Genomic DNA, 144179 nt, shown 5'->3' on the forward strand with positions numbered 1-144179 from the left:
AAATCATGCGAGATTTTATAAATACTTAGAAGAAAAGGAAAATAGCACAAGACAAGTGAGTAATCTACTTTGGCAAGTTGCAGTAATAAAAGTGAAAACTCAAGGACAAGTTTGGATTGAAGTATGAGTTAGACCACATTCGGAAGTTCAATTTACTATCCGCCCATTCCGATTAGTTTCTCCGTTCTTTCCGTAAACCAACTTATCCTGATGTTCGGGGAGTTCTCTGAGCGGAATCATCCTCAGTCTTATTACTTGCAGTGATCGCGATGTTGACGAAGCGTTACTCTTAATGCTACCTCAGGTTAGTGAAAGAGTGACTGTCAGTTACTGAGCAGCTATCAGTGGGTAGAAGCTGCAGGAAAAATTCTTTGAAACTTGAATTTCCCCCTTGCAGGTCGAAATATGAAGCTGTTATAGTAATGCCTCCGCTGTCCCATATAATTTTCATCGACAGATGCCGAAGTTGTGACAGATCACGCCAGCTATAGTGCGACCTAGAACAGGTTTCATCAAGTAATGCTGTCAGAGTGAACCAAGCTGGAAGACGCGCGAATGCACACCATTGATACCTCTCTTTAAGCAGACTAACATAATTCACAAAAATCTTTTTCAATAAATTTTTCATCAGCAGTTTTCTAATCGAATCAGTTATCACGTAGAATACTTGACTCGAAGGAACTGACTTCAACTTACACTTTCGAACTTCTGATTTAGATATTACCCGCTTCAAATAAATCACTCGGTCTGAATGTCGAGATCTGTTATAGTACAAGATGGTGTGCGAGTCCCTTTTATGTCACCCAAATCCTAAAGATCATCTATGGTGACCGTATTGCTACAGAAAAGAATTTATGTTCAGTGATTGATGATGATGATGAGATAGATAAATCTGAAAACACTGGATACCCTTGGAAAGCTGAGAAATCGTGTTTCGCTGTAAATTTTTTCATTACTGAAGTGAGGTATCCTACAAAACGCAGCAATTAATTACACAAAAACATCTTGAGTGTGATTGCAGTAAGTAGTTTTTCGTTATGATAAACGCTTCATGAGGTTCCATTAAACTTTGTTTCGTGAATGGAATCTACAGCATATGGAAACCCCAGTTATATCTTTTTTCAGTACTGGTTCCGATATCTGCCAGTCTTATCAAATATTACTAGGCGTGGCATGGCCGTAGCACCAACCAAAAGTGTGCTTTTTGTAGCTATACTGCTCTTATTCGTTTGTTGTGGTGAAGATGATGATACTTGACATTCATACTTTTCATGTGATCCTAAATTAACTTTCTGATTTCAAGATCAGTTTTATGCTAATATTCATTACAATTAGAACTGAACGTCTGCGCTGTTACACTAGCTAGTCTTTTAGCAATGAAACACATCCCTCATTTCGTTAATGCAAACGGAGAAAACAATTTCTTTTTGTCGTAATTTCATTTGGTTTAATTTTTTAGCAAAAATGTTTCACGGCCAATTCTCATTTGTTGAGCGAGTGGGGCATTTATAAAAATACCATGGTAGCACATAGTGTCGAAATGTGTCTTGAGTTATGGAAATTTTGCCGAAAGCTTTATTTTCTAACCACAGAAAGTTGTCTCAGTCGTTGATCTGCAGGTTTCACTGTGTGGTTTTATTCACATGGATGAAGTTATTTTTATAGGCATACAGAATGAATTTGATTGTAATGTGCTTTCTGGAATTTAGTTCATGAAATAAAGTTGTTGTAATAAAAAAAAAGTTGATAATGTCATAAATAGTTGCTTGAAAATGTTGTGCCATTTGTGAGACAAGATAAGTTTGATGATGAGACAGACCTTCGGGGATGGACGGAAGAAGTAGAAGAGTAGTAAAATGATATAGAAATCCGGCCTGAAAAGTCAGAGTCAAAAGTTATTAACCAAAACACCGGTATACCATAAGCACTTGGACGACCGTCCGTCCACAATGTCCCAAGGCTGATTTTATTTCTGGAGTATAAGCTTCGTCAGTGCAGTAATGACAGACGCAGGTCGAACCAACAACTGTAAACAACAGATGTGAATTGGACCAGTCGGTTGTGAGCAGGCAGTGTTAAGCTGTGGAAATGCGACCGTAGTGTGTCAACGTTGTAGTGTCACAAATCTCAATGGAGCAACGTCTCTAAATAAAGTGTTCGAGAATTTCTTCAGAACGTTTTGAAGAAGAAAAAAGTGTGTGCATAGTTTGTCCCGCACATCCCGAAACCCGAACTAAAACAATGACACGCTGACACCTGCCGCGACTAGAGTGAAATGCAAAATGCGGACAGTTCTTTTATGGAAAAATTCATCACGGGTGGCGAGACTTGATGTTATCAATGGCGATCCTACTACAAAACGACAACGCGGAGATTCACCAGAAGCGTCAACTTTTTGACGAGATAACTGACTTTCGAGCCAGTGTGATACGGAAGTTGAACAACACGCCAAAGAAAGACTTATCTGACCTTTTCACATGGTTGTATAAACGTTCTGTGCGTTGTACTCAAGTGGGGGAAGGGGGGGAAGACCTTATAGAAGACCTGAAACATTAAAACTACCATCTTAACTTCTCTCTATTCTTTGTTAATCCAACAGAGAAACATTTTAGACGACGGAGGACGATTTGAACATCTCCTATGACTTAAAAGAAGTGAAAAAATCTGTGATCTTACATTGGGAAACGGATAAAGCACAATTATAAATATTCTTTTAATAATAACTGGAAAATAGGACATGTCTAGACATCTGTGTATCAAAAGATAATTTCCTTCTTTTGGTGTGAATAGTGCTTTAAATCAGTCAAACTATTTTTGGCACACCATGTGGCTGTCGATAGCGAGTGGAAGAGAAGAAAACACAAAAAAGTAAGAAAATGGGTAATCATCCTAAGAAGTAAGCTTGCAGAATATGTGGCGAAGGGTTCCTAAGGTGAACACCACTTGATACATTGTCCAGAGTGCTGTACAGCTTGTCTACCCATATACTAAGCCCAGTAAGCAGCGAATTGAAAATTCCCACCCGGATGTTCATTCAGCTTGCCTGAAAGATGGAAATGTCATGTTGCGGTCTTGGTCAAATTGTCGGGACCATTTCACTACGGCGAGACGCGACATTACGTTTGCTCCATATAAATACCAAGGCTTTCACTGTGAATCTGTGTGCGATTTAGACGTCATGTTCGCAAGAATTGTACTATGCTGCATACTTCAGCTTTGGAGTACGTTCCCAGTTGTGCGAATTCACTCGCACGCTATGCTGCACCTGTTATACGCACCACAGCAGAACTGTGACTCTAGGGAATCCGGAACATGCACTCCCTTCTGACAATGCGCCACCCTTGTTGCGCAATGGTCTTAGCGTAGGACGATATATGTAACTTACTGTATGATGTTCCTACGTACATCTTATCATCCATAACTACACCATCCATGTTACTAACACTCTAGGAACTTACTAGGATATGATCTCCGTAGAACTTCCTCAAACAGCACCTTCATCTACATCATAACTCCAGTCAAAACATCAACATTTGTGCTTTTACAATAGTGTTATCAAAAGGAAACACCTTTCTGTGTATTTTAATCCTATTATTTTCTTCATTTTAGTCGGAAAAACCTGTATGACTTTTTGATATCATTAAGCTGAACATCAGCAATGTAACTTGTGCCAGCCTTTCCAGTGCGGCGGAAAATAAACAATGAAAAGAAAATGGCGTGGATGTTCCGGAGGCAGATTTGATTGGATGTACCAGCTTTTATGAAGATTGTCGTGTTTCGGGATTCCATTGTCACTTTACATAGATGGCATTTACTTTGCCTTTACATCACAGTGGATATGAACGGTAGCGCCCGTGTCCAGAGATGGACCACTTGTGGAAACGACGCTACTGCCCGTTAAAACGGCAATGATAGCGGATAACTTCTTGTCTGTTTACCATATTTGGAACGAATACGTGATTAAATTTACTGCGGATTGGTGATGTACATCTAAACCTACGTAGATACTCCGCAAGAGACAGCGGTGTGTGGTAGACCGTACTCTGTATCACTACTTGTCATTTTCTTTCCCATTTCACTCGCAAAGACAGCGAGGGAAAAAGAAGACTATCTATATGAGTCTGTGTGAGACCTGATGTATCGTTTCTTATTTCCGTGGTCCTTTAGCGAAATGTATTTTGGCGGCAGTAGAAACGTTCTGCAGTCAACTTCAAATGCCGATTCTTTAAATTTTCTTAGATCGCCTTCGCTCCAAGGATTCCCATTTTTAGTTATTATTATTACTTGGTTTTATGTAGGAATTCTATGTACATTTCCCCCTCTGAAACAGCATAGTGATTAGTTATGACAATCACGTTTGCTGTTATGTCAAAGTATTATGTGCTAAACTCACGGCAATTCATGAGCAACATAGAAAAAAAGGCAAATCTAGCAGTCCACCTCTGAATTGCGTCGATGTGTTCTTTCAACCCGACTTGGTACGGATCCCAAACACTTGAGCAATGTTCAAGAATGGGTCGCACCAGCGTCCTTCAGTTGGACTCTTGTACAGATGCACAACTCTTTCCTAAAATTCTTCCAATAAAACGAAGCCCACTATTCACCTTCCCTACCACAATCCTCACACGCTCATTCCGTTTCATATCGCTTTGCAGATATTTGAAGGACGTGACTGTGTCAAGCAGGACACAGCTAAGGCTGTATCCGAACTAGACGGATTTGTTTTCCACACTCATCCGCATTAACTTACAATTTTCTACATTTAGAGCTAGCTGCCATTCATCGCACCAACTAGAAATTTTGTCTAGGTCTTCTTGTATCTTACAACAGTCACTCAACTTCGACATCTTCCCGTACACCACAGCATCATCAACGGATAGCCGCATATTGCTGCCCATGCTGTCCGCCAGATCATTTATGTACATAGGAAATAATAGCGATCCTGTCATACTGCTCTGGAATACTCCTGACGCTACCCCTATCTCTGATACACACTCGCCGTCCAGGACAACATACTGGATTCTATTATTTAATAAGTCTTCGAGCCACCTATGTATCTGGGATTCTGTTCCTTATGCTCGTACCTCCGTTAACAGTGTGCAGCGAGGCAGCGTGTCAAATGATTTTCGGAAATCTAGAAATATGGAATCTTCCTGTTGCTTTCGTCAAAGTTCACAGTATATCATGTGAGAAGAGGGCAAGCCGAGTTCCGCATGCTTTCCAAAACCGTGCTGATTCGTGGACATAAGCTTTTCGGTCTCTAGGAAATTTGCTGTATTCGAACTCAGATTATTTTCCAGGACTATGAAGCAAACCGATCTTAACGACGTTGATCTACGAAGAGGGCGTGAAGCTGCAATCTCTGGTGCAACAATGACTCTAATGCGGTTGGGCATCAGATGAAACTGATCTTCGATGAGATATACAGTATTAGTATGTCATTCTACGCTTTCAGAATTAATGAGTCGGAGACTGGCGAGTGATGGCATGTTACTCTCTCGCAGGTGAGAGATCTGAAAAATGTACTGGCTAGGGCCACAGTCAAACACCATCTCATCGAGGTGGGTCAGAACAGGAACGCAAACATGTGTCTCTCTTTCTTTGTTGTAATAGGTCACTGCAGCCGGTCTTAACACGTCAGAAATGTAACGCTCGCTGTCCAGTTCACCGGCTGTGCGAACCAGAGGTGATTGTGTTGTGTACCCAATAGCCCCCATAGCATTGCGCCAGGTATGATGTATGAAGATGACGAATGCAGTCTGGCAACGTCCATCTCCAGACACGGATACGTCCGTCATGATACTGCATGCAGAACCGGAATTCATCGTAGGTCACGATCCTGTTGCTTTCGAATTCCGACACGTGTTGGTAGATTTTCCTCCTCCCTACCCGGAGCGAAACACTGTAATCTGACAAAGAACCAATATTCAAATGGGATTATTAATGTGCAACAAGCTGTGTCGTCTTTGCTCTTTTTTGAGTCATCAGTCTTCTGACTGGTTTGGTACTGCTCACGACGAATTCCTTCTGAGTATTAGGTCTCTTGATCTGTTACAATCTCGCCGAGAAGCTCTCCTGTCATATTTTCATTGGTCGTCCTAGCGATCTTATGCCGTTGGGATGGTAGTGTAGCATAGACTTTGGGATCCTCTTTGAGCTCATTCGTTGCATTGTTATGTTAGGTCTGAGTATAATATGTGCTTTCCATTCTGAGTTCCTTCAACACAACTTCATTCTTTTGGTGTAACCAGCAGTTCACCTCCATAATTTCATTCGCAGGCTGTTAGTCTTCTCCCAGCTTAAACTTTATTGTGCGGGTTTCACTATCAAAGCACAGCGTAGGTCGTGCTAAGCTCTTATAAAGGTGTATCATGGGCTGCTTCTGGGCTAGGGTACGTTTCATTAGATTGTTAATGAGTCCCAGGTTGCACTGAAATTCCAATCATTTATATATCCAAGCATGTGGAACCCATCATGCCAGTTTGATTTCTGGTGCATGCTGGCTTCACGGTGTTACAGTTTTAATAGGCAGAACTTCTGCCAGCCGAGATTAGTGCAGCGACTGCAGAATTCCGTCGTTAAGCGGAGACAAAAGTCCAAAAAGCTGTCCAGCTCCAGTGACTGTGTGCCTGGGCCTTCCCCAGAGTTTTTTTCCGGAGACGGACGGTGCCTGGCGACGCCACTGCACTCCAGCACAGGTTTTGCGCGTCCGTCCCTGTCGTGATTCGAAACGGCAGCTCCCCGTGCAGCGATTTCACCCCGGCACCCGCCGCAGCACTCTTTAAATTCAGTCCACCCTGTTCACTCGCTATTAAAAATGAGTAAAATCCATCGTCACAAGTTTTCTACTACGTTGGCCAGGCCTTTGAGTTTCCATTTCTATCGGGTCATAGCCTTCCTCTTAATGCTACAGTACGTAGTAACGCCCAGCACAGGTGACAGATTGTCTTAAGACCTTTAGTTCTTGTCTCATTAAAATCCTTCTGTGTTTACTGCTGCGTCATTTTATGAAGTATTTAAAATTCTAAGACGACGCAGTAGTGCACCAAGTAGGATTTAAGTTATACTGACACCGGACATGGAAGTCTACGTTTTTATATTTCCGTCTTATTTTCAACCAGTAAACGGATCAAAGCCATCTTTCCGTCCGGACACTCCGTGATTATAATGGAATCGAAACGGAAGAAGGTCGAATTCTAAATTCCTTTTTCCAAAATTGTTCCACCAAGGAAGATGGTACTGTTGTTTCTCTTTTAAATCGTCACAAGAAGATCAAAATGACAGAAAATCAACTGAAATTGATCAACAGAGGAAAGGCGATTGTACCGAATGGAATACCTATCTGATTGCTGAGCATAGACTATGCAAAAGAATTTTCTCCTCTTCTGGCAGCAGTGTTTGTAGGTCACTGAAAGAGTGAAGCGTTCCTAATGGTTGGAAGAAAGCGCATGGCATTCCTGTTTTCGAGAAGTATCGTCGAACTGACGCACAAAACTATACACCTTTATCACTGACGTCGGTTTGTTGCAGAATGCTGGAACGCGTTTTATGCCAGTGTATTGTGATATTTTTGGAGACAGAAAAGCTCCTCTGCAGGAGTCAACATGGAATCGGTCCCACATAATGCCACCCCAAAACATCAGGGAACCTCCACCTTGCTGCACTCGCTAGACAGAGTGTCTAAGGCGTTCAGCCTGACTCGGTAGCCTCCGATCGCGTCTCCGACGATTGTCTGGATGAAGGCATATGCGACACTCGTCCGTGAAGAGAACGTGATGCCAATCCTGAGCGGTCCATTCGGCATGTTGTTGAGCCCATCTGTACAGCGCTGCATGGTGTCGTGGTTGCAAAGATGGACCTTGCCATGGACGTCGGGAGTGAAGTTGCGCATCATGCAGCCTACTGCGCACACGACGTCCTGTGGCTGCACGAAAAGCATTATTAAACATGGTGGCGTTGCTGACAGTTTCCTCCGAGCCATAATCCGTAGGTACGGTCATCCACTGCAGTAGTAGCCCCTGGGCGGCCTGAGCGAGGCATGTCATCGACAGTTCCTGTCCCTCTGTATCTCCTCCACGTCCGAACAACATCGCTTTGTTTCACTCCGAGACGCCTGGATACGTCCGTTGTTGAGAGCCCTTCCTGGCAGAAAGTAACAATGCGGACGCGATCGAGCGCCAGTATTGACCGTCGAGGCATGGCTGAACTATAGACAACACGAGCTGTTTACCTCCTTTCTGGTGGAATGACTGGAACTGATCGGCTGTCGGACCCCCTCCGTCTAATAGCCGCTGCTCATGCATGGTTGTTTACATCTATGGGCGGGTTTAGTGACATCTCTGAACAGTTCAAATGGCTCTGAGCACTATGGGACTTAACTTCTGAGGTCATCAGTCCCATAGAACTTATAACTATTTAAACCTAACTAACCTAAGGACATCACACACATCCATACCCGAGGCAGGATTCGAACCTGCGACCGTAACGGTTGCGCGGTTCCAGACTGTAGCGCCTAGAACCGCTAGGCCACCCCGGCCGGCTCTCTGAACAGTCAAAGGGACTGTGTCTGTTATACAATATCCACAGTCAACGTCTGTCATCAGGAGTTCTGGGAACTGGGGGTGATGCAAATTTTTTTTTGATGTGTGTATAAATGAGCCAGTGCATAACAACGGGAGCACCATTAGGGGGTTTTCAAGGATGATGCTGTTATATACTGAGAACAGCATGATAAAATAAAAAATTCTGCAAAAACATCATGAAGACACAATTAGAGAAATTCGGGCCCACGCAGCGGCTTACCAACAACCGTTCTTTTCGTGGACCATTCGCGGCAGGAAAAGGAAAGAGAGACTACAGACATAGACGTTGATTACAGATGTTTATCATCGAGGATCTGGAAACATTTCGTGTTTCGCCTTCTCTTCCCTTCCACATATCACTGTCAGGCTGTGTTTATAAGGGCTGCTTTTTTTGTTTAAAAATGTCCTACTCATTTCTTTTCTTTCGTTTTATTATGTCCAGTAACCTGTTTTTCATATCTGTGCCACAACTCCAACCACTTTGTAGCTTGCATCCAACGTACTTAAAGCTTTGGAGTGCAACTACAAGCTGGATCATGTTTCTCTGATCAGAAAGAGGAAAATAAATAACAAATTTTATTGCTATGTTTATTCAAACCGTTTTTGTCTCCTAGCGACAATTCTGTTTGAGTCTCTACATTGGTGTCCAAACGTCAAGCGCAATTAAGAAATAAGAGCGTATTTACTGGACTGAATGCTAGAAGAACTACAGAAAAAGATAAAGTTTAATTTACATGTACAGAATTAGGGAAAGAAGAGAATCCAAATGTGGTGTTACGGCAGGATGCTGAAAATTAGGTAACTGATAGGTAAGAAATGACGAGATTTTCAAGAGAATCGGCAAGGAAAGGACTATGTGCAAATCACTAACTAGAAGAAGGTACAGGATGGTAAGACACACAGGGAATGACTTCCACGGTACTAGAGGTAGAACTGTAGAGGGAGACAGAGACTGGAATATATCCAACAAATTATCGAAGACGTTGGTGTAAGTGCTACTCTGGGGTGAAGAGGTTAGCTCAGGAGAAGTAGCTCTTGGGGGGCAGTATCAAATCATCAGGAGGATGATGGCAAATAAAATGGAGTCATACCACCTAAAGGGAATGCTGTGACAGTCTTGTAAATATGTTTTGTTTGATGGTTCAGTTACGGATCTCACAGCTGATCCAATGACCAGTATCAACTTAACAGGTTTTCATCATAAGAAGATACTTGAACACGTTTCCCAGGAACAGCGTGAGCGCCTCTTCTGCCTGGTCTAGTGTTATTTGGTGAGTTACTACACTGATGGAAAAAAAACAATGCCAAGAAGAAGTTGTGCGAGATAAACGAAAGTATGGCTTCTGTACGACACAACGCATGCACGTTTGCATTCTAGCGGTTGCAGCGGTTGTTAATATAGCAGGATTTCCCATTAGTAATGGCTTTTCTCACGCTTACATTAACCTGTGGCCTTGCAACGTTAGTCACTTAAAGATTACCTAGAGAAAAGTTTTCTTGGAATTCCATTACTCTACATTAATTTTTTCTGGTGTCGGGATTTTTTTTTGTCAGTGTAGGTAGCGAATTCAAATATCGTCTGATTACGACTCTGTAAGAAGTCGCGCCCATCTGATGCCAATTATGTGCTCAGAGATCGCAAATTCCAATAGCAGAATTTTGTAAAGCTTAATTTTATTTAGTACACTGCGCTGTCTAAAAGCGTGGAATTAGAAATTTTTGAAACGGAGAACACTCTATATCGTAAAAGTCTAACACAACCAGAAAATTTCTTCAACAAAGAGGCAGGTAACATGGTATACGACTATCTCTAGCTGCGACAAATGTTTGACAGAATCAAGATCAATCGATATTCATCAAGTAATGGTGCAAGAGCTGTAACTGCAGCCTGTCTGGTTCTTGTGAAGAACTGTACGAAGACCTGTAAGCCTACTTGGTAAGATTCAATCTGGAGACAGTGCTGGCCATTTATTACGGTGGATGTTTTCAGTGTAAGGAGATCTTTAGAGTTGCAGTAACGATTTTTCTTAAATAAGTAAATAAAATATATCGCCGACTGAAAAATGTTAAATGAGGAAGTTGTAGGGCTTAATGAGATCTATCGATTGCCTTTCGATAAGTATCGATTGCTTTCCTACGTTTCGAAAAAACCGTTAAAAATTGGGGTTCACTATAACTCGTTGACATTCACGTTCCCATATTTGCTATTTATTGTAAGTATTGTCCGCGGTAAGTGAAACCAAGCATTTGTTTGAAAAATTAAAAAAAGCCTTAAATATTTCTGGAGACATATCGAGTTTCTGAAGGAAAAAAAGGCGCTCTAAACAATTGGCTAGATCTTCTCAGCGGATGGACCTGCAGTAACGGTTTTAGGCTTATTTTCTTCGCAAAGAGTTGTGCTAGCATGATATTAAATAATTTTTATCATTTTAAAAAATTGCAAGGATAAAAAAATGACAGTTTATATTTCGTAATAGGTGTCAAGTCCATTTCCTTAGGTTTTCCGGGAGATATTTGCTATTTGTAGCTGCAGTCGACACCAACAAATATTTGGTCATCGCATCTTTAATTCGACGGTAAGCGTCGGTTTGTTTCCTGAAACAAACAAAATATTTTTAAAGCGAAATTTTACTTGCTCATTCACCAAAGCAGTCCCAAATTTTTCTACTTCGATATTAATTAAACCTGCATATATTAACAGGGGCATCAATACAGGAAGAAGAATAATCAATATTCCAGCAGCAGCAAAGTCACCTCACTTTTAGCTGCCTCTAATGCAGTCAGATCTACACTGTATATGCACTACATGATGAGAAGTATCTGTTACTGGAGCCTTGAAGTAATTTCTTTACTATGAACCCACCTTAGTCTATCCAAAACATTGCGTCACTTTCTTAAGCCCTGCATCGAGAGAGGTGGCGCAACATACCCCTTCGATTTGTGCAATAGTATACCTTTCCGTCAGATACAACGTTTCTCTTGCAGCGAATACCAGTTGCGGTTCTTTAGCATCTCCATAACGATCACACAACGACGCATACCACTCATTGTTGGATCTTGTTGTCTCTTTTATAAATCCAGCTGATAAAGGTCCCATGAAGACGATCAATATCTAAAAGAACGGACGAATAGGTGTTTTGTGCCCTCCTGCTTTCGTAGATAACATTCCCATCAGCCTAGCACCCACTATTTGTCTTACGCAGCCATTACTCTGTAGGTCAGCACGGACGGTTAATCCTAGATAGAGTTGTTACAGCCACCAGCGATTTATAACCGGTGGTGTAATACAACAGTAACAAGGCTTTTCTCCTGTCTGCCTGCAACACGTCACATTTACCTGCGGCTAGATCCCTGTAGCAGTCATCCGCCCTCTGCAATGTACTTTCTTCCTATAGACAGCCACATCATCTACAACCCTGCGCTGTAAAGTGATACATAACGCAAAACCCCGACCTGCCTGCAACGTTTTCGATGATTATGATCCCACACAGAAATTTTTCACTGACTGCTGAAATGTTCCGATGGCTCCTTAGAGTCCCGCCCACATTTTGCCAACTTTTCGATTTGCTTTGGACAAAGAGGTGCACTCCTGTGGACAACCATGTTTCCGTAGAAAGCCGCAAACATTTTTCCATGATGGCATTGACTGAACTGTCTCACAATGGGATAAATGTACTAACATTTACGGCGATTACTTTTGAAATAATATAAGGAGCGATCAAAAAGTTTCCGTTCGAAGGCCGTACAGTCCAGAATCAACATAACAAACAGGGCAAACGGCCGTGTGCATTGCGGCAATAATCCCACCTGGACACTAGGTTGAAGATACTGTTTGATAGAGCACTGTAACTGTGGTGTCACCGCCAGACACCACACTTGCTAGGTGGTAGCCTTTAAATCGGCCGCGGTCCGTTAGTATACGTCGGACCCGCGTGTCGCCACTATCAGTGATTGCAGACCGAGCGCCGCCACACGGCAGGTCTAGAGAGACTTCCTAGCACTCGCCCCAGTTGTACAGCCGACTGTGCCAGCGATGGTTCACTGACAAAATACGCTCTCATTTGCCGAGACGATAGTTAGCATAGCCTTCAGCTACGTCATTTGCTACGACCTAGCAAGACGCCATTACGAGTTACTATTGATGCTGTAAAACATGTACCGTCAAGAGCGATGTTCACCAATTATGGATTAAAGTTAAGTATTCCAGCAGCTACGTACGTTTTTTGCTAGTCTAATTTCCTTGACCTTTTCCAGACCTCACGCCAGCCTGCGTGAGCTAAAACGCGTGCCTTTCGGCTTCTTCTCATAGTGGGTTGGCTCTCTTGCCAATCCACAACAGTAACACCTCACGTGAAAAAGTCTCTGCCTGCTGCACATCATCGGCCGACAGGAATCGTCGGGCGTTCAAGACCTTTTATAAGGAACCGAAGGCGTGGTAGTAAGATGGGGAGCGATCAGGATTTAGGGTAGATGCTCGAGTGTCTCTCACGTGATCTGGTATAACTTCTGCTTTACCACACTTGCGATATAGGGGCGTCTTGCGTTGAATAGCCAACAGCACGGAACTTGGCGCACCATTGCACAAAGTCGGTTTAAAAAATGGTTCAAATGGCTCTGAGCACTATGGGACTTAACTACTGAGGTCATCAGTGCCATATAACTTAGAACTACTTAAACCTAACTAACCTAAGGACATCACACACATCCATGACCGAGGCAGGATTCGAACCTGCAACCGTAGCGGTCGCGCATTTCCAGACTGAAGCGCCTAGAACCGCTCGTCCACTACGGCCGGCAACGTTGGGTTCCCACAGACATGTAGCCCCGTAGACATTCTTCATTCTCCGAAGGATGCTTACCGGTGTTTGTCCTTCGGCGGCCAATTAAATAATAACAGCACGTTTGTCCTGTTTGGACGCATTTGGTAATTCACGTCTCCGCATTTGCTGCAAGCAAGTCGGAAAGATACGAACACCGCACTAATCCCCTGTTTGGTGCTTATATAGCCGCATCGCAGTCGCAGCTACGATGTATATATGCTGCAGCAGCGCCCTCAGACCGAAACTATTTGATCGCCGTATATAGTTCATTAACTTTTTTCCATCTGTCTCGTTTTCGTTTGACTCCCGCTTATTCAATAACTTTTACCTTCAATGTCTGAGGTATCAAAAAACATACAAGACATATTTTATATAAGTTTCGAATGAAACTTGACTAGATTTACACTATAAGCTGTCAGACGCAACCATGTCAGTTTATATTGCTGTAGTGATTGCTGTCGTGAGGTACATGTGATCTTGCGCTTCTTCCACTGCAACATCTAATCAACGTCTCCCAACAACCCTTAGAGGTCAGTAGAGTTATCTTCACCCGCCGCACGATACGTAAATACGATTCACTACGGACAACACGGGCGTTGCCAATGAGGAAGCTTTCCTATTACCAGTCGGCGTTGTCAGAACTCGTTGGTTTTCCTACACATGCGTTGACGTCAGAATCCACGATCAAATGAATAGTGCCGCAAAAATTCCCGGGTGGCACTTCGGTGTACGCAGGACTGACGGAAAATTCCGGTGAAGTACTACATAAAAATTTATATCGCTAGTGTCATTGTCAGCAAGCGATGCATCAAAATTTCCGAGTGAGAGTCGTGTCAGGTACAATGCCAATTGTGCAGCAGGGAGTTCGGTTGCGGTCGGTTTCCGCTCATTGTCAGCCGTTGATCGGGGAAACTCTCCTGACTATTGTTAAAACGTTTGAGTCAGCGGTTCTCCATTCGCCTGTTTGGCATTTCTGACGGTTAAGTTCTTCCTAGTTTCTGAGAACAGATTTAGTCAACCGGATTAATTTTTGTGCTGTTGGACTTTCAACTTTCGAACATTAATATTGGTGAAACAGCTTCACGTGTCGGTAAAGCTATTTACAACGTGTAGATAGTTATGCCGAGACAGAAGCAGCTATTCTTAAAGGCCAAGTACTACTTTCATTCCTACCGAAATTGCTGCTTTTACGGTACTGATCGCACTTGCTATGATAACTGTTCAGCTCAATACTCCTTCCCGCATCTGCTGATCGACTCAAAATTCAGAACTATCGTGGTTGTTCTTTACTATAAGGCTTTAATTCTTAATTTGTGGTAAGTTAGCTCAGGTGAATGAATGTCATCTTAGCTACCATAAAGTTTGCGTACCAATCCCTCGTTCTTTGCAGGAACTTTTTGACGCTTATCATTACCACCAACGTAGCCTCTAATTTTACTGATCGTTTACTACCCAAATTTCTTCAATTATCACTGGTTTCGGTTCAGTCGAATCATCTGTAGGGCTGAGTAGGTTGGCTACCAGGGTAACCCATCAGATTACATACTCGTAAGCAAATTTGCATGCTAAGTTATAGAACAAAATTGTTTCATTATTATTATTATTATTATTGTTATATATTTTTGTGACCTCACTGGACCACTTCAGTCAACCATTTGCTGTTCATCTTCTTCGGCAAGTGCATACGTGTTTGGGCCCTACAATACTGCCCAGTACCTTTTTATTCGTTCTGATCTATTCCGGCTTTCCTCAGCTGCACGCTTTTCACTGTGTGTCATTTGTCCGTTTTTGGTTTAAATCTTATTTGCTTGTTTATCAGTTCCTTGAGATTTTATATTTTGTTTTGCAGATCCTCCAGACTTATTTCTAGTTCTTTCATTTCCTCAGTAATTTCGTTGATCTACCCTGCTTGATGTTTCAGATTACAGAATGTATCCACAATTCTTCTTGTCAATCTAGATTCTGTGGCCAAAGAAAGAAATCGTGTTTTTATGTATAGCATTTATGCAATAGGCTCCAGTTCCCTATACACCACTTCATTTGACACTGTCCTATTATGTCTTTCTTTTTGGTCTTTATTTAACTTATTCTAGCTATTCTTCTCCCTTCTTTTAGGATTCTGTCGTTTCTGTTTCTCTGAATGACTTTAAAAAGTGTTTCACTTCTTTATGTTACGCCTGGCTGAATTACTGTCTTGTAGAGTAAAAATTTTATTATATGTAGACCATGTTAGTTTTAGAGTCCTTATAGCTTTTTTAGTTCTTTCTTGCCAAGCTGGTTTTTCTTTCTTGTTGCATGTTACAATTTGTCCTAGGTATTTAAACTGTTACAGTATTTTTGTTTTTCTGTTGTTTTCTGTCATGTAGTTTATGTGAGTCTGTTACCATCATCTCAGTCTTTTGGAATGATATATGGAGTCTTATTTTTTGAACCATATTTTGCAGGCTTATTGTTTGATTTCTGGCTTCTTCTATGTTATTAGCTAGTAATGCTGAGTGATCTGCGAAACTTAAGCAATTTAAGCTTGTTCGATCTTTCTTGGTTCTAAGTCGTATTTCCTTAGGATTTTTCTTGTAGTGTTGTCTCATGAATTATCCCAGAACACAGTTGAAGAGTAATGACAGTAGACCATTACCCTGTCTTACTTCTGTTTTAATCCTAAACAACTTAGATAGAATTCCTCTGAATTTTAATTTGGATGGGCTGTTTTTGAGGGTTAACTTTATCATTTTTATTAATTTGGGAGAAGCTCTAAATTCCTTAATATGTCCAACACTGAAGAACTGTGGATACAGTGATAGGTCTTGTTTGAAATCTACGGAGGTTACGGCTTACTGTTTTTGTCTTCCTTTTAGATATCCATTGCCAACGGGTTCCTGTTGTAGCCAACGTGGTCTGATATGCAGATAGTTTGATGGAACCGATTCTGTTTTTTAAAGTATATATGCAATTTAGACGGAGAATAAAATTTGTTACATAACCTTAGAGCATGAACGTTCTCAAAAAAACACATATCAGTTTTTGTCACGTAGCCTCTGGCGACAAATTGTGTGAGTTTCACTAGACCTCAGTTTTCACAGTTCTTTGTAGCTCACGTACCTGGGTGGGAGATCTTATTCTCAGGTCGGAGAAAAAAGTGTAAAATGGACTAGGGGTAGTGAAATTACATCTAAATAGGTACGCATTTGTGACAGGTTTGCTCGTCTCCGTGTATCAAGGAAGCATCACGAAACGAAAGATTCATTATGTGTCCTATGTGGTGGGACATTACCTAAGTGTAGAATACGAGCATTAAGAACGTACACAAAGATTAGTTCGAATACAGAACGATTGAAACACAGAAACTGGATGTGTCAGCTCGCGATGACTCCCAGCACCAGAACGTATCAAGTAGCATTTTGTATGAAGTTGTTAATGACAGTGTCTGTGAGCGCCAGAGAAAGTGACTGCCGTTAATCATGCGAAGCTGTTCTCAGCACGGCAGTACCTAGGCACAATGGCTGCGACCAGCAGCAAACTTCCAGCAACCATCTTACATATACTTTACTGATAGCTCTGATGTTGTTCTCTGTCAATCCTCAGTAGCTACAAATATTATACGCTACTGGTCATTAAAATTGCTACACCACGAAGAAGACGTGCTACAGACGCGAAATTTAACCGACAGGAAGAAGATTCTGTGATATGCAAATGATTAGGTTTTTAGAGCATTCACATAAGGTTGGCACCGGTGGCGGCATCTACAACGTGCTGACATGAGGCAAGTTTCGAACCGATTTCTCATACGCAAACAGCAGTTGACCGGCTTTACCTGGTGAAACGTTGTTGTGATGCCTCGTGTAGGGAGGAGAAATGCGTACCATCACGTTTCCGACTTTGATAAAGGTCGGATTGGAGCCTGTCGCGATTGTGGTTTATCGTATCGCGACATTGCTGCTCGCGTTGGTCGAGATCCAATGACTGTTAGCAGAATATGGAATCGGTGGGTTCAGGAGGGTAATACGGAACGCCATGCTGGATCCCAACGGCCTCGTATCACTAGCAGTCGAGATGACAGGCATCTTATCCGCATGGCTGTAACGGATCGTGCAGCCACGTCTCGATCCCTGAGTCAACAGATGGGGACGTTTGCAGCAGCATGGACTATCATCCAGACCATGGCTGCGGTTACCCTTGACGCTGCATTACAGACAGGAGCACCTGCGATGGTGTACTCAACGACGAACCTGGGTGCACGAATGGCAAAACGTCATGTTTTCGGATGAATCCAGGTTCTGTTTACAGCATCACGATGGTCGCATCCGTGATTGGCGACATCGCGGTGAACGCACTTTGGAAGCGTGTATTCGTCATCGCCTTACTGGCGTATCACCCGGCGTGATGGTATGGGTTACACGTCTCGGTCACCTCTTGTTCGCATTGACGGAACTTTGAACAGTGGACAGTACATTTCATATGTGTTACGACCCGTGGCTCTACCCTTCATTCGATCCCTGCGAAACCCTACATTTCAGAAGGATAATGCACGACCGCATGTTGCAGGTCCTGTACGGGCCTTTCTGGATACAGAAAATGTTCGACTGCTGCCCTGGCCAGCATGTTCTCCAGATCTCTCTCCAACTGAAAACGTCTGGTCAACGGTTGCCGAGCAACCGGCTCGTCACAATACGCCAGTCACTACTGTTGATGAATTGTGGTATCTGTTGAAGCTGCATGGGCAGCTGTACCTTTACATGCCATCCAAGATCTGTTTGACTCAATGCCCAATCGTGTCAAGGCCGTTATTACGGCCAGAGGTGACTTTTCTGGGTACTGATTTCTCAGGATCTATGCACCCAAATTGAGTGAAAATGTAATCCCATAGCAGTTCTAGTATAATATGTTTGTGAAATGAATACCCGTTTACCATCTGAATTTCCTCTTGGTGTAGAAATTTTAATGGCCAGTAGTGTATTAATGACCTTTAAGGTTCTTACTGCTTATGTAATAAAATATATCTATTGAACAATAAAGTGAGAGGATCAGATCTATTCGTAGCTTATAATCCAATGGCACAGTATCTAACAAAGAGACCACAAGGCAGTTACATTTTTTTGTGTTTATGATAGGTCGGTGAAGTTCATAACTCACACATCAAACTTTCTAAGCTTTTCGATGTAACTCAGAAAATATCTCGAGAAAATCGACGTTGAGTTTTACGACCGTCCTTAAACCCTAAAAATGGGTTCTTTTTTTTATCGACAGACTATGTGGCTTTGTGCTATAGTTTTTCTGCCTTGTAGGGCTCATGGGTTCGATTCCGGCTATGGTAAAATTTTAAACATAAGTGCATGATCCATTAGCATTTCCATGAAGCATAATATACAGGGTGGTTATAATTAAACTTTCGCTACTTGGGAGGGCCTCCAGGAAAACCGAGTAATCGCAGGACAATCAAACTTAGTGGAAACGATTGGAAGGACGTGTTGAAGAGATAAAACAAATAAACTGTTGTAATAAACACATTTTAATCTCCACATGTTAATTGCCTGCTATGTTTACGTTCCAGGTTACAAACGTCGCTCAGTGTGACGACTATCTGCATCCACGACAGTCTGGAACCGCACTAGAGGTTGTTCGCAGCTCTTTTCGAATGGTGGACCATGGAATGCTCAGCGGTCGTGACGCAATGCGTGCACTGCTTGAAGATCGCCCTCTGCAACCAGCATTCTCAGCCAGGCAACAGTAACTTCATCAACAAATTACTGCACAATTTTCCGTCGGCCTCCCCCCAAGAGAAATTTCCAAATTGCCACGTCCTTCAACCGCGGCGCGGAAAGAGGACCTCTCCATTGTTTCTTTAAAGCGTCGATACTCACAGAGAGCAGCAGAACTATTGCTGTTGTTGTGATAAAACAGCTTCACGAATAAAGCCCTGCTCAACTTGTGCAGACCAGTGCTGACTGTCCACAACTGTCATGCAAACTGATTTGTGTTTCAACCCTGCATCGCCGTGCCAGTACCGGCACCTAACAAAAAGTCCAGACGCTAACACTACTAACAACGCAAATCTGAACATCCTTCCTATGAAGTTGGGTACCCATACGGTAAATAGCTTTCCGTCTGCACTGATTCAAGTAGCGAAAGTTAAATTACAACCACCCTGTACGTAAGGATGAAAATATAATTTGTAATTTTCTTAATATAAACCATCGTTATTAACAATCTTTTACGAAAGATCAGTAAGTAAAAATTTATATTTGTAAGGAAAACTGGAGTCTTGTGTGTGATTTGTAATCAGAAATAAGAAGACGTACATTTTTCATAATTTATTTATATATCGTTAGGCATAAGCGCTTGGACATATATGGTACAGCGGACATTTAAATTATTCCAGATGAGGAGTTAAGAAAACAAGCACATCAAGTTTAAATACATTAGTTATAAAATAGATACAAAAGAGCCAAGAACCAATAAATTGCACTTTCATATGACCAAATGAATGGTGATCAAAGTCAGCAATAAAAAGAACATCAAAATGAACAGTAAGATAAGTAATGAAAAGAAAAATGAAATGAACAATAAATTTACACTAATACGGTTGACTGGATTAAGAGACATGGGCAACAAACATAAACCTTATATATTAATGACCAAGCTATCCATCCAAGAAATTGCAGCATCATTCAATTGATATAGATCTGATTTGGGACTTATATATTAATGACCAAGCTATCCAGCCAAGAAATTGCAACATCATTCAATTGATATAGATCTGATTTGGGACTGGGACCTTGCAGTCACTCACAATATGGTCAACTGTCTGACTCAGAGCATCACAGTCACATTGACGGCTTGAGGATTTGCTCCATTTGTACAGAAGGTCGTGGCAGACTCCATGTGATCTTCGAATCCTGTTAAGAGCTTTCCACTGAGGGGAAGTTTTAATCCAGTAAGTCTTTGTATGGGGTCGGAAGTGGGCCAGTGAATCGTCACGTTGTCGGCGTTCCAGTGCGTTCGGCAGGGCGGAATGATGTTAAAGTCTGTGTCTAGTAGTTGATCCGCTAAGACTAATGGGGCTTTTCTGGCCCTCATCCTTCTCGGTGGTATATGAGGGATGCACTGGCAGCTCTTTGTCACTTTGAGTCCTTTTCAATTAACGGACCAAAAAGGCCTTCGTGACTAGCAGAGGTGGGGCAATGCGGCTCAGCACGAGTAACCACTGCCGCGGTGTACTCTTGTTGCATCTACTGATGATACGCATCGTGTTGTGTAGTTTGACATCTAGTTTCCTTAGATGGCTGCTTTTCGACTACACAGTGTGGCGGTATTCCGCGACAGTATATGCTAGTACTAGGCCAGAACCTTTCAGTGTGGAAGCGTATGCTCCCACCTGCTGCCACACAATTTATGCAAGATATTGGTGCCTGTGTTGACCTGGGCGGACAACGATTGCTCTCGTCTGTAGCATTTCTTATCCTCGAGGTGTCCCGTGAGTGGTTCTAAAGAACAATCACTTCGAGACGCAAACCTAGACCCAGAAGTCACAGCAGCCAGACCTCTTGTGGAATTTCTTGGCTTTCAGAAACTAGAGATAATTTTTCGTAAAAATGAGAGTTATATACGAGTTAAGTAGCAAATATTTGACGAATTTTGTAATAGGGTTATTCGTAAAGTAAAGAACGATCGGTCGCGAAATGGAAATCACAGTCAAATCAGATGAAGTTTTGCACAGGTGTGTGTTGGGCAGTGTCTCTAGTATGCCCATCGATCGCGTTATGTCATTCTTTTTAGTTCTGAGCACACAGGGAGCACATAAAGATAAGTAGAACGATAGTGTCTCCCGCCAAGTACGAGGGCCTGGTGAGAAATTTCGCCTGAAGCTATGCAGCCAACATTACATAGCTGTCGCGCGGTTTCTTCTTCAACACAAATTTCAGCGGCTTTCTGCAGGTGGAATTAAGATGCTCCTGCATCGTTTTCAGTTGGAAAGGTTTGATTACCCACAATACAGCCCGTAATTGTCTCCCTCTGAGTTTCATCTCTGCTCACATGAATCTCTGGCTATGAAGACAACACTTTGGTACAGACAACGAGCTGTAGGCCAGCGTAGAGAATTGGCGGAAAGCACTGGCGGCCGCCTTCTATAACGAGGGTATTGGAAAGTTGGTACAACGCTACGACAAACGTCTAAGTAGGATCGGCGACTATGGAGAGAGGTATCTGGAAGTTGTAGCTAACTGTTGAAAATAGAACAGTTTTGATTTTCACTGTGGTTTCCATTTCGCGACCTATCGTTCCTTGCTTTCCGAATAGCTCTCGTATATAAATGACACAGGTATTCTAACAGAACGAATAAAGACAACAAACAATATAATGACCAAAATGAGACTCGTTATAGTCGTAAATATGCAGTATTCTGCTGTATACAAATGTGACAAAACCGCTGATTACCATCTGGTGATGGTATGGTTCATTTGAATCTTTTGTGAATAATACCGCTTAGACCGTTTAATGTATCAGATCCCAAACTTAGAACTTGTGTGAAACAAAGCTAACTGGACTTAAGATGAGTATCGGCAGACCGGTTCTCTTTGTTTTTGTTTCTCTGGTTACCTTTCAGTCCTTGCAGCCAGCTCCTTAGTTATAAAGGCTATAACACTACCGGTTATCACTGGGTGAGTAAATTCCCTGTAATGCCTCTCCTGCGAAAGGAATTTAAAGTTTGATCATGATCGTATGCTAATATCAATTTATCGAACAAAATTTCGTAACCAGAAATATTACTTACTGACAGGGAGCAGCAGTCATTTTAACGGGAATCGAACAAATGTAATTGTGGTTGTAAACTGAAACTGCAGTTACATAAATAAGAAACTGTCGCTAGCCTAATTACTCAAAGTGATTCCAAGTAAATATACTGCTAATCAAGAAAACTAACTGCTGTATATGACTATACTTAGGACTGAAAACTGTTTTGCGATCTGGACACGAAACAATAGCACAACATAGCAAGTATTAAATGATGACTAACTGAAAACCTCAGCTGCCGACAGGTATTGTTGATATACCTCGATGTGGACAGCTGAAAATGTGTGCCCCGACCGGGACTCGAACCCGGGATCTCCTACTTACATGGCAGACGCTGTATCCATCTGAGCCACCGAGGACACAGATGAATAGCGCGACTGCAGGGACTTATCCCTTGCACGCTTCCCGTGAGACACATTCCCAACTGTCCACAATTCTACATATGTATTGTACCTTATAGACGTTTGCCCACCCACTCATTAATCGCGCACGCTTTGGCGATTCCCGTAAGAGTTTGGGCAACCTGTGCGCATTCGCACAGACGAAGGTCAATGGCTGGGTAGCCTTTAACTATATATACGAAGACAATAACTTGTTCTCGAAAGAGATCCCGGGTTCGAGTCCCGGTCGGGGCACACATTTTCAGCTGTCCACATCGAGGTATATCAACAACACCTGTCGGCAGCTGAGGTTTTCAGTTAGTCATCATTTATTCCAGGGAAAAGCTGCACGGTCATCAACAGTAACTGTTCTTTCGAGAACAGGTTACTGTCTTCGTATATATAGCAAAATTGGTGGTGAAGTTAACCATGAGCAGCGCAGATAAAAGATTAAAAGGTCTGGACAACAATTAACCCTCAATAAAGTACACTGTATGTTTTAAAGCAAGAAATATTATGTTCATTACACTGTACCACTTAATAAGAGAGGAGGACAGCGAAACTGGACATGAGGTAGCTACAACACTTTACAATTGAAAGACACTAATATTAGCAAACTGTTATGCTCACCAAAGTGATTACCTTTTGTTTTCAAATGGAACATACACGCTTAGTATTATGCAGAACACAAGCGAAACATGGGGACCTTGTATCTGTTATGGTCTTAACAATTTCTTGCCAGTAGTATTAACAAGAACGCGAATGTCTCTAGAACGAATACTACACTTCATAAATACTTTCACTGTAAGGATTATTGAATTACTGGCTTAGCATTTGGTAGAGGGAACGTCTACTGTCTGTTTACTACAAACACTTCTGACTGGACAGAATAAAGATACTTACACAAATGGAAATATAAGAATAAAAGCACTGTCACAGACCAAAATAAAGAATAATTGTGTTGGCCTTTAAATTTTAATAAGCTGCAAATGCTTCTTATAATTACAATTCTATTCAGTTACTTTTAGTATTGAGCAAAGATATTAAAATGGGTGAAAACTGTATATTGTAATTATATATTTTTCTTTACAATAATTCTTTTGAAATACTTTGGCTATTCACTTCTGCCAATCGCATGGAACATTTCATACGAAAGAATAATTAAACACTTGAGAAAATTATTACTTTGCAAAAGTTAATAAACACTTTTAAAGCAGTTATGATTCATTAGAATTAGGACACTCGGAGTTATTGCATCACTAGGAAAGGAAACCCATGCAGGTAAATGACTGAGGAAATCAAATAACTTATTATTCGCATATTAAGCAACTTACTGGTCCATTCAAATAAATACAATATTATAGTTTGCTTGTATCTAAGGTGGTGGCTGTGACGGTCTTCTATGGTACAAATATGAAGTCGTCACACATGATTATGGCTCTTGATGTAAAATTGCTCCGTAAATTGTCTTCTTGGCCCCGAAATTTCTTGATTCAGGGCAAACAAATAAATGCCATAATCTAACAGCCAATATACATCCGCATCCAAGATATAATTGATCCAATCTTGCTGATGTTAACTGTTTGGATGCTGACCTCTGACCATCTGTGCTACAAAACTTCTTGCGGTACTTCGCGCCAAACCACCTTTTACATTCCCGCCTACAGTTTTTCAAAGCAGAGGGACTTCCCTCCAGGTTTTATATCCGCGTGAACCTACGTAAGTTATGCATGAACCAGTTTTGTACAAAATACTTTACTATGTTTGCATTATAACTGCTGACTTTATTTTCCAATATTTTGAGATTATGTATTCTAGAATAGTATATCACCTTAGCAACAATAATATCTTCAGCAAATCATAGTTTGCAGTTCAGAAGAGTCCCTCTATTGAGAATACCACTACCAATCACCAGAAATAAAGCATTACATAATAAAATAGCGCCGGTTGGCGTTTCCTGCGACCGATCTAAAGCATTTGTGTGAATCAGTGTTCTCCTAGGCAAATGAAATTTTATGGGATTCATAGCATAGCGAGCAAATGGATAACTTCATATCTAACCAAAAGAATGTAAAAAGTTATATTTAGTAAATCAACAAATATACTTCGGGCACGTAACTGTGACTGGTAAGAAATCACGTTTGGGGTTCCCCAAGACTCAGTCTTAGGTCCACTGTTGTTCCTCATATATATAAAAGATCTTCCGCCTAATACACAACAAGCAGAATTAGTTCATTTTATGCATGACTCTAGTATTGAAATCAATCCAAGCATACACACAGAAAAAGAAGAAATGGAAGCAATATTCTTAACATTGACCGGTTTTCTGTGAATGGTCTCATCCTCAGTTTTAAAAAGACACAACATATTCAGTTCTGCACATGTAGGGGTACTACACCAATGCTAAGTGTAACACATGGTGAGGAAATAATAAAAGGGGTGGAAATTTCCAAATTATTAAGTGTCAATATTGATGAGAATTTGAGCTGGAAAAAAACATATTTTGGAACTTCTAAAACAGTTCAGCCACATTTGCACTTAGAATCATTACAAATCTTGGGGAGAGGCAAATCAGTAAGCTGACATTTACTGCATGTTTTCATTCAATAATGTTCTGGGATAAATCACCTTTAAGAAAGAAAGTATGTGTTGCTCAGAAATGTGCTGTAAGAAAAATATGTGGTGCTCAGCAGTGATCGTCTTGTAGACACCTGTCTAAGCAGTTGGGCATTCTGACTACTGCTTCACATTGTATTTATTCCCTTATGAGGCCTGCAGTAAATAATCCACTACAGTTCAAAAGAAACAATGATGTACATAATTACAAAGGCAGAAGGAAAAATGAAACTCATTACTTCACATTAAGGTTGTCTTTATCACAGAACTGTGTTCATAATGCCAACAAAATTTTTTAACCACGTACCCAGTGACATAAAATGTCTGACAGACAGCTAAGCAAAACCAGAAAACAAACTGAGAAAGTTTCCCCTTGGCAACTCCTTTTGTTCTGTAAAAGAATTTCTATCACTGTAATGTGGAAAGAGTGAACGTGGAAATTTTTAGCATGTAACCAACGTACAAATTAATTTGCGATGTGAATGTAAAATGACTCCGTCTACATCATTACGATTTATGCTGCAAAATGACCCATGGAACATGAAGCTAACTATCTTACTATTAGATTAGATTAGATTTACTTTCATTCTAATTGATCCGTAATGAGGAGGTCCTCCAGGATGTGGAACATGTCAAAAAAACAATACATGAAAAATATTTACAACTAAAACAAATAAGCTAATGTACCATTCCACAGGTCCCAAGTGGAATGATCGTCATTTTTTAATGAACACTATATGAAAGTCATTTTACAAATACTAATGCACTAAATTTAAAATAAAAAAAGTTTTTTTTATTTATTTATAAGGTAATAAACATGTAATACAACTACTATAATACTTATTTACGATGAACACATTACTGCACTGAAATATATATATATCAGCTGGTTTTACTGAGAAATTCATCAATGGAGTAGAAGGAGTTGGCCACCAATAAATCCTTTAGGCTTCTCTTAAACTGAATTTTATTGTTGTTAAGCTTTTTATGGCTTCACAAATTAATTCTCATTAAACAATTTTACACAAAGAAAAACAATTATTTCCATTTGTGTTGAAGCATAGAACATAGTAACACAGGTATTACATTATACGTAGGAGAATGTAGAAGTCACAAAAGCAAGTACATTCGATATCATACGTAAATGTCGCAAGGTACAGCTAATTTATATTACTTATATCGCGCGTTTGCGTGGGCCCTTTTGGCTGAAGGCATGAGAGAATATATGTCCTCTTAAGTGAAATATTAGCAAACACAGATGAGCTAAACATTACGACTACCCACCCATGACACTGAATGCCACCAGTGACTTTTCGGGTTCGTGACATGTTAAGGAAAGTATATAAGTAGAGCAGAGAGAAATGATGAATCATTCTAGCGAAGATTATGATCGAAAGTTGATAAGTCCACTGACACGAATGACTTTGGCAAAGAGCATGTTGTTGTGACCTGGGACCTGAAAAAAAAAAACAACTTGACGTTACTATCGTAAACATTTGTGGAAAGAGGGTGAAGGACGGTGAAGTGATGATTAGGCGAAATGGTTTTCGACGTCGACGAATCACAGAACGTGGAGGTCGGGAGCTTATCAATCCTTTAAAACAGTACATGCGGAGATCTATGGCAGATCTGACGAGCGAGTACAGTACTGGTGCAGACAAGCTTTCGGGAAATGCCCATGCAGCCATCTCAATAGTGAAATGTCAGTTATAAGCAGTTAAGAACAGCGGACAAAGTAGGCCAGTTTCGGAGCACACTGTTTAGCGCACACTGTTGCACGTGCTGTTCTGCAGCAGACGATCCCTTCAAGTTCCCGAGTTGACCCAATAGAGTCGTCAGCTCCGACTGCATTAGAGACTAGACCGTGGCTGGACCGTGCATCCACGTAAACGTGTTGCCTGGTCGGATGTATCACATCGACGTTGCACTAGGTCGATGGGTGTGTCAGGATACGCCGTCGCCCAGGCGAACTGCTGTTCGAAACATGTACAGCGCCACGGACGCAGGCCTGTGGAGACAATATGTTATGAGGAAAATTCACTTGGGCTTCAATGAGACCTGTGGTAGTAATCGAAGCTTCATGGTGACTACGAATTCGGTGAACATTATTGCTACCCGCCTGCATCCTTTCATGCTTGATGTCTTCCAGCTGAATAACGGCACATACTGTACTATTAAGCAGGTCATCATAGTGTTTTCATTGTATTTGGCGGAGAATATTGGTTAACGGTACCCAGGCTAAGACTATGGCCATGTTGACTTGTAGAAAAATAAACTATGACTTACGTAACTTCGATATTGGGATAGATGAGGCAGAGGAAAAAACGTAAGATTTCTCCTTCTGAGGAAGTAAAATTGCACAGATAGCCAGATAAAGGAAGATAGGAAGTAGATCGGCAAAGAAAAAGAAACCTTTATCCAGTATGAGAAGCCTACAAACATAAAATATGTAAATGGAATTGAGGGAGAAGTTATTTAAAGTGACCATCCGTTGCTTAGTAATGGTAGTGAAAAGTGGACCGTGGAAGATTCGAAACAGACGAAACTGGATGCATTCGGTTTTGGTGTGCTATCGAAACACGTTACAATTTTAATGGGCAGGTTAGATACCAAATGATGAAGAGCTAAAAAAGTGAGATCAGTTTGTGGAAAACACTTACTAGAAGAAAGAACGGCTTAGAACGAGTTAAATCGGCTCTGGTAGATGGAAGAAAGTGGGACAAATTCTAGGGGTAGACAAAGGCCAGAATATTGAAAACATATTATAGTTGACGTGATAGTAAGTGATGTAGGGCCTAGTAATTGCGTACTGAAGAAACGATTGGTACAAGATATAAAGAGATGTAGGGCGTCCAGGGCAGCATCACCGAGCACGCAAGTACGCGAGCTCGCGGGCGCGCACACACAAGCGCGCATGCATGCAACCAATTTATGTTTAATTCATTAACTACATTAGTCATAAACAGCCACAATACCTAGCCGTGGAATCCGTTTTACGAGCCAGCAACGCTACAACGAGACGGGCGAGCCTAGCCGTTTTGCACATACAAATAGTTGGTAACGATGACTTGATATGTACAGGCTTAACCAAGACTCATACTGCGACACCATAGCGCGAATCCTTGCGTATTAAGAGCACAAAAATGTTTCGGCGGGAAAGGAAGGCAATTTGGCAATATTGTGACTACATGTACAAGTATCTTGCTTTAGTAGTTGTGTAAATGTGAATCCCAGTTAAGTGGGCATCTGTAAAAGCAACTCAACTACCTGGCAGCCCTCTATGAGATAAATCCAGCACTGTGACCGTGTAAGACTGTAGTTGATGTTCACGACAAAAAGCCTCCACAGTAAAGTACCGACTACATGCAGAAAAAGTACTTAAGTACTGAAGCATATGCTGGATGGAAAAAGTTAGATGAAAAGATAAAAAGGCTAAGCACTGTATTATTAGATGCGAATTACACAGTTATGGTATCGTTCACGGATAGTGTGAGCTTGAAAGTGGTGTTGTGGCTTGTTGCAAATAATCGCGAAGAAATGAGAAACTTGCTTTGCTACTGCACAAATTCACTCATTGACACGGATAATATGTAAGAAGCAATAAATGTTAAAGATTCATAATTAAAGAAACAAAAGTTAGTGCAGCGAGTAGAGTTTTCCTTTCGAGCATTAGATTCCGGGTTCTAGGTGTAATTTCTTAAAATTTTTATAATTTGATCTGCCCAATAATATGCAGCATACACTGTTACTTAAACAATCCATTTCTTACAACTACAGATTTTTAACATTAAACGTAATAGTTATTTGCTAGTTACGTCAGAGATATTCATGAAGAGCAACAATCAGTTAAAAATAAATTACGAGTTATAAGACTAACGTAACTACAAATTTTATTAATGTGGAGATGTTAAACATACATACGAGTATTATAGTCAGCAAGAGCGGACAGTTGTAATATTTTAAATATACTATCAGTGACAGCAAGTTTTCCGTAAAACATACATATTCTTATTCTACAGAGTAAATGCTCAAATGTATCTCCTTGCTCATCCGAACACTTAACAACTCGTTAGATCATGCTTCTCTGAACCCTTTTCAGGAAAGCGGCATCCACTATTAAAGAGAGCACCAAAGCGCACTGCCAGTAAAAAAAAAAGACAAAAAGAAACCAAGAAGGAGTTGAACGACATAAACCAAAGTTATGGTTGTTTCTACATCAGAAAGATGATATTTATTCACATTTCATTCCATTCGCGTAAAAGTGGCGCTAGTAGCAAGGTATGAGGATGCAAATCAAGTTTGCTTTAAATGCATGCTGGAACAGTCGTGAGCGGTACTTACCGTTGTGATTGGACGTAGTGAGTTGCTGTTAGTCAAGATTGCCTTTAGGGCGACAAAGACGCCATTATCAGCACTTCACTGCGTTTGAACGAGGTCGTGTAATAGGGCTACGAGAAGCTGGATGTTCCTTCTGCGATATTGGGGAAAGACTTGGCATGAATATAGCCACTCTACATGATTGCTGCCAGCGGTGGTTACGAGAATATACGGTCGCCAGAAGACCGGATTCCGGACGGTCAATTGGCATTACCGAGAGGGAAAGACCATCGTGTTCGGCGTATGGCTCTGTCGCATGTACTGCATCTGAAGCAGCAATTTGAGCAGCAATTGACACCACAGTGACATAAAGAACTGTTGCAAATCGGTTACTTCAAGGACAGCTCAGAGACAGACGACCTGTAGCGTGCATTCCAATGACTCCAAACCACCGCCATTTGCGACTTCAACGATGTCAAGAGAGAGCTTACTGGAGGATAGGTTGGAGGTCTGCAGTGTTTTTTGATGAAAGCTGGTTCTTCCTCGTACCAGTGATGGCGGTGTGTTGGTTAGAAGGAGTCAAGTTGAGGGCCTGCATCTAATATGTCTGCATGGTAGCCACACTCGACCCGCACCTGGATTTATAGTCTGAGACGCGATTTCATATGGCAGCAGTAGCACTCTGGTGGTTATCCCAGGCACCTTGACTGCAAATCTGTACGTCAGTCTGGTGATTCGACCTGTTACGCTGCCAGCCATGAACAGAATTCCAACGTGTCTTTCCCAGCAGGGTAACGTTCGCCTACATATCGCTGTTGTAACTCAACATTTTGTAAAGAGTGTCGACATGTTGTCTTGCCTTGCTCGATCACCAGAGCTGTCTCTATGGATCATCATCGGACGACAAGTCCAGCGTCATCCACAAGCAGCATTAACCGTCTCTGTATTGACCGACCAAGTGCAACGGGCATGGAACTCTATCCCACAAACAGACATCTGGCAGTTGTACAACACAATCCATGCACATTTGCATGCTTGCATTCAGCATTCTGGCGGTAACACTGATTATTAATTTACCAGCATTTCATATTTGCAATTCCTTATCTCGCGTTTACATTAATTTGTGATCTTGCTATGTTAATCACTTATACATTTTACCTACACAAATATATTCCCGAAATTTCATTACTGTAAATTAATTATTGTTTTTGTGGTGCGATTTTTTTCCGTGAGTGTATAATCAATAAGGGCGGACAGTCGTAATATTGTAAATACATTATCAATGACGGTATGTCTACTACAAAACATATATAATCTTCAGAGCAAATGTTCAAATAGATCTCCTTCCATATCCAAACGTATCACGATTGTCTCGATCATGCTTTTCTGAACTCTTCATAGGGGAGGTGGCGTCCACCGTTACAAGAGCAGCACCAAAGCGCGCTACCGGTTCTTGTACATTCATCCGCTAAGTAGAATAGACATAACAGAGTTTCATAATTACCTGTGCAACGGGTCTTGGACCCCTATTGGCGATGTAACGTCCTAAAGAAATAAAATGGACATAACAGTGGTGATAACTGACACTAATCGACAGAGACAATGGCAGGAGGTGGTACTGGATACTGGGTTCGGAAATAGTTTATGAAGTGAAGCGACACAATAATTTTTGACTGTGTGTGTATGTGATTTGTGTAGTTACAATGAAATGAATACCCTTATCTGCATACAGGCGATGATATAAGTCAACGGGGACAGTTGAAAATGTGTGCCCCGACCGGGACTCGAACACAGGATCTCCTGCTTACAGGACAGACGCTCTATCAATCTGAGCCGCCGAGAACACAGAGGATAGTGCGACTGTAGGGACTTATCCCCATACGCCTGTATGCAGCTAAGGGTATTCACTTCATTGTAATTTAATTCTGACGAGCTGCATGGTCACCGATGGTATCTGTTCTTTCGGACATGTGCGAAAGAACAGATACCATCTTCATATATATATTGTTGATGCTCACAGGCCATTTGAGCATCTTCTTCTGTGCGGGTGCACAAACAGTGCCCGAACTCTTACGGAAATCGGCAACACGGCGCGAGTAATGAGTATAATGGGCAGGGGCATTATGAATATAGCACGGGACAATAAGTTGGGAATGTGGGTCTTGTGGGAGGCGTGCCAGAGATATGTTACTGCAGTCGCACTTTTTCTGTGTGACCTCGGTGGCTCAGATGGTTAGAGCGTCTGCCATGTAGGCAGGAGATCCCGGGTTCGAGTCCCGGTCGGATCACGCATTTCCAACTGTCCCCGTTGACTTATATCAAGGCCTGTATGCAGCTAGGGGTATTCATTTCATCGTAATTTAATTCTAACGAGCTGCATGATCACCCATGGTATCTGTTCTTTCGGACATGTGCGAAAGAACAGATACCATCTTCGTATATATTTGTGTAGTTACTTGAGAACTAGCTAGGATAAAAGAAGCGGGAATACATCAAGAAGGTGACGGGGCGTGGTGTTTTTTGTCTTCTTCGGTGGAAGAAAAAGGTAATAATGTAATTAATGGAGTGGTGTGGTGCATCGAAGAAAACGAAATAAACGTTTAAAACCAAAAAGAGGAATATAAAAAATGAATGTACTTTCATTTCTGTGTTGGTATTAAATAAATGCAAATGTTTTCAGTAAGACCTACTGTAATTGCTATATAATTATTAAGAAGCTAGATACCATATAGTAACATACAACCTAAAATAAGACCGTAAAAAAATACGCCTAGACTAAGAATCGAAATCTGGAACTCAAGCATTCTAACGCAAAACTCCATTCAATGCTCTAACAGGGCAGCACAGTTACACAATACTGAAGCAAGGTAATTGTCTTAGTTGTGATTGGTGTAGCAAAACTGCCGTCCTTTCACGTCCAGTTTCTAGGTAAAAGATGAACGTAACGAAATTCTGTTACGGACATTATGGTACTGTTATTATGAAGGGAATCACGCTATGGTAAATTTTGGAAATTGTAAATTTGTGGTAAGTTCCTATGGGATCAAACTGCTGAGGTCACCAGTCCTTAGGCTTACCTCTGACGGGGAGAGCCACGCGAACCGTGGCAAGGCGCCTCAGATCGCGCGGCTAGTCAGCGCGGCACGCTGTGGCGTCCGAGTGCATGGATTTTGGCTCATCTTATATATCTGATAATTCTCTTACAGCAAAATCTCGGTGGAAATACTACAGTGTTTTCGACATTTTTTGGCGAATTTCTGCATTATTTTCTTATTTCTTCACTTGATGTGCTGTTGAACTGCGTGTATGGGACTACGTACTCGAATTTTCCTGTAACGAGACATTAATTGGCCTGAGTGATCAGTGGAGCTCCTTAGAAAATATTTAACAAAAGCTTTCCGAGAATGCTGTCATATCTGTCCAGTTATTATGTAAAGTGTTGTTGGATCACAAATATTTTTATAATATACTACTATCAATGTAATGTGTCAGTCTAGTTGACCCTAGGAGGTCTATCTAAGACGTTACAGTAAGAGAACGTTCGTTGGTCAAGGGCGCTGGCGTACGTGTAACGACAACGGTCCCTAGCTGTTTGGAAAGTGTGTCACAGCCATTACGTCGCGTGTCTGCTCTGTCGTTCGTATGTTATTGGTGGCCTTAGTAGACGTACAGGACACAGCTAATTAAGACGCTTTTCCATCGGCGACGCCGAATTTACGCCGTTGCGCCCGCCGCGAGCTGTGGTTGCCACCACGAGGGAAAGCGATAATTAGTGGAAGAGCAGCCGGCCTCGCCTGCCGGCGTCGTGCCTGTTGTCGCCCTGTCCCGATCCCGACAAAGGCCAAAACATACTGCAGTGTTATTAGTTCCTCCGTGTTTGGAGGGCGCTGATTCGACAATTGCTTGCTCATCTTGTGAATGTTACCGTTCTCATTTCCATGCTTGTCAATTGTAAGAAAAATTGGAGAGGAACACCGCCTCACAAAAAGCATGAGTAACGAAAACAGCGTAAGAAATAAAAGTGTTACAACGACACAAACAAGGAAAAGTGCACAGCAACTGTAAGGTGGACATGTCATTTTGATTTTTCTATGTTATCAACATGCATGTAAGAAAGAGAGAGAGAGAGAGAGAGAGAGAGAGAGAGAGAGAGAGGGAAAGTTAAGTTACTATTAAACAATTGTTGGTCTTGTTGTGGCACAGTCATTGGCTCTGCGCAGTCTGATACATTCTTCCTTGAAGTTTGATAAGGGATGGATGTATTTAGTAATGCTGTGTTGGAATGCGACTGTATCTGTTAGACGAAGGAGGATTTACTGTAAAGGACAGCAAGGATGCATAAGACGTGTATACGGTAAGGTGAAGATAATATAAATTTTGAATAATGTTATCATTTTTTGAAGAGAAGAAGTCTGAGGTAAGACTGGAGCACTGCGCACCTAATTTTTAGAAATGATTATTGACAGCTAGCTAATTTCGTTTACTTTCTCAGAGTTGAGAGAAAGATCACACCTCTTCCCTGAGTATGCATTAACATATTAACTGATTAAGCTGTTTGGTTTTTACAGAAATTCTCCGTTAACACTGTACCCTTTTCAAAACGTTGTTCACTTTTTTAAGCATAGTATTATTCAAACCAGTGCTATGTGTGACGAACACGCGAAGTTTTTACTCCCTTTTTGAATACTTAATGCATTCTATGACCGTTGTTTTCGAATATCATTTTATAGGAATACTTACTCTCCTCATCTCATAGTTTATTATTACGCATTACCACATTGCAATATGCGGTAGACAACAGTTTGAATACAGTTTGGAAATTATGCTCAGAAGTAGAAGTCTAGCTTAGCCGCTGCCTGCCTGCTGTTTGTCGTTGTGCTTTCGAGAAATCTGCAACAATGTTGTCAAGATGCGAGGTAAGTGGAAATTTTGATTAGGGCGAGATAACTGTTTTACTTGCGTTGTGCACTCAATATAAATGCGAGTTACATTCAGATCAGTTATAGTTCGGTTCAAATTCCGTTCTGTTTTGTCAATAGTTAGCATATGACTGTAATTGGATAACAGTTTGTGAATACATAGTTTTGGCAATGTGTAGAATTTTGTAAGGCTAAATTTCACACAGAAGCAAATATATTGGGGAGAGTACACAACATAAAAAAGCGTAAATAAGATGCTGTATGTCCCGATCTATAGCGATCTCAATCGGAAATTACCAATAAACAGAAAAAAATGGTTGTTTTCTGATGACAAACTGTAGATTGTGTAGTAGTTTTAAAGCAACCAGCATAAAAAAACCAGTAGCTTCATGTGAAGTATGAAAACAAATGTATGCATCTACTTTATTTCCAAATTTTCTATAAACCTGAAGCCTTTAGGTATATCTTAAATGTACAAGGTAGAACGACTCAACACAGTGATAGATGTCTGAATTCTATGCTGTAAGCAAACTAATGTAATAGATTTGACAATAATAGCTCTTTTTACAAATTAAGTATCTTGTGCCAAGGTTCATATAAACCATACAGGAGGTTAACATTTAACAACAATTTTGCAGGAAGGAAATAGACAAATAAACCCACTAAAGATGTCACAAACTCCTGCTTGAAATCAAAATTACATAACGATGTCTTGCATAAAGCGGAATTCAATACCAATTGTATTTCAGCTAATTAAAAGCCAACCCGTCAACTAATAAGAACTTCGTAAACTCCATGACCGGCTTCGGCGTTTACATCAAGTCATTTTCAAGTGGATCTGAAACTGACATTGCGAATGTGATAGATATATAAATACTTTACATCATTGGAAATGAAAAAGAAAACTTAGATATGTACAGTATAAATATAGAAGGAATACAATTCTTACATTGTGCTGTAGAGAAGCAATGCCAAATGGAAAAAGTGAAAGTCAGATGGGTTTAAAAAGTTGTGTGTCCAATGCCATCGCGAGAAAAGTGGGTGTCAAGATTACAAAAATGGTACATTTCGTTATTTAAAGAGAATAGGGATGTTTTGCTTTAAGGGGAGCTACATTCCTATGTGTTCAAAATTTCAATTTTCATGGTGTGCCAATAAAAGGCTAAAGGTAATTTTTACATTGAGTAAAACTGTAAAATAGTTACAGGCAGTCCAAGTCGAGAGTATACTTACCACCTCTAGGGTGCAAATGTTAAGAAAGAGAACTGGACTGTTTACAAAAGCGTGTTTACAAACATCTAGATACAGCAACGAACTTGCGGAGTAACTTTAAAGGGAGTTGTCAATAACAGGGTGGTAGATGCTCATAAAACTGGTGTTCCATAGTGTACATTGCTCGTTGAGTGTCTTTTTCATGGATTTTTTCAATTGGACGTAAATTTCAATTTTACCTTTTTTCTTCTTTTTTTTTTTTTTTTTTTTGAGTAAACAGTCTTCTGACTGGTTTGACGCAGCCCACCAGAAATTCCTGTTCTCTGCCAAACGCTTCTTCTCCGAGTAGCACTTGCACCTCACATCATAGATTATTTGTTGGATGTGTTCCAATTTCTGTCTTCCCCTACAGTTCTTACTCTCTACAGCTCTTTCTAGTACCACGTAAGTCACCGCCTGATGTCGTAACACATCTCTTATCATCCTGTCCCTTTTTCTTGTGGGTGTTCCCCTATATTCGTTCCCTCGCCGATTCTGCGGAGAATAATCTCGTTCCTTACCTTATGAGTCCACCTAATTTTCAACATTTGTCTGTAGCACCACATCTCAAATGCTTCGATTCTCTTCTGTTACGGCTTTCCCGTAGTCCATAACTCACTACCATACAATACTGCGCTCCACTCAAACACTCTCAGAAATTACGGCCTATGTTTGATACTAGTAGACTTCACCTGGACAAAAATTATGGTTCAAATGGCTCTGAGCACTATGGGACTTAACTTCTGAGGTCATCAGTCCCCTAGAACTTAGAACTACTTAAACCCAACTAACCTAAGGACATCACACACATCCATGACCGAGGCAGGATTAGAAACTGCGACCGTAGCGGTCGCGCGGTTCCAGACTGTAGCGCCTAGAACCGCCGGCACAAAAATTATCTCTTTGCCTGTGCTAGTCTGCTTTTTATGTCCTCCTTGGTCCGTCCGTCATGGGTTGATTAACTTTAAAGGCTGCAGAAGTCTTTTACTTCGTCTGCTTTGTGGTCTCCAATTTTGATGTTAAGTCTATCATTAATCTCATTTCTACTAATCCTCATTACTTTAGTTTTTTCTTTTAGTGTATTCGTTAGCCTGTCATTCCATTCAACTGGCCCTGTAATTCACTTCCACTGGGGATAATAAGGTCATTAGCGATTCTTCCCATTGATATCCTTTCACCGTGAATTTTAATCGCGCCATCGAGCCTTTCCTTCATTTCGTCATTGCTTCATCGAGATATAAACTTCTTAATCTGAGTACTTCGTTTTTGCATTTCCCTTCTTATTATTCCCTGTTGTTTCTTGTACTTTCTTGTAACTTACTCCTATTTTTATGACAATTTCGAATATCTTGTATCATTTTACAACGTAAAAATGCGTTTCCTAGGTCGACAAACTGGTTTTTCATAAGTCTTGCTTTCATTATCTACCGCAACGCAAACCTGCGTTTCTTACCTTTCTTAGCTCCAAACTGACGACCGTCAAAAAGTTCCTCAATTTTTTTAATATTTTGGAACGAAGGCAATTCCCAGTTCAGTTGACGCACAGTATATTAACAAGCGTTCCGACATTTTGGCGTCAACTTGAAGGAATCGTGCATCTCACATGCAGGTTGTTAGATAATGCCTGAAATTTCTTTCTTTCTTCGTCTGAACAACAAGGGTACGAGTATCGCCTATAAGCAAGTGATCTAACGAAAAAGTAAAAAAAGGATTACACTAAAATAAAAAAATGGCGACTCGTGAGCCGGTTGCATTTTAACCTCATACTTTCAGAGTGAATTACTCTTCATCTAAGGTGACAAAACTCATGGGTACCTCGTAATGTCACGTCGGATCTCCTTTGGCTCAGGGTATTGCAGCAGCTTGGTGTGGTATGGAATCAACAAGTCATTGGAAGTCACCTGCAGAAATACTGAGCCATGCTGCTCCTATAGCCGTCCAGAATTACGGAAGTGTTGCCGGTGCGGGATACTGTGCAAGAACTGGCCTCTCGATTGTGCCCCATAAAGTTAGATGGGATTCATGTAGAGCGATCTGGGTGGCCGAATCATACGCTCAAACTGTCCAGAATGTTATAAGAACGTAGGTTTCCGCGGAGGGTGTCATAGTGATTAAAATTCTTCTGGGTATTATGCCGCGTCATTGCTAAAAACTAACAACAATAATAAACTAAATCCGACGTTTCGGCCGAATTGCAACGGCCTTCCTCAGGGCACGACTCAATGACGCCCCATAATACCCAGAAGAATTTTAATCACTATGTCCAGAATGTTGTTCAAACCAATCGTAATGTGACCCGGTGACATGGCGCATTATCATCCAGAAAAATTCCATCGCTTTTTGGGAACATGTCGTCAATGAATGGCCGCAAATGGTCTCCAAGAAGGCGAACATAACAATTTCCGGTCTGTGATCGGCTCAATTGGACCACAGGACCCAGCCCATTCCACGTAAAGAAGCCCACAGCATTATGGTGCCGCTGCCAGCTTGCACAGTGCTTTGTTGACAACCTGGGTACATGACTTCTAACGATCTGCACCACACTCAAGCCCTACCATCAGCTGTTATCAACTGAAATCGGGACTCTTCTGACCAAGCCATGAATTACCAGTCGCCTAGGGTCCAACAAATGTGGTCTCGAGACCAGCAGAGGCGCTGCATGTGATGATGTGCTATTAGCAAACGCACTCACGTCGGTCGTCTGCTGCCATAGCCCATTAACGCCAAATTTCGCCGCACTGTCCTAAAGGATACGTTCGTCGTACGTCCCACATTGATTTCTGCGGTTATTTCACGCAATGTTGCTTGTCTGTTGCACTGACAACTCTACGCAAATGCAACTGCACTTGGTGGTTAAGTGTAGGCCTTCGGCCACAGCGTTGTCCCTGGTGAGAGGTAATGCCTGAAATCTGCAATTCTCGGCACGCCGTCGACGCTGTGGATCTCGGAATACTGAATTTCCTAACGATTTTCGAAACAGAACGCCCCGTGTGTCTAGCTGCAACTGCCATTCCTCGTTCAAAGCCTGGCAATTCCCATCGTAAGGCCGTAATGACGTTGGAAACATTTTCACATGGAATACCTGAGTAGAAATGTCTGCTCCGCCAACGCAGTGTCCTTTTACACATTGTGTATGCGATACCACCGCCATATGAATATGTGCATATCACCATCTCATGACTTTTATCACCTTACTGTGCAACACTTGGGGTGTTGCGGTCTTATGCCAACACTGAATGGCACTAGGTTGATTATCTATAAAGTTTAATATCTGCAACAATTTGCTGTTGTTGTTATTGTGGTCTTCAGTCCTGAGACTGGTTTGATGCAGCTCTCCATGCTACTCTATCCTGTGCAAGCTTCTTCATCTTCCAGTACCTACTGCAGCCTACATCCTTCTGAATCTGCTTGGTGTATTCATCTCTTGGTCTCCCTCTACGATTTTTACCCTCTACGCTGCCCTCCAATGCTAAATTGGTGATCCATTGATGCCTTAGAACATGTCCTACCAATCGATCTATTCTTCTAGTCAAGTTGTGCCACAACTCTTCTCCCCAATCCTATTCAATACCTCCTCATTAGTTATGTGACCTACGCATCTTATCTTCAGCATTCTTCTGTAGCACCACATTTCGAAAGCTTCTATTCTCTTCTTGTCCAAACTATTTATCGTCCATGTTTCATTTCCATACATGGCTACACTCCATACAAATACTTTCAGAAATGACTTCCTGACACTTAAATTTCTCTTCTTCAGAAATGCTTTCCTTGCCATTGCCAGTCTACATTTTATATCCTCTCTACTTCGGCCATCATCAGTTAGTTTGCTCCCCAAATAGCAAAACTCCTTTGCTACTTTAAGTGTCTCATTTCCTAATCTAATACCCTCAGCATCTCCCGACTTAATTCGACTACATTTCATTATCCTCATTTTGCTTTTGTTGATATTCATCTTATATCGTCCTTTCAAGACGCTATCCATTCCGTTCAACTGCTCTTCCAAGTCCTTTGCTGTCTCTGACTGAATTACAATGTCATCGGCGAACCTCAAGCTTTTCATTTCTTCTCCATGGATTTTAATACCTACTCCGAATTTTTCTTTTGTTTCCTTCACTGCTTGCTCAATATACAGATTGAATAACATCGGGGAGAGGCTACAACCCTGTCTCACTCCCTTCCCAACCACTGCTTCCCTTTCATGCCCCTCAACTCTTATAACTGCCATTTGGTTTCTGTGCAAATTGTAAATAGCCTTTCGTTCCCTGTATTTTACCCCTGCAACCTTCAGAATCTGAAAGAGAGTATTCCAGTCAACATTGTCAAAAGCTTTTTCTAAGTCTACAAATGCTAGAAACATAGGTTTGCCTTTTCTTAATCTAGCTTCCAAGATAAGTCGTAGGGTCAGTATTGCCTCACGTGTTCCAGTATTTCTACGGAATCCAAACTGATCTTCCCCGAGGTCGGCTTCTACTAGTTTTTCCATTCGTCTGTAAAGAATTCGCGTTAGCATTTTGCAGCCGTGACTTATTAAACTGATAGTTCGGTAATTTTCACATCTGTCAACACCTGCTTTCTTAGGGATTGGAATTATTATATTCTTCTTGAAGTCTGAGGGTATTTCGCCTGTCTCATACATCTTGCTCACCAGATGGCAGAGTTTTGTCAGAACTGGCTCTCCTAAGTCTGTCAGTAGTTCTAATGGAATGTTATCTACTCCCGGGGCTTTGTTTCGACTCAGGTCTTTCAGTGCTCTGTCAAACTCTTCACGCAGTATCATATCTCCCATTTCATCTTCATCTACATCCTCTTCCATCTCCATAATATTGTCCTCAAATACATCGCCCTTGTATAGAACCTCTATATACTCCTTCCACCTTTCTGCTTTCCCTTCTTTGCTTAGAACTGGGTTTCCATCTGAGCTCTTGATATTCATACAAGTTGTTCTCTTTTCTCCAAAGGTCTCTTTAATTTTCCTGTAGGCAGTATCTGTCTTACCCCTAATGAGATAAACCGCTACATCCTTACATTTGTCCTCTAGCCATCCCTGCATAGCCATTTTGCACTTCCTGTCGATCTCATTTTTGAGACGTTTGTATTCCTTTTTGCTAGCTTCATTTACTGCATTTTTATATTTTCTCCTTCCATCAATTAAATTCAATATTTCTTCTGTTACCCAAGGATTTCTACTAGCCCTCGTCTTTTTACCTACTTGATCCTCTGCTGCCTTCACTACTTCATCCCTCAAAGCTACCCATTCTTTTTCTACTGTATTTCTTTCCCCCATTCGTGTCAATTGTTCCCTTATGCTCTCCCTGAAACTCTGTACAACCTCTGGTTCTTTCAGTCTATCAAGGTCCCATCTCCTTAAATTCCCCACCTTTTTGCAGTTTCTTCAGTTTTAATCTACAGTTCATTACCAATAGATTGTGGTCAGAGTCCACATCAGCCCCTGGAAATGTCTTACAATTTAAAACCTGGTCCCTAAATCTCTGTCTTACCATTATATAATCTATCTGAAACCTGTCAGTATCTCCCGGCTTCTTCCATGTATACAACCGTCTTTTATGATTCTTGAACCAAGTGTTAGTTAGCTATGATTAAGTTGTGCTCTGTGCAAAATTCTACCAGGCGGCTTCCTCTTTCATTTCTTACCCCCAATCTATATTCACCTACTACATTTCCTTCTCTCCCTTTTCCTACTACCGAATTCCAGTCACCCATGACTATTAAATTTTCGTCTCCCTTCACTATCTGAATAATTTCTTTTGCTAACGCGATGAATTCTGAAGACATTCTGAAGAATTTTTGCTACCATTATGTAGGACATTATTCGCCTAATGTCACTCAAACCCGTATCAGGCTTCTCGCCTTACATTATATATATATATGTATATATATATAATAATTCTCTGAATGTTCAGACAGGACTAAGTTTGAATGATATTAGATGGATGATGTCTCATATAATGACACTGAAAACTAAACGTATATTGAAAATTCATGACGTAAACAAATTTTTGCAGTAATTAAACTACTACAGAAAAATAAATGCAGTTTGTACTAATAATTAAACTAATGCTCATATTGACGAGTAGGTCTCCTTAGTAATCAAAACAATAAATATAGTTTATTCCATATTTGGTAACCCTCTGGCCAGGTGAAGTCAGGTAATCCAGGCAGTCAGACTGACATGCATGAACACCAGCACAGACCACCGGTATCAATGTTGATACCTAGCTGACCTCTCACACTGAAAGTGATAGGCAGTTCTTCGGAAATGCTACACATGCTCTTGTTGGAGCACAAAACAGTCTCACTGGGAATAATTTTCTTGCACATTTAAGTTCATCGCCTCTATAGAGATACGCGTACAGTGTTGCTAACTCAGAACGATCTCGAAGCAGCAGGTCCCCTTTGAAGCCAAAACAAGTTGTCGTGGGCTCACTGTTGCAGTGCTCAGTGTGTGGCTCCTACTTCGACCATAGTATCGCGCTTTCCATCGTTACCTTTAATGCTCCATATCAGTCCTCGATGCAAACTGGGTTGCTCTATGACAATTCATTTTTATGGGTTCTGAAAGAGTTATACTTAATAGCCAAAAGTCAGATGATGTTAACAGCTTGTCATTCGCATCTGTCGAAACAGCAGCAACACGTCGAGGCATAGACTACAAGATATTAACATCATTCTGCATATCCACGCATCTAGCAGTCCTATCCGCAACTGTTTCTTATGTAGTTGGTTCAGGGTTCATCGAGCGTGCGCGAGTACCGACATCTCGATTGGATTATGATCGGGTGATGTGTAAGGCCAACCCATGTTCCTGAATTCATTGTTCATCATGTCACCTGAGTCCAGCCAAAGGGAGGTGATGTGTCGTCTAGTCCTACTGCAATATAGCTTCTCCATCTGGGTACTCTAATTCCAGAAGGGAATACGGATGGACTGCAAAAGTGTCCATGTATCGAGCACCTGTCAACGGTCTCTACGGCTGGACAATGAGTTCTAATAGCTATCATGTGAGCACAGTCCAGGACATAACTGCCCATCTCGTAGCTGGACACAAACTCGTTGAGACACAGTTTCGTGGGATGTACGGAAAGCTCTCACGCGCCCATCAATTGGATATGACTCATCATTTTACACGCCGCCACCGTCCATGGCCCAGTAGCGATAGTCAGGGGTCCGTGCCGAGATCGTCGAGCTGTGGTCGAGATGTCAGCTTAGGGACACAAGGCAGTAGTGCGCTGCTGAAGTATACGCAGTGCATTCTTGATGAAATGAGTTCCTGACGCGCCACGTTCAAATCGAGTTCTATCTGACACAGTATACTGTCGATGGCCTTGAAGGGCTCTGTGGAGGAGTCATGACATTCGCTTGTCAAACTCTTGTGGCCATCTTCTGCGGTGGTTTACGCGTGTCAAGAGCTAAGATCCACCCTAGACACTGATGACCTTGGTAATCAGATTTCTTGTGCCTCTCGATGTTCTACAACCTAGGCGTCTTGTATCGTTTATAATTACAATTATCAAACCACGTTCAAAATCTGTTAACTCACGACATGGTCCGTTTCACCCTGCTCCTTTCTACATACGCACCACTGCTTACACTAACATTCGGACATCATACACGCCTCACCTTGAGTCAAAAATGTTCAAATGTGTGGGAAGTCCTATGGGATCAAACTGCTGAGGTCATCGGTCCCTAGACTGACACACTAATTAAACTAACTTACGCTAAAGACAACACACACCCCCATGCCCGAGGGAGGATTGGAACCTCCGGCGGCAGTGGCCTCACCTTCAGCCCCTTTAGATGACCTTTGCTCACTCAGTTTACAATACGAATGTAAACTATAGTCTGATTAAAATTATTTGCTAGTTGACGTCTGTGCTACATAGACTATCGGCTGCCGCTCGGTTACAGGCGACAAACAAACGCGGCGAGTCATTCACAAGTGCTGCTGCTGAAAAGTCGTCGGTGCACGGACCTTTCTTTCGAACGTCAACGTTGAGCCTTTCGAGTTCAACGTACTGTTGTACGCGACTTGTGCATACGATACGTGTGCCTCAACGTGGTACACTCGATCGCAACGCGCTTGCGAGGCAGTTGTTGGCTATATATCCACAAATTACACTGTTTACAAAATGTACGGGCGTAAAATTCCTACGTTAGCTCTTTTAAAACGCACGGTTCATCGCTTGTCCATATGCTAGTCTAAATAAAAACTTCCATGAACATGTTCATGAACATGTTGTAAGGTGAAAAGAAATGTATCATGTCCAGTCAATAAGAATACCGGCTTATAAAAATTCCGTTATAGATTGTGCGATACAAATTGACGATGTTTTCCACGGAAGATAAGAATTATTTCAGCACTCTCACTTTTTAATAAAACCCTAAGGCAGGATCACCGTTCCTATTTAGGTAACAGAATCTTTACAACATGTGAAATACAACACTTGAAACAAGAAAGGCAAAATAACTTACTTGCAATTAGTGCAAGCTGTCTTGTAGATAAAGCCAATCGAACAAATTCACTCTTCAGAAGTAGTGCAGTTATATCTACATAAATCGAATACTGTAGAAGATACAACTAATAAGAAAGTATTAGATGCTATTGAAAAACGCGAAGGTTATTAAAAATATTTGGATCCAACACTGATGACTTTGATAACCCACAACACGGCATCCGTTAGCTTAAAATTCTGCATTTCTACTCATTGCGCTATAAGTACAATAAATGAGTTACTACCATTCCGTTCTCGCTTCCCATGCCCGGGTTCCCGGGTTCGATTCCCGGCGGGGTCAGGGATTTTCTCTGCCTCGTGATGGCTGGGTGTTGTGTGATGTCCTTAGGTTAGTTAGGTTTAAGTAGTTCTAAGTTCTAGGGGACTGATGACCATAGCTGTTAAGTCCCATAGTGCTCAGAGCCATTTGAACCATTTGAACAACCATTCTTTGCAGCTTACCTTTTTTAGAAAGCTTTAGTCGTAGATATGTTTCTAACTGACATTCAATTATAGGAAATATTGCGTTTTGGGTATATCCTCAATGTGCCGTTGCCTTGAAACGGCATACTACCACAATTCTCAAGTTACAATAATTATTTAACACCAATATGACGTTTCCCATCATTTTATTACAACAAATGGTATAATTAACGACAGGTTTTCGAGAGATCCTCAAATTGTTGAAGCCTAGAAACGGAATGTATACATATGGGCTTCTACAGAAAGCCAATATGTCGTCTCTCGGCACTGAACTGAAGAGAGAAGGCGTCATGCTCTTCCGTCCCAATGGTCTACGTTCAAACGCACGTTCGGAATATCTGTCTTACTGCTCGTAGATATTTCTCTGCACGTTCGGAGAGAGACCCTAGTGTGCTTCTTCTATGTAATGGCGTCGGAAACTCGGCGTTCAGTGCTTGAATGTACGATCCATGTGCCTACGGCTTCACATTTAACGTGGAGCAATGTTGGCAGCGGATGCCGTGAGGTATGACGCGAACGTGAGCTGCTCCGTTGGTAGCTGATGTTAAGTGACCAATGACCGAGCTGCGACAGACGATGCGTTTTGTAGTCCTGAATTTAAAACCAAGATTTAGCTTGATCACAGCCTCGTGATTTGCAATTAAAGAATCTCTATGAGTAAGCTCAAGACAGAAAAAATTGTTTCCCGCTAAAAGCAAATTGTAATGTCTCACTCTCATTGGTTACCTGAAACTATCCTCACACTGACTACACGAGCTGACGTGTTATCAGCCGATGAGCAGTACTGTTTGGCACTCGATTGTAGGTTGATGGTGACACAGGCGCGACACGTAGAAATAAAAAATACTGTTTAAGGAAACATTTTTTTATTTACGTGTCTTCACCGATTGCTAACGGCAGCCAGCTTCCTTACACATATCACTTATTTAAGAGTTATTGGAACTTTTCGAAGTGAATGGTCACCTGGAAGTAATAATAAATTCCGTAACACCTTCATTACCCCGCGCTTCGTCAGTTACTCGTTTCGAATACATGACATTTCGTTGAGATTTTCCAGGCCCTTAATAGTTAGTTTCCCATCTACATTCACATAAACGTTTTACTTTCGCGAGCAATGTGTCCTCTCACTTGCATCCAAATTTGTTCAGTTGCGTTAATGTGCCAGTAAGATAGTGGTACTCTCACGAACATGTCCGTAATTATACGCTATGTTGCCGGTAACGTAGGCCCTACGTCGGGAATTGTGGGTTATGAAGCGTCTAGCGTTAAAAGGTTTTGCTTTTCTCATTTAACCAAATATAACATTGATGATGATAATTTATGGCAATGTTTGCCGACAAGATAACGAATGCAACCTTTAACACTAGATTGAATACTCACCTCAGTTCTCCTTGGCCGTTTTTTGGTACGACTTGGGAAAAGAGAAAAATTAATGAATGATCGCCGATGCGTCGGTTCTCGATTGTGTTCAGGTACGTACAGATTGATTGCGCGAAAATAGTTTCTCAAATGACCTCTTAATCCGGATTGCTTTCACGCAATCAGACTCTTCAATGAAATTACCTAAGGGACCTAATTGAATAATAAAAAAAAAATAGGAAATGAATCCAAAACGGTGAAATTTTGTAAAAAAAAATGGTCAGATCGGAAATTGAACACATTAATGGTCTCCCAAATACAATCCAGACACCGCGATAAAGAGCGAACCTGTAACAAAGTTCATTTAAACATAAACATTATTTGTGGTTAATTTAAAGAAAAGAATAAGCATAGATTTTCTGTACAGTGAAGCATCAATATATTCTCAAAGAACAAAGGCGTTAAACTATAAAAATTAACAAATTTACAATGAATACAAAACTTACATTTTTATGTTTTTCTCATACATGGAGCAGTCCAACAATCGCTGCTTTTGTATGTGTAATATTTTGTAAAACTTAAATGTCCTAGCGTGCGCGTAAGTGTTTTTTATCGTCACAAGGTTTACAAAAGCGTTTTTTTTGTGACAACGTGGTTTTTCACACTAAATGAAATATAACTTGTAGCGGTGCCACACAACACGTCTTATCAAGTCGGCGACCAAACATCAAAGGTAATGAAGTACATGTTAACATATCGGCGACCAGAAGTACAAACTAACTATAAAGACTCTAGAATTTTCCTAACAAATGATAAATTGTTCTTTCTTCTGTTTCGCAGGTTCTTGCTATCAAGCGCTGCGACAATGATTTTAAATATCTGCGCCAAGCGAGTCATAGTGTTTAAAAGTACCTTTTAAACGCTGGCCGCGCGTCTTGGTATAGGCGCACGTTATAAACAGATTTCGTTTCTCTACTCTCGCGTTGTCATGCTTAGTATCGTTACAAACTACAGCTCGATGGCTGTTCTTTTCTCATATGCAAAATGTCTGAAATCCAATAATATCACATTGCTTCCCGCGTGAGGAGCGATGACTCCGTCAGGATCATCGCGACTCACGCGTAGTCGTGATATTATTGCTTTCGTGAAACAAGTTAGTATTACTTGCAAAAATTCTTTACAATAGATTTTACACACTACATCAGGCAAAGTGGTTAACATACAGAGTATCAGGTAAGTATATTCGTACGACTGAAATTGATAGTAATTTGTCCATAGGGTAACTACATGACAATTGAACTGTGCTCTTTCTAATGTATTGTACAAGGATAACAAATGTTCATTTCTCGGTAAAAGATAATGAAATTAAGATAAAGATACACATACGTAGATACATTATACATGGCATAATAAATATTAAAAAATAACAAAGAAATAAATTACTTGACTTCGCAGGAAGTCTGGGTGCTGTGTGCACTCGTGGAAAAAATATGTTACAAAACATTGACATTCTTGTTTTACAATGACATATTACAGGAATATTTTTGTCGTTGTTTCGTCGAAGATTTCTTGCAGTAAATACGTAGCACTTTACTTATTTGTGGCTTTCATGACCTGCAAAAAAAAATGTTTCACTACACTTGGGTAGGTATGAGTTGCACTGGGAGTGGTAGAACTTCAGGTATAAATGATAGCACTGCACTTGAGTGGGGAAATTGATTACACTTTCACAGTGGAGGAAAAGTAGGGCATCACTTTCACTGTGGGAGTTGGAGTAGTTGTCGGGGTGTGATGTTGCGTTGGAAATACGTCGTGGGTCAGGAACTGGAAGATTGGTTCTGCAACATGTTGAGCCGTATGGTGGCGGTCTCTATTTCACTTGACACATGTCCGTGCTTCCATTTATGTTTTCGTACATGAAAAATACAGAAAAAAATCTGTGTTAGAATGTGCTTACTTACTAATAACCTAGTCTAAAAGAAAATTGGATTAGGTAAGGATAACAATTGTTTTGTACGTAAGGTCTCATTCTCTTAGGAATGCTTAGTTCTCATATTTATCTATTTTTCTGGTTTTATTTGGTTCGACACGTTTTCGTCATTACTCGGCCTGGTCAGTAAATTCGGTAGCAATTGTCAAAATCGAGCTTAAGACTCTTCCGATTAGTGTTTTTATAATTTCACACGGTACATGAGTGCTTCATTCATTGCTTTATCATATTTTATTTTGAATGCATTTCAAACACATTTGGCATCCGCGCTCGTTGTGCAAAGAAAAATTGATTGTTGAGCGCTCAGCGTACACAGTGTTACGTCCGTTGGTCACAATCACGTGATAATAACTTGACGGTTCCACAACGCTAGCAGCAGTATTCTGCGAGAAGCAGAGCGTTTGGTGTCTACTAGCCGTGGTGTGAGTTTTTACACAGTTTTTCTTCAACTCTGGATTACGGAAGCAGCCAGATGCGGAGACTCCCGCAGCTGTTTCGAAGAATGTGTCCGTGGAAAGGCGTACAGTACCGTTTGTAGTAAGTACAACACTTATTCACTTTCACGCTTCGGCTTTCTACATCGTGGTTTCGTGGTACAAGTACTTATAACATTACTTCACATGCGGTATTTCACACGTGTCCTTGGAGTTATCACCTTTTCAGTTCACACGTTATTATTAATTCGTGTTCATATTTATTTGGTCGTCATGTTAAGGTTCACACGCACCACTTTTATACAGCGTTATTACAAATGATTGAAGCGATTTCACAGCTCTACAATAACTTTATTATTTGAGATATTTTCACAATGCTTTGCACACACATACAAAAACTCAAAAAGTTTTTTTAGGCATTCACAAATGTTCGATATGTGCCCCTTTAGTGATTCGGCAGACATCAAGCCGATAATCAAGTTCCTCCCACACTCGGCGCAGCATGTCCCCATCAATGAGTTCGAAAGCATCGTTGATGCGAGCTCGCAGTTCTGGCACGTTTCTTGGTAGAGGAGGTTTAAACACTGAATCTTTCACATAACCCCACAGAAAGAAATCGCATGGAGTTAAGTCGGGAGAGCGTGGTGGCCATGACATGAATTGTTGATCGTGATCTCCACCACGACCGATCCATCGGTTTTCCAATCTCCTGTTTAAGAAATGCCGAACATCATGATGGAAGTGCGGTGGAGCACCATCCTGTTGAAAGATGAAGTCGACGCTGTCGGTCTCCAGTTGTGGCATGAGCCAATTTTCCAGCATGTCCAGATACACGTGTCCTGCAACGTTTTTTTCGCAGAAGAAAAAGGGGCCGTAAACTTTAAACCGTGAGATTGCACAAAACACGTTAACTTTTGGTGAATTGCGAATTTGATGCACGAATGCGTGAGGATTCTCTACCGCCCAGATTCGCACATTGTGTCTGTTCACTTCACTATTAAGAAAAAATGTTGCTTCATCACTGAAGTTTCGCACTGAACGCATCCTCTTCCATGAGCTGTTGCAACCGCGACGAAAATTCAAAGCGTTTGACTTTGCCATCGGGTGTGAGGGCTTGTAGCAATTGTAAACGGTAACGCTTCTGCTTTAGCCTTTTCCGTAAGATTTTCCAAACCGTCGGCTGTGGTACGTTTAGCTCCCTGCTTGCTTTATTCGTCGACTTCCGCGGACTATGCGTGAAACTTGCCCGCACGCGTTCAACCGTTTCTTCGCTCATTGCAGGCCGACCCGTTGATTTCCCCTTACAGAGGTATCCAGAAACTTTAAACTGCGCATAGCATCACCGAATGGAGTTAGCAGTTGGTGGATCTTTGTTGAACTTCGTCCTGAAGTGTCGTTGCACTGTTATGACTGACTGATGTAAGTGCATTTCAAGCACGACATACGCTTTCTCGGCTCCTGTCGCCATTTTGTCTCACTGCGCTCTCGAGCGCTCTGGCGGCAGAAACCTGAAGTGCGGCTTCAGCCGAACAAAACTTTATGAGTTTTTCTACGTATCTGTAGTGTGTCGTGACCATATGTCAATGAATGGAGCTACAGTGAATTTATGTCGCTTCAATCATTTGTAATAGCCTTGTACGTGTCCATTAATTGCTTGTCTATAGTCGGTTCACACGCAGCAGCATATACGTGTCCATTTATTACTGACTGCATTATTACTACAAAGTACAGTTAACATTTAGTATAAATATCATGTCTAAAAATTATTTACAAAGAAATATTTAGTCTCTGTGACTACAAGGCCTGACGAAAAGCGTGTCTCTTGTTCGTAGTTTGTGCTTCCAAGGCATTGTTCGAAATCTTGTTATTCTTTTCTTTTTACAATAGTTACTCTTTTCTCAAGTTCAGCTCTTTCATTTTCTCTCTATTACGTCGTTAGTTTGAAGACATAGTCAATGTGGCTTCGTTTACGTGATGAACAGTTCGTGTTCAAACTACCATTAGGGAAATTGGGAAGCTTGGTGTTCCCTGTCGTGCAATTGCACATAACAAATCTTAATTGAACTCGCAATATGCGGAGAATAAGCATAGCCCGTCGACAACCAATGTGTCATGACTATCCATTCGTATAGCGTGTATGTATCAATCATGCAACCAGCTCGTAAAATTCACTTCTCTACTGGATAAGGTAGGATGGTAAGGATACTGGTTAGAGGAAAACACAAAAGACTTTTATGGAGTGAAGAGATTTGAAGACACAGTGTTAATGACGTATGATATGATGAGCTTAACATAAATTATTATCACCTTAGTTTTTCATGACAAATAGTTTAATTAAATCGATACAGTAGTTTCAGTGTCGTCTGATCCAGTTCTCTAAACAATTTTCTATGCATATCTAAAATTACTTAAACCGACCTAAAATAGATATTTCTAGTACTAAATTAGTTTATTTATAAATGATCTTTGTAAGTATTTCAGCTGCACTGTCCCGTAAAATTGTTATGAGCGTATGCGGTTTTCTCCGTATTGTAATAAAATAATTGAGTTGCGCATTTCTTTTCTGCTACCTGGATCGTTATTGACTTACTTATGTTAAGCTGCTGCTTTTTGCCTGCTGCGTTTCATAGGTGGTCTCATAAAATTTGTTGTCACACGCTCCTTATGCATAACATAACATTTACCTCATTAGAGTAAGCGACCTTAATCTTTTTTTTTTACCTACGAGCAATCATTCTGGTCTGAATGATCATTTTAATTTATTTCATTCAAGAGGAGAGAGCTTTGCTATACTTAAAACTAGTGGTAGCAGGTGGCACTTAGCACGTCCCTACTATAATATTTATTTGCCAGCTCTTTCGGCTGTGGCCGTTCATGGCTCAATTAACTTAAAACTAACTTACATCTAAGGCAAATCTTGCTCTCCTACAATAAATTGTTTTACTTCAGGTGCTCATATAAATTACTTATCTTGTTGTGGCAGGTCGACAGGGTGTTAGACCTGTGCATTACTCTTACACACGTTGGCACTTCACACATAGTATGACAACTTATAGTGTGTGTATATTTTATTTTAGCAGCTTAACTTAACAGATATTTTCAATAGTTGACTCGGTATTTCTTCAAGTTTGCGTGATGAAACAAACCTTTTATTCGTCCAGATACAGGGTCAGCTAATAGATAGCAACCAATGTGTGGCTTTCTTAATATGATATATGGTCCTTCATACAAGTGCTGCCACTTGCGATCCTTATGATGAATCAAAGATGGTTTGAAGTGGGTCTTTAATAGCACTCGTTCATTTATACGATACGATAAGACTTTCCTAATGTGTTTGTCATGCGCCTTTTTTCTTAGGTTGGCATGAGTGGTTAAAGATATGAGAGCTTGTCTTAACTTGTCGTCTAATGTTACTTCAGGGTGTTGTAATTTTGGGATGGGGTCTACCCATTCAATTCTTTCTAGTCGTTTAGAGACTAGTTCTGACGGTGTGAAACTAGTTGATGTGTGAGGTAAATTATTAACAATCTCTTCAAAGGATGTGACGAAATCAACCCACCGTGTCTGCTGGTTTGGAATATACGTTCGTTTGAAACGATTGAACTCTTTGAATACTCTTTCTGTGGGATTACTTTGGTTCCGCAGCTTCCCCGTGGAGGCCTAAAGAAGCTGCTAATGGTTTTCCGACTGGGGTGGAGCTGAAATGTCAGTTATTTTTACTTGACTAGTATTTTGCGACATACCAGGTCGAAAATTTGCGTTCGTATCCCATACGACTTGTGCATCTCTTGATTGCGTGTTATTTGACATCGCGTTTGGTGCTTGGTTCGCCTGTGTGTAGAAAATGGTCGGATTTCCTTGGCTATTATGACCGGCGGTGTCAGGAAAAGCATGCGACGAATTGTCCTGACTATTGTTCCTGAACTGTTGGTTGGGTTGGTGAGAAAATGTCGCATTTTTCGGCTGTGAAAAATTCATTTGGTGAGAGGGAGTGAAGTGACTCGGCTGACTGTACTGTTGTGGTCCGTTATAATTGTTCCATTTCTTTCCCTTGTGACGATTTCCATTACTCGTCTTGTTCTGTTACTGGTAATTACCGTTGTGATTTATCGGTGAATTACCGTATTGTTGCTGTGTGTTTTGATAAATCGGATTGTATCTATTCTGGTGTGGATATTTGTTGTATTGTTTTCCATTACGGCGGTTGAAACTGTTATGATTTCCGTTGTTATGTTATGTTGGTACGACATTCCATTGACGCAATTTGTTATGTGCTGCTGCGGAGCGGGTGGTCCATTATTATAATTATTCCGCACGCTCGCACGCACATCCTCATAGATCATATCCAAATTGTCAAGAACAGAAAGAAAGGCTTCTAGGTCTTATTCACTCACATTAACTAGTTTTTCTCTTATTGACACAGGAAGTTTTGACTTTAAGATCGTGATTACATCTTTGGTTGAAGTGGGCGTGTCCCAAGACTGAATTTTACGTAGATATTTTTCAAAATAACGTCTCAAACCTCCTCCTTTGGTGTTGAAAGGTTCGGCGCTGTAAACCTCCTTTAGGAGTCCTTGTTGTATACCTGAATTCCAGAATTTATTCAATAAATGCTTTTCAAAATCTGCATAGGTGTGACATTTGTCTATTATTTCTGTACCCCAAATTGATCTTCACCGTGTACATAGCCTAAGATGAACTGTATCCGCTGCCTGTCGTTCCATGATTCTGGAAAAGCACCTGTGAATGATTTTAGAAATACCATGGGATGTATATTTCGTTTTTCAGGTATAAAAGGCTGAAAAACTCTGTGTTTTAGCACACTCTCGTCTCGCATTAGTTCAACGAGTGTTAGTTGATCGGCATGACTACGTGACGTAGAAGTTTCGTCACGCGTATTATTTACTGTTGGTGAGAATTGTACCTGACACTCGGGATATTGACGATTATCGTGTTCTGGCGGTAGCGAATACTCACTTTGATTGTCACCTTGCAATTCCGTAACTTGTCGTTTCAGTTGATCTATATCATTGCTTAGCTGACGTTTCCATTCCGGAAGATCGTGGCTAAATGCCCGTCTGATTTCACCTAATTCACTGGTTAAAGTGTCACTAGAAGTACCGGGAGCGGTTAAGATTTCTGCTGTAGAAGATTTAACCGTATCCTTTAGTTCAGCGTGTACCTTGCTGACAATGTACAGTAATTTGGATTGCATCAACTCTTCAAATTCCCTATTAAGTGTATTGCTTATACCGGTGTTGACATCTGCGATCTTTTTGTCAATATTGACATCGGATATTTGCTGAGCAAGGTCTTCAACTCGCTCGCCAACGTGGTTGACACCTTCTGTCAGTTGGCTTACTCTCTTTGAAACATCACTGTAATGTTTCAAAGAGTCACTCGCAGTTGATTTACACACATCTATTTGGGCCTGCATATCTGTGAACTTGCTACCAATATTGGTCTCGGCGGCCCATCGAAAGAACACTATCAATTTTTGCATGTACGCTTGCGTTTAGCTCGCTTGCGTAAGCAGTGGTAATAGCTTTAATTTTTTCCTCCATGGTGTCATTCGAATTTTTGATTTGTGCTTGGATGTCGGTAATAACAGAATTTATATTGTTCATTCGCACTTGAGTGTCCTCTATCCTTGATTCTAAACTGTTGAACCTGCTGTCACTTTGATTTGCTAACTGACTGATTTGCGTTCCAAGATTACCCATGTGAGCTTCAATGTTATCACTCTTGAATGAGATTTTCACTCTGCAGCGGAGTGTGCGCTGATATGAAACTTCCTGGCAGATTAAAACTGTGTGCCCGACCGAGACTCGAACTCGGGACCTTTGCCTTTCGCGGGCAAGTGCTCTACCAACTGAGCTACCGAAGCACGACTCACGCCCGGTACTCACAGCTTTACTTCTGCCAGTACCTCGTCTCCTACCTTCCAAACTTTACAGAAGCTCTCCTGCGAAACTTGCAGAACTAGCACCCCTGAAAGAAAGGATATTGCGGAGACATGGCTTAGCCACAGCCTGGGGGATGTTTCCAGAATGAGATTTCCACTCCGCTGCAGAGTGAAAATCTCATTCTGGAAACATCCCCCAGGCTGTGGCTAAGCCATGTCTCCGCAATATCCCTTCTTTCAGGGGTGCTAGTTCTGCAAGTTTCGCAGGAGAGCTTCTGTAAAGTTTGGAAGGTAGGAGACGAGGTACTGGCAGAAGTAAAGCTGTGAGTACCGGGCGTGAGTCGTGCTTCGGTAGCTCAGTTATCACTCTTGTTTGTAAGCTGTGCCATGTTTGCTTCAAAACTGGTTTTCATATCAGCAAACAATTTTAGTATATCTGACAGCGAGCATTCATGTGACTGCGATGCGGTCTGTGGCGCCGACAGCTCACGTGTCGCTTCGTCTTCTGTTGTTCCCTCACTACGAGATTCAGGTTTGTTTATACCCGCGCGCGGTCTAAGTTGCCTTCGTTGCGCATCAGCCATCGTAAATTTAAAGTAGCTACACTGCACGAGCTAGAAAAGATAATTTTTTTTAATTATTATTTTCACTTGTCAGGTGCGCCAAGGATTTCGCGTCCTGATTTCTCAGATATCACTTGCGCGTTATAAAAAAGTTGAAACTCTGATACACGAAAATGCCAATATGGCAACGGGAGTCATAAAATAAATGAAAAACACTTATAGGGCACTGAAACTGGCACAGATAGCGGCCATTGTGATTCACTAAAATGTACAACAATGGAAATTCTTGCTAACTATTTCTAACTATTGTAAGCGAAATGACGTGATAGAGGCGGATCTAATAGCAAAAGGAAACAGAAATTTGGAAATTAAATTACTTTAGGAAAAGGAAAAAAGCGTAGAGAGTGAATGTCACGAGCCGACTGAATGCTCGGTACGCAAAGCTTCAAACGTAATGAAAAATCGTACTCACATTAGTTGTCTTGCGCGCTGCTATTTACTGCTGTTGTGGATTCTTACTGCGATTTTCTGCATATGCGTCCTTTTTTTTATCACTGGTTTTGGCTTCCAATTTTCTCCAGATGGTATCTTGAAAATAAAAAGAACAAATTAGTTTTTTAGTCGGGTCCCTGTTCGGGCGCCACATCTAGCGTTAAAAGGTTTTGCTTTTCTCATTTAACCAAATATAACATTGATGATGATAATTTATGGCAATGTTTGCCGACAAGATAAAGAATGCAACCTTTAACACTAGATTGCGTACTCACGGCAGTTCTCCTTGGCCGTTTTTTGGTACGGCTTGGGAAAAGAGAAAAATTAATGAATGATCGCCGATGCGTCGGTTCTCGATTGTGTTCAGGGATGTACAGATTGATTGCGCGAAAATAGTTTCTCAAATGACCTCTTAACCCGGATTGCTTTCACGCAATCAGACTCTTCAATGAAATTACCTAAGGGACCTATTTGAATAATAAAAGAAAATAGGAAATGAATCCAAAAACAGTGAAATATTGTAAAAAAAATGGTCAGATCGTTGTGGTTAATTTAAAGAAAAGAATAAGCATAGATTTTCTGTACAGTGAAGCATCAATATATTCTCAAAGAACAAAGGCGTTAAACTATAAACATTAACAAATTTACAATGAATGCAAAACTTACATTTTTATGTTTTTCTCATACATGGAGCAGTCCAACAATCGCTGCTTTTGTATGTGTGATATTTTGTAAAAATTAAATGTCCTGGCGTGCGCGTAAGTGTTTTTTATCGTCACAAGGTTTACAAAAGCGTTTTTTTTTGTGACAACGTGGTTTTTCACACTAAATGAAATATAACTTGTAGCGGTGCTACACAACACGTCTTATCAAGTCGGCGACCAAACATCAAAGGTAATGAAGTACATGTTAACATATCGGCGACCAGAAGTACAAACTAACTATAAAGACTCTAGAATTTTCCTAACAAATGATAAATTGTTCTTTCTTCTGTTTCGCAGGTTCTTGCTATCAAGCGCTGCGACAATGATTTTAAATATCTGCGCCAAGCGAGTCATAGTGTTTAAAAGTACCTTTTAAACGCTGGCCGCGCGTCTTGGTATAGGCGCACGTTATAAACAGATTTCGTTTCTCTACTCTCGCGTTGTCATGCTTAGTATCGTTACAAACTACAGCTCGATGGCTGTTCTTTTCTCATATGCAAAATGTCTGAAATCCAATAATATCACATTGCTTCCCGCGTGAGGAGCGATGACTCCGTCAGGATCATCGCGACTCACGCGTAGTCGTGATATTATTGCTTTCGTGAAACAAGTTAGTATTACTTGCAAAAATTCTTTACAATAGATTTTACACACTACATCAGGTAAAGTGGTTAACATACAGAGTATCAGGTAAGTATATTCGTACGACTGAAATTGATAGTAATTTGTCCATAGGGTAACTACATGACAATTGAACTGTGCTCTTTCTAATGTATTGTACAAGGATAACAAATGTTCATTTCTCGGTAAAAGATAATGAAATTAAGATAAAGATACACATACGTAGATACATTATACATGGCATAATAAATATTAAAAAATAACAAAGAAATAAATTACTTGACTTCGCAGGAAGTCTGGGTGCTGTGTGCACTCGTGGAAAAAATATGTTACAAAACATTGACATTCTTGTTTTACAATGACATATTACAGGAATATTTTTGTCGTTGTTTCGTCGAAGATTTCTTGCAGTAAATAATTCCGCGGTTTTCAGTAATCATCTACAGTAACCTCGTGTCGTCATAACCAGCGAATAACATCTTCCTTTCGATAGGTCAGGGCTGAAGATTAATCTGTTGCCTTATGGAGGATTGTCGAGAATAATTACTGATGAAGTTTCTTAACTTGTCATCAAAGTATTTTCGAACAAAATGAAAAATTTTAATGATTCATTTCTTCATGGTACTTTGACGTTTCCTTCGATTCGGAAAGCAATACACAGGCGGGAATAAATCCATGGTAGGTAGCAGCAGACAGCAGAGTGATTCCACCAGCATTGCCAATGGGGAGTGTCATAACTTCTCTTTTGTTGTCAGTCGAGGCTTTCGTAACTGTATGTTTATCATTCACCCGTGTTTCGTCAAACAAAACAATGTCCTCGAAATTATCTTTTACTTCAAGCAAAAGTTTGCAACGCCATGTGGCAATGTCTTCTCGTTCCATCAATATTTCACCGCCTGAAATACTTTGTATTTGAATCAGAAACTCGGCAGAACCAGCTACAAACATGATTTGCTGCCTTCACTGAGTTAGAAGCTTGTCTAACGTACGAAGCTTATCTAACGTAGACCGGTCTCAGCGAGAATAATAATAAATCTGTGACGACGAATAGCACTTGCGGGAAAGGATCAAGATCTGTTACGCGTACTTCTCTTCTTGCCCGATGTATGAAGACAAGAGGGTCCTGCTTGACTCCCTTCCTTCTCGTATTTTTCTTTGTTGTTGTTGCGATCTTCAGTCCGAAGACTGGTTTGATGCAGCTCTCCAAGCTGTTCTTTCCTGTGAAAGCCTCTTCATCTCAGAATAACTCCTGCAGCCTACATCATTTTGAACCTGCTTACTGTATTCCTCTCTTTGCCTCCCTCTACAACTCCCCCCTCCCCCTCCCGCGCTTCCCTTCAACACTAAACTGTTGATCCCTTTATGTTTCAGAATAGGACTATCAACCGATCTCTTCTTTTGGCCAAGTCTTTTCTCCCCAGTTATATTTAGTACCTTCTTGGTGGTTAGATGATTCACTCACCTTATTTAAAGCATTCTTCTGTAGTATTACATTTTAAAAGATTTTATTTCCTTCTCGTCTGAACTATTTATAGTCCATGTCTCACTTCCATACAAGGCTACATTCCAGGCAAATACCTTCAGAAAATATTTCCTAACTCTTAAATATGTATTCGATATTAACAAATTTCTCTTTTGCAGAAACGCTCTTCTGGCGATTGCCTGTTTACATTTTATACCCTCTGTGCTTCGGCCATCATCAGTCATTTTATTTCTCAAATAGCAAAACTTATCTACTGCTGTCAGTGTCTCGTTTCCTAATGTGATTCCTCAGCATCACCTGATTTAATTCGACTACATTCTGTTACCGTTGTTTTGCTTTTGTCGTTGTTCTTCTTATGTCCTCCTTTCAAGACATTGACCATTCTGTTCAACTACTGTTCCAAGCCCTTTGCTGTCTGTGACAGATTTACGGTGTCATTGGGAAACTTAAAAATTTTGCTTTCTCCTCCCTGGACTTTAACGCCTTCTCCAGCTTCTCCGTTGGTTTCATCAACTGCTTGCTCAGTGCATAAATTGAACGTCATCCCGGATAGGCTACAAACATGTCTCGCCCTCTCGCAACCATTGCTTCCCTTTCCTGCCCCTCGACTCTTATAACTGCTACCTGGTTTCTGTACAAGACATAAATAAAATTCCGCGCCCTATGTTTTACATCTGCTACCTTAAGAATTTCAAACGGTGTGCTCCAGTCAGTATCGTCAAAAGCTTCCCCAAAAGTCTACAAAAGCTGTAAAAGTAAGTTTTGCATTTCCTTAACATATTTACTAAGATAAGTCGTGGAGTCAGTATTGCTTCGCCTGCTCCTAAATTTCTCCAGAATCCAAACTGACATTCCCCGAGATCAGCTTTTGCCACCTTTTTCCATTCTTCCATAAGGAATTCGTGTTAGTATTTTGGAATTATTATTAATTAAACTGATAGTTAGATAGTGTTCATATATGTCTGCACCTGCTTTCTTTGGAATTGGAATTATTACATTCTTCTTGAAGTCCGAGAGTATTTCGACTGTCTTATACATCTTGCATACCAAGTGGAATACTTTTGTCATGGCTGGCTCTTCCAAGGTTGTCAGTAGTTCTGAGGAAATTCCATTTCTCCAGGGGCCTAGTTTCGACTTAGGTCTTTCAGAGCTCTGTCAAATTCTTCTCGCACTATCATAATTCCTATCTCATCTTCATCTATGTTGCTACGTATCTTTCTTTACGGTAGACAAAAGAGAGAGAATTATTTAAATTAATAAAAAATATACTGTGCTTGAGTAAGTTTGCCTCGGGGAAGACATATTACAAATGCGGTGGTACGACGCTGTTAGTAATTTTACACACTTTCATATACCATTAACCCTTCAAAATATTGAACCATTATTACTTGTAAATCTTTAGGCCATCACTGTTACATTCTTTCAATGGATCAGATTCTGGTGGTTATTCAGCATCTTCTCCGTCTGTAGACTCGTTGTACGTAAAATCCTCTTGTGATTTCCACGTAGAAAGTGATGAAGAATATTCGATCCACTTCATAAAAACAGATCTGCGGGTTCGACTTGTGGTGGATAGAATATTTAAATATTTAAATGACATTACGCGATAACCAATCGTTCGCTTTGCCTTAAAACAATGTGAGCACGTTTCCTGATACATTTACCTGAAAATATAAAACATTACATAAATTTAATATGGTGGTATTAACAGGTCGACTACAATAACTACAGGCAGCGATATTTATGAATGAAAATATTATTATTCGTTAAAAATTCTATATCACAGGGATTTCGACAACAAACCCCTTAGTACATCGAATATTAAAACAGAAGTGAATCATAAGAAGAGGAAGTCTCCACTTCCTTCCAAAATCATTTGCTTCTTTAGAAAAATGAACGTAGGTTTTCTTACACAGCTGCCGTTTTTACGTTTCGTGCATACATACTTTGAATTTTCCTTAATATTTGTTAGTTAATCAGTGGCATTCTCTATATTACTCATGATACAAGGGTTTTTACAAATTGAAAGTTTCTTCGTAAAAAGATAAAGAAGTAAAACGCCTTTTTGTAAGACAGGCTTCAACATTCCCTTCTCTTTCTATACTGTTTCCTTCAGCTACATTTCCCATGTACTCCTTCCACCTTTCAGTTTCCCCTTGTTCACTTAGTCCTGGTTTTCCATCTGAGCTCTTAATACTCATACAGCTGCTTTTATTTTCTCAAAACGTCTCCTTCATTTTCCTATAGGCAGTATTTATCTTTCCTTTAGTTATATAGCCTTCTATATCCTTTTATCGGCATCCCGTCGCCTTATTTTGCTGCCTTTCGCAATTTGTTCAGTTTATTATCTACAGTTCATAATCAATAAGCAGTGATCAGAGGCTACGTCTGCCACTGGAATATCTTACAGTTTAAAGTCTGGTTCCGAAAACACTGTCTTACCATTATATAATCAGTCTGAACCCTTCCGGTGTTGTCCAAGTCTCTTCCATGTATACAACCTGCTTCATGATTCTTGAACCAAATGTTACCAATAATCAAATCATGCTCTATACAAAATTGTAGTAAACGGCTTGTTCTTTCGTGTCTTCGCCCCTCCAGTCCATCTACACCATTTTTTTCTTCTTTCCCTCTTCCTACTATTGAATTCCAGTCCCCCACCACAATTGCATTTTACTCTCCCTTAACTACCAGAATAATATTTTTTATATCATTAAACATTTTCTCAATCTCTTCATCATCTGCGGAGTTAGTTGGCATATAAACTTGTACTGCAGTTGAGGTTGTTCGCTTCGTGTCTATCTTGGCTACGATGATGTGTTCACTATGCTGTTCTTAGTAGCTTACCCGCATTCATATTTTCTTATTCATTATTAGATCTACCTCTATGTGAAACTTTTATTTATAGCCCTGTACTCATCTGATCAAAAGTCCTGTCCATCCTGCCACCGAACGCCACTAACTGACACTATATCTAATGATGGCTGTAGGGTCTGCTTACTTTCAGGCGTTCGCAGTACTAGCACAACAAGGCCTTGTTGGCTGATGTTACAAGGCCAAATCAGTCAATCATTCAGACTGTTGCCCCTTTGGCTACTGAAAATTCTGCTGCCCCTCTTCAGGAACCACACGTTTGTCTGGCCTCTCAACGGATACCCCTCCATAGTGGTTGCAACTACGGTACGGCTACCTCTATCGCTGAGGCACGCAAGCCTACCCCACCATGGCAAGTCAGTACGTAGCAAAACGAAATACGGCCGTTTCGTTAACATTAAGTGCTGCTGCGCTTCGCTCGACTGCTTTCGTTAGCAGTGAGAAAGGTCCCTCATTTTCCTCCTCCCTCTGGAAGTATTCTCGCACTTCTGTTTGTTTCTTGATATATTTGGAACCCGTGTTCTGGACGTTCCCCTTTTATTTCGGCCTTCTTCAGATGTGAGAACACCTCGAAAAGACAACGATGGTAACGAAATACACAGCAATAGCCAAGCAGTGGAAGTGAACTGACCATTGGTTACTGCATTTTGGCAACAGTGAACAGCTAGTGCGTGTCGTCGAGCGCTCTGATTGAAGAAAAACTAGTTCCAACTCGTGAAGTGTCAACCAACGGGCAGCTTTAATTAGACTGTGTATGAAAGTAGTTGTGTTGCCATCGAGCGGTTATTTAGCTGTGAAAGTATTACTAAATACCGCGGCTGTCATGGACGTGACAGCTGTTTCCACTGAGCACGGACTAGTTTCGTTTCTGCGCTCACGCCAGCGCGGCGTCTTACATTGTGCCACTCTTCCGAATGGCGGACATCCCGGGTCCTTGCTAGTGGAAAGGCATCTCTCCGCACGAAGGACTTCCTTGTACTTGCAACAAAACCGGCTGTCTTTGTGCAAGCCTATCCTGTGTATAGAGAGATCCATTGTGGATGATGTCTAGGAAGTCAGCGTGCGTGCATCCGTTCCCATTCCAGTTAGAAATGCTGTACGAGGTCGTACCCCGTGCTTTGTTATAACAGAAGGGATGGTCTGGTGTTGCCGTGTTTTGTTTAATACTTCAACACGGACGGACGATGTGGTGTTGGCACTTCTAATACTGGGTCACATAACGTTGCTGCCAATTTGTTACAGGCCTTTCCATTTGACGGCACACCGATGACTCTAATGCTTGATTAGTCATCAGTAAGTTATTCATTTGGCATCACTAATATGAGTGGACTCCGTTCTACATATTTTCGTTCATAAAAGAGAAATCGTAAATATAACCTGGCTCCCCGAATCACTGAATACCAACATTAAACACTACGCCACGGAAGCGGTGAACCTCAACGGTGATTTACTTTATCATTTTCGTTACTTACTTTTCACGTACCTTGGGACCATGTAAGCTAAAGCTATTTGTCCATTTAAACAGTCAGTGGTCGCTGTTTAGAGCGCTGATTAGAAAATCTGTAAACAAAGGAAACTAATCAACTAACGGCTCCCCCCATCGGAAGCTCGAGTCCTCCCTCGGGCAGGGGTGTGTGTTGCCCTTAGCGTAATTTAGTTTGAGTTAGATTAAGTAGAGTGTAAGCCTAGGGACCGATGACCTCAGCAATTTGGTCCAATAGGAACTTACCACCACCACCACTGTACACGAATCAGCCGTTCACGTAATCGCTTGCAAGGCTTTCGTAGTACAAATTGTAAGGTACCTGTAATACACCAAATATATATAAGCACAACTACAGTTAACACACACATACCATATAATAACCGTTCCCAACTTCAACAGCCGACAGTACTTAAAACATGAAAATTTTTTACACAACGGCCACAGCTGAATGACCCACGAACTTTAAAGTACTTTGCTCTAAATACGGCTCAGGAAATTTACAATCCAAAACAAGGAAGTACTGATCAATCTCTGTATAAACAGACATAGGATAGAAACTTGAAATTTGGAGAAGGTGTGGATCTTATACTGTAGGCGTCGTTTAAGAAGGGATTTTTCGAAATTTTCACCCCAAAGAGGGTGAAATAGGGGATGAAGGGGATTTTTGAAAAACATTGCTATTAAGACGATTTTGAGGCTAGCCCTACTAAAACTGGCATTTAGTTTCCCGATCAGAAATAAAGGAATACATGTTTAGCAGTTTTTGGAAATGTAACCTTATGGGGGTGAAATAGTGGTGTAAAGATTTTTTGAAAATATATCATTATTAAAGAACTACTAAAGTATTTTTAAAGCTATATCTGTGAACATTGGTATTTGATTTCTCCGTTGCAAATAAAAAATATTTGTTTCAGTGTTTTTAGAGACTCACTCCGTAAGAGGGAGAAATAGTGAGTGAATTTTTTTTATGAAAATATTTTATTATGAAAGCACTTTTAAAGCTAAATCTATGAAAATTTAACTTTGGCTTCTGAGTTAGAAATAAAAAAAATACGTTTTCAGTGTTCGCAAATTCAACCCGTGCGGTGAAGAAACGGCGGATGAAATTTTTAATGGAAATATTCCATTGTGCAAACATTTTTGAAGATAAATCTATGAAAATTTGTATTTGACTTTTCTGTTAGAAATAAAACATACGCATGTTACTGTTTTTGGAAAGTCAACCTCTAATGGGGTGAAATAGGGGACGAAAATTTTTAAGAAAATATTTCGTTACTCAAAAAAATTTTAAAGCTAAATTTCTGAAAATTGGCTTTTAACTTCTCGTTCATATATGAAGAAATATTTGTTAGGGGATGAAAGTTGCTATGGAAATATCTCTACAAGAATGCAAAATTCATAATTATCAAAAAATTTCGACTCCCGCTACCAGAATCACTTTTTGGTCGGAAGTAGATTTGGAAAAGACCATGCTTATATGGCCTTAATTAACGAGAAAAGCTTAGATGGTGTTGCAGATCTCTGGAGGCCATACAGTCTGCGCGAGTTAAGCAGCGGGCGCTAAGCTAGTCTGTATCTGTATCTGTATCTGTACTAATAATAAATCTGTGCAACCCTCGTGTCTGTCTGTTTGTCTTTGAACGCGCTGATCTCCAGAACTACTGCCTGCATTTTATGGGGTTTTCATTGGTAACTTCAGCATAGTGAGGGGCACCATATGCACTATATTTAATCAAAATCGGTTCACGAAAAGGAAAAGAAACAACAGATATTCGCACGTATTATGAAAATGTGTGTATGTATGTGTAAATCTATGTTCTACATCTCCTCCGAAACCACTCGATCAATTTCAGCCAAACTTGGTGCACATATTCCTACTGCCCAGAAAGAGTCGCTGTGGGAGTAAGACCTAACTACCTATCAAAAGCGGGGGGGGGGGGGGGGGGGGGGGGGTTGGTGAAAAAGAGGACTAGGCCACGACGAGCGAATACCCAGATTTTATTGATTCAGTTTGTGAAAAGCCAGCAATTAGTGACTTGCAACAAACTTTACACGTAAGTTCAAACCCTTACGAAACTTTTACTCGCTGACAACGCTCACAAAATGATGAAAGGAAAAAAGTTTAGCACTTACTATATCTTCGCTGTTCGTCGGTAAGACTGTCGCATCAGACATGACGTCATAACATTTACACTTATTGCTTATTTGCTACAAATTTTATTCGCAACACAGTTAGCAGACAGTATCCATATATGCTGCTGAATGTACCTACAAAACTATATCACTGTACAACACGTAGTTCAGGAGATATGGGGGAAGGAGTAAATGGATCTAGCCAGGGGAAGGAGGAGACGGAAAGAGAAGAGAAGGAGATGGACAGGGTGACGGCTGGAAGAGGAAATGATATAAAAAGGAAAGAGAAGAAGTTCCACAGAGGGAGGGGGAGGAGAATATGGACAGAGACAAAGGGAGTGGCAGATAGAGAGAGAGAGACGCAGGAGGAGGTGGACTGGGAGGAGGGGTGCAATAGGAGACAGAGAGAAGGGGGAGAAAGAGATGGAGAGAGAAGGGCATGGAGGAGAAGGACACATAATAGAGATAGACTAATAGAAATGAAGTAAATACGTCCCAGAGCATATGTGAGGCTATACGTATATATAATAGATTACAGAGAAAAGTTTTGACTACTGTGAGGAACTTATGTATAGAATAAAAAGAATGTATTACAAGGAAACCAGTTTAATTTGTACTAGAAAACTTACTATTTATCACTCAATTTGTTCAGTTCTTCTGGAAATCTATTGACAATGGAAACTGTCGAATAGTGCACATCTTTTTGTCCACTGCCTAAGAAATGTAAATGTTATCATCCTCTAGTTTTCACTGAAAGAATAGTACAGTTGGTTCGGAATAAGTGAATACTGTCAACGACATAGACCATGATCGAGTGTATGTACAGGAATTGCACAGTGATAATTACGAGACATCTGAATAACCGCCTGCAGGACATTCGCTAGCTTATACCACGTATCTGTCTGATCGCCCTTTTCTGAGCTAAGAGTATTCTGTGTGACTGCACCACAGATTTGCCCCAAAACAGGAGTTAATAGAATGAAAGTAAGCGAAGTAAACAAGCCTGTTCGTTTCAATGTGAGAGACGGTGGAGATTGTTCCTTTATTGAAAAAAGCAGTATTCAGGTTCTGCTCAAAATCTTGAACGTGATACTTCCAACAAAGCTTTTCATCATCTCTCAATCCTAAGAATTTAAAACGGTCGACTTCACTGACTCACACCGTTGTAACAATAAAATTTAGCTTTTACAAGAGTTCTGTGTTAGTCACTGAAGGTATTAAGTGGTATTGCACTTAAGCACTGATCTGTTCTCTGAAAAATCCGTGCTGATGTTATCGACTACTCAGTTAACTACAGCTTTTATGTTACGTTATACATAATTTCTAATAACACTAGAGTCATTTGCACTGTTCAGACTAGACTAGCTTCACTGAATGTAAGTGAGTCAGATCGATAAGACCTCTTCTATTGAACGGAATTAATCTTAATTAGCCAAATTTAAGGTCTACCTTCGTATTATTCCTAACTGGACTCTCACTGCGGCGGAGCAGAGTTCTCTGCCGAGTATAGCCACACTAAATCAGATTTCACGTGCTTTCTTCCGTTTAGAGAAGGCAAACCCCGTTCGAAAAAACGGTAAAAACCTTGGCATAACTTTGGATGTCCACCTAAATTGGGAAGAACAAACTGTTGCAGCGTTCAGAAAATATCTTGTTGAAACGTTCCCTTAGAAAAATTGTACATGACTGTGCTTAAACTGACGCACAATATTTTTAGCGCAACGCAATCTGACTTTCAAAAATCCCAACAAAATAATGGCCCTGACTAACATTAACCTATACGTTTCACAAATCACTTACCTCACAAAAATCTTGGTTACTCGAACTACTGCAATACAGCGAGCGCCACTACTGCCAGTTAAATAAAAGATTCAAACTACGGAAGGCACTAACTACTGATAGGGTTAGTTAGCAAATGAAAGATTTTAATAGAGAACAAACAATGTATTTACTTTAATAGTCATCAAAAGTCATAATATATATATATATCAGTTCATGACATCCAGTCTTACAAATTTCAAAACTCCGCCATTTCTCTCCCCACATCCACCACTGCTGGCGGCTCATCTCCAACTGCGCAACGCTACGCGCTGTTAACATCCAGCTGCCCAACACTACAATGGCAGACAACAATGCAAACTAGCCACAGACTGCACACAGCACAGCCAGTGATTTTCATACAGAGCGCTACGTGGCGTTACCAATATAAAAACCTAAACAGCCTACTTACATTGTTTGCATATCTACATCTACATACTTACTCCACATGTCACCGTATGGCGTGTCGGAATGGTATCTTTCGTCTGCCCCTCCTAGCCACTCCCTTTTCTTTTCCTCTCGCTCCCTTTGCGAGGGAAAAGAACTGTTTGTATGCCCCCTTATGAAACCCGTCTTATCTTGGCTTCGCGAGCGAAATGTACTGTCACCTTCAAAAGTATGCGAACGTGCTGAACTGCGTTCCGCCTAACTTGCGCGCAACCCACTTAACGAAGCTGTCTTGCAGGTCCTCTAATCTCTTTGCAATACGGTCGTCTGAGTATGTAAAATGGATATCACAAAAGACTTGTAAAGAACACATTCCTGTATGGCAATCAATCCAGATGTAAATTAACATTACGAAATTGAAAATACTAGGAAACACGTTATAAGAGATGACAGAGCACCTAACGATTGTAAACTCAAGTTTATTGCAACACGTAACATTTCAGAGGCGTTAGCACACTCATTAGATTCTGAGACAACCAACTCCGACAGAAATCATTCAGTAATCCTTAGGCAGAATTAAATATATTTATAAACAAAAGACTTTGACATGCAACTGTCAATGACAAGAAAAGTGGTTGTGATAAAGGGCAATTTGTTAGCATGGAATATAGATTTAACTGCAAGGAAGTCTTTCCTGAACGTATTTGTATGTAGTGTACCATATTTGGAAGTGAAATATATACCATAAACAGTGTAGACAAGAAGAGGATAGCATTTGAAATGGGGTGCTACAGAAGAATGCTGAAGGTTGTGAGATGGGCAGATCATGCGACCATTTGACTAATGAGGAGGTACTGAATATTGGGGAGAAGAGAAATTTGTGGCGCAACCTGGCTAGTAGAAAGTATCGGTTGATAGAACACATTCTGAGACATCAAAGGATCACCAGTATAGTACTGCAGGAAAGTGTGGGAGAGATGAATGCAGCAAGCAGATCCAGAAGGATGAGGCTGTAGTAGTTATTCAGAGATGAAGTGGCTTGCACAGGGTAGAGTAGCATGGAGAAGTGCCTCAAACTAGTCTTCGGACTGAAGACGACATCAACATCATCGTCATCTTCATCTGGACTCCTAATGTCCTATAACAATTAGAAGTATTTTTGTTCTCTAACATCTTTTCTTACACATGTAAACGTCGTTCCTGTGGCGAGTCCTTTTGGATAAACTAGTTATTGAATTAACTAAGAAAAAGGGAGAGAGAGAAAAGAAAAAAAATCTGGACTTGGATCAAACTCAATATCAATAGCCATTTTTGACTAAGCAAATCTCTCTTGCCTGACCGAGATTAAATCGCGGCAGTGGTCATCATTGCTGATTAGGCATAAAGAGACGTGAAATATCGAAGTTTTCACCGGTATCAATTAGGAAATGTGAACGCGAAAATAAATGACGAAAATTTTTGTAATGAACTAGGAATCCTGTGGTATCAACGTTCGGTACCACACTTGTTAGGGGTTGCGGCTATTGACCGCTGTCCGTATTAGTATCGTTGGACCAGCGAGTCGCGACCAGCGCCGCTCCACGGCTTGTAACAAGTTTCTAGCGAGCTCTCGTCCACTCTTGCTCGGGACGTCAAGTAATAAAGTAGCATAGCCTTCAGCTGATAGGAAGCAATCTCTAACAAGGCTCTTAGTAACGTATGGCCTAAGTGAGGCGTCAGTAGCTATCTGTTTATAATTATATGTATGCAGCCAAGAAGAATCATGTACAACCAGTTAAGTACAATATATATTAATTTTTACCAACGACTTCTAATTATTTTAGTCGTTGCAGATCCGGACCATGCAGCCAGCACCTTATCGACGTTACTGGCAAACCTGCTGTGATTTATATGTTTCTGTATAGCATTGGCCACCAGTCAGCACTGGCGACGACTCCTTCGTCGTCATCATAAGAAATTCTAACAAGACTCTCGTTTCCCTTTTAACTAACTACGAAAGAAATTTAGTATGGTTTCATTCACAAGTGACAAACTGTGCATGTATTTAAAATTGAAATTCCATTATGTAAGTTTTTGGGCGGGGTTTGAACCTAGGAGGTAATCGGATTGTTAACTGAGTAAAATCAGTTGTTAACTATCTAATTTTTTCACCAGTAGCGAGATGTTTGAATCAGAAATGACGATTCAGTATTTTTGCCTGTCCCAGATTCATCCCCAGCATCTAACTCCGTTGATTTCTCTCCACGAATAGACTTTAAATATCGACTGCCTGTTCACCAGTAGTGAAATGTGCACATGTTTAACTTGAAGCACACGAAGAGAAATTAAAAATTGAAATTATTATGCACTTACAGTTCAATGTGCATGTGCTAGGGCTTGAAATGAATCTTCGAATATTTTTGTGCTGGACCGTGATTAAAACCCAGATACTTGCCTTTAGTGAAGACCTACAGGAGTTTGCAATTAGGGGAAAACAACCAAGTGAACAAACTATATCGTTCTGAGAGGATCATTTACCACGAAAAATAACACCAGAATTCGAATCCCAGTCCAGAACCAAAATTTTCAGCGTCTCGAGTTAAAATAAAATAAGAGCCCTGTGACCTTAAACGACCATTGGTTCATTAAATGAAACAAAATTTCTAGTGTAATGAGCTTGCTGCTGACAGAGTTTCAGTTTGCAGCAATTACCGCCTCTCTCATAGCCCACCCTAATCGGCTTCTGCTTCAGTTGGTAATGAAGGGATATTATGTTTCATGCGGATACTGATTACGCTGAAACCTGACGGTAATCACTTGGCGTTATCAGAGATGAAGGAGATATGTTCGTGCCTCTTAAAAAAGGACACTGCAACTGGGAATCAAACCCATACCATACACATATCAAACTAGGATCAGTCCAGCAGACCACTGTACCCAACGTTTTCCAGATGCAGTATTATGTTCTAACGGGAGGAGTGCGATACGGTATGAGAGATCTGACCCCTTGCTCTCTGGAAACGTATTCCGACCTGTTTAATACATTCATTTCCTGGCCTTGTTTGTAATTTTGCTTCACTGCATCGACATTCACCACATTCGTCAGTTGCTCAATGCGTACTTTCGATGTACTCAATACCGCAATAAAACGGGCTCTATGTTAACTGGCTATTTATCAGAAAGCTTCTGACATGCTAGTCTCATATCAGTGGAATCTGAAGACGCTTCTTACCCCTAGTGCCCCGAGTCGAAGCCCTTGGAAATTTTCACAATTTCTTCAAATTTCATTGTTAGGGAAATAGCGCTGTTGGTTATGAATAGAGCTTGGATTTTATGTAATATCAAATTGAAAAATTTGTGCATAAATGCGTAACTAACATTGGTGAAATATGTAAATAAATATGTAATGAAACAATAATATGTGAAATCAAAAATTTTATATTTTGGTAGGAAATATAAGTTCTCAGGTAGACTAGTCAAATATCAAGGTTAATTCTTAATCAGTTCACTTCTGATACAAAGTACTGAAGTCCAAGTGTCTCCTACTCAAGTATTTAAGTCACACTGGAACGGGATGCACAGTTCATTACAGTACACTTTTCCAAATATTCTGTTACCATGCACAGTCTTCCGTCTGGCGATTTGATTTTTGTAAATAGAGATAGATCGCGCAAGTTTGCAAGAAGACAACGGTGTATACTTATACAGAGGGATTGTGCTAGGAATAGTATTCTCAGAGGGTTCGACAATTTCACCATTAAATAAACGAGACAAACTAAGCAAGATTACAATGAATTGATAAGGTTTAGATGCAGTCTCAGAGGCCAAAGAAATCCATGAAGGTGATTTGCCAATGTCAACCCTGACTTTTTATAATATGTCAAATTAGTAAGAATCAGGGTAATTCTTCTTGAGAGTGGACTCGTCGCGAATGTTGCGGTTGCAGTATTCCTGTAAGAAACGTTTAAATTCAGATGTCTGAAGTTTGTTCCAGGGTGTTCTCCGTAGCCAGTGCAAAACACAGTTCTTTGTAAAAACCGCTTTTAGATTATGTAGACTGTTCCTGTGACTGCATAAATACAACTATTACTTTGAAGAAATCCGTTGTTTATTCCTAATATGTAGAACACTTCGTAAATGTTGTTCAGTTTGAGAATTCGTCGTACATTCTACACGTTTATCACAAGTTTGGCAGGGGATGGCAGGGGACTATTTTACCATCACTGGTTAAAGCACTGTCAATAGAGATCCGTGTTTTCAGCTTTGATGACAGTGAAAGACGCAACCGGTGCAACTAACCGTTACAAAACGTTTGAGAACAAGAAAAGAAAGCGTTTCAAACGAGTCGTTCTTGTCTGCATCGAACCTGTGCCATTTAACTTTGAGTGTAACGGGACTGACGACTGTGTTGGAAACGCAATAATAAAACTTATTTTTTTCCTTTCATTAATGTAACGAAACATGAATGCAACCTACGAAAATGTGTAATAATTCAGAAATAATATTGAGATATGTAAAACAGTGTGGTATAGGGTGAACTGTGTATTGCACCTCAAAATATTTAAAAATTTGTAATTTAAAACTTTGAAGTAAAGGACCTTTTCAGTGTAATCCGTCGACATTTTAGTTTTTCTTTTAACTACAGATAAAGAAACAGAACAAGTAATTACATAAAATTCAAGCTCTAATTATGAAGTTACCAGATAATTCGATTTTTAATGTCATGACTGCTACTATTTTCTTCATTCATCTGCTTCCACAGGTGTGCTTGAAGCAAGCATTTATTGGTTTTTGGTCATGTTTTGAAGCAGTTCCACAAAAACAGTTAAATTATTTATCTCTCTCCATAAATAGGGAATGTTTTTCAGCTAACATTAAACATCTCCATTTACATTAAAACTAAATTAATTTGTGAGGACCTTAATTGTTAACAGAAATCGTTTTGTATTACTTCATTTACTTGCACTTAGCGACGACACTTGTAAACCGCTAAAACTGCCGGTAAATGGTGTTTAAAAAGCTACAGGATGTTAATGTCTTCCGTTAATTGTCACATGCATTCTTTCCATATGACTTGGTTGTCGTCCCCTATTTCAAGTAGTATAAGGAATAAAATATTGCAGAACTTCAACTGTTTTTGTTGCAATCGAATCAAATTTTAGTATTATACATTAAACATCTCCAATGTGTTATTCGTTGATTACATTAAAACTAAATTAATTTGTGAGGACCTTAACTGTTAATAGAAATCGTATTGCATTACTTCATTTACTTGCACTTAGCGACGACACTTGTAGATCGCTAAAACTGCCGGTAAATAGTATTTAAAAAGCTACAGGATGTTAATGTCTTCCGTTAATTTTCACGGTTATTCTTTCAATATGACTTCGTTGACGTCATCTGTTTCAAGTAGTATAAGGAACGAAAAATTTTCCCGGAATACTTCAAATATAGTATCCACGACGACAATGTAGGAAAGTGCTGCATAGTTAACATCATGTCCGACCTTACATTTAGTAGCCAACCAGAAACTATAATTCTGTGGAACACCAGTTTCAGTGATATGATGTAGCGCTGTTTGCCAGTGCTCTTTTTTACCGGTGTATACCCTATTGGCTTATTTGGATCCCTAACTACACACTGTCAGTAATGTCGTACACAAGCAATGCATAAGGACCGCGAAATTTTATCGTGCCGTGGCTTCCAACTTTGTATATGCCTGACCTAAACTAGCCCCGCATCAGTTCAGGCCCTAGGTAGTGCAACATCTTACTGACACCAGCAGTGTGCTCGTACTGCCAGCTTCATTGTTCGTTTCACTTGATGTTATTATCGCCGAAATAAATTCACATAGCCTCCCAACACGCGATCTTTATTTTTGTTCCTTCTTTCCTTCTGGCAGATTTTTTTTTCGATCAGGCAGTCAGCTTTTCCATTGCAATCAGCGAAATGCGACAAATTGCGTTCAGTAGTCGTTTCACAAACCGCTGTTTAGTACCATCAAGAAAATATCTTTTAACGTTCGTCAAAGGTGAGCGAATTTAGTTTCCTCTAAAATAGTGTTAGGTAACAACGTTCACCAATTTCTGATATAAGAAAAGCTCATTGTATAGGTAGCGAGAAGCTTAAAAATAAAGTAGGTACAGCTGGGCTGTGGAAATTAGTCGAAACCGTGTTCAACACCTAAGGGTGCGGTACCCCAAAAACGAGAATACGATTATCAACCGAAGGCTGAGTTCACCCTGAAACTGAGGTAATATTGAGGTAATGTTGAATATAGTGGAAACTATTTGCCTTCCTCCAGCGTGCATTGGAAGTCGTCTATTCAAACGTAAACAACGCTGTGGATACTTTGAACACTACAATTACGTTCTCCTCCAAAACCAATAATTTTACGTTTACAACGAATCAATATTTATAAAAGCGACTGGATTCAAACCCGACAGTTATATATTACAAGCTTATAGCTTAGACCGCTACGCCATCCTTCGATTTGCGCGCGATGCTGTTACCGACTTGTATTGTGTGATACGTGGGTAGCACACTTGACTAAAAACATACGACAGCCGTAGCAACACGACCTGAATCACTAAATTTTACTTTTAATCCCTGAAAGTGCTGTCTTTATTACTAGGTATGATGTTTAGAGACAAAATAGATTGTCACGACATACGGTATAGTACGACGAAATCTCTTTCAAAGCTTGTAGTCAGCAATGAATTTGACTTCTTTGGCAAGGAAGTGCTCTCCACCTTGTATGGCACTTCCTTCTCCCTTCTTTTGTAAGAAGGTTCTTACTTACGTCGAGGTGATATTTCACAGTTAAAGATCACACTGTTGCACTTTATGAAGGTCGATACTGTATCAGCGCTATTTTCCATGCCCTACGATACAGAAATCTACTATTTATCTCTGGGTGAAGAGGATGGCGGATGACGGCCACGTCAAACCTCGACCTCGCTCTGTACTCCACAGACTATTGCTGAGGATCGACACATTAATGTACTCCTCTCTGTGGACGGAGACCCTTTCATGACCAGCACAAGAAATTAGGAATGTCCTTCAACTAAGCGCGAAGAGGCCTACTAAATGTTTTCATCTCAAAAGAAAGATATGGACGAAAATCGACAGTTTAGCAAACGTAGAAAGAGCAACATAAGGCTGCCCAATTAAGCTTCGCAATGTAGTACCGAAGGAAACCCTTTCATACTGGGACCAAGCTATATTTACAGGCAAGAAGGTGTTTTCTACTACACTAAGTGTTTCGGTCCATAGATATGGCCCAAGTGCAGAGAAATTCGACAGAAAATATGTGCAGCAGAGAAAATCGTGTGGCCGGACTTTTGTCACAATTTGCGGATAGATATCAGCACATGGTTGCGGCGTCTTGTGGGAACGCTACCGTCCGCTTTCTAGCGGTTACTACTGCAAAATAATGGAAGACTTAATACTGCCTTTAGTTCGTCACAGATTTTCGGGCGGCAGAATAATCTTCCAGTCCACACAACGAATTTTGTAAAACACAGATTTCGAATGATCGGAGACGTTGATCTATGGGACTGGTCTCGGAAACGTTTTGTCCTCAATCTTATACAGCACGTATAGGTATAGATAGTGTAGAACTCCTGTCCAAGTCAGTTCATAATGCATGGGAAGAGATGTCGCAGAATGAAGTATTCATGCGGTAACTTGTCGCATCTGTTCACCGGAGGCTAAATGCTGTTGTAAAGAAAGATGAAAACTGGACACGGTATTGAATCCATTGTGTTCCTAGAAAGAATGCTTTGTTTAAGAGAAATGAGTATTTTGTTTTCCCTTAGATTACTTTTCCGGAACATTTGCGTCAGTACAAACAAAAGCAAATTTGTTTTATTTCAATCTTTTGTAAAAAAAAGGTATATTGTAACTAAATCACAAATGTATGTGTAACAATGCTAAGACATTTCTTTAAAAGTCACTCTATTTCACTTGTTTCAACAATTCACTCGACTAAGGATTTTAAATTGCACTACTGGCCATTAAAATTGCTACATCACGAAGGTGACGTGCTACAGACGCGAAATTTAACCGACAGGAAGAAGATGCTGTGATATGCAAATGATTAGCTTTTCAGAGCATTCACACGAGGTTGGAGCCGGTGGCAACACCTACAACATGCTAACATGAGGAAAGTTTCCAACCGATTTTTCATACACAAACAGCAGTTGACCGGCGTTGCCTGGTGAAACGCTCTTGCGATGCCTCGTGTAAGGAGGAGAAATGCGTACCATCACGTTTCCGACTTTGATGAAGGTCGCTTGCGGTTTATCGTATCGCGACATTGCTGCTCGCGTTGGTCGAGATCCAATGACTGTTAGCAGAATAAGGAATCGGTGGGTTCAGGAGGGTAATACGGAACGCCGTGCTGGATCCCAACGGCCTCGTATCACTAGCAGTCGAGATGACAGGCATCTTATCCTCATGGCTGTAACGGATCGTGCAGCGACGTCTCGATCCCTGAGTCAACAGATGGGGACGTTTGCAAGACAACAACCATCTGCACTAACAGTTCGGCGACGTTTGCAGCAGCATGGACTATCATCTCGGAGACCATGGCTGCGGTTACCCTTGACGCTGCATCACAGACAGGAGCGCCTGCGATGGTGTACTCAGTGACGAACCTGGGTGCACGAATGGCAAAACGTCATTTTTCCGGATGAATCCAGGTTCTGTTTACAGCATCATGATGGTTACATCCGTGTTTGGCCACATCGCGGTGAAGGCGCATTGGAAGCGTTTATTCGTCATCGCCATACTGGCGTATCACCTGGCGTGATGGTATGGGGTGCCATTGGTTACACGTCTCGGTAACCTCTTGTTGACGGCACTTTGAACAGTGGACGTTACATTTCAGATTTGTTATGACCCATGGCTCTACCCTTCATACGATCCCTGGGAAACCCCACATTTCAGCAGGATAATGCACGAACCGCATGTTGCAGGTCCTGTACGGGCCTTTTTGGATACAGAAAATGTTCGGCTGCTGCCCTGGCTAGCACAGTCTCCACATCTCTCACCAACTGAAAACGTCTGGTCAATGGTGGCCGAGCAACTGGGTCGTCACAGTACGCCAGTCACTACTCTTGATGAACTGTGGTATGGTGTTGAAGCTGCATGGGCAGCTGTACCTGTACACGCCATCCAAGCTCTGTTTGACACAATGCCCAGGCGTATCAAGGCCGTTATTACGGCGAGAGGTGGTTGTTCTGGGTACTGATTTCTCAGGGTCTATGCACCCAAATTGCGTGGAAATGTAAACACATGTCAGTTCTAGTATAATATATTTGTCCAATGAATACCCGTTTATCACCTGCGTTTCTTCTTGGTGTAGCAGTTTTAATGGCCAGTAATGTATTCTTCTACAACATGCAAATAATTTTTCACGTGGCACATGACTTCAAAGCCGATGAAGGCATGAAAGAGAAACCAAGTAGTTCTTTTACGTCAAGAAGAAGGCAATACATTCATTTGTGTTCTCTTTTTTACATGCAGGCAGGACGCCATTACCGACTGAAGCATAAACCAGAGATCCTTCACTTTTTAACTGCAAAGCAGAAAGCACAATACACAGAGAAAAAGTGGTGAAAGAACTGTGGTGTAGACGCAAAGTGGAGTGCCTGAGTCCACTGCGCCCTCAGATAGATGACTATGAATATTTTAAATGCTCCTAAACTAATAACTCTTTTTCAGCTTCTCGAAAGGTCGAGGCACGGGGTGGCAAACTAAACCGTTGTGACGCCTTTTGCCGGCAGATCGTGTCTCCTCAACAGGACGGAAGTCAGCCGGAGCAGCGCACCGCCGAAGCTGGCCGGCAGCGCCCCCCGCCGCTGCGGCGGTACTCGTATTTCTCCGGCGGCGCAAGCACAGCAAGAAGACAGAGCCATTCTGCGGGTATTCAGAACGTCACAGTTGTTGAAGTTTCTCAGCGGTACAGTCACAAATATCTGCATTATAGTTCGTGACGCATGTACATTAACACTGTAGGCACAAATCTTTTCACTTCTACTGATCAGCCAGAACATTATGACTATAAACCTACTATCGATATAAACCTGTCCAGCTGATAGCAGCGACAGCTGGCGAGGAATGACTGCAACTCAGACACACGCACGGAGTATGCAGTGTCAGTGAACGCGCAGTCCGTGTTGTAAGGGGTCCGTAGGCCCTTACTATAACCTTGCACTTGGCACAAGTCGATAGGGCGAACAATCGATTGTGACGTGTTGCGAGAGCGAGTGTCGAGATGCGGCAGAGTGGTTGCGGGAATGGTGTGTGTGCGGAGGCCATTATTGGAACACAGGGTTTTTAACCGAGAAGGGTGTCATCATCGCCGTGGTTAGACCCCTAAATAATAAATGAATACCGGGAAAGTGGTGAAGTATCTTTGTAAAAGTGATCAGTGACGTTACTAGTGCCGATATTTAGTTTCGCGTCTACCGCGCCGGCCTAACCTTGGATTGCAGTGTTGGATGCAGTGATGGATTAGCGTGTGACGATAACGGAAAATGAAGAAAGCCTGTGCTGAGATTAGCGGTAATTAGATATGTATGACGAAGGCAGTGGCTGTCTCCTTTTTGTGTTTTGAGAAGAAAATAAGTTTGTACTTAGTAAAACTGTGTTGGTGTTCCTTATTACCATACATTCAGTATTATAGTATTGAACAGGACGAACTGGAAAGTAACAACTTCCGTAGCAGTCAGTTCCGATTACCAGCCCCATTAGGTTCACGGTCATGTTAATAATAAATATTGGGCTGCTTTTCGGTCAGATCAGGTCGGGATAAAAAACGGAGGTGTTACAGTGTGTGGAATGGCGAAAGCGCGCGATCTCTCTGAGTTTGACCGAGAGCAGATTGTGATGGCCCGGAGGCTCGGCACTGGCATTTCGGAAACTGCACGACTTGTCGGGTTTTCGAGGAGTGACATACTGAGTGTCTTCAACACGTGGTGCCACCAAGGTGAAACCACATCCAGACGTCGGGCGTTGGGCGGCGAGCCCTCATTACTGATGTCAGAGTCTTAGGCTGGACAGACTGGTAAAACAGGACAGGCGTGAACTGAGGCGGAAAAACATCAGACATTAATACTGGACAGAGTAAAAGTGTGTCTAAACGTACAGTCCACCGAATGCCGGCAGCGGTGGTCTACCGGTTCTGGCGCTGCAGTCCGGAACCGCGGGACTGCTACGGTCGCAGGTTCGAATCCTGCCTCGGGCATGGGTGTGTGTGATGTCCTTAGGTTAGTTAGGTTTAAGTAGTTCTAAGTTCTAGGGGACTTATGACCTAAGATGTTGAGTCCCATAGTGCTCAGAGCCATTTGAACCATTCAGTCCACCGAACACTCCTAAAGATGGGCTTCCGAAACCTACGACCGATGCATATGCCAATGTTAACACCACGAAATCGCCGATTACAACTGAAATGGGCACGTGACCATCGTCGCTGGAGGGTGGTGCAGTAGCAGAGCTTTGCATGGTGTGATGAATCAAGATACTTTCTTTATCACGGTGGTAGGGCGCGTATCCGTTGTCTTCCGGGGGAACAGCTCCTTGACACCTCTACTCCGGGACGGAGGCAAGCTGCCGTGGCTCAGTTATATTCTGGTAACGCTCACGTGGGCATCCATGGGTACAGTGGCGGACACCATGACCGTCAAGGAGTATCACACACTGGCTGCAGACCACGTGCACCCGTTCATGACGATCGTGTTTCCCGACGGCGGTGGCATTTCTCAACAAGATAATGCGTCATGCCACAGGGCCAGGAGTGTGATGGAGTGGTTCGAGGAGCACAGTGGCGAGTGCTAATTGATGTACTGGCCCCTCAGCTCGCCAGATCTGAGCCCAATCGAACACATCTGAACGTGGTGTCAGGGATCATCGCCCAGCCTCCCGGAATTTACGGGAATTAGGTGACTTGCGTGTGCAGATGTGGTGCGAACTCCATCCAGCGGCCTACCAAGACCTTATTGCTTCCATGCCACAACGCGTCGCCGCTGTTATCTGTGACAAAGGTGGACATACCGTCAGTTAGGTAGGTGGTCGTAATGTTCTGAGTGAGGTGTGCGCCACACTCGATCCCTGCCGCCACCTCTTGCTAACTGAAATCGGGACTCATCTGACAGACCACGGTTTTCCAATGGTCTAGGAGCCAGTTGATACGAGAGGCGCTGCAGGCGATCTCGTGGTGTTAGCAAAGGCAGTTGCGTCGGTTATCTGCTGCCGTAGCCCGTTAACACCAAATTTTGCCGCAGTGTCCTAAAGGATACGTTCATTGTACATCCCACATTGATTTCCGCTGTTATTTTACGCAGGGATGCTTGTTTGTCAGTACTGACAACTACAGGCAAACGCTTCTGCTCTCGGTCGTTAAGTTAAGATCGTCGGTCACTGCGTTGTCCGTGGCGGAGGTAATGCCCGGAATGAGATATTCTCGGCACTCTCTTGACGCTGTTGACCTCGGAATTTTGATTTCCCTAACGACTGCCGGCGTGGTGGCCGAGCGGTTCTAGGCGCTGCAGTCTGGAACCGCGCGACCGCTAAGGTCGCAGGTTCGAATCCTGCCTCGGGCATGGATGTGTGTGATGTCCTTAGGTTGGTTAGGTATAAGTAGTTCTAAGTTCTAGGGGACTGATGACCTCAGAAGTTAAGTCCCATAGAGCTCAGAGCCATTTGAACCATTTGAACCCTAAGGACTTCCGGAATAGAATTTTTCACGCGTCTTGCTGCAACTACCATTAAGCGTTCGAAATCTGTTAATTTCCATCGTGCGGCTATAATAACATCGGAAACCTTTTCATATGAATCACGTGAGCACAAATCACAGCGTCGCCAACGCACTGGCCTTTTGTACATTGTGTACGCGAAAGTACCGCTAGGTGTGTGTGCTTTAGTCTATCCCATGACTGTTTATTTTTCGCCTTAGTGTTGTTGACACATTCTCGGACTTTCTTATCAATGTGATACAAGTTTGTTCTGCAATGCTGGGTGTTATTTACATTTACGTTTGATTAGAAAACGAAGGATTACATAAATATTTGGCTCTTTCAGAGAGGGTGCTTAGGTATGAACCCAGAGCAAGATTAAATTACTGCGGGTGAAACGAGGAGCAATAACATTCATATTTTTCCTTGTCAGAAAGTCTATAGCAATTCCTGCCCCTGTCGATATTGTGTGTTGCGTCAAAATGACATCATGTTTGCAGAAAGTGTTTTGACTTGGAGTGTTACCCTTCGTCACACACGGTGCCTGGCTACAAAACCTAGCTCCGGCGACAACGTCTCAGTTCCAAATACTAGCGCCGGAGCGCTGCTTAAATGTTCGAATGGTGGGTAAGGTGGGATGAAAAGAATGTTGTGACTATAGAGTCCATCCCCAGGCGTGACGGAATCGTGATTGATATTGGTAGAAGGTACGCGGGATAAAATTGTAAAAGGGCGACCAAGACTCGAGAGCAGAAAACCAGTTCAAATGTGGATGTAGGTTGCAGTAGTTATGAAGAGATGAAGGGGAATGCTCAGGATAGATCAGTGTGGAGAACTCCATTTGACCAGTTTTTGGACTACAAAAACTCTTGTGTATAATGTCCCCACGGGACGTGTTTGGCAACACTGGCACATTAGCATCAACTGTTCTTTGTTTCATTTCACTTGGGTTAAATGTTGGTCAGTTTGGTAGATGCAACAATAAAACTAATCAGTTCGCATTGCAAGATGCCGTAAATCGGCAAATAATAATTGGAAATGAAATTTTCCTTGAAGAGGGAGCTTTGAGTATTTTAAGAACGTATGTGAGGGTATTGCGTGCAATATCAGAGTAAAATATAAAGGTGATGCTATATTACGGAGTACGCCATTATTATTCATTTCGAATTGTCAACCAATTGTATGTTCACATCCAGATTTCAATAATATACGTGTAAGAACTTTTTGGTGGAAAAAATTTGATGAGTTAAAAAATGCTGCCAAAAAGCCATATCCATTGGCAGTTTTTTCATTATTGCAAATGTATAAGACTGATTATTAAATAAATAGAGTATACCATTGTAATACATATTGTTTATTACAAACTAATTTGTACAAAAGGAAACATTGCATAATATACATCGTTTTACGATACATTTATACAACGTCTTATGTTTGTTTTCTTTCTTACTGTCCCTTATACACTGATGATTCCTCATTCCTTGTTACATTAGAGATGGAAATCATATCAGATACTTGAACATTTGATACATTTGCTCTTGCATAATGAGTTTCTAAACCATCTTGATATACAGAACATTCAGCAATAACTTCAAACAACATTTGTGTATCTGTATACTTTGCAACATCACTGTTTAAGCTACTAGTACCTAAAGTATACGTAGCATTTATCCCTACATGAAGACTTGGCTGAACACTAGTATCATGAAGTCTAATATTGTACCCAGAAGACGTAATATCAGCTTTTTCTATTAAGTTGTTATATCCAGATGAATCTTCATTTGTCATTGGGTTAATAGCCCCTACTAATTGTTCTTGAATTTGTGCTGGTTCTAAAGGCGTTTTAGAAAAGTTATCACATGCCATAAAAGGATTACAGTGTTTGTCACCATTGATTGTGTACCGTTGAGGTACACCCTGAGCATTAGAGGTAACAGGGAATATATCGACAATACATGGTTTTGGAATTTTAACAAACCCTAACGTAGGCTTATAACCATAATTAACTATAATACTACCAGTACGAGCATCTGCATGCACATGCATAGTGGTATTTTAGATTAATAGGTTGCCCAAATTGATGTGCAGCACTGGCACAGAAAGTCGGTCTGTGTCCTGTCAGTATGTTCGCCTCCCCTGTTGTCGCAGAGCGGGACGGTACCGGAGAGCGGATGGCTGTCGCAACCGCGGATGCGGCTGTCGCAGCGGCGCTTTTCCTGATACGGTTTCGTCGCAAATTGCCAGCAGATGACTGTAGTTAACGTTATGTCACGTCACGCGCCGGGCTTCTCAGATGGCGCCGCTTCCGTGACGTGACACGGCGCTCGCTGCCCGCGGAAAGCTACTGCGACCGTCGCCGCGATTGCAAGTCGCCACACGACCGTGCGGCAGCTGTGCGAGTGTAGTCGATGCTCCAAAAGACGATCAGCTGCTCTTGTTTCACGTTATACTACAACATGTTAAAAATATTCATCCGATTTCATAACTGAAATGGTAGCGAGCTGAGTGCTGAAGCCGGCCGTTGTGGCCGAGCGGTTCTAGGCGCTTCAGTCCGGAACCGCGCTGCTGCTACGGTCGTAGGTTCGAATCCTGACTCGGGAATGGATGTGTGTGATGTCCTTAGGTTAGTTAGGTTTAAGTAGTTCTAAGTCTAGGGGACTGATGACCTCAGATGTTAAGTCCGATAGTGCTCAGAACCATTTGAAGCATTTTTTTTTTAGTGCTGAAGTGATAAGGTGCTGGGCTTTAATAAAAACTATAATAATTCAAACAAATTTATTTAAAATATTTAGAAACGCAGGGCGTGAAAACAGATTTGACTTTTTCTTTTGTAATAAAACACTTTCCGCCAAGTACAGTGTGAAACAATAGTCTTGATCGAATTTAACTTAATTTAAACGACTCCAACTAAAAGCAATTATTAAACTTGCAGTTAAAACCTTAAGGTATTTACATAATGATAGTGCATCAACTTTATGGATAGTGCATCAACTTTAAGGAAACAAACAAATGTTTAAAGAAGACCCAATGGCAATGTGATCACAACAAACCACGTCTATTTACTGCAGCGTACACGAGCCCTCCACGTAACCGCTTTCAGGGCTTTCACAGTACACTAAATAAGGTACCTGTAACACACCAAATACAAATACAAATACATATACGCATACAGGTGAAAATGCACGATACTAGAAGCAAAAAAGTCTCAGTAAACATGGGGTCGAAAATGCGTACCTTAAAAGCTACGAGCAATTTTTCATCTTCGATGCTGTGAAACAAATTTCTTCTGCTTTGTTTTCCATATTTTGGGAAGTGGCAGTATGGACCAAAACTAGAAAAAATGTCCAGTAAGCATGTCCTCTAAAATGCATACCTTAAAGGTTATGAGCATTTGTTCATTAGAAGAGTTATGTTTCAAAGTAGCGAAGATGAAAAAGTGTTCATAGCTCTTAACGTATGCATTTTAGAGCACATGTTTACTGGACTTTTCTTTTCTTGTTTTGGACCACAATGTGAAAAGCAAAGAGCTTGCAGTAAAAGAGATATGTTTCACACTATCGAAGATAAAAATTGCTCGTAGCTTTTAACGTAAGCATTTGCGATCCTACACTCCTGGAAATGGAAAAAAGGACACATTGACACCGGTGTGTCAGACCCACCATACTTGCTCCGGACACTGCGAGAGGGCTGTACAAGCAATGATCACACGCAAGGCACAGCGGACACACCAGGAACCGCGGTGTTGGCCGTCGAATGGCGCTAGCTGCGCAGCATTTGCGCACCGCCGCCGTCAGTGTCAGCCAGTTTGCCGTGGCATACGGAGCTCCATCGCAGTCTTTAACACTGGTAGCATGCCGCGACAGCGTGGACGTGAACCGTATGTGCAGTTGACGGACTTTGAGCGAGGGCGTATAGTGGGCATGCGGGAGGCCGGGTGGACGTACCGCCGAATTGCTCAACACGTGGGGCGTGAGGTCTCCACAGTACATCGATGTTGTCGCCAGTGGTCGGCGGAAGGTGCACGTGCCCGTCGACCTGGGACCGGACCGCAGCGACGCACGGATGCACGCCAAGACCGTAGGATCCTACGCAGTGCCGTAGGGGACCGCACCGCCACTTCCCAGCAAATTAGGGACACTGTTGCTCCTGGGGTATCGGAGAGGACCATTCGCAACCGTCTCCATGAAGCTGGGCTACGGTCCCGCACACCGTTAGGCCGTCTTCCGCTCACGTCCCAACATCGTGCAGCCCGCCCCCAGTGGTGTCGCGACAGGCGTGAATGGAGGGACGAATGGAGACGTGTCGTCTTCAGCGATGAGAGTCGCTTCTGCCTTGGTGCCAATGATGGTCGTATGCGTGTTTGGCGCCGTGCAGGTGAGCGCCACAATCAGGACTGCATACGTTCGAGGCACACAGGGCCAACACCCAGCATCATGGTGTGGGGAGCGATCTCCTACACTGGCCGTACACCACTGGTGATCGTCGAGGGGACACTGAATAGTGCACGGTACATCCAAACCGTCATCGAACCCATCGTTCTACCATTCCTAGACCGGCAAGGGAACTTGCTGTTCCAACAGGACAATACACGTCCGCATGTATCCTGTGCCACCCAACGTGCTCTAGAAGGTGTAAGTCAACTACCCTGGCCAGCAAGATCTCCGGATCTGTCCCCCATTGAGCATGTTTGGGACTGGATGAAGCGTCGTCTCACGCGGTCTGCACGTCCAGCACGAACGCTGGTCCAACTGAGGCGCCAGGTGGAAATGGCATGGCAAGCCGTTCCACAGGACTACATCCAGCATCTCTACGATCGTCTCCATGGGAGAATAGCAGCCTGCATTGCTGCGAAAGGTGGATATACACTGTACTAGTGCCGACATTGTGCATGCTCTGTTGCCTGTGTCTATGTGCCTGTGGTTCTGTCAGTGTGATCATGTGATGTATCTGACCCCAGGAATGTGTCAATAAAGTTTCCCCTTCCTGGGACAATGAATTCACGGTGTTCTTATTTCAATTTCCAGGAGTGTATGTTTACTGAGACTTTTTTTTTTTGCTTCTAGTGTCGTGTACTTTCAACTGTATGCACTTACGCCATTAATTATGATACGCCCTGTATGCAAAAATACAGGTCATACAACAAAATAACCCTTCCCAACTTCAACAGCCGGCAATACTTAAAACGTGAAAATTTTTATATTACTACACAACGGCCATAGCTGAATGAGCCACCAACTTTAAAGTACTCTGCTCTAAATAGGGCTCAGGAAATTTTCAAGCCAAAACAAGAAAGTGCTGACTTATCTCTGTATACAACAGGCAGTGTCTTGACTCGCTGACTGACTGACTGACTCATCATAGCCCAGCCCAGACCGCCGAGGACAGAAACTTGAAATTTGGAGAAGGTGTGGATGTTATAGTGTAGGCGTGGTTTAAGAAGGGATTTTTCGAAATTTTAACCCAAAGAGCGTGAAATGGATGACGAAGGTTTTATTTGAAAAATACTGCTATTAACACGATTTTGAGGCTAGCCCTGCTAAAACTGGCATTTAGTTTCCCGATCAGAAATAAAGGAATACATGTTTAGCATTTTTTGGAAATTTAACCTTATGGGGGTGAAATAGTGGGGGAAGCTTTTTTGGAAATATATAATTATTAAAGAACTACAAAAGTATTTATAAAGCTATATCTGTGAACATTGGTTTTTGATTTCTCGGTTACAAATAAAAAATACGTGTTTCAGTGTTTTTGTAAATTCATTCCCGATGGTGGAGAAGCGGAGGATGAAATTTTTTATGTAAATATTCCATTGCGCACGCATTTTTGAAGCTAAATCTATGAAAATTTGAATTTGACTTTTGTCTTACGAATAAAACGGACGCATGTCACTGTTTTCGGAAATTCGACCCCTAAGGGGGTGAAATAGGGTCAAACTGATTCACTGACTCATCATCGTCCGATCCCAACAGAATAAAAACTGGAAGTTTGGAGAGGATGTGTATCATGTACTGTAGGCATCGTTTACGAAGGGATTGTACAAAATTACACTCTTAAGGGGGTAAAATAGGGGATGGAAGGCTTTTTGAAATTATGTCGGTATTAAGGGAGTTTTGAAGCTAAAACTATAAAACTGGTATTTGGTTCGTTAGTTAGAAAATAAAAAAAATACGTGTTTCGGAATTCTTGAGTATTCAACCGCTAAGGAGGGAAAATAGTGGGTGAAAGTTTTATTGAAAACAAATAATTACTAAAGAACTACCAGAGGATTTTTAAGGCTACAGCTTTGACAAATTGTATTTGACTTCCCGGTTAGAAATAAAAAAAAATCGTGTTTCAGTGTTTCTGGAAATTCAGCCCATAAGGGAGTGCAACAGGGGATGAAAATGTTTAAGAAAATATTTCTTTACATTAAAAAAGTTTTAAAGCTAAATTTATGAACATTGCTATTTCACTCCTCAATTAGATATAAAAAATATTTGTTAGGAGATGAAAGGTGCTATAAAAACATCTCCACAAAAACGTAAAAGACATGATTAACAATAATTTTGTACTCCGGCTACCAGACTCGCTTTTCAGTCAGAAATAATTTTGGAAAAGGACATGCTTATGTATCCTTAATTAGAGTGAAAAGCTTAGAAGGTGTTGCAGTTTGTGAACAACATAAAAATTCGATTAAATGAAAACAAAAATTCTCTGCAGGTCATACAGTTTACGCGACCGAAGCAGCGGGCGCCAAGTTAGACGTAGTATAACTTAATGGCAACAGTAGTCGGGTGAGAATTACACAGGAACACTTAATAAATGACGACTTTTTCATACATGCAGCGCCGCAAAACACTTATTATTTGACATTACTCTATATTCTAAATACAGCTGCACTCTCAGTGACTTCTTAATAAACCGCAGTAAGATAGGTTGGAAATCATGATGATACAGACCGGTATGCTGCCACGAACAAACAGAATAATTTCTTGAAAGAACGTAGTAAGGCAGCTGGTACCACTGTGACACCGACGCGATTCACTCGAAGTAAGATCGTCAAATGCCACAACAGAAACCGTAGCGAGACGGAGTGGAGCTTTCTATATACTAACCAAATTGTGTCCTGTACTCGCAATGGCACACCACTTGGAGGTAAATGCAGACGCTCTGACCCGGGCTGGCGAACCCTTTCAAAGAAACTCGGCGCTTCACGAGGGACTGTGCCCTGTTACGTACTGCTGTCTATCAGCTGCACTCCGCGTTGTACAGGCCTCCTGCACTAAACCAATCCCGGAAATACAGCTGAGCCTTTTGCCGAGAACACTCCGCTCACAGTGATGGCACTTCAAATGCTGCTACCTGTCAACACTCTAAGAGTACTGTTGCTAGAAAGTCCAACCCGCGCTTGCGCGCCCCTATGTCCCCCATCTTCCGCCTGTCTTCTGATGACCACCAGAAAAGATCCACCTATCGATCAGAAGCAAATATATCTCATTCATCACAGCTTAATCGCACCACGGCTCAATAATATTGTATCCTGTACGTGAATGATGATAGAATTTTGCTATAAATACACTGATTGACAAAAAAGTGAAGCGCCCGTAAGAGGTGGAACCAACGAAATGAAACTCCACGGACTGAGAGGATATGTGATATTACTTCAGTGATTACAAAATCGAGTCATATTTACTAAGAACACGGCAGTATGCGCTCACTCATCAGTGCGACGCCGCACCCCCTCTGGCCTCGATGCATACGCTGATTCGGTTGGGTTGGTTGGTTGGTTGTTTGGGGAAGCAGACCAGACAGCGTGGTCATCGGTCTCATCGGATTAGGAAGGATGGGGAAGGAAGTCGGCCGTGCCCTTTCAGAGGAACCATCCCGGCATTTGCCTGGAGTGATTTAGGGAAATCACGGAAAACCTAAATCAGGATGGCCGGACCCGGGATTGAACCGTCGTCCTCCCGAATGCGAGTCCAGTGTCTAACCACTGCGCCACCTCGCTCGGTGATTCGGTTGGGAATGGTGGCATAAAGTCGTTGTATCCTCTCCTGAGACAATCTGGCACACAACTTTTGTAGCTTTTCCTTGCTATGCTGGATATTCGCACTGAGACGCAGTTGACATCCGAGCTGGTCCAACGCCTATTCTATGGGAACAGATCTGGGGATCTCGCTGGCCATGGGAATGCCTCAATATCATGCAGACAGTTCAGAGAGGTACATTCCAGGTGTGGCCGAAGATTTCTCTCTTAAAATATGGCCCACGATGCTGTCGTACGAGAGATGACATTTTATGATAGAGGATATCTATGACGTACGGCTGTGCAGTGAGAGTTCCCTCAGTCACTCCCAGCAGTGGCATCAAGTTGTACCCAATGGCTCCCCACGCCATGACCATTGCTGTAACACCGCTGTGTCTCTCCAGAACATTAGAAGAGCAGGCCTCTGCTCAAGTCGCCGTCATACCCGCCGACTTCGGTTATCTGGAGTGTTGCAGAACCGCTATTCATGGCTGAAAACAATACAACACTTTCTTTCTTTTGCTTACGCCATAGTCCAACAGCAATCGCAGGGTCGGCGTAGTTAGAACGGATTTGGCAAGGTTAGTTTTAGGGGCGGCTGGATGCCCTTCCTGCAGCTACCCCGTATCCCCAGGGATGGAATCAGTGTACCCCAGCTGTCAGCATCTAGTGTAATTCGTGGAATAGTGCGAACGTGTTTCAAATGTCTGCAACTCGTGTAACTGAGGCGAAACGTGGGGACCAGCCCGGTATTCACCTAGCTGGATGTGGAAAACCGCCTAAAAACCACATCCAGGCTGGCCGTCACACCGGGCCTCTTCGCTAATCCGCCAGGCGGATTCGATCCGGGGCCGGCGCGCATACCCGAGTCCAGGAACCAGCACGTTAGCGCTCTCGGCTACCCCGGCGGTTGAAAACAATACGGCACTATCCATCAACAATCCATGCTTCCCGTCACCGTGCCACTCAAACGGAGCCATTTGTGTAGCGTTGTTAACAGTGGTGTGCGCATGGGACGGCAATCCCTTCGTCCGACTGCTGCTAGTCTCTGACTAATGGTGCAGGGTGATACATATTATTGCAGAGAGATCATTACTTATTCTCGGATGGCAGCCGGAGATGTGAACTGGAAGAGGATTCAGACAAGGAGACCACTTTTCACCAAAAATATTCTCATCGGCCCTAGGGAAAGAAAAGCGCTGATGTGTCATACTTGAACCATCTTCCTTTTTCTGACGACGTCTAGTGCAATGGACTTCAATTGTTAATGGCAAAATTAAATGGAGCAAATTTGAAAGTAGAATAAAAAATCGATTTTAATAAGACTAAAATAATAAGCTAACGAGAAAAAAATGGACTCTTAGAAGAAGGACATGATGATATTTTTTATTTTGTGTTGTAGAAGACAATAACTGGAAGGACAAAACAAGAAATAAAGATACGCATGTATTTATCGTAGGCGTGATCTATAGCAGTGAGACGCCTTCTTTAAATGCGAGAAATCGTGAAAAAGCTTAGAGTTACTCAACGAGAAAAGGGAAGATTTATGTTGGAGATACATAAAAATAAATAAACTGGCCAAGGAGAAATGCGGGGCGGAATACATAATTATGTTGGGCGGGAAGTTTAGACTTAGGAAATTATTTGCTGGATTACAAAAGATAAGAAACTCTCAGAGGATACCCTAATGAAAGATGGAAGCGTGGAGGGGCAACGTGGGATATGTACATCTGATCAACGTAATACATGGAGAAATTTGTGACATTTTTTCATCGGTGCATGTCGAATGACTGTTAATAATAATCAGTGATGATCAGTTAACTCTCTCTCCGAAATAGTACAGAATGTTCATAAAATCAGATCAACCTCTCGCCACTCAAGTGGAAAACTGCCGTAGGGAGGAATGAACGACAATATCTGTGCTGAAAACTGCAATGGAAAGACGTTTTATGAAGAAATTAAGTGAGATTCACCTAATATGTAACTTATTCATCGCAATAATCACATGACTAAGTGAAATCTTTGCGGCTGGTTCAAAATAACAGTGAAATGTAGTGAAGATGGAAATAATTGATCTCAAGGGCCCACCAGTGGAAAATAATTCGTGGAAAACAAAAGAAATATGCGCTTGTATTTTTAAGATTACTGTGACATAGAGCTGCAGGTTTTGTTTCACTTACAAGCCGAATATGCAATGGGAAAGAATGTGTAAGATTCGTCTAACTAGTATGGGCGAATGTAACGAATATTAATTAGCATGATTCATTAAAAAATTTTGATGCTTCTGTCTCGGTTATTCAAAATATTCCGAGAACACATTGAAGTTTGTTTTATGAGACCCTGGTCACTGTTCGTCTATGAGAAAATAGATAGAGTTGGTTTTAACGGGTAAAAAGTAATTCGAGGTGAGAAAAAGTGTTAGGCGCCTCACATTAAGAATGTGGAATCACAAAACGAAGAAAACGAAGTGGAAAGGGAAGCTGATATAAATAGATGCTAGTCCGGGGTGGGGTGGGGGGGATGAGGGTTACGGGCTGTGGGAGTGAGGGAGGTGTGGGTGTCGGAGGACAGAAGTCTGTGCAAGCTTCCTAGCCTGAAGAGCAACGTCTGAGTGGGACATATGTGAATGTATCCAGGAATACTTAACTCAGTATTGGAAAAAAAAAGTTGAGTTGAAAACCAGTACACTACAATATCTAATACAGATTATTAAATTTCTGAGTGTAACTGGTAAGCAGAGATGTTCAAATGTGTGTGAATTACTATGGGACCAAACTGCTGAGGTCATCGGTCCCTAGACTTACACACTAATTAAACTAACTTACGCTAAGGACAACACACACACCCATGCCGGAGGGAGGACTCGAACCTCCGACGGGAGGGGCCGCGCAATTCGTAACATGGTGCCTCAAACTGCGCGGCCACTCCGCGAGCAAGCAGAGATGAAATGGTTGTCTACAGACAGGAAAAAAGGCAGATGATCAGAACGGATGACTTAAAAAAGCAATAAAGAAAACATCCGCTACTCAACAAGAAATCCTATTTTGTAACCAGAGGATTTCTGGCTCATTTACATATAATACAAGGAGAGAGGGAGGGAGTGAATGGAAAACTTCTCTGGAATTTCCTGCCTAAAACGAAGCACAGTTACAAGATTAACTTGTTGAGGAATCTTGCAGAAACCAACAGGGGACGAGAGGATCCCCGTTGAAAATTCATCCTACGCTATTTATCACCAAAAGAGTGATGAAGTGTTATTTACGAAATATTAGTGGAGTCAGACTAGAACTTGGTTGGTTATTTGCAGCGTACAATGTTCGAACAATTTATCTACAGAGAGCTGTACGAAGGTCCCAGGCGTGCTAGAAGAGTGAAGTTGGCTTTTGGTACACTTATTGCAACTTCATTTGTTTTCTTTGATTGTTAGTTTGAATACTAGAGGCTGCTTGCTTATAGTAATTCTGCGATTTTAGCTGGCGGTAGTAAGTAAATTATGTATCTTTTAATTTTATGTCTCCTTACCTTTAAATTAAAGAAAACGGTTGAATTCATGGAGCTTCTTCTGCAACTCCATAGATTGTTTCAGAATGTCCACTGGCGAAGATGGAGATACTGCTGCCAGGGAGGGTACGTAGTAGCAGATGGTTTCATGTTTTTTTTTACATTCTGTGGGATTTTGTAAGATTTCTACGTACTCTCATTAAATGTAGATAAATGTGAGAGAAGAAGAAAGAGAGCCCAGTAGCATGTAATTACAAGATTAGTGACGAACTTATCGAGAACATAAAAAAAACACGAAGAAATCATCGGAATGAGTTGGAAATCGCTAGACGTGAAGTACGTGTACAGGCAAACAAATCATTACAATTTCAGGAAAATTGGATGATTTATTCAGGAGAAACAGCTTCAGAAATTGAGTAAGTCAATAACGCCTTGGACCAGCCTCTAGGCATTATGAAAGCAATTATTCGGCTTGGAATGATCGATAAAGATGTTGGATGTCTTCCTAAGCGATTTAGTGGCAAATTCTGTTCATCTGGAGCGTCAGATCGTCAAAATCCCGAGTTGGTTGGAGGGTTTTTCCCATAACGCTCCAAACGTTCGCTCTAACTGGGGGGTATCGGACGACCTATATGGCCAAGGTAGGGTTTAGAAAGCACGAAGGTAAGCAGTAGAAACTCTCACATTGAGGGCATTATCTTACTGAAATGTAAGTCCAGGATAGCTTGCCATGAAGGACAACAAAACGGGGCGTAGAATATCGTCGACGTACTGCTGTGTTGTAAGAGTTCCTCGGATGACAATCAAGGGGTCCTGCTGTAAAAGGAAATGACACCGCAGACTATCAATCCTGGTTGTGGAGCCGTAAGGTTAGTGACAATCAGGTTGGAATCCCATCGCCCACTGGGGCGTCTGCAGATACGTCTTTGGCCTGGAATTCACGACTGGAGTAGAATTGCCTTCAGTGATGAGTCCCACTTCGAAATGAGCCCGATGACCAGCGAAGACGTGTCTGGAGATGCCCCTCGACACCAATGGCATACCAACCTGACTGTCGACCACCGTATGGAACGACAACCAGGGCTATTTCATTTTATAACAGAATAACTTTGGTTATAATTCGCGGCACCCTTACAGCACAGCGGAACGAGGGCAATGCTCTACGCCCCGTTTTGTTGCCCCTCATGGCAAGCCATCTTGGGTTTACATATCAGCAAGATAATGCCCGTCCATATATGTCGAGAGTTTCTACTGCCTGTGTTCGTGCCTACTAAACCCTATCTTGGCGAGCAAGGTCACAGGATCGCTCCCTAATTGAGAACGTTTGGAGCGCTATGGGTAGGACCCTTCAGTCATATCGGTATTTTGACGACCTAAAGAACCAATTGGACAGAATTTAATAAAGTATTCCCCAGGAGAACATCCAACAACTTTAACAACCAGTACAAAGCCGAATAACTGCTTTCAAAAGGGAGAGCAGTGGACCAACGCGTTATTGACTTGCTAAATTACTGAAGCTCTTTCTCTCGAATAAACCATCTAGTTTTTCTTAAATTGTAATCATTTGGCTGTCTGAACTTATATATCACACCTGGCTATTTTCGTCCCATTCGGAAAATTCCTTTGTGGTACGTCTTTTTTTGTCTTAGCGAGTATTTAGGGCCAATATTAAGATGCGACATAAAAAGCGAAGATTACATAATGTCACTACTAGGGAAAGCCAGTGGAAGGCACATTGTTGGAGGGTTTCTGAGAAAATTCAGTGCATCTGTAGAGGAAATCGCACACAGGACTCTAATGTGATCAATCCAAGTGTATTTCTAAGTCATTGTCAACTATACATGACAACAAACATAGATAGAATACAGTGACGCGGTGCTACGATCTTCCGGCCGCTGTGACCGATCGGTTCTAGGCGCTTCAGTCCGGAACCGCGCTGCTGCTACGGTCGCAGGTTCGAATCCTCCCTCGGGCATGGATGTATGTGATGTCCTTAGGTTTCTAAGTCTAGGGGACTGATGACCTCAGATGTTAAGTCCCATAGTGCTTAGAGCCATTTGAACCATTTTTTGCTACGATCTAACTGGTCAGTTGAGTCATACCAGAACTGAACAGAAATTCTCGAAGAATCGAAATCATGAAATAAAAGATGATGTAGCTCTCGTGAAAGCCTGTTGTGTATTCTCAGATAATGTGTATTCGAAGAAGATTGCGCACATATTATGCCTCCATTACCGTATATGTCGCGTGGGGTCCTGAGAAAGAGATGAGATTAGGACATGTACAAAGGAATATAGTCATTTTTCCCTTATTCAGTATGCGAATGGAATGGGAGAGAAAATCAACGAAACTAGTTCGATATACGCTCTGCCATGCACTGTACATTGGATACGACGTGTTTATGTAGATGCAGAATCTGAAACTGTCTTCATAAACTATTATTTTGTTTTTCTTTTGCAACTACAGACTTTCACGAACATAGTTACCAAAGATGACTCAAGCACTTTTAGTGAATTTGAAGAACACTAAAGCATCTGTTCAGGCTTCAGAAACTAAGATGCACGTAAAGACTGACCTCTTACCTAGAAGATGGCGGAGCTGGACAGAGCCAGTGAGGTATGCGAGACTCGATCCTTACTGGACACATCGTCCTTCAGATGTGACGGCTGTCATAAAAGGCATCATGACCTGCCTTAGTTTCTCCGTAATGCTTGTGTATCCTCTGGAGCTGTACTTTTTTTTGCTTTCTGAATGTTTCCTTACGACTGACGTAGATGCACTAATAACTATTACGATTTATATTGTAAACTTTTTTTTTCAAGAAGCGAGAATTGCTCCAAGAGAGCTTATATAGGCATGATAGTTTGTGCACGGTTTTCCAGGTCTCCGCCTAGAGAAACAATGTACAGAACTCGTAACAAAAGTACATAAATGAACGAATTATTGCATCACCCTGATTTGTCGTTCAGATGTGTTGCTGTTGTGACAGTTCCCGACCGGTCGGATGGTCATCCCAGACATTGTTTGTAAACGTAACACAGTTTCCACGAGCACTACTGACGTGCAGAACACCGAATTCGAATGAGTTCCAGAATTTCAGTTGAAACTGAAGGGGCACATGGAAGAGTAGCGTGAACATTTGTGATGCCACAACGGACAGTCGCGCTCGGGGATCGGGTCTGCACCATCACATTACGTGCAGAAAGCTTGTCAGGCTGGGAAATTACTCGACGTGTGTACTGTAGTCAAAGTGACGTGGTGCAGACATGAAATCGACTCCGTTTTGCAGGTAGTGTTGAGAACACCGCAAAGGCCGACCACGTACGACAGATGCACTGTATGATCGATATCTACAACTTTTGAGCCAAACGTAATTTGGGCTGAGTGCTCCAGAACTGAACTCGGCGTTCGAAGAGTGTCATGCCTCTGTAGGATGTCATGCATCGCATCATATTGTTGGGAGACGACTGAATGATGCGAATCCCCATTGTCGACAGCCATGGCGAGCATCACGTCAGTACCATTGCTTTCGTGACAGATAGGTAAGCAGTCACGCAGAGTGGACGCATCAGGATTGGTGTCGAATGTTGTTTACGGACGGAACTCGGAGTTTTTTGTATCCTAATAACCGCAGGCAACGTGTCTGGAGATAACGTAGTAATGTCGAACACCATCAACACTCCGTCCCAAATCTGAAACAAGTTGATGATGGAGTGATTTATGAGGTGACATTACATGGGGCCACCGTATACCTCTCATGATTGTTGACGGAAGTCTTACTGCTTTACGGTACAAGGATCAGATTCTACAACCAACAGTGAGGCCGTATCGCCAACATTTCGTTGACAGCGTTATTTTGCTGGATGATAAATCGCGTGCAAATCGTATTGTTCTCGCGAACACGTCCTTTCAACGAGCTAGGATTACAAGACAGAAGTGGCATGCCTGTTTCTCGGAAAAAACCAAATAGAACATGTGTGGGGCCATCTGAAGCGAGCTGTTTTGGACATCGACAGCGAGCACGTGCTCTGCACACTTACGCAGAATCATCGTAGAAAATTGGGAAATTTGAACTAGGGCTGACTTGATGATGTCATCGACGATGCGGCACGACATCAGAACAAGGGACGTTTCACCAAGTACAGGTGTTCTTCAGGAGCGACGGGAAATAGGCGATTTTGTCGTTACATAAATGTTATTTTCCGGTGATCTGAACACATTGCAGATGAATGTAGACACATGCCTCAGAGATACCTTTTGTTTCCTATGCCATGAATTTTGAAGTAAAGGAGTGACGCAAAATTTCTGTCGATGTGTGTAGACCTGTGTGATGTCCAGTTGTTTAAGTGAATGAAACTAGCGGCGAGTGGGCATTGTCAGTGAAACTTGGAGGTCTGTCTCTTCCTGCGAAGGCCGTTAGCAAGCGGGTCGCGAGCGCTAATGGGACGATGAGTATGCGGCACGCGCAGGGCGTGGATTCCCTGCGTCGTCGTCGCGAGAATGGGGATTGCGTGCCGCAAGCGACAACGGCGCTGGGACAGGCCGCTCTGCCTCTGCTTCTCCAGGGACTCCTTGTCCCTGTAACACGGACCAATTCCAGGCGCGAAAGTCGAATGTCACGCGTCGATAAACACTCCGCTGACTTCCTCGTCGAATAAGCAGGTCACTCTTCCACGCACGTGTTTACGAGGCGACACCAAAACCGGCAGCCAACAGTAAAAGTTCTTCTTGGATTCTATCTTTCTGGCTGCTTCATTATTCTTAGTTAACAGGCCTGCTTAATATTTAGCGGGAAGAAAGCAGAGAGGGAACAAAAATTGGCCATTAATTTAAAATACCACACTCTTTGCTTTGGAGCGCTGTGGGTAATGTAGAACTGGTAGTTACGTGACGCTCCGCTGCTAAAGTAATTCAAAGTAGTGAATGTGGTGTGTTGGCATGTATCTACCGGTTACAGGGAGTCGACACAGGAAGATGGAAATGTGATAGAATGACAGAAAGGAGCTATGGTGTTTGATGTGGCTGCTTCATTATTCCTAGATAACAGCTCTGTTTAATTCTTAACGGAAAAAAGTAGAGAGAAAAGTAAACCGTGCACTCAGCCCCTTAAAAGAACACTTTGGTCACTTTGGAGCACTGAGGCTAATGTATGAATGGTATTATCTGCATCTACAAGGTGCTCTAAAATTCCCGTAACAAACTTCTTGGATTTGTATAGGAGACTGGACAATATTTTAAATTGGAACCCATGTCCGAAAATTTCTCGTTTCCATGCTACAGCCGTTTGAAAACGTATTTGATAGGTAGGTACGCAACAGGGTAGTCATGGTGTGGGGTGCTTACGTCGGATCGACTGATGTCGCCTGAAGCCTGTTCCATCTCTCTGACTTGGTTCGAGCCTCATTTGTTTGCTAGAGTTATAGCAACTGGCTAAGTACACGTTTGCAGAATAAACCGACATGAAGCTGACGGTAATGGAAGAGGTGGTAGTCGTCTTTATCAAGATCGTTCTCCACAACGTCTGTCTCCATCGGATACCCTTTTCGCCACAATTCTGCAACGGTTTCGAGGAAGGGGTACCTTCACCGTCATCAAGTATGACTGTTGTGCTCCAAGGAGACGCCACACACCAGAATTAGAAGAGGCCGTACTGCATCATGTTGAAGAGAACCCGCTAACGAGTACACTAGCAATTGCGCGTGTTTCTTTGGTTATTAATGAGTGGAGCAGTAAAACAAGTGATGTACTGGGTCTTGCCTAATAAATTACTGGTAAAAGTAGTCGTGTTACCAACATGTTTTCAAGCTGTAGTATCACAGAAACGGTACGTTTCGACACATGAGTTCCAGTTCAGAATATTATAAACTCCGTCGCTTCTGTAGCTCTTAGAAGTTTGTGATGAGAATTTTAGAGTACCCTGTATGCTCTGAAAGCCACCTTATGGTGTATGGTGGAGGATGCTTTGCGTTCCAGTGTCACTTCAACCTTTTCCTGTTCGAGTGGCGTGTGATTCGCGGGAACAGCGATTGCTGAAAGCCTCCTTGTGGGCTTGAATCTCTCTAATTTTATCTTTATGGTCTTTTCGTGAGATATACGTAAGACGAAGTATTATATTGGTGGACTCTTCTAGGAACGAATGCTCTCGGATCCTTAACGGTAGACCATATCGTAATGCAGAACGCCTCTCTTCTGTCACTCGAGTTGCTTGAGCTTCTCTGTGACGCTCTCGCGCTTGCTAAAAGAACCTATAACGAAACGTTGTGCTCTTCTTTGGTGGTTCTGTATTTCTTCTATCAGTCCTATGTGGAACGCATCCTATACTGACGAGCAGTATTTAAGTACTGGTCCATCGAGTGTTTTGTTAGCTACCGGGGTCATTCAATAATTAAAGAGACAAATTATTCTGTGAAAAAAGACTGTTAGTAGGGAAAGATTGGTATTTTTATGGCTTTAAGTTGGCATCACTGGATGAGCCCTGATCAGCTGGTGTATGAACATTATTTTCTTATAACCTCAAAAATACATTTCAAGATGGCGAGTCCGCCTAAAAAGTCCACTTTACTTGAACAACGTTCTGTTATTTGTTTTTTACTTGCTGAAGACGAGAAACCAGTGAATATATACCGTAGAATGTCTAAAGCTTATGCTGAAAGTTGCATGAATTTTGCAAATTTTTACAAGTGGGTAGAGCAGTTCAAATATGGTTGCGACTCAGTGGCTGACGCCGCATGCTGTGGCCACGCGGTTTGAGGCGCTATGCCACGGATTGCGCGGCCCCTCCCGCCGGAGGTTCGAGTCCTCCCTCGTGCATGAGTGTGTGTGTGTTGTTCTTAGCGTAAGTTAGTTTAAGTAGTGTGTAAGTTTACGGACCGATGATCTCAACAGTTTGTTTCCTTAGGAATTCACACACATTTTCAGTGACTGACGAACACCGTTCTGGCAGACCAGTTGCAGTTTCAACTCCCTCACTTGAAAGTCGAATTGATGACATTATTCATGCCGACCGCCGTGTGACTGTGGAAATGATAGTTGTTATGGTTCAAGTTAGTATTGGTACAGTTCATAACATTGTCTATAACAAGCTGAAGTACCGCAAAACATGTACAAGATGGGTCCCAAAGGAGTTGACGCGGCTACACGAGGAAACAAGGTTGAGAGTGTGCACAGAGCTAAAGGGACGTTATGAAACAGAAGGTGTGCACTTCATCAATAAAATTTTAACTTGTGATGAGACTTGGGTTCACTATTACGAGCCAGAACCAAAAAGACAAAGCATGGAGTGGAAGCACACCAATTCACCTGTCAAGAAAAAATTCAAAACTCAAGAAACAGCAGGAAAAGTCATGTTGGCGGTGCTTCGGGGTGCTGAAGGTCCAGTTTTTTTGTAATTGTCTCGAAGAGCGGTGTACAATGAACAGCCAATACTGCTCGGATTTGCTTTTAAACAAGGTGAAGTCAGCCATGAGAGAGGGATGTCGTGGTTCTCAGAGCACAGGTGTGATTCTCCAGCAAGACAACGCTCGTCCTCGTATTGCTCCACTAACCCGTGAAACCATAGACAAAATGGGCTGGGAAGTACTGCCTGATCCCCCTTACAGTCCTGATTTAGCAACTAGTGATTTACATTTGTTTGGTGCACTGAAGGAGGCATTACGTGGGAAGAGGTTACAGGACAAGGAGAACATGAAAAAGTTTGTGGGGAAATTGGTTCAGACAAGAAGATAAAGAGTTCTTTGCAGCTGGAACAAAAAAGTTTGTAGCCCGTTGGAACAAGTGCATACATGTTCAAGGGGATTATGTTGAAAAGTAGAAAAAGTATTGTTTTGTAAAAATAAACGATTTTTTGTCCAGACCAATTTGTCTATAATTATTGAATGACCCTCGCGATTCCTCTGTTGATGATTTGCTGAGGATTCTTCCAATGAATCTCAGTCTGGCATCTAAGGACTCTTCCTATGCATCCTAGTCTGGAATCTAACGTATTTGGGATTTGGTCATTCCACTTCATATCACTCTACAAGTATACTCCTTTCTAGATGTTTTATGGTGATGTAAGTGATTGTACCGCAATTGTGTGGTTATACAGTAAAGGGTATTTGTGTCTGTGTATTCGTAATACGTTATATTTATTTATGTTGAAGGATAATTGCCATTCCCCTCTCCAAGCGGCTATCCTCTGCATGTCTTTATACATTTCGCTCTAATTTTATAGTGTCACAACTACTCTGTATACAACAGCGTTATCAGCGAGAAGCTTCATGGAACTTACGACGTTAACTTGCTGATCTTGTAAAAAATAATGGTCCTATTACACTCCACTGGGGCGCGCCCAAAGTTACTTTGACGTCTGAAGATTTTTTACTGTTCAGAATGATGTGTTGTCTTTGCTACAAGCTCTTCAATACAGTCACAAAGTTGGGCTGATAACCCGTACGTTCGTATTTTGTTCATTAGGCAGCAGTGCGGAACTGTACTGAATGTTTTCCGGAAGTCAAGGAACGTGGCGTCTACCTGGGCACCTGTACCATCCTGGGTCTCGCGGACGAAGAGAGCGAGTTGGCTTTCGCACGATTGTTGTTTTCGGCACCCATGCTGTTTCCTACAGAGGAGACTTTAGGTCTAAGGGAATGTCATAAATACGCGAGGCTGAAGTGTGAAGGAATCACATTTCATTACTAAGTGGACTCGTTCATGCGATACTTTCTTTTATATACGTGAATTTTGGTTGCAGTGTTTACTTTTACTGTAGTGATTTTATTTACGTCATTTAACTCTAGATTTCCTGTCTGTCCCGCTCGGAAATCTCTCTTCTGAACACTGTGTGAAGGAAAGTTGGAAACTGGTCAAACATGGCAAAATATGTTCTCAGTATTTTCGGGAAGAGAAGATTGACCGAACACCCGTTTCCTCAGTTCGTATTAAGAAAAATGTTGGGTTGTGAAAGCAGCCTTCTAATATCACATACTTTTTTTCTTGATTATTCGAAACGTATAATAAAAAGAAAATAACATTATCGAAGCCAGATGCGTCATAGTACTGGACCGGATTTGCATTTAAGATCAGAAAAGGACTGATCAGATCTGAAAATGGCTCCTTGACGCTGTTTTTTTCACGAAAGCACTGTAACATTTACTATTTAAAAGAACTGCTGTGTGTATGCGACAGAAATTAAGAAGAAAAGGCACTTATAAACAGCAGCCTGCTAATGTTTTGGGGCCTCTAACACGGCGGCGCCTTCTTTAAAGCAGCATACAGCGTGAGTCTGTAACGCCATCTCCCCATATTCTGCCTGTAGTTTTGTGCGTCTGTTCGATGATACTCCACCGATGATGTAATTTATGACAGAGAAGTTGTTTGTGTGTGTCAGTCGGTTGTGTAGTTAGATGGATCGACTGGGGCATGTGGAAAAAAGGAGCCATCATGTTTGCACGTGCCCATGGCCCCACCGTAAATGAAGTTGCCCGATTTGTTGGTGTATCAGCGCGGAATTACCAGCATGTCAAACGATGCTGTACCACTCCCAGCCATGTAATATGGCGTATGAACGCAGTAGTAATAAGATCACAACTGGCAGGGACCGGAGACAGATGTCTCGCCTTGTCAGTATCAGCCGGTTTCAAACCTTTTTCTGATCGACCATAGTGGAGGCAAGTACATGCAGTGGACATACAGATTAGGGTACATCACAAAAGGCTATTACAGCGACATCTGAAGATGCACCTCTTCAGAGGAGCAAAGAACACACAATTTGGGTGATAGCTCAGTCGAGGCGTATAGAGTGATCCGACAAGTTGCGACTTTTCCGCTTTTTAAACAATGCAAGGTGCCGAGTGCACCAAAGACCCAATGAGACGTGTGGTTCAAGGTGGAAGTGGTTGTGTGATGTTTAGTGTGTTTTATTCGTATCAAGGCATGGGCCTGCTCAATCAGGTTATAGTGAACACGACCGGTGAGTTAGTATTTTCAGTAACCAAGTGCTTCTCTTTCTTCAGTATCTTCGTCATGAGAACGAACAGTCGTGTACACAGGGTTGCACGGCTGCGTTTCTAGTTTGAATTCTCATGCAGCCTATCGCATTTCTACTGGTCCACAAATCACCCAAACACCAACCCTATGTGCTCAACGTCAGCCTGATGTCACACATACCTGTTTATATTATCAAAACTATGTCTAACCGAATATTTTTAATTCCTTATAAATGTATTATTTCAACATTTACTTAGTTATTACATATAACAGATGTAAGCCTAAGAAATCCACAGTTCTGGCGTAACCAAAACTTTGCTCTCCTTCTGTCGTTCCTTTCATCCGCTGTCTCTGAATCCCAACGTAAACTGTTATTTAAGTATAATCTTGCCACCATTGGAAGCATAAGCACTACACCTAATGTTTTCAACATGTCACCTCATTACATAAATGAATACGAAGTTTAAGCTGTATAAACTTGACAGAAAAGGAGTCATGTACCACTTGAAATATATAATCTAACAAATCTGTTCATCCACTCAACCAAAGGCCTTTATGGTGCTTTAAAACTTATTTAGAAACGTTTTTTTAGAAATTTCTGCCACTTGACTGTTAATTGTTCATTTATTTTACACAATCATCATTTCAGCTTTATAGTCATTATCGAGTGCATGTTGAAGTGCTAAAATATGTCTGACCTGTCTGTGAAATAACGTCGTTCTGCGAGTTAATGGTTTTTCACTGTGGACGGTGTCAGCTATATTATGTATCTTCGATATGTAGTCATATCCTGTAATACGAGAACTGTTCTGTAAGACCAGAAATATGTTTTTTCGACTATAACAGGTCAGACATATTTTAAAATTTCAACATACACTATAGAATAGCTATAAATCCGAACTCATGCTTGTGTAAAATAAATGAACAATTAACAGCCAAATGTCAGAAATTTCTTTCAAACAATTCTACAGAGTGTAATACTCCACGAAGGAAAGCTCATTCGAAATAATGTTTTTGGTTAGTTATATGTTCTTTGTTCTTCGAAATAGTGTTTCTGGTTTTCCTAATGTTCTTTTCACTAGATACCACCTTTCTTTGCAAAGTGTAGCAGTTTGTATGTGATGTGTTACGACAGAGTAAGAAGTTGGAGCTATTCTATTTCAGTTGCTTTATAAGCAAATTTACATATACATTCAGTTTTTAGTCAAAGACCTGCACAGAGCCATGTTCTGAAATAAATACTCTGTTTTTCTTCTAGACAGTGTCACAGGTTACCTTAAAATCGTGACACAACACGTCATGAATCCACCTGATGATAGAGGTTTAAATCTTTGAAACTCGTTGTGGAAATAAATTAAACAGAGGATTTGCGGTTTAACGTCCCATCAACAACATCATTAGGGACGTACCATAAGCTGGGATTGGTGAAGGGTGGTGAAGGAAAGTATCCGTGTCTTTCAAGGGAATCATCGTGGCAACCACCTTGAGCGATTTAGGGAAATCTCGGAAAACGTAAACCTGGATGGCTTGAGGGGGATTTGAACGGTCGACTTCCCCAAAAGCGAGTCCAGTATCATAGTTTCTGTGCCACCTCGCTCGCTGGTACGGAACGAACATAGGAACGCGAATCACATTATTTTATTTTCACAAAAATAAAATTTTGCACATTTGACCTAATGAGTCAATGAGTGACATGTATATTTATACTGGACCTCGAGATTAGTTTTTTTTATGGTTATCCTAAACAATTTAAGTCTACTATTAGGGAAATTCCATTGAACAGGTCACGGCCCACTTCGTGCCCCGTTCTTCGTTTTGAGCTTCTGCTCCATATTGCTTAAATATAATACTACCTCCTATTCCTCCATAAACAAAATAAAAAGAACACTAACATATTATTTTAGAAATCTAATTTTAAAACACTGAATATCCATAACTTACAGGATCACTAGGCGCTGGATAGGATGTAAAAACACTGACGAACACGAGATGAGATACGGAGACCACAGACATGCGCTCTTGTAGTCGACGTTTGTTTTCAACGGCCGTTTTAATGTAATGCCTGAAAAAAGAAAAAGTGAACTACCCAGAAGGCATTGTTGGATGTCAATGTAACTTCGTAGACGTATCGGCCGGTATGTAAGTGATTAAAGTTGCCATTCTGTGGGGTAGTTAAAATGCCACCAGAGGGCATTAGTTTTGATCGCGTTTAGTGTTGTTACTAGGACTACTAGGTGTATAAAGAGCTTGAACAGATGTTGGGTGACTGCTGTGAAGGATACTGCGATTCCGCGAACGCGTGCTAGACAGCGTTAGCAGCACCTGAAAGAATTTGAAAGCGGCTTCAGCGTGGGACTCCATTTGGCCGGCTGGTCGAATCGTGCAACATCAACCTTTCTGTGGCATTCGGATGACAAAGGATCGATGTTAGACAGCATGAAAACGTGAGGGCAGGCATACAAGGGAGGAGCACCGCATTGCGCACCAAGCGCATCGCCGCCCATCCACATCTGCAACTGCCATCTGAGAACAAGTAATGGTCTCCCTGCAACATCCTGTGACTACCCGCATCATTGGTCGGAGATAAATAGCAGCCGGACTACGGAATTATCGTCACATGCGTTTGCTGCCGTTCACAACGCAACACAAACGGCTGCGTTTGGAGAGGTGCCGTGGTCGGGAAACATGGACTGCTGAGGAATGGCGTCGCATCGTGTTTAGCGATGAATCGTGATTCTACACTGCCCTGGATGACCATCATTGGCTGGCCGGAGGGCGACCTGGTGAGAGGTCCCATTCTTACAATGTTTTGTCAGTGTTACTCCAGGCGTCATGGCGTTGAGGTGGCCTCTGACGGCACAACGGTATCTCAAGGTCATTCCACGTCGTCATGTGTTACATGCCATGCCACAGTGTCGTGTTGCCGTTTTTCAACAGGACAATACTCGTCCACATATGGCACGTATGTCTGTGAACTGCCTGCTTGATTCTGAGGTACCCCTGATCCAGCAAGATCCCTGGAATCATCCACTATAGAACTTGTGTGTGACCAACCCGGACGTCTACTCCGTCCCAGGGCCAATGTCTAGCATATTAAGGGCCGTTACAGCAGCTGTTGGTCAGCGTGCATCAGGAGATGTTAGAACGGCATTACTACACATTTCGAAATCGAAAAGTACATGCATCCAGGTCAGATGGTGTGCAACGTCATACTGATAATGCACTCATACAGAGAAGTTCTTTGCAATTAGATTCGATTTTGTAATCACAGAAATGATGTCACATATCCTCTGAACGCAGTGAAGTTTCATTTCATCTCCTCCACAGTTTATTTATTTTTTGCAGGCATAGGTCTTGAGAAGTTGCCTCCAGTGCTTGATAACTTGATATAACTTGTATTATGTATATGCTGCATTGAACCATGATACGGGTTGCACGGTATTAATATGGTAGAGACTCTTGTCTAAAATCGACACAGTAAGAAAATACTCCCTGTTCTGAGAACAAGCAATTGTTCAAAAATGGTTCAAATGGCTCTGAGCGCTATGGGACTTAACATCTATGGTCATAAGTCCCCTAGAACTTAGAACTACTTAAACCTAACTAACCTAAGGACAGCACACAACACCCAGTTATCAAGCAATTGTTACAGGATGAATAACACAGTGGCTATCTTGGCTGTTCGATATTTTCTGTGATCTACAAGCCGACAGGGGTAGTTTTAGAAGCACAGCGAACCATTCAGGTTTTTCTTTACTGCCCCTATTGCACTGTAACCTGTAAACAATCTCTTAAAATGCTTGGGCTATGATGTAGGTCATAATCCGAAACTCGTATCAACAAATACAGTCTTCATATGTAAATGTGAGACATATTTGAAAAGGATAAGGCCGGCTGGGGTGGCCCAGCGGTTCTAAGCGCTACAGTCTGGAACCGCGCGACCGCTTCGGTCGCAGGTTAGAATCCTGCATCGGGCATGGATGTGTGTGATGTCCTTAGGTTAGTTAGGTTTAAGTAGTTCTAAGTTCTAGTAGATTGATGACCTCAGCAGTTAAGTCCCATAGTGCTCAGAGCCATTTGAACCATTTTTGAAAAGGATAAAAGTATTAAATCATTGGAAATTGTGGTCAAATTTGCGTTGTTTGTTGAATTGCAATTTTAGTATGTGACGCTGCATATTTGGAGATTATCAGGAATGATGTTTAATTTTACTCCATGAATATAGCAAAAGAATAGTCGGGAACAAGTTGGAGTGCAAGTGTAGCAGATAACAATGCTGGCATTGGGTGAAAGCGATGACTTTCTGTAATCACTGAAGAATAATGTTGAATGTTGCGGACTGGCTATGAAGTACAGCATTCGAACCAAGGATAATCAAAACTCAATCTAAAGGCTGAAGGACCGTAAAAATGAGATCAGTTGCTTGTGGAATATCAAATTCGGGTAGGATTCAGCTATCTTGAAAACTAGGTTACTCAAGATGGTCATCATGTCGTCTCTGCCACAGAGGAAGAAATCATTAGTCACTAATGGTAATGGTTCGGAGCACTATGGGACTTAACTGCTCAGGTCATCAGTCCACCAGAACTTATAACTACTTAAACCTAACTAACCTAAGGATATCACACACATGCATGCCCGATGCAGGATTCGAACCTGCGACCGTAGCGGTCGCGCGGCTCCAGACTGTAGCGCCTAGAACCGCTCGGCCGCAACGGCCGGCTCACTTCTTGTAATAAATACTGTAATGCTAAGAAGTATTTTTATATAACTGAGTAAGAAATGGATGATATAGCACGTCTGGAATACAACTTTACGTGGTAATGAAATGTGGAATGTTGCAGAACCGGAGAGGAGGAAACTGGAAGCATTTTTAAACATTGCTCAACGACTAGATGTTAAAAGCACGCGGACTGATAGAATTACAAAAGGAATCCATATTAGAAGAATTAATAAATCCACATGAACTAGTCGCAGAAAAGGAGGAGGAGGAGGAGATTAGTGTTTAACGTCCCGTCGACAACGAGGTCATTAGAGACGGAGCGCAAGCTCGGGTGAGGGAAGGATGGGGAATGAAATCGGCCGTGCTCTGTCAAAGGAACCATCCCGGCATTTGCCTGAAGCGATTTAGGGAAATCACGGAAAACCTAAATCAGGATGGCAGGAGACGGGATTGAACCGTCGTCCTCCCGAATGCGAGGCAGAAAAGGAGGCAAACGTTGTAGGCTAAAGAGTTCAGGTTCGCATAAGTAGTTAACTAGATAGGAGAAGGAACAGTAGAGGGAAAACGGCATGGGTAATCAACGATGGAATAAGTGATACAAATTGCCAACGGAATTCAATACGGTACGTGCGTGACAACATCAGAAGAAGAGGCAAACATGAGGGAGGATGACATCGAGCCAGTCTTAATAAGTGAAGACTTAAAAATTTGTTTAAGCTCATGCAAGATAAAGTTTTGGAGATAGGTGATATTACATCACATGCCGCGAGTACGACCGTAAAATGTTTCATCGAGTAGAACAAACATGAGGATTAGCTGGAGAAGCATATCTGTTTATTTTCTCCTTCTGTCACTGTGCCAAGGTGCTTGTGCGCTCAAGGTTTAAGAGGTCATGTCTGTGAACGAATGGAATTCCGGAGTGAGTTTCACCTTCAACAAAGCTTGCCTTTGTACACTTTAAGACATAGACTAGCTCTCGGTAGAAGTAAAACCGTGTGTATATGAAGACAGATCGACGTTGTAGTACATTAGTCGACGAAAGTTACGGCACGCAAACACCCTATTTCGGTCTCAGAGTTCAAGAATAATGTCGTGCGTAGGACATTAGTCTTGCACTTGTTCGTTTCGCAATGATGGGTGGGGCATTAGGTCCAACTGAATGCTAATGGCTAATGATGACAGACTTATGACACTTAACAAAACATTTTCCCACCACTGTAAGGAATCCACTATGAAAAGACATGAGAGCAAGTGGATGTCCTTTTTTATAGTCTCATATGATAGGCTGTCAAACGAAAACCGTACACCCGCCAGAAGGTGACCGTGGAATGGTTCCTTTCAAAAGCAATCACAACACGCGTGAAGAAATTTATCCCGCAAGAAGACGAGACGATCAATTCCTGTTTTGTAGAACGCTGCTGGCCGGTGGGAGATCCACAGTTATCGTTGTTATTATCAGTATTAGTGATAGCAGTGGTAGCTGTACAAATAAAGCCGTATTAACTTTAGTAGTTCATAGTCAGGAAAATTTACTCACACTGTCCCTTCAAACACTGAAAAGATTTTCAAACTATTCGAAATATTAAAACCACTATTCCTTAGTTAACTGTTATGTAAAAAAGTACTGAATGTGTGAAACTCTGGTCCGATGTAAGAGAGGGCCTGTTGGTCCTTGTCACATCAGGGTCAATGAGTAAATAAATACATACACAAACAGATAAATAAATAAAATAATAGCACCCACTCTTCCAAGCATGTCTTTCTCCGGGTCACCAACGATGTGAAAATCACACGGCTAACTACCCGGGCTGTACGGAGGCTATTTCAGTGTTTCCCAACCAATTACAGTTTCGTAGAATGCGGTCAGCCGCTGACGGATCCATTCCCTCGCTCACTCTTGCACTTCATCGCCCGACTGAACCGACGTCCAAGCACGTCTTTCTTCATGTGGCCGACGATGTGGAAACAACACGGTGAACGATCCGGGGCGTACAGAGGATTTGCAGTGTTACGCAACCAAATTGTTGAAGTGTAGCCTTCGTCCGACTGGCAGTGTGGGGTTGGGCGTTATCGCGCAACATCGACTGCAGGGGCTCTCCTCTCATCGAGTTCTTCGAGCGCGGAATCACAGTCAGTGCGCAGCGCTGTGATGGCTCTTTGCAGAAACTGCGACGCGCCATGAAGTCGAAACGCCCAGGAATACTGTTGGACGGAATCATCCAGCCGTACGATGGCACCCGCCCCCACGCTGCCAACCGGACGGAGGCTACACTTCAGCGGTTTGATTGGGAAACATTGCAGCATCCTCCTCGCAGCCAGGATCGTTCTCCGTGTGAGTTTCTCAATGGTTGGCGACTTGAAGAAAGGACATGTCTTTACGTCGGTTTCAGTCCAACGAGGGAGTGCAAAACTGGGTGCGGTTATGGATCCGTCAGTGGCCGGCCGCGTTCTACGAAGTGGGAATTGATCGTCTCGTTTGCCAGCGAGATAAATGTTCTACCGCATGTAGTGATTAATTTTGAATGGAACCATTCCTTGCTCCGGTTGTGGCAGATGGTTAGTTTTCATTTGACTGCCCCTTCCAGTATAAAGCGAACTGATTAAGTCTTTATGATCACAGGATAAGTCAGAGAACGGAGCACAAACTTATTCCATAATATCCAGAGAAGTGACTGCGATTCCATGCGTCATAAGAAAACGTAAAGAAAGTTCGCGCTACTGTTAAGCAAATGATTTCTAACTCACTAATTTTTGTATTCGACCCTTTGCAAACTTTCCACGCAAGTGTGTAGCGAAATATGCTAGACTACTGAGGGCTTTTTGGCGATGATGTGATTAGCTTTTATTACTGCAGCCAGCAGACAACGTACAGGTTGATTTTTTCCACCGTGTACCAACTCCAGGCACTGATCGATGAGAGGATACGGGACAAAGAATGTCTAATGAACTTCTGTCGCGAAATGCATGGTTTCCATGCTAGAGGCTATTTATTCAAATATACATGTTATAGAGACTACAATCTCATACGCTCTGTACCATGAAGCCACAGTTACAGTATATGTTGCCAATGGTTTCCATGTGCCTCAACACATGCATGTACGCTCGGTAGCATGTTCTGTCACACACGTTCACATCGGCTTGGTTGCATCCGAACAGTGTCAAAGGCAGTAGGAAAACGCTGCTCCAGTGTCTGCACATAGGACTTTTTTGAGATGGCCTCATAACCAGAAATCGCACGGTTTGAGATCCGGTGAACGAGCAGGCCATGCAACGGGACCCCCTCGTCCGATCCATCGACCAGGGAACACACGACTGAGATGCGTCCGGACCTTAACGGTGGAGTGGGCTGCAGCACCATCATGTAACAGCCACATAATCCTTCGAATTATCAGTGGCACTTCTTCCAGCAGGGGAGGCGAAGTCATCCGCAAGAAACGCCGTTAGTTCCGGCCTGTTAGCTGAGGTGGAAGGCAGACTGGTCCCAAAATACTGTCGCCAGTTATCCCGGCCCGCACATTGCGGCTGCACCGAGGCTGATGATTCGCTGTCAGCATACCATGGGAGTTCCACATACTATCCCACAGATGACTGTTACGAAAGCTGAAGATGTGCATAAAGATGGCCTCACCGGTGAATAGGATGGATGACACAAATCCAGGAATCGTGTTGCCTGGTCAAGAAACCAGTGACAAAACTGCTCCATACGTGGAAAGTCTGTAGCTAGTAAGCCCTGCTCACGCTGTAATTGTTAAGGGTAATAACAGATGTAATGGAGAATGTTCCACACTATACTGGCGCGCCAACTGCCCGGTACTCACACGGCGGTCGCCCTCCTCCGTATTAATCACTTTTTCCACCAAGTCTAGTATACGAACATTACGTGTACGTCCTTCATGATTTCCTATTTCCTGAAATGAGCCTGTTCCAGACAAAAGGCAAAACACAGTTAGGAACACTGAATGCTGTGTTGTTGTCGGTTGGGATAGGTCTCCTGATACAACCTTGCTGTTCGCCGACCGTTGCCATTTGCCTTTCCGTAAGTAAACACCATATCGGCAATCTCTAGATTCGATTTTTTTTCTTCCTCCTGTCTTTTGACTGGTTTGATTCGGCCCGCCACGAATTCCTCTACTGCGCCAACTTCTTCGTCTCAGAGTAGCACTTGCAACCTACGTCCTCAATTATTTGCTGGATGTATTCCAATCTGTGTCTTCCTCTACAGTTTTTGCCCTCTACAGCTCCCTCTAGTACCATGGAAGACATTCTCTCATGTCTTAACACATGTCCTATCATCATCTCCTTTCTTCTTATCAGTGTTTTCCACATATTCCTTTCCTCGCCGATTCTGCGCAGAATCTCCTCATTCCTTACATTCTCAGTCCTTCTAATTTTCAACATTCGTCTGTAGCACCATATCTGAAATGCTTCGACTCTCTCCTGTTCCTGTTTTCCCACAGTCCATGTTTCACTACCATACAATGCTGTACTCCAAACGTACATTCTCAGAAATATCCTCCTCAAATTAAGGCCGATATTTGATATTAGTAAAATGGCTCTGAGCACTATGGGACTTAACATCTGTGGTCAGCAGTCCCCTAGAACTTGGAACTACTTAAACCTAACTAACCTAAGGACATCACACACATCCATGCCCGAGGCAGGATTCGAACCTGCGACCGTAGCAGCCGCGCGGTTCCGGACTGCGCGCCTAGAACCGCTAGACCACCGCGGCCGGCTGATATTAGTAGACCTCTCTTCGCCAGGAATGCACTTTTTGCCAGTGCTAGTCTGCTTTTTATGTCCTCCTTGCTCCGTCCGTCATTGGTTATTTTACTGCCTAGGCAGCAGAATTCCTTAACTTCAGCTAAACCTACTTCGTGACCATCAATCCTGATGTTAAGTTTCTCGCTGTTCTCATTTCTACTGTTCTCATTACCTTCGTCTTTCTTCGATTTACTCTCAACCCATACTCTGTACTCATTAGAATGTTCATTCCGTTCAGCAGATCGTGTAATTCCCCTTCGCTTTCACTCAGGATAGTAATGTCATCAGCGTTCTGTATCATTGATACCCTTTCACCTTGAACTTTAATTCCACTCCTGAACCTTTCTTTTATTTCCATCATTGCTTCCTCGATGTACAGATTGAACAGTAGGGACGAAAGGCTAAATACGTATTTCTTAAACCCCTTTTAATACGAGCACTTCGTTCTTGGTCGTCCACTCGTATCATTCGCTCTTGGCTGTTGTACATATTGTATATGACCCATCTCTCCCTATAGCCTACCCCCACTTTTTTCAGAATTTCTAACATCTTGCACCATTTTACGTTGTCGAACGCTTTTTCCAGGTCGACAAATCCTATGAACGTGTCTTAATTTTTCTTTAGTCGTGTTTCCGTTATTAACTGCAACGTCAGAATTGCCTCTCTGGTGCCTTTACCTTTCCTCAAGCTAAACTGATCGTCATCTAACACATCCTCAATTTTCTTTTCTATTCTTCTGTGGATTATTCTCGTAAGCAACTTGGATGCATGAGCTGTTAAGTTGGTTGTGCGATAATTCTCGCACTTGTCAGCTCTTGCCGCTTTCGAAATGGTGTGGTTGATGCTTTTCCGAAAGTCAGATGGTATGTCGCCAGACTCATACATTCTACACACCAACGCGAATAGTCGTTTTGTTGCCACTTCCCCCAATGATTTTAGAAATTCTGATGGATTCTGATTTATTCGAATACGGAACCATTGTATACAACGCTGTATCACATTCACTACAAGGTGAATCACCAACAGAAGAGAATCGGACACAACATTACCAGGAGAGGGCACTAGGGCTTGACGTATGAGGAACAGTACCACCCTCTAGGGGGAAACCATGTCTACCTTAACTGCGGCTGCATGGTACAGTCCGTATTAGACCTCAGTATAAATGCCACGCATTCCAGGACATAGGTTCATTAGACCTCTTTCGTTCTTATCCTGTCATCGATCAGTTCCTAGAGTTTTTATACTGTGGGAGAATATCACCCTGCATAAGAGAATAATGCAGAAAGCGGAGAATCACATGTAGAACGGTGTTTTCGAGTCTGTCCAAACACAGAGATCGGGAACTTTGTTTATAGCTTGTACTATAAGTTTTCCACATTGCTATGCGATTTAAATACATGATCAGCTTAACTTTAGAATTTTTGCACAGTTTGTACCATGTGAACAAAAGTTTTCTACTGAAATATATTTTTTGTATGGATGAGACATGACGGGATCGCATAATGGGCCTCAGCTGATGGATTGATTACGAACAACGGCGCTATATGTCCTCACTCCGTGAGGACTCTGGAGACACCTGGAAGCAAAGTGAGGAGCGTGGTTCATAATACCTTCCGGGGTAACAACGGCGACAGAAATTTCTTACACGATCAGTCTTCGGGTCAACTACAAACCGCGTAATGGCCCAGCTTCGTCTAGAGTGGGCGCGGCCTAAGTGCAGGCAACCCTGAAATTAACGACAGTTTAGTCAGTAGAGGAAAAGGCAAGGAACAGTGGGTGGGGGACGCATTCTCGTTAGGTAACAGCAGCTGCCGGCAGAGTCGTTTAGGCGAAAAAAAGTGCTTCTTGCATCTTTTACAATCTAATGTCACGTAACATGTCGTTGCTAAGGGGCGCAAAAACAAGAGTACGCCTTCGGGAAGCGGAAGAGCAGCGATGTAGTCCTGGCAGTCGGGAACAGGTACGCATGCGCTGCTGCCATTACGGGCGGATAGTTTCGAGCCGCAGCAGTAGATATGTGGCAGGCCGCTTTTCACCTTACGGCGCTGACGGCATAAGCGGTGCTAATGCCAAGCAGCCCAGCCTGTCTTGCAGCTTCCGCCTGTATCTTTCCGCCGCAGAAGATAAACAGCCCCGCTTAAAAGCGGTCAGCTTTCTTTTCTCGGCTAGTGAGAGGCGCAGGAAGATGATCAGGTGCCAAAGTCGTTAGACCTGAAGGCTCTAAAAAAAAAAAAGAAAGAAAAGGACCACGAAAAAACCATCCGATGAGACAGAAATCGGTTGATATGATGTACAGAATGTGAAATGTTTAATTGTAGTGACACAACAAAATCACAATAGTAATTCGTTGTAGTTGCTACATATTTTATTACAATCAACAGCATTATAAAATGACAATCACAATAATACAGGAGACTGCCTTACAAGGCCAGATCACTTTGAAAACTGACAAATAAATTTCTTTAATCGGAACAAGACCCATAAAACAAATTTGCATACGTGTAGGTGAATATACTCAGGTAAAGCTTTACTTAACTAGTACAAATGTCCATACAGTTCATACCAGAACTCTCATTACTTCCAATCAGCTGAGGAACAGATTAAGGGTAAACACACAGATCTTTTAAAGTTTGGCTAGCCAGTTTCCCCAAACAAAACTATATACAAATGACTAAAACAATTAGGGAGGTGCTTTAATTTCAACCTAACCAATCTTCAAATTTACTTACTCAGTTGATTAATCAATAATATTCTTAGAATGATTACAATTAGAACGTGACCATATGACAATATCATTAAAATGAGGTTCTTTCAATAATGCGTGTGAAATAGCGATAGACGCGAGCAGACCAAGGATTCGAATCAATACGAGAGATCCACGAGACAGGAAATGACATAGAAATGTACCCAACTTGGCACTACAATTGAACTTCAGATGCCACAATTCTCCACCGGAAAGATGGAATCACGCAACAGTGACAACATAACGCAAGATGGAGAGGACAGGGCCTTAAATATCTCTCTGCCTCCGTGGTGCTCTGCTTCCAGTATGCTCACTTCGACCGCTGCCAATTATCTGTTACACAACACACATGAACGGCAGACAATATTCTGAGACATAAACTACACAATCTTATCTAGAGAACAGGTGACTAATATAACTGAACAGAAAAAAATTAGCGTCCGTGAATTACTTGGCCAGTGCCAGCCCTTAAACTTTGATTAATAAGTTCGCAAAAAATTATGCCCTAAAGTTACGCTGATATGAATTATCTCGGCGCACATTTACACGCCAAACTACCAAATGAACTACAAGTTAGAATAGAGGACGTATCTCGGCGTGTCTTGAAACGCCAGAGCCGGACTAGTCGTTGCACTTCTAGCTACGTCTTTAACCACGCTTCATGTCGGTTGGTTGGGCGTAGCCACACTTTCTCAACTGCCGTCAAGATAGTTAGTCACGACACCGAGGTAAGTGATAAACAACTAAATCAGTTCCAAAGGATTTTTAGTACACTGGCATATTCAATTAAGGCGCACGCAACCCACCGAAGCAACTCGCGACGCCAATTCCATCGGCGGGCGTAGCTTATAACAGACTCGAAGGAGCTTGTCCTTCCGACCTCTAGGAAAACCAAATCACCATGGGCGGTGGATCTGCCCTCACGACTCAACACGCCGTAGCCGCTGGCCCCGCTCCTTCGTTGTCCGACTCGTCCTCTTGCCGTCCTGCCTACGCACACAGTCCCACGTGACTGTCGCTCACCACCGATCCCGACACACCTCCCCAGCAGAGCGCACGCGCTGCCGTTAAATCCGCGCCGCCAAAGATGAGCAGAAGACAAATAAGCATCGAAGTCGACTCAAAGATTAAAATGACGATCGATGGAAACTGGCGCCAGAAACGCACCAGATCAAAACGATTACAATTTAAGAAAAACTGGATTGTTTCTTCAAGACAAAGAGCTTCACTAATTGAGCAAATCAGTAACGCGTTGGTCTACGTATGGCCCTTATGAGAGCAGCTGTTCGGTTTGGCATTGATTGATGGAATTGTTGGATGTCCTCCTGAGGGATATCGAGCCAAATTCTGTTCAATTGGCGCATTAGATCGTCAGAATCCCCAGCTGGTTGGGGGGCCCTGCCCGTAATGCTCCAAGCGTTCTCAGCTAGGGAGGGATCCGATGGCCTTTCTGGCCAAGGTAGGGTTGGCAAGGACAAAGACAAGCAGTGCGAACTCTGGCCATGTGTGGAGGGGGCCGGCCGGTGTGGCCGAGCGTTTCTAGGCGCTTCAGTCTGGAACCGCGCGTCCGCTACGGTCGCAGGTTCGAATCCCGCCTCCGGCATGGATGTGTGTGATGTCCTTAGGTTAGTTAGGTTTAAGTAGTTCTAAGTTCTAGGGTACTGACTTAAGTCCCATAGTGCTCAGAGCTATTTGAACCATTTTTTGTGGAGGAGGGGGGAGGGCATTATATTGCTGAAATATAAACACAGGAGAGCTTCCCATGAAGGATAACAAAACGGGGCGTAGAATATCGTCAACGTACCGCTGTGCTGCAAGAGTGCCGCGGATGACCACCAAAAGAATGACTATGAAAAGAAGTGGCACCCTAGACCTCCTGTTTATCGGGCCATCTGTTGCGTGACGCTGAGGCTGATATCCCACCGCTGTCTGGGGCGTCTTTAGACACGTCTTCGGCAGAAATCTCGTTGACTGAAGTAGAATTACCTTCAGTGATGAGTTCCGCTTCCAAATGAACCACAATGACCAGCGAAGACGTATCTGTAATCACCCCAGATAGCAGTGGGATTCCAACATTACTGTTCCCCGCCATACGTCCCAACAGCCAGGGACGATGGTCTGGGATGCCATTTTATTTCATAGCAGGACCCCTTCAGTGGTTATCCGCGGTACTTCTACAGCAAAGCGTAACGTCGACAATATCCTACGCCTTGTTTTGTGGTCCTACTGGCAAGCCATCCTGGGCTTACATTTCAGCAAGATAATGCCTGCTCGCCCAAGGTGAGAGTTTTTACTGCTTGTCTTCGTGCTTGTCAAAACCTACCTTGGAAAGCAAGGTTGCCGGATCTCCCCCAGTTGGGAAAGTTCGGAGCTTTGTGGGTAGGAGCCCTAGCTCCAGATCGGGAATTTGGACGATTTATCGCACCAATTAGACAGGATTCAGCACGATATCCATTACGAGGACATCTAACAACTCTATGAATCCGTGCCAAGCCGAACAAGTGCTTGCACAAGGGCCAGAGGTGAAACAGCGTGCTCAGTTTCTGAAGCTCTCTCCCATGAACAAATCATCCAATTTTTCTGAAAGTGTAATCATTTGTTTGTATGTACATAACGTCTACCGATCTCCGTCCCATTCGAGTCATTCCTTCGCGATGCGTCGTTTTCTGTGTTAGAGTGTATTTAGATATAAAAGTTTATTACAATATACATAAAAAGATAGAATTATCACAGAAAAGAGTCCAAAACTTATTCGGCAATGGGTAGTATATCTAGCACGCAAATACAATTTCTCCTTTGTTCTCTGTTATTATGGATAATGAGTATCAAATGGAAAATACTCTGGCACATATAAGAGTCATACCATCGCCAAACATTCAGATGAAATGATTAATGGGAAAGAACGGGTTTTATTGATAGATAAAGGGATTCAATAATCTATTTCCAGCCTACAATGAATTTATTATTCCCTGTAGTACGCTTCTTTTAATAGTATTATTGAGTGGTCAGCGCAACGGAATGTCATACCTAACGGCTCGGGTTTCATTCCCGACTGGGTCGGAGATTTTCTCCTCTCAGGGACTGGGTGTTGTGTTGTCCTTATCATCATCATTTCATCCCCATCGACACGCAAGTCGCCGAAGTGGCGTCAAATCGAAAGACTTGAACCAGGCGAACGGTCTACCCGACGGGAGGCCATAGTCACAGGCCATTTCCATAGTATCATTAAATCAGGATGAAGAACAAGAAAGAGTTTTGGATTAAAAACTGTCAAATAATTTGTGACTGATGTGTGTCAAAGCAAGTAAGACTATAGATTAGAGAAATAATGTTGGAAATGTATACTGCAAAAGACGTTCTGATTGAGAATTAAAATTTCATCCTAGAGTTTTAAAGAGTACTAGATGATTTTTACTGTACATGATTGCGTATATCATTCAAAAACGCAACTAATTTTTTTCTAATCTATTTTATATCTTCATTTTAGACAAATCTTTTCTCTGTTCTTACAATTTTTTTTTTTTCAGAAAGCATGAAAGGTAATAACTTCAAATATATATCACGGTTGTATTATTTTCTTCACTTCTCAGATTACTTTGAAGCATTAAACATTTTTCTGCGAAACCACAACTGACAGTAATCAGTTAAATAGCTCATTTTTTCATTTTCCTCTCTTCACTTGACTATCAAAATTCGAAGAAAAATCTATTGTAATTTCTAGAGATTCTTGTTTTCACTCCATTCAAACATTTGACCAGAAAGGAAAAAAAGAGGAACAATTTCTTCTGACCTCGTACACAAGCTGGTTATCACGGAACATCGAAACACTATTAATACACGCAGAAATAAAATATGAAGTTTTGGCACAATGTGCTGTACATTGTAGGGATGAGTACGTAAGTGAGCTTCGCGACAGTTAAATGAAGTATCAACAGAATATTTCCGCAAGGCTATACTACAAGTACAGACTGGCATACAGCTTTACTTGTGTGATAAAACGACATAAAAGTGCATCAAGTGAAGTAAAAAGGCAAGAGAAATTGCTTTCCATGTATATAATATGTACGTACCAAGCGTAATTGCATGCTTAAGTATTACTTACTGAAGTATTACATCTCAATGGTCACAAAAGTATGAGATATACCAGACAGAATCAACCATCAAAAGAAAAAAGTAGGAAAGTGGAGAGAGACGTGCTTGTACAGATAATCATTGTGTACAGTGAGGGTTAGTGAAGGATCTTCTTGTCATACAGAGTAAGTATGCGGTCATTTCATCTGCAGAAGCAAAACGTCATTCGTGTCACTGTTGATACTCTTTACCCTTAGCGATGAAGTGCGCTCCGGTTAAAAGAATTATAATCTGTCGCTTCCTTCAAGGGTGATGGAAAAGGTTATTCTTATGGGGCAAATGCCAGTGTGTGGCTTGTTAGGTTCTACATTGCTGACTATTGAAGCTGAAACATTGCGAGAGTAGCATGCAACAGACTTCAAAATGGCATGGAAAGCACTACATCCTTGGACATGTAAACGGTCAGCATTTCAGCGCAACCACACGAAACGTGTAGGAGTAACGGCATTCTGTATGGAACGAAACTTTACCGCAGCAGGTTTCAGAAACCGCATAAGAATGATGGCTGTTAGTGAGTGGATCGCGTAAGAGATAGAAACATCTGCCAGGACGTATTAGAATTCGACAGCGAGTGAGGCGAAAGCTCGACGTTGGCCTCTTCCTCCAATTTTAGTTCTAGATTTGTATAAAGTAAACTGAATTTACGTGATATCATTACTTCTCTAATATCAAGTTTTGCTCTATCAACAAACGAGCGATTGCGAATTCCAGGTGTAATAGCTTCTTCAATCAATTTCATTTCATAGTTTTCCTTAGCAGTTAGGATTATAAAATGGTTCAAATGGCTCTGAGCACTATGCGACATAACTTCTGAGGTCATCAGTCGCCTAGAACTTAGAACTAATTAAACCTAACTAACCTAAGGACATCACACACATCCATGCCCGAGACAGGATTCGAACCTGCGACCTTAGCGGTCGCTTGTTTCCAGACTGTAGCGCCTGGAATCGCACGGCCACACCGGCCGGCAGTTAGGATTACAGTAGTGCATCTGATATTCTGGGCAAAGTTCGGTTCGCTAGCTTGCATTGTGTGAGACGGCTTGATCATCGGGTTCCTCTGTGGCAGTTATCCGACAGAGTGGCATCGACTAGGAATGTACCTAGGAGCCGAGGAGGCAGCTTCAGAAGAGTGTGGGTGGTCGACTGAGTTTTGTGGTTGTTGAGTTTTGTGCCGGGGCGCTCCGGTGGAGTTGCTCTGCATGAATGGGTAATGCAGAGAGATGGTGCTAGACCATTTAACTGGGCTTTCAGTTGTGGAGGCTGGATGACTGGGTGGTGGATAGCGCTGTTTGTGAGCAAAGCCCAAGGGGGAAGAAAGCTGGTGGCAGAGCTTTCAGACCTGACAGCATCTTCTCTTGGCTCATATAATTAGATAGGCACTCAGAGTTGGTATTTGGCTAAATTATTTTGGGAGAGGAAGGTGCTGGCATGTAGAGATGAAGGGGTGGCTTTTGGGTGTGCTTTTGTCTGAGGTGGGACGAGTCTGTTTGGCTCCTCTGTGCTAGACAAACTGTTGGGTAGTGGCGGCTTAAAAATTATTGTAAATTGTTCTGACTGAGAGTTGCGTCTCATGCCTGCCCAAAGATTGATCATGGAGGTGTAGAGGGCCCACTGTTCAGAGGCTAGGTAGAGGATTTTGGAGGGGACAGACTTGGTGTGAAAACTGGCTTCTAAAGGGCAACTGGTCGTTGGCCGAACTTAGAAAATTCTCGATAACCTGTAGCTTGCCACGATTAGAGCCAAACATTTGCACATTGATAGACAGCTGAGGCAGACCGCGGTAGCATTTTATTTGCATCTGGCACTGGCACGTGAGGCGGGGATGAAACCTGGAGCCGCACCGCGCCGTCTGCTGTCTCAACTAACAAGTCAGCTATGATAAGAGTACTGCACAATGTGAAGCCATAAGTTCACACTGGCAGGAAGAGAGATGGTGTTCAAGTCAGATAACGTGGGGATAAATTAATAGTGAATAGAACAGAGGCAAGACTTGCTAATCTTCTACCTTGCCTTTATTGTTCTATTAGAGCAGGCCTGGTCAACATTTGCGCTCCTGGAGCGCGCTCGCACTCGGAGAGCGCAGTCGGGTCTGCTGAACGGTCCGGCTTCCCCATCCTATGCGCTATTATGAGTAGATGTGTGAGTGAGACGGCTATATGTCAAAGGCTGCACACGCCGGAAACTTAGGAAGTCGTTTTTGCAACACAGTGCAGCTGCTTCTAAGAGACGAATATTGCAGCACACTTTTATAAGCGGGCATCTATAATGTGCGTCTATTTTCAGCTTTTTATTTTTCTGCCAAAACAATTACTTTTAGTACTCGACTAAATAAACACATTCTACAGTGCTAATACGGTGAGCAGAACTACTGAAGCACTACATACAGGCATTTAACATTATATTGTGATATTTTTAAATCTATGTTTATTTCGATTTTAGAATATCTAATTCCTGTAATTCTGGAATTATAGTTCGTGACACAATCAAACATATGGAGTTACTCAGATTTTAAGCTGTTCAACTCAACGTTGGTGCTGCTTCGTTAATTTCATGAGAGAGAGAAAAAAGTTGACACACATTGTTGAACCGAATGCTGATATATGAGGGGCGGTTGAAAAGTCCGTGCAAAAATAAAAACTGCTTACGTGTTTGGGGTTAACCTTTTTTATTTTTCGACATAGACTCCTTTTAGACTTATACACTTCATCCAACACTGTTCTACTTTGTTGATACATTCCGAATAATAGGAACTGCCCAAGTCTGCAAATTAGCTATTAGTTGCTGCAATCACCTGCTCGTTTGAATAAAATCTTTGACCTGCCAGCAATTTCTTCCAATTTGGGAACAAATAGTAGTCCGAGGGAGCCAAGTCTGAAAATGGGGGGGGGGGGAGGGGGAACTGCTGAGGTGTGTGCTGGTGCATTGTCGTGATGGAAAAGGACTTTTTTTAGGTCCAATCGCCGGCGTTTTTCTTGCAGCTAGGTTTTAAAACGGTCCAATAACGATGAATAATATGTACCTGTAATAGTTTTACCCTTTTCCAGATGGTCATGAGGATTATCCCTTGCGAATCCCAAAAGACAGTCGCCATAACCTTTCTGGCTGAAGGAACGGTCTTCGCCTTTTTTGGTGCAGATTCTCGCTTGGTAACCAATTGTTTAGATTGTTGTTTGGTCTCAGGATTATAGTAATGTATTCATCCACAGTGACGAAACGACGCTTAAAGTCCTGCACATTCTTCCTGAACAGCTGCAAACCATCCTTGCAACACTTCACAAGATTCCGTTTTTGGTCAAGCCTGAGCAATCGCGGAACCCACTTGCAGATAGCTTTTTCATGTCCAAATGTTTATGCAAAATATTATGTACTCCTCGTTCATTCAAGATGCCCACAGCACTAGCAATCTCACGCACCTTAACTCTTCTGTCATACATCACCATATTATTGATTTTATCAATGACTTCTGGAGTCGTAACATCCACAGGGTATCCAGAACGTTGAGCAGCACTTGTGCCCATATGGCCACTCCGAAAATTTTGAAACCTCTTATAAACTATTCTAATCGAAAGTACAGAGTCACTGTAACGTTTATCAAGCTTTTCTTTAGTCTCCTGACGCGTTCTGCCTTTCATAATGTAATGGTTAATCACCACACGAAATTCTTTTTCGTCCATGTTTTGACAATCACTCTACTTCCATGACTCACAGGAATGCCAAACACAAAGAAATAGACCAATATGGCTGATACTTGGTGTGCGTTCTTTCCAAAGGTGCTACTAACCAAACATGACTCCGATACGCGGAGGTGGTGCATCTCTCGGACTTTGCACGGACTTTTCAAACCCCCCTCGTAACTTCAGTGGTTTGCTTGTGCAGTTGAGGATATTGCTCTTGGGGTAACATTTTATAAAAGACTAACAAATTCCTGGATTGAACAAACAGGTCATTGAGCTGTGTGCTCCAGTGTACATCTATCGTCTCAAATCGGATGTAATGAGGAGTATTAGCAGCGTAAAGCGAAAATGGCCTGACAAGTAAATCGAAATCCGTCTTCAGTAGTGCAATACCCTGCAGTTTCTTTGAGAACTCATGATGACATGTTTCAATTACAAAACGTATTCAGCTATGCCTGGTCCACAAATGACTGCCTTGAGTTATGGGAAATGTATCGCGTCATGAACTTTAAGCTAATTTTTCCACATGATTAATTTTTCTTTGAAAACATTAGTCTTGTCTGCAACAGCTATTACCCAATGGTTGTTCCCTTGAATTAAGACATTTAAAGAATTTAAATATTCGTAATTTGTGATGTCAACAATAAAAGAGTTTGTCACCACCGTCCTTATACTTAACTCAGTTTTATATGCTAATGGCTGTCTTCAATTTGGGGAGCATTCACTGTCGTACATCAGGAAACAAGTGCATCGTATCGCCCTTGTGTCTGGTGTTGTAACGACGTTCCCATGAATGTTCTTCCGGCTCACAATAGTGCGACGTTACATTAAGCACTTTGTGTGGTGTCTCCGCCAGACACCACACTTGCTAGGTGGTAGCTTTTAAATCGGCCGCGGTCCGCTAGTATACGACGGACCCGCGTGTCACCACTGTCAGTGATGGCAGACCGAGCGCCGCCACACGGCAGGTCTAGAAGAGACACGTCCTAGCACTAGTCCCAGTTGTACAGCCGACTTAGCCAGAGATGGATCACTGACAACTACGCTCTCATTTGCCGAGACGATAGTTAGCATAGCCTTCAGCTACGTCATTTGCTACGACCTAACGAGGCGCCATAGCATTTGATATTGAGATTATAACATGTACCGTCAAGAGCGATGTACACCTATTGTGGATTAAAGTTAAGTATTATATCAACTACGTACTTTATTTGCTACTATTAATTCCCTTAACTGTTCCAGACCTCACGCCAGTCAGCGTGTAATTAAACGCGTGCATTTCGGCCTCCTCAAGCAACACAGTGTTGGCTCTTCTGCCAACACTTCACTTTGCTTGGCCTTTAAACGATACAAAAAGCAAGGCAATCCCCATTAGGCATTCAACGAGTGGCTTCACCACTTTAACTTTATTTGCTCAAGTGCTCAGACGCCATAGTACTCCTAATGGAGAAATTAAATATAGTTTAACAAATCTGGTATTGTCAGAAAATTGGTTAGCCTCTGACAAGATGATTGTCCAGCTCCAGCGACCTCCAGCTGCAGCCTTCTGTTCCCTCTTCCTCCTCGCTCTCAGCCACGCCTGCCGGTGGACTCGGAGAGCTAGGGAGAGGTGCAGCCGGAGCGCTTACCCCCGTTGAGCGCTGTTTGCCCGGGTCTGGATTAGAGACAAGTGGTGCCTGATTTGCTAAATTAAACTTGCAATAATATGCGTCGTGGTGTTATAAGACAAGTAACTGCACTGGTAACTGCACTGGCTTATTTCCTTAATCCAACCCCGGTCGTTCGCCCACTAGTTATAAGCCAATGTGAGTTTATATTTGTTTCCCTTTGAATACTAAATTTTTATCTTTTCTTGTACTAAGACACTGGGGCGACCCTATTATTTTATTTTTTTATAAATAAAGGCAATTGTCTGCGTCAAGATTTTTCATATAACAATTTTATCACTTATATTGTTTTATGTGCGTTACTGTCCACCATAGCTCAGTTGTTGCGGCCATGATTAATAATCAATTTAGATATCACTAGTTTGATAGTGTTACCTTAGGTGTAACAGTTTTGCGACTGCTCAGGTCATGGAGGCCCCTGTGTCACAGGATCCAGAATGTCAGAAATTAAGACAAACGAATGTGATACGTCGTTTAGCCGAAGGTAAAGATGTCATGTAGCAAGTGATCTATCGAGACTGCATTTTATCATTCCCCAGCACTGCTGTTCACGTTGGTCAGACCCCACACGACTGTCATGTGAATATGGAAGCGATGGGTTCAGGAGGGGCATAATCAAAGCCATGCAGGTTCTGAGTAGCTAAGTGGGACTAACACCCAGGGTGGCGCAAAATACGTTTTCGAAAGTTTTTGTCTATTACTACATAATATGGTGTGATAGGGTCTTGTTACATATTTGTACTGTAGCAGACAACCTGAAATTTAATACAGAAGGTTCTCATAGTGCTTTCCTTCTGAAGCAATGAGTGCGTAGAGCCTTTAAGTGAATTCCATGATGACTTTCTGAGGAACGTAATTTTAGACCGCATGGATCCCTCTGGAAACTGCAGAACCAATATCCTGGTGGGTCGCATCTTTGAAGCCTCCGCCCTTGTGATGACCCCATTAGAAATAATCAGACGGGCTGAGATTGGAACTGTTAAGGGTGGATACCACACAATCTCCAGGTGTCCCGGGCAACGATCTGATCGTTGAACGTCTTCTGACAGAGATAGAAGACGTCCGCAAAACGGTGTGGACGTGCTCCACGCTGTGTGCTTTCGGAGCACTCGGCTGCTTCATGCAGCTAATACACATTCATGTTCCGGCACCTTTCTGTATTTTCTGCTGGGACAGGTCCATCAATAAAAATGGGTCCAATAATGCAATGTTCATTGACTTTGCATCAAAGAGTGATTTCTCGTTCAAGAGGTGGAGCAGCAGATTGAACGTGTGGTTTCACATTAGCCGAGTGGTGCCAGTTCTGTTTGTTGACTTACCCATGGAGATGGAAGTGTGGCTCATCACTAACCAGATCGGATCCAAACCGACTGTTTCATTCCCAAGGGGATCAGTTGTTGTGATTGTTGTGTACTACATCATACACAACGACAAGGAGAAGTGGGCTACAGGGTGGTGCAGCAGCTGTCGTCGTAGGGAAGGTGGACAAGAGCAGAAATGATTAGCGAACACGTAAATACAGTAAACAGAAGTTTTACTTGACTTGTAGCTTTACCCAAGCGTTGCGAGGAAACTTTACAAAAGAACAAACAACAATAAAGTCCAGCTATTACAGGAAGCAACTAAAGAGCTTCGTGCAGCGTGAGGCTTCCGTTCCTAACGAACGAAGGCTGGCTGAAGACTGTCGAAGACTGCGACTCAGACTGGGCCGTGTAGCTGCCGCCAGCAGCGGCGGCAGAGGGCGCTCCTAGTCAGAGCAGCTTAGGCATGGCGCAGCAGGCCCCCATCATTGGATCCGCCGGTTCCCAGCGAGACCGCTATCGGCGTCTGTCGGAAAAGTGCATTCCCGTTGCCAACTCTGAGATGCTGGTGAGGGTGACATCGATCTGTGCTACAACATCAGTCATCTTACTTCCAAAAAAAGTCACCGATCTACTTTGCTGTTCAAAATGGTTCAAATGGTTCTGAGCACTATGGGACTTAACATCTGTGGTCATCAGTCCCCTAGAACGTAGAACTACTGAAACCTATCTAACCTAAGGACATCACACACATCCATGCCCGAGGCAGGATTCGAACCTGCGACCGTAGCGGTCGCGCGGTTCCGAACTGAAGCGCCTAGAACCGCTCGGCCACGCCTGCCGGCCCATTCCACATCCCCCAGAGTTTCAGCTGAGGCTGGTCATCCTGACTGGACCTCCCCGAAATCACGTAGGGATCTAGTCCATAGAAAACATTCATAACTTATTAAAAACAGGGAAAACATTACATAAAATCTGTAGGAGACGACGCTTAAATCTGGCAATACGATTTGGCTTCCGTTCTGTAAAGTAATCTCACCGAGCGGTGCTCATTCCAAGTTGGACCATGCCTCTTTAGGCAGTTCGTAGTTTTAGTGTGTTCCGAAGAGGGAGTGGTTATCCGCGCCGAAACCTAGATCAACATCCGCTTTCTATTTGCAATCGAGGCGGATTCTTTATAATCATTATATTATTCACGATTGCTGACGCGCTGCAATGTTCAAGGTTCTCACTTTCCAAGTAGCGCTTTCTTTGGGCCAAGGTGTTGTTGAATGCGCTTCTCACCATAATTGCGCATCCAGAATTTGTATTAAATGGCTTTATGGCCAAACGACGTTGTTCCGGAGTTAGTGCTTCCTTTCTGCAATCTGAATATAGTATCCTGAGTGAGGAAATAGGCTTGTTTGCAGTAAGGCAGGTGTCCTCATGGACAGCTCAACGAGTCCTGGTATTACACTCAGTATAACCATGGACTTAACCTTATGTGGAGGTTCCGAGGAGAACAGTACCACACTGTGTTCATCATCATCATACAGGTTCAACACCTGTCGTGATTGTATTCGGTACAGCTGGTTACACAATACAATCACCATCACATATAATTTTTGGATTATTTCTCGTGGAGAACAGTTGTTTTCCTAAGTACTTTAAAATGAATATAAAGAGATGGTTGAAGTAGAGAGGATGTAAAATGTAGACTGGCAATGGCAAGGAAAGCAATTCTGAAGAAAAATTTGTTAATATAGAGTATAGATTTAATTATCAGGAAGTCCTTTCTGAAAGAATCTTTATGGAGGTTAGCCATGTATGAAAGTGAAACATGGACGATAAATAGTTTGGACAAGAAGAGAATAGAAGCTTTAGAAATGTGGCGCTACAGAATAATGCTGAAGATTAGATTGGTAGAACACATAACTAATGAGGAGGTATTGAATAGAATTGGGGTGAAGAGAAATTTGTGGCACAACTTGACTAGAAGAAAGGATCGGTTGGTAGGAAATGTTCTGAGGCATCAAGGGATCACCAATTTAGTGTTGGAGGGCAGTGTGAAGGGTAAAAATCGTAGAGGGAGACCAAGAGATGAATACATTAAGCAGATTCAGAAGGCTGTAGGTTGCAGTAGGTACTGGGAGATGAAGAAGCTTGCACAGGATAGAGTAACATGGAGAGAAGCATCAAACCAGTCTCTGGACTGAATACCACAACAACAACAACAAAGAATCTCGACAGCTTTTATTTTTGTGGTACCGGTTTCGGTAAGTTACTGATCATCTTCAGATCTCATACCATACTGGTTGGCACCAAACCGGTATCTTTATTTAACGATCAGCTCTGATCCGTGTAGCCAGTGATTTGGACAGACAGCGCTATATTTGTGATTTTTTAACGGTGGCGGCTGTGCCTTACTGTACAGGTTCTCATGATTTTATATTTCAGCAAGACAACGCTTGACTGCACGCTGCATATGCTGTTATGATATATCTCCATAAAGAGGTTGTTGAACTGTTGCTCTGTCTCCAGATCTCTCCCATGGAAAACATCTCGTCATTGGTAGAAGCAGGATTGGCACAGCACCACCTCAATTAACTCTGTCAGAGTTGAAGCAGCATCGACAGACGTACACACATCTGTCATTCACACTCAGATTGACTTGGTGCCCAGCTGGGATGAAGCTATTGTTCTGTCTACCTCCGTATATCAAATTTCTCACCATGTGTACTCAGAAATCAACTACAAATTTAATGACGTATTGTTCTAATTATACTTTTCACGCACAATAAATAAATTCTGATTATTAGTGTTCTTTCAGGGGTTCCAGTTTTAATGGTCAGCAGTGTAGAAGTGTTTTAAAATTTTTGTAGCGTATTCTATGTTGCTGTCTACAAATTTTTTTAACAGTTGCAAGAAAACTGGTGACGCAGCGCAGTGGGAGAAATGAGAGCATTTACCAACGTGTTTTTGATGTAGGGCTCATTGGAATCCGTTGCCCAGTTCAACTGAACAGAGACGCCGCGCGGAAATGGTTCAAAATGGTTCAAATGGCTCTGAGCACTATGGTACTTAACTTCTGAGGTCATCAGTCCTCTAGAACTTAGAACTACTTAAACCTAACTAACCAAAGGACATCACACACATCCATGCCCGAGGCAGGATTCGAACCTGCGACCGTAGCGGTCGCACGGTTTCAGACTGTAGCGCCTAGAACCGCTCGGCCACTCCGATCGGCTGCACGGAAATGATCGTGCTCTTTGCTAAGGTAACGTCACTAGCATTTTCTCAAAATCGTTTAAGAAAAAAGGAAAACCTAAACCAGAGCGTCGCGACAATGTATCTGAACGCTGGATTTCCTGAGCGAACGCTTCGTCAGATCGTTCCGACGACCTTTGTTTCGTACCGTTCTGCACATTATTGCTGTTTAGTTGTACAAAGAAATGATTAAATGATGAAACGTGTGTTCATTCTTGTTGTATTACTTACGTAGTTTATTGCTTTTAAGTAAGGTGTACCATTCACTTAAATCTCATATCTATTCTTCCGCGCAACATTATGAATCACAAGTCTCCTGAGCCTTGAACACAAAGCTGTTATGTTTGTCTCAGGTAGAACTTCCGTAATTTATTTCCAACCTACATACTGACTAGATGACTAGAGAACCGTCACAATTCCGCAGAAAGTGGAACAACAGCCGTCTGTCCACTCTCTGTCGTGATTTTCTTACAGTGAACTTCCAGCTTTATTATAAAAAGCAAAAGAATTGTAAGACCTAAAATTGCTGTTAACTGAATACGGAAGAAAAGGATCGCAATAGTCTCAGACAGAACGTGAACTCTTTTAAGAAAAATGACAAAAATAAAATACGTGTAAAGTTTGTATAGCTGACACATTATGACTGGGAGAAAAGCAGAAGGCGTGAGCAAACCGTAATGCAGCGGGGAAGGATAGCCTTGCTCATTCATACCCACGGGTATAATTTTCTTGTGAGCTGTGAGTACAAAGATGAAGGTCAAAGTAATGAAACTGCTACGTAGACGTTACTCGGCAGAAAGCAGTAGTTGTTGTGGGGCTTTTCAGTGATTCAGCTATAGAAACGAGTACGAAGTTCTGTTGAGTAAGCTGACTGAGTTCTTTGATCGTTAAAACGAGACGGCATAAATCCTTGGTGGATATTGTAAAAAGTACGTGTGGTCTGAAATGTCTCTAGTACAATGAAGAGTGTGAGTGTAAAAGTGGAAAGCCCTAGACTACTTGCTCTATATGTCCTATTATTCAGGCTGCCAAACAGATCTTTAAAATCAGTTTACAGACAAGAAAAAATGATAGTATTGAGATGGGCACCGAGGTGACAAAAGTCATGGGCTATCGATATGCCGGCCGCGGTGGTCTAGCGGTTCTGGCGCTGCAGTCCGGAACCGCGGGACCGCTACGGTCGCAGGTTCGAATCCTGCCTCGGGCATGGGTGTGTGTGGTGTCCTTAGGTTAGTTAGGTTTAAGTAGTTCTAAGTTCTAGGGGACTTATGACCTAAGATGTTGAGTCCCATAGTGCTCAGAGCCATTTGAACCATTTTTTAGCTATCGATATGCATATATACAGATGGCGGCAGTATTGCATACACAAGGTATAAAAGGGCAGTGCATTGTTGGTGCTGTCATTTGAACTCAGGTGATTCAAGTGATAAAATTTCCGACGTGATTGTGGCCGTGCGAGAGGAGCTAACAGACTCTGAATGAAGAATGGTAGGTGGAGCTATGCCGCGTGGGATAAGCCGAGCGGTCTAAGGCGCTGCAGTCATGGACTGTGCAGCTGGTCCCGGCGGAGGTTCGAGTCCTCCCTCGGGCGTGGATGTGAGTGTTTGTCCTTAGGATAATTTAGGTTAAGTGGTGTGAAAGCTTAGGGCCTGATGACCTTAGCAGTTAAGTCCCATAAGATTTCACACACATTTGAACATTTTTGTGTTGGAGCTATATGCATAGGGCATTCCATTTCGAAAATCGTTGTTGAATTAAATATTCCGAGATGCACAGTGTCAAGATTGGCAGAGAATACTAACTTTCAGGCATTTCCTCTCACCATTGGCAACCAAGTAGCTGACAGCATTCATCTAACGACCGGGAGCAGCGGCGTTTGCACAAACATTTCTTGAAATGACTGCAGAAATCAATACAGGACGTACAACCAGAGTATCCGTCGGGGCAGTGCGGCAAAATTTGGCGTTAATGCGCTATGGACCGAGTCGAGCGCCTTTGCTAAAAGCACTACGTCGCCTGGAGCGCATTTCCTGGGGTCGTGACCATGTCGGCTGGACCACAGACAACTGGAAAACCGTGGCCTGATCACATGAGTCCTGATTTCAATTGATAAGAGCTGATGCTAGGCTTCGAGTGTAGCACTACAATGGGCCAAGCTTGTCACGAAGGCACTGTGCAATGAGGTGGTGGCTTCATAATGATATGGTCTGCTTTTAGATGGAATGGACTACATACTCTGGTCCAACTGAACCGATAATTTCCTGGAAATGTTCGGCTACTTGGAGACCATTTGCAGCCACTCATATTCTTCATGGTCCCACATATTGATGGAATTTTTGTGGATAACAATGCCTTAAGTGGCCAGGGTACAATTGTTCGCGATTTGCTTGAAGAACAGTCTGGATAATTAGAGCGCCCAACAAGAATCCCATCGAACACTTATGGGAAATACACTCCTGGAAATTGAAATAAGAACACCGTGAATTCATTGTCCCAGGAAGGGGAAACTTTATTGACACATTCCTGGGGTCAGATACATCACATGATCACACTGACAGAACCACAGGCACATAGACACAGGCAACAGAGCATGCACAATGTCGGCACTAGTACAGTGTATATCCACCTTTCGCAGCAATGCAGGCTGCTATTCTCCCATGGAGACGATCGTAGAGATGCTGGATGTAGTCCTGTGGAACGGCTTGCCATGCCATTTCCACCTGGCGCCTCAGTTGGACCAGCGTTCGTGCTGGACGTGCAGACCGCGTGAGACGACGCTTCATCCAGTCCCAAACATGCTCAATGGGGGACAGATCCGAAGATCTTGCTGGCCAGGGTAGTTGACTTACACCTTCTAGAGCACGTTGGGTGGCACGGGATACATGCGGACGTGCATTGTCCTGTTGGAACAGCAAGTTCCCTTGCCGGTCTAGGAATGGTAGAACGATGGGTTCAATGACGGTTTGGATGTACCGTGCACTATTCAGTGTCCCCTCGACGATCACCAGTGGTGTACGGCCAGTGTAGGAGATCGCTCCCCACACCATGATGCCGGGTGTTGGCCCTGTGTGCCTCGGTCGTATGCAGTCCTGATTGTGGCGCTCACCTGCACGGCGCCAAACACGCATACGACCATCATTGGCACCAAGGCAGAAGCGACTCTCATCGCTGAAGACGACACGTCTCCATTCGTCCCTCCATTCACGCCTGTCGCGACACCACTGGAGGCGGGCTGCACGATGTTGGGGCGTGAACGGAAGACGGCCTAACGGTGTGCGGGACCGTAGCCCAGCTTCATGGAGACGGTTGCGAATGGTCCTCGCCGATACCCCAGGAGCAACAGTGTCCCTAATTTGCTGGGAAGTGGCGGTGCGGTCCCCTACGGCACTGCGTAGGATCCTACGGTCTTGGCGTGCATCCGTGCGTCGCTGCGGTCCGGTCCCAGGTCGACGGGCACGTGCACCTTCCGCCGACCACTGGCGACAACATCGATGTACTGTGGAGACCTCACGCCCCACGTGTTGAGCAATTCGGCGGTACGTCCACCCGGCCTCCCGCATGCCCACTATACGCCCTCGCTCAAAATCCGTCAACTGCACATACGGTTCACGTCCACGCTGTCGCGGCATGCTACCAGTGTTAAAGACTGCGATGGAGCTCCGTATGCCACGGCAAAGTGGCTGACACTGACGGCGGCGGTGCACAAATGCTGCGCAGCTAGCGCCATTCGACGGCCAACACCACGGTTCCTGGTGTGTCCGCTGTGCCGTGCGTGTGATCATTGCTTGTACAGCCCTCTCGCAGTGTCCGGAGCAAGTATGGTGGGTCTGACACACCGGTGTCAATGTGTTTTTTTTCCATTTCCAGGAGTGTAATAGAAAGGTCAGTTTGTGCAGAAAGTCCTGCATCGGCAATATTTCGCACTTATGGACGGCTGTAGAGGCAGTGTGGCTTATTATATCAGCAGGGGACTTCCAACGACTTGTTGAGTCCATGCCACGTCGAGTTCCTGCATAATGCTGGTCGAAAAGGAGGTCCGACATCATATGAGGAGGTATTCCACGATTTTGACACCTCACTGTAATTACACTAAATTGTCAGATCTTTTCGTAATCAAAGTTCGGCTGCGGGAACTCGATTTATTCTTAGTGTATTGCTTCAGAAGAAAGACCATTTGTTCATCATAACCTTAATTTTCGTCTAACGGACGTTGGTTCCAATGTAACATAACAGACACTTTCGGCCACTACATGACCTCGATTGTAAACAACGGTAAGGGAGAGTCGATGAGAAACAAAGTTATTGGATGTAAAACATGATACGTGATGTGTTTTTGATAAATCGAAATATGGTAGCTCTACCTCTGTTATCAACTTACCACTAATGGCAACTATCAGGATGTATACATGTAAAATGTGATAAGTGCCAAAAATATGGCAGCCAATAGTACTAACACGTGTGGCGTTAATGCCAGGAAATCGGTTTTCAGGGACGATTTGTACAGCTAAAGACCCTGAATGTGTTCCTGAAAGCAAATGTGCTTCAAACGTTGTTGCTAAACAGGTAAACGTGAACTATTATTTAAGCAAGTAAACGATGTTTGGCTGTGTTCTTTGCCACAGAATACGTGAATTTACGTGACAGTGTGATGGCAGAAATGTTACGTACCATCCTCAGCCTTGTTTCCGTGCTGTTGAGAGGGACAAGAATATTTATTTTATATTGTGCTGTATCGTAGGTTAATTTGTAGGGTTTTTATTCTCTATTGTTGCAAAACTTGGTTATGCAAATCATAAAATCTTAAACTAAAAGAGATTAAACCTTTGCGTTGTCGAGTAGTGCTGTAATGGAGCTGAATCGGTAGCTTCAAAAAAGTCATACAGTAGGTGAAAAATGACTTCATTACTCAGATTGCATACTTGTGTTACGGATTTATTTCCATCATCAGATATTTGTTATACCACTGTAGTGCTTGGATTCATATGCCAAGGGAGTCTCACTTTTTGCGTACAAATGTTCACACTTGACCTTAACACTGTTTGCACTCGAAGCTAAAGATTTAAACATATGATTGGCATAATTAGGAACCGTGCTATTAACTACACAATTACTCTTAAACACAATTCTGAGTTGACTTGCTACCACTTTTCCTCGAAATGATGTACAGGAGCTCAGCCTCCCTAAAAGCACAGCTAGGCATGAAGCAATATGGTTGAGACGTGAAATCTCGTAGGAGACAGGCGTGTTTATATTACAACGTAATTTTCTATTGGAGCGACGTGTTCAGCTCCAGTACAGTACTAGATTATGATATAACCGTGGTCGCTTTCCTCCTACAAGGTTTCATCTCCCAAACACATTGCTTTTAATTTGTGTTTTTGAGAGGTTTCAAAGCATTGTTTCGTAAATTACCCCAGCAAGTAAACCGTGTTAAGTCAGTACTAACCCATGTTAAGTGCACTCAGTTTGCAAGTAAACAATGTGAAGTACCGATTAACGTATTTTTAAGAATAGAAGTTCGTTCAGAATTTACGGTTTTAAAAATATGTCGTTATTAAAGAAATAGTTGAAAACAATTACTTACCTGATTCAAACTGCCAAAACGGATGAACTTGAAGTATTGTATTTAATGAGATTTTATTGAAACGTTATTGTGCAATTTCTTAAAACAAAATCTCGTTTCTTACCACTAGTTGCAGCTGAAGTCTCCATTACAAACTGTTTGAAAATATCCGTCGCTTTCCATATCGATCGCTCTACTTTCGTTTACTTTATTTCTTTCCTGCATTTTACTCTGATTTTAGTATTTGGTTTCTCTTTTATAAACTATCCTAAACATTACTAACATGTATTGGAAGTTAGCACGAGCTCGGTACTCGCAGTGACACTGTAGTTTTTATGGGGGAGAGCTTCCGTGATCGGCGTTGTAAAACTACTGTCACCTACCATAGACTATCATAAGTAAGCAGAGGCTACCGTAGTTTTCCTAACAGCTCTCGTCAGTTAAGGCTAAACCCACGTTACCTGTACGTTGGGTGTGTTCCTTTCCTACTGGGCGTTATCTCATACCGATCGCTTTCTGAACGCGATCAGTGTCTCATGAGATTTCCCTGAAAACTGCCTGCAATCTGAGTGAGGGTGTATAGAGGACCGGGTAACCTACGGAACATTCTTGTTCCACATAGTTATCCTCCAGTCTGTTACTTAAGAAAAAAATGTTCAAATGTGTGTGAAATCTTATGGAACTTAACTGCTAAGGTCATCAGTCCCTAAGCTTGCACACTACTTAACCTAAATTAAAAAGGACAAACACACACACCCATGCCCGAGGGAGGACTCGAACCTCCGCCGGGATCAGCCGCACAGTACATGAATGCATCGCCTTAGACAGCTTAGCTAATCCCGCGCGGCTGTTACTTAACCAAATCTGAAGTCTTCAACGTGTAATTCAGGTGTTATTCGAAAATTGTTGATTTGTAAAGTGAAACAGAAGGATCTTGCAGTAAAAATAAAGAAAACAATACAGATTTTTCATACAGCGCTGGAAAACGCAATTTTCTCAACAAAACAGCTGAAATAAAAAAACCGCAAAAGAAGAAGTATATCAAACATCACTTCAGTACTTTGTCAAATTTATATAAAACATATTTCTGTTATTCATAAACAACTTTCGCATTTATCAATAATGGCGGGACTCTCTTCCTTCCGACTATGATGAAAAACATTCTATTACCTACATAATAAATACAGGGTGTATCATTACACCCGGAAAGCAAATAACTTGCAGTAGAAGAGATTTGCTTCACAGTATCGAAGATGAGAAACTGCTCGTAGCTTTTCAGGTACGCCATTTCGACTCAACGTTTACTGAGACTTTTTTGCTTCTAGTATCGTGTACTTTCAACTGTTCAACTGTATGCGTTTACGCCATTAATTACGATACACCATATATATATATATATATATATATATATATATATATATATATATATATATATATATATATATATGTATATAGTCTGCACATGTAAACTGTACGTGCATCAAAAGCAACTGCTTTGGTAGCATAAAAGTGCAGAAGTTACACGATCATCTAATTTTTATTACTTATAAAACGCAATTTGTATTATGTAAGGAAATAAAAAAGACAATGAACTAATAGTGAATTATGTGCAAAACAAACAAGCAAAAATAATCAAGAGAAGTCGTCGGCTCCCAGTTTCTCTCTTATACATTCGTTAACGTTTCTTTCCCTATCGATTCAACCAATACTGCCGGGAATCCTACCATTTGCTACGTGATTTGTGTAGAGTAACAAAACTACCGAACCGTAGTTTTGGCAGAGCGCAGCTGTATCCATGATCTAATCTCACAAAGCCTAATATGAGAGCACTTCTGAACTTCCTTTTCGAGGGTTCCTTTGGAAAGCACTCTAGTACCACAATAATGTACAAAGTCGAAATATCTGTCTACAGGTAGTTTGTTTCACTCAAATAATAGTGTTAGAATTACTATTAATTAATGAAAACATTGATAAAATGCATCAATAAATTACGAGAAGATAGAAGTCCAGGTTTGTATCCTATGATTAAAATACAATATTTTGAAATGTAAAAAACCGCATTATGTTTAGTTTTGAATTTGACTTTTCTTTAGTTGAGTATGAGGAGTGTTCAAAAGAAAATATACGAAACAGCACTGTGGGTGTGACTGAGGTCTTCAATCAAAAGCAATCACCACAAGTCTGAGCACATCTATCCCCCAGCTTCAAGAGCCGAAGGATACCCTGTTGCCAGAACTCCTAAGGCTGTGGCGGGAGCCATCCCTCCCCTGTGCCCTTCAGTTCGTCGTCCGAGTTGAAGCGCTTCCGTTTGAGATGTTTCTTCCTCGTAAATCTGATATTACTCTCGAGTACACTACTTTTTCGAATATTTTAGGAAAAGACTTGAGTAAGGAAACTGGATGACAGTTATTTAAGTCTTTCTTGTCACCTTTCTTATAAAGAGGTTTAAGAATTATATATTTCAATCTGTCTACAAAAATTTCCAGTTCCTGTGACGAATTATGTATATATCACCAGGGACATTACTGTTTTCTACAAGTTTTTCAGAATTCTGCTTGTAACTCAATCTACATAATATGAGCTTTTGTTCTTGAGAGTTTTTATGGTACTGTTAATTTCAGTAAAGGATTTGATGCTACTGCTAGTTGTATGAAGTTTTGTGGAATGATACTTTTAGCATATGTTCTTGTTTCTTCCACTGAACCATTTAATCCTACTTTTACTGTTAAATTTAGAAGATGATTTTAAAAATACTCACAGTTTGTGAATTGTCGTTCAGTTTAGTTGTTATGGTGTCTTGTACAATGACTGATTATCCTAGCTCCCATTTCACAATATCCCAAATAGGTTTGATTTTATCATGTATATTGTTAATTTCTCTCAGAACATGGATATTTCTAGACATTTTACTGACTTTCCTTAAAATCTTACTTTTTTTTGGTAGTATGCAAGTACCATCGGATCCTGACTTGTTCTGGCCTTCATACAAAAATGTCCTTTTCCTCTAACATTAATTGCATACTTTTTTTCTTTGTTAACGGGCTATTTGTGTAACTCTGTATAGAGCGATCAGAAGCAGTTTGAAATGCTTGTAACGGTGTTGCAGTGTAGGTTATTCTGACAAATAACTGTTAAGAAAGAAATTGAGAAAGAAATACGATACGTTGCGCCGTTTCCGACTTAAGTAGCTTTGATGTTAGGCAATCAGGCCATTGGGCGCACAGATTCAACCACCCTACCGAAGTCCGTGTCGCCAAATGTGCTCTTCGTTTGATTTCCCAAAACCGAACAAGAGAGCGTTGCAAGAACTGGACATGGGGAGGTAATAAGGATCGAACACCTCGCACTGTCAGCTATCATTTAGGCTATAGGAGCAACTGACGCTAATTGTATCTGGTGGGTGGCTTGAATCTGCGCGAGCCTAACTAGCTAACTACAAAGCTAATTAACTCGGAAACGGCGCAGCGTATCGCATTTCTTTCTCAACACACACCACACACACACACAGACACACACAAAGTACTCTGCAACTGTTTCTCACCATCCTGTATGTACCTTATTCCACACCACCTCTTGTAACTTATAAATATTCTTAAAACATTGTACCCCGTTCTCATCAATAAGCCTCAATGCTTTGTATGAACAAGCCTGAGAGCCGTTAGGTGCTACATTGTTTCTTTCTAACAACTGTGTATTATGATCAGATAATACATTAACAATGTGGTACACAGTAATTACTTCAGCATGAGCGCTGTCTGTAAAAATGTGGTCAGTCATCAGGATATTGTTATTTATTTCTCACGCCAGTTGGAGAATTGTTGTTGTTGTGGTCTTCAGTCCTCAGACTGGTTTGATGCAGCTCTCCATGCTACTCTATCCTGTGCAAGCTTCTTCATCTCCCAGTATCTACTGCAACCTACATCCTTTTGAATCTGCTTAGTGTATTCATCTCTTGGTCTCCCTCTACGATTTTTACCCTCCACACTGCCCTCCAATGCTAAATTTGTGATCCCTTGATGCCTCAAAACATGTCCTACCAACCGATCCCTTCTTCTAGTCAAGTTGTGCCACAAACTTCTCTTCTCCCCAATCCTATTCAATACCTCCTCATTAGTTACGTGATCTACCCACCTTATCTTCAGCATTCTTCTGTAGCACCACATTTCGAAAGCTTCTATTCTCTTCTTGTCCAAACTATTTATTGTCCATGTTTCACTTCCATACATGGCTACACTCCATACAAATACTTTCAGAAACGACTTCCTGACACTTAAATCTATACTCGATGTTAACAAATTCCTCTTCTTGAGAAACGCTTTCCTTGCCATTGCCAGTCTACATTTTATATCCTCTCTACTTCGACCATCATCGGTTATTTTACTCCCTAAATAGCAAAATTCCTTTACTACTTTAAGTGTCTCATTTCCTAATCTAATTCCCTCAGCATCACCCGACTTAATTTGACTACATTCCATTATCCTCGTTTTGCTTTTGTTGATGTTCATCTTATATCCTCCTTTCAAGACACTGTCCATTCCGTTCAACTGCTCTTCCAAGTCCTTTGCTGTCTCTGACAGAATTACAATGTCATCGGCGAACCTCAAAGTTTTTACTTCTTCTCCATGAATTTTAATACCTACTCCGAATTTTTCTTTTGTTTCCTTTACTGCTTGCTCAATATACAGATTGAATAACATCGGGGAGAGGCTACAACCCTGTCTTACTCCTTTCCCAACCACTGCTTCCCTTTCATGCCCCTCGACTCTTATAACTGCCATCTGGTTTCTGTACAAACTGTAAATAGCCTTTCGCTCCCTGTATTTTACCCCTTCGACGTTCAGAATTTGAAAGAATTTGGAGAATTAAGCATTGAAATTAGATTGAAGCAGCGAAATAATAAATAGAAGTCAATGTCCAGTGACATTCAAACCATGGTTGTGAAGAGCGATGCAGTCATTTTTATTATATTGAATTCATTTTCCTATAAAACATACCGCACTTAGTTAAGTTTATTTGCATGTTCCGTTTGTGATAATTCCGACCTCTCGCTACGATGTGGTACGAGTCAGTTTTATAACTACATATAGGGCCCTTAATCTGCAAAAAATATTTCAGCATGATGACCATTTACATGATCTCTTAAGTCTTACCCCCTTCTCCCCTACCCCCTACAATCAAAGATCGAATTACAGTTAGCTGTGTTCAATCTAGGAAGAGTTATTTCATTTGTTTATTTATTTAACCCATTCGATCACCAGACGATATTGGACTCGAAATAAATCTAGTTTCTACAAAGACATGTTAATATTACAGAAATTACAACTGACATGCTGAAATTCATGTACTCGCATAATGAACAGAAGCAATGGTATGACGAACATTTTAAACCATTTGTCAACTTGCAGAATAGTATTATTAGCACATAGTATGATCTTTCTGACACAAACTTGGTATAACTTCTTTATTCGTAAGTTTCCGTTTATTCTTGATCTGCGACTGTGTATGTCACAATTTTTCTCATAGTACTATAATTCCCACTGTCGGGCTGGGCTAGTACTAGGATGGATGACCACCCGGTTTGCCTAGCGCAGTTGGCAAGAGAGGTGCACTCAGCTCTTATGAGGCAAACTGAGGAGCTACTTGATCGAGATGTAGCGGCTGACGTACGCCATGAGAGTGGTGCATGTCCGCATCCAATAACGTCTGTGAGCTGAGGAACACGGCGGTCGGTCGGTACCGTTGGGACTCCTGGGTCTGTTTGTGCGGAATCAACTTTTCATTATTTTTAATTTTTTTACTATAATCGTCAATTACATATTTCTAATACGTAGGGTAGCGCACGAACTGTGTCATCATTTGTTTCGTATATAATTTATGAGCCACAGTAAATATTCCGTTGAGCAACTCAACAGCAGTATCAGTAGAGCTTGGAGAAACAAATGACTTACGAAATGACGCGTAATATTCACGACACCGTCGTTAGGAGACCAATATCTACAACATGGTCGACAATGGAGGACTATAGACGCAGTAGCGATCAGCAGTTGTGTTACTTTCTCACGAAACGATAAGTTCTGTTGCGAGGCAGAGGAGGTTTCGACAACAATAAAATATACGGCGGGCCCGTTGTAAGAGAACCATTCTCAGGCGGTACGAGAAGGATCAATATCGGAACCGAAGCGACCTCGGCCTAAGCCCGTTTGTTCGCCGGAGAATATTGAACCGGTACGAACTGCTCTACGGAGAAGCCCCGGCAAATAGTGCAGAAAGGCAGTAGTGCAACTGGGGGTATCCAGACGCTTCACTACATAGATTCTTAAAGGTACCCGTACAAGACAACCTCTGCTCAGAAGCTCAGTGCACAACACTAGCGGCAGAGAGTACTGTTTGCCCGCTGGGCGGAGGATGGGGAACAAACTCTCAACAACGTTTGGTTTTCGCACGATGCGCGTTTTTATTTGGATGGTATGGTTAATAAACAAAATGTATGCTTTTGGGATACTGAAAATCCGCAAGTGCTTCATGAACAACATGCTCCGAAGATTTACATTGCGGGTCGCGATTTACAGTCACGAATTATTCGACAATTTTTCTTCCAAGAAACTGTGAACAGTGCGCATTATTTGAATGTATTCCGCAATAACTTTGTTCCACAGCTTCTTGCTACTGCGTTGCCCCTGAAAACTGCGTTGTCCTTGAAACACAATGATTCATGAGTGATGGAACAAGGCCACGTACTGCAAACACTAAGATTTCTTACGCGAGCGTTTCTACACGTGAGTTACTTGATTCAGATTTCCAGGTCGTTTCAATGACGGACAATTTTGGCCTCCCAACAGTCCAGACCTCAACCCATGAGACTTCTTTCTTTGGGGATAGGTAAGGAAACAATTTTCCCGAAACGTGCACATAATTTAATGGATCTCAGACGTGTTATTCTTCAAGCTCGCAGTGAAATCACGTAAGACGTGTGCCGTAGGGTTATCGCGGACGTCAGTGTTCGTCTGAAGGAAGTTAGGAATCAAAGTGGTGGACACATCGAACATGCGCTGAACTAGAACAGTTCTCCACAGAGGGTTTTCAATTATCGTGTTTGATTCTTTGAGTTTGTCTTGATAGTAAAGCGTGTATTCGAAAACAAAGTAGTGACACATTTCGCACGTCACCCTGTATTCGAAACATATGTGGGTGGTATTGCTGGTACTTCCAATGTATTAAACAATATTTTCCTTGGCCGACTCTACATCTACATCTACATCTACATCCATACTCCGCAAGCCACCTGACGGTGTGTGGCGGAGGGTACCTTCAGTACCTCTATCGGTTCTCCCTTCTGTTCCAGTCTCGTATTGTTCGTGGAAAGAAGGATTGTCGGTATGCCTCTGTGTGGGCTCTAATCTCTCTGATTTTATCCTCATGGTCTCTTCGCGAGATATACGTAGGAGGGAGCAATATACTGCTTGACTCTTCGGTGAAGGTATGTTCTCGAAACTTTGACAAAAGCCCGTACCGAGCTACTGAGTATCTCTCCTGCAGAGTCTTCCACTGGAGTTTATCTATCATCTCCGTAACGCTTTCGCGATTACTAAATGATCCTGTAACGAAGCGCGATGCTCTCCGTTGGATCTTCTCTATATCTTCTATCAACCCTATCTGGTACGGATCCCACACTGCTGAGCAGTATTCAAGCAGTGGGCGAACAAGCGTACTGTAACCTACTTCCTTTGTTTTCGGATTGCATTTCCTTAGGATTCTTCCAATGAATCTCAGTCTGGCATCTGCTTTACCGACAATCAACATTATATGATCATTCCATTTTAAATCACTCCTAATGCGTACTCCCAGATAATTTATGGTATTAACTGCTTCCAGTTGCTGACCTGCTATTTTGTAGCTAAATGATAAAGGATCTATCTTTCTGTGTATTCGCAGCACATTACACTTGTCTACATTGAGATTCAGTTGCCATTCCCTGCACCATGCGTCAATTCGCTGCAGATCCTCCTGCATTTCAGTACAATTTTCCATTGTTACAACCTCTCGATACACCACAGCATCATCTGCAAAAAGCCTCAGTGAACTTCCGATGTCATCCACCAGGTCATTTATGTATATTGTGAATAGCAACGGTCCTATGACACTCCCCTGCGGCACACCTGAAATTACTCTTACTTCGGAAGACTTCTCTCCATTGAGAATAACATGCTGCGTCCTGTTATCTAGGAACTCCTCAATCCAATCACACAATTGGTCTGATAGTCCATATGCTCTTACTTTGTTCAATAAACGACTGTGGGGAACTGTATCGAACGCCTTGCGGAAGTCAAGAAACACGGCATCTACCTGTGAACCCGTGTCTATGGCCCTCTGAGTCTCGTGGACGAATAGCGCGAGCTGGGTTTCACATGACCTTGTAATGACTCCTTGTAATAACTGCTAATGGCTTCCTTTGGGATCCTGAAGGTCCCTTCAGCTGCCAGGGAATCCCCCCCCCCCAATATGAAACCACATTACAGAAGCGCATTAACATAAGCATAATAGGCACCCAGAAGTGCTTTCCTTAGGTCCCTTCATAAGGATACATACAGCGTTCCTTCAGAAAGTGTTCTTCAGTTGTGTGAGTATACAGTCTACTTTCTTGAAAAGCGTGGATAATGTAATGTGCATTGCTCAAAAAGAGGACAAAGACAAAATATGGTTGCATTTTTATCCTAAAAAGAGTCTTTCAAGAACTTAGTGCCTTGCTCTCTCTCTCTCTTTCTCTCTCTCTGTCTCTCTCTCATGTCTCTAACTGCGACATAAACCGAGGCGAAAAAATTAATGGAATACTTCCAAAATCGTGTAGGACCTCAATTTGCCTGCCATAATGCAGCAACTCGACGTGATGTGGACTTAACAAGTCGTTGGAAGTCCCCTGCAAAAATATTGAACCGTGCTGCCTCTACAGCCGTCCATAATTGCGAAAGTGCTGCCGATGCAGGATTTTGTGCACAAACTGACCTTTCAACTTTTTTTTTTCGAGTCATCAGTCTTCTCACTGGTTTGATGCGGACCGCCACGAATTTCTCTTCTGTGCCAATCTCTTCATTTCAGGGTAGCACTTGCAACATGTATCCTCAATTATCTGCTGCATGTATTCCAATCTCTGTCTTCCTCTAGAGTTTTTGCCCTCTACAGCTCCCTCTAGTATCATGGAGTCAGTCCCAGATGTCTTAACAGATGCCCTATCATCCTGTCCCTTCTCCTTATCAGTGTTCTCCACGTATTCCTTTCCTCTCCGATTATGCGCAGAACCTCCTCATTCCTTACTTTATCAGTCTACCTACTTTTCAACATCCGTCTGTAGTACCACATCTCAAATGCTTCGATTTTCTTCTGCTCCGGTTTTCCCTTAGTCCATGTTTCACTACCATGCATTGCTGTGCTCCAGACGTATATTCTCAGAAATTTCTTCCTCAAATTTTGATGTTTGATACTAGCAGACTTATTTTGGCCAGGAATGCCCTTTTTGCCAGTGCTAGTTTGCTTTTGATGTCCTCCTTGCTCCGTCCATCATTGGTTATGTTGCCACCTAGGTAGCAGAATCCCTTCACTATCAATCAGGCTGGCAACGTCATCAGCGAATCGTATCATTGAATTTTAACCCCACTGCTGAACCTTTCTTTTATTTCTATCATTGCTTCTTCGATGTAAAGATTGAACAGTAGGGGCGAAACACTACGTCCCAGTCTTACACCCTTTTTTATCCGAACATTTCGTTCTTGGTCGTCCACTCTTACAATTCCCTCTTGGCTCTTGTACATATTGTGCATTACTCGTCTCTCCCTACGGATTACCCCTATATTTCTCAAAATTTCGATCATCTTGCACCATTTTACGTTATGGAATGCTTTTTCTGGATAGACAAATCCTATGAACGTGTCGTGATATTTTTAGTCTTCCTTCCATTATCAGCCGCAACGTCAATATTGCCTCTCTGATGCCTTTAACTTTCCTAAAGCCAAACATCGTCATCTAACATCCTCAATTTTCTTTTCCATTCTTCTGTATATTATTCTTGTCAGCGACTTGGATGCATGAGCTGATTGTGCGAGAATTCTCGCATGTGTCTGCTCTTGCAGTCTTCGGAATTGTGTGAATGATATTTTTCCGAAAAACAGAGTATATATTGCCAGGCTCATACATTCTACACACCAACGTGAATAGTCGTTTTGTTGCAATTACCCCTAATGATTTTAGAAATTCTGATGGAATGTTATCGACCCCTCGTGCCTTATTTGTTCTTAAGTCCGCCAATGCTCTCTTGAATTCTGATTCTAATACTGGATCCCCTGTCTCTTCTAAATCGACTCCTGTTTCTTCTTTCATCACATCAGACAAATCTTCCTCCTCATAGAGGCCTTCAATGTCCTCTCTCCACCATCCGCTCTTTCCTCTGGATTTAACAATGGAATCACGGTTGCACTCTTAATGTTACCACCCTTGCTTTTAGTTACAAGGATGGATAATTTGACTTTCCTATATGCTGCTTAGTCCTTCCGACTATCATTTCTTTTTCGATTTCTTCACATTTTTCATGCACCCGTTTCGTCTCAGCTTACCTGCACTTCCTACTTAGTTCATTCCCCAGCGACTTGTATTTCTGTATTCCTGAATTTCCCTGAACATTTTTGTACTTCCTTCTTTCATCGATCAGCTGAAGTATTTCTTCTGTTACCGGTGGTTTCTTTGCAGTTACCTTCTTTGTACCTATGTTTTCTTTTCCACCTTCTGTGACTGCCCTTTTTAGGAATGTCCATTCCTCTTCAACTGCAGTGCCTTCTTGACTATTCTTTATAGCTGTTTCTACAGCCTTAAAGAACTTCAAATGTATCTCATCGTTCCTTAGCACTTCCGTATCCTAGTTCTTTGCATATTGATATTTCCTGATTAAACTCTTAAACTTCAGCCCACTCTTCATCACTTCTACGTTGTGATCTGAGTCTATATCTGCTCCTGGATACGTGTTACAACCCTGTATCTGATATCGGAGTCTCTGTCTGACCATGATGTAATCTAACTGAAATCTTCCCGTATCGGTCCGGCCTTTTCCAAGTATACCTCCTCTTCTTGTGATTCTTGAACAGAATATTCGTTATTACTAGCTGAAATTTGTTACAGAACTCAATTAGTCTTTCTCCTTGAAACGTCCCCTTAGAAAAATTGCACAGGACTGAGCTTAAACTGACATACAATATTTTTAGCGCAACGCAATCTG

This window comes from Schistocerca cancellata, chromosome 3, assembly GCF_023864275.1.
Source record: "Schistocerca cancellata isolate TAMUIC-IGC-003103 chromosome 3, iqSchCanc2.1, whole genome shotgun sequence".
In the NCBI taxonomy this organism is placed as follows: Eukaryota; Metazoa; Arthropoda; class Insecta; order Orthoptera; family Acrididae; genus Schistocerca; species Schistocerca cancellata.